Source organism: Leopardus geoffroyi, chromosome A1, assembly GCF_018350155.1.
Source record: "Leopardus geoffroyi isolate Oge1 chromosome A1, O.geoffroyi_Oge1_pat1.0, whole genome shotgun sequence".
NCBI lineage: Eukaryota > Metazoa > Chordata > Mammalia > Carnivora > Felidae > Leopardus > Leopardus geoffroyi.
This window is the reverse complement of record NC_059326.1, coordinates 28,004,035-28,125,930: the sequence shown is the minus strand read 5'-3', so window position 1 is coordinate 28,125,930 and position 121,896 is coordinate 28,004,035. Positions and strand designations below refer to the sequence as shown.

Genomic DNA, 121,896 nt, shown 5'->3' with positions numbered 1-121,896 from the left:
GGCATGTGCCGAACCCTGTGGAAATGTAATACATGGTCCTGTATACGAGGCGCACTGGATCCTACCCTTTTCTCCATACCGGTTCCCTTTTGTAGGCCAGGCTCGGTGCCTGTAGGCTCTCTGCTCCCACATTCAAAACGTGCCTTACTCAAAACCACTTTTTGAGGGTGCAGAAGCAGGGATCTGGGACGGGAGCTCTGGTTTTCTAAGGCTGCCAAAATAATTCGGAACCTATATTTGGAAGCATGATAGAGGCTGTACCCTCAGGATCCTCAAGGATATTCCTTAGTGAATTTCTTTTGGGGTGAGCGGAGGGGGAAGGGACTTCAGAGATCACCAAGTCCAACTTTCTACATCCTCTAGCAGAAACTGAAGCTCAGGGATGCTAACTGCCAGAGCAATGTCTGTGATGTCACCTTATCCTCTATCCTTAACTGAGGCACTATCTGCATCTGGCCTGGCCCTGAGGGGCAGCTGAGGATGGGCGAGGGGCGTCCGGCACCGCCAGAGCAACCCACAGCTTATGCTCTCAGTGTGTGATGGGGAGGAGGCCATTCAGTGCGAGTAAGAAAGCGAGGGAGGGAGAAAGGAAGGAAGGGGAGCCAGAGGTGGGAGTGGAAGAGGCAGCCTCGCCCGGGGCTGATTGGCTCCCGGGGCCAGCCCTCGCCAGCGGTTTATAAGAGTTGGGGTAGCCGGGCGCCCAGCCCGCTCGCCCGCGCGCCCCCCGAGCAGCGCCCGGCTCTGAGCGCCGCACGTCGAGGCCCGCCTGGCCCCGCGCCGGCTCCGCGCCGTCTTTAGGCTCGGTCGCGGGCCGAGGAGCCAGGGAGGGAGCCAGCGAGGGAGGCGAGCGCCGCAGCCAGCGGGCCGAGCGCCATGCGCCGCGCCAGCCGAGACTACACCAAGTACCTGCGCGGCTCGGAGGAGATGGGCGGCGGCGGCCCCGGCGCCCCGCACGAGGGCCCCCTGCACGCCCCGCCGCCGCCCGCGCCGCCCGCGCCGCACCCGCCCGCCGCCGCCTCGCGCTCCATGTTCGTGGCCTTCCTGGGACTGGGGCTGGGCCAGGTGGTCTGCAGCGTCGCCCTGTTCCTCTACTTCAGAGCGCAGGTGAGTGCCCGCCTCCCCGGGGGCCCGCCCACCTCGTCCGTTCCGCGCAGGTGGGAAACTGAGGCTGGCCGTCGGCTCGGCTCCCCACACCTTGCAAGTTCCGGCGGGGAAAGGGACTCTAAAGAGGGTGCGCCCCGCTCGGGGTCAGCCTGGCGCGGGGCCGGGCGCGCGGGCCTCGGGTCTCCGCGCCCGCCTGGGCCCCGCAGGGAGCGGAGCGTGGGCTCGCTCGTCCCGACCTGGTGCGTTTGAATTTCCCCCGCGACGCAGCATTGGCTGCTAACCTCTAATGGATGATTGCACACTCCCCACCCACCCCAACCCCAAATCCTTGCATTTCTCACTAGGAGCTAAGGATTGACTTAAGTCCACTTGGGGCGGGGGCGGGGGCGGGGGGGGGGATGAGCGCAACCCTGTCCCTTCCCGCCCACCACCTGGAGGGGTTGGTTCCCGGCGCTGGCTGCTTTGCAGGTGTGCTCCGGGCCGCTCGGCTGGAAGGGAGCGCAGAGCGGAAGGTCGCGGTGCTTGCACCGCAGGCAGCCGCTGGAGCACCCCGGGGGGATGCCCAAGGCGCCAGATGGGCGGAGAAGCCTGATGGCAGGACCCGGGCTCCGCTCACGCCTGGGGGCACGAAGAGGGGAGCACCACGTGCCTTCCCGTTAAGGTGGGCGGCAGAAGGAAGCCAGGGGTGCGTGATGGTGGTGAGGTTCTCACCCCTGATACAGCCTCGCTACAATCCAGCAGACAACTAAACTTCTAAAAGATGAGAAAGACGGCTGGGAACTGCAGTGAAAGATAGTAGAAAGGAAGGGGTAAATCTGTAATATTATGCTTTCTGGTGGTTTATGCTCTTGTGTTTTCTTGGAAATTGCAGTGCAGTTGGTTGGATTCATTCAAATGTTCTTGTCTGGTGCTGTGAACTCTTTCTCAGAGGAAGTGGAGGGCTGACTGTGCATTTTTTTTTTTTTTTTTTTTATGGGAAAAGAGAGTTGGGTTTGGACTTCATTGGTTTTCAGATTCAAAGGTGATTACCAAACCAAATGGGACGCATCAAAACATGGCATTGCTTGGAGTGTATGGGTTTTGACATGTGCCAGAGTCTTGAACTCCATTATTTGTAATCCTAGGATTTTTGTTTAATATTCATTATCCACTGTTTTGTGTTTTATAGAGCTAGTTTGATTTACCTACTAAAACAAAGGTGGAGATACGATGAGCCACACTTCAGGACACTTGTATTTGTATATTAATACAAGTAATCTTTACCTATTAAGATATTTGTTTCTTAAAAAAAAAAAAAAAGCCCACAACTTTTGCTATAAAGATTACACCCACCTACAGGGAAGTGATGGAAAATGCTTTTTCTTTCATCAGAGTATGCTACAGTAGAGAATGACCCATTTTCCCATCCAGTTTTCTCCCGCCACCCCCACATGTAAAGTCTGTATATACTGAGTACCTACACTGCAGATGAGACTATTAAATGCTGTGGAGTGTGTGTTAAGAATCCTTAATTCAGCATACAATCTCCACCTACTGTGTGCATCACGTGGTGCCAGGCATTAGAGAGACCTATTAACAAAAGACTTAAAATTCTTAGTCAAACACGAGAGCACGATTCAGAAAAAGGATGGGACTGCACAAGTTGTCTACTACTTTTTATCTTCTCTATCACCTTAGGGACATGGCATTTTCGTAGCAGTAATGGTGAAGTGAGTGTTAAGCATTGAGAGAGCAGTAGGCAATGAATGAGCTCAGGGACCAGCAACAGCTCAGATTGGCGGGAGCCATGGATGGGTGTGGCCATGTACAAAAGAGTGACCTGCTTCTGTAAGAATGGCAATGGTCTGGTAGGCCAAAGGGTCTGTCTGATGATCGCTCATTATAACTTAGCAGTCTTGATATTACATGGGTGATGGTGAAATTCTCAACCCCATTTTTCCCAAAACAAAACAAAACAAAACAAAACAACAACAACAAAACCATGCAAATTAGTAAGCCCAGCTAGAAAATTTTCATTTTGGAGATTTAATGTCATCAGATTTCATAAGTACAGTTTTCCTAAATGCCATAAAGATTGGGGTTTTTTAAAGACTTATGCAAAATATAGTAACCATTACTCTGGACCCCATTTTGTACTGCATTTTAAAAAATGTTTATTTATTTTTGAGAGAGAGAACACGAGTGGGGGAGGGTCAAGGAGAGAGGGGACAGAGGATCTGAAGCAGTCTCTGTGCTGACAGCAGTGAGCCTGATGCAGGGCTTGAACTCAGGAACTGTGAGATCATGATCTGAACCAAAGTCTAACTCTCAACTGACCGAGCCACCGAGTCACCCCTGTACTGCATTTTTAAAGGGGCATCTTCTTTAGGAAAGAAGTTACTGAGTTATAGTATCTACCTCTGATACCTAAAGGAGTCCTGATTATTTTGAGATACATTCTGAAATAGTTACAAGTGAAGTGCTAAGATGTCTGGAATGTGCTTCAAAATAATAAGTGGGGAGCTTTAGGGGTAAAGAAGTGATTTCCTATAGATGAAAAAAGATTGGCCATGGGTTGATAATTGTTGAAGCTGGGTGATGGGTTTGTGGAGTCCATTCTACAATTCTTCCTACTTTTATGTGTGCCTGAGTCCTTCTTTCAAAGTTCTAGCTAAGAGAATAGACTTCGTTTGACCCGTCACTGATTTAACATTTTTACTCATATCAGCTCCTTTAGGTTAGAACTTGGTACCAAATGAGAGATTTTTTTTTTTATTTCCACTAAAGTTGGGGGTGTCAACGACTTGGGGTTTCTGAATACCTCTGAATTACAATGAAATCATTTTGTGTCAAGTAACTTGTTTGCAGTTTACAGTAAAAAATGAGAAGGAGCCAGTTTTTAAATTTTTTTTTTCAACGTTTATTTATTTTTGGGACAGAGAGAGACAGAGCATGAATGGGGGAGGGGCAGAGAGAGAGGGAGACACAGAATCGGAAACAGGCTCCAGGCTCTGAGCCATCAGCCCAGAGCCCGACGCGGGGCTCGAACTCACGGACCGCGAGATCGTGACCTGGCTGAAGTCGGACGCTTAACCGACTGCGCCACCCAGGCGCCCCGAGAAGGAGCCAGTTTTATTGTTTTTGTTTAAAGTGGGGACAGGGTAGCTATGCAATTCCTCAAGAAAAAAAAAAAAAAGTAGAATTTAGTTTTAAATGCATTTATTTTTATTTTTATTTTTTATGTATTTATTTTATTTTGAGAGAGAAACTGAAAGAGAGAGTTCGCACACACGTGTGTGTGTGTGTGTGTGTGTGTGTGTGTGTGTGTGTGTTGGGGGGGGTTGCGGGGAGGAGCAGAGAGAGAGAGAGAGTCTTAAGCAGGTTCCATGCCGGCACTGAGCCTGATGAGGGGCTCAGTCTTACAACCACGAGATCATGACCTGAACTGAAATCAAGAGTAGGACACTCAACCGACTGAGCCACCCAGGTGCCCCTAAATGCATTTGAGAAGAATGCCCAGAAGAGTGTAAAAATTACAGTGAGTTTAAAAAGTTTTTTTCCATTCTCAACTCATGATTGAATAGTTAAAAATGAATCCGCCTCCTGGATGTTTGCAGATTGCCTGTGCCCAGATTGAAAAGAAAAAAAAAAAAAAGCACTAGATCTAGACTAGATTGGCTTTTCCTCTACCAACGTTGCCAAAGAAAAAAATAGCATGTGGTTTGTGCTATATATTTACCACATAGTATTCATACTTTGGTTTGCGAAGAAGAAGAAGAAGGAGAAGAAGGAGAAGAAGAAGAAGGAGAAGGAGAAAAAGGAGAAGAAGAAAACCTTGCAAAAAGTTGCTTGTAAAATTTATGTGCGTTTTGTTTCTCTTCTTTTAATCCACATAACCATATTCAAAGTTTGGAGGTTAGCTACAAGATAAGCTTTTCAGAAAACGCAATCTCTGTTGCCCTTTTAACTCCTTCCCCCAAACCCCAGTGTGCACACCAACCTCCCTGGCTGTTTGTTACCCAAACAAGGGAGCAATCCCTACCGCAACTCTGATGTCGAGGTGTGCAGGCGCCTGTTTGAAAAAACAGATAACAAAGTAGCACAAATGTCAAGCATCCTGCCTCATTTAACCCTACACATGATTACATTTCAAGGAAGTTTTTTTTTTTTTTTTAAAGAGTCTCACTTCATATGAACTACATTATCTGGTAAATGCATGTATAAGTCTCTTAAATCAGATATTCAAGATTTATATAATGTGTTCAGACATTTCTAGGTATAATGAATTCATTTGTAACCCAGTTCACTGTGATTTTTTTTTTTTTTTTTTTGGATGAGCTTCTGTGTTCCTTTGTTGAGTGTAGTTAAGTTCAAGAAGGTAAAGACTGCCTGTTCTGCTCACTACATTATCAGCAGCATCTAGCCCAGTGCCTGGCATGTTTCATTTGCTGAAGAAGCTTTTCAAATGATTCAGGATGCTAGAAATTTGCAAATATGTAAGTCAGCTAAGGAGTAGCTAAACTAGGCTAAAAAGTAGCACTTTTTATGTAGTGGCGCAAATTCTCTATCCAGACCATGGTGTCTGGAGAGAGGGTGTGGGGTAAGAGAGTGGTTGCTGGAGCCACTGGATGAGCCTTGGGGTGTCCAGCTCTGGGCACCAATCCCTCCCCTTGCTAGCAGTCTTTCGAGCACAGAGACTCCAGACCAGAGACCCTCACTGGTGTGTGTGGTCAGCCCACCCCCACGCCTCAACTCCTCTCTTTTCTCCTGGTCTCCATTTCTGGGAAGGGAGGGCTATAAGACCCTGGAAGAAGACATTCCTAACATACGCTCTAAACTGAAGTAAACAAAATAAATGACTCTATCAAAATGAACAATGCCATGCTTTCGTCATTTCTTTTGGGAAAACAATTGATCGCTTTGATCTATGTTTTAGCTCTTGTGTTACCTTCTGAAACATGGTTCTCAGCTGAACATTCGAAGCCCTTGCAGAGAGAGCCAGTTGGCTCTTACCCTGAGGGATGTGGGTTCCATTGGCTGAGGGTGGCACTTGGGTGTGGAGACTTGCTCAGAGAGAGGGAACAAAATCTTTGTGTTACATTTCTTTGCATCGAATCATTAACCATTATTACTGTCACAATATTTTTGTACCAGCCGGCATGACTTGTAAAAAAAAAAAAAAAAAAAATTCGTGTCCGAGAAATTTGGGGACATTTTAATAGCAGAACATCTGTATTTGCACGTTTGGTATTTGAAAGCATTTCTGGTCAAACGTTCACGTACGTCGAGAGGGCCTGGGGTCTAGTTAGGACGCAGATCCCCAGGCAGCGTGCCAGGGACCTGAGATTCTGCATTTCTAACGAGCTCCAGGGGAGCCCGTGAAGCTACAGGTGTTTGGACTGGACTTGAAGTGAGGCAGCATCCGTCACTGCGGCTTCTGTGTGATGGCACTTAGTTGGTCAGCAGTCCTGGAGCTCAACCAGTTTTAGGCTCCCCAGGCGTTTCCCCGCTAACACCGCCCTGTTCCTGTAGCTCAGCGATTTTCTGGTGGCGAGCCAACTAGGTCTTGGCATCATTCTTCTTTCTTGAGGTCTCAACCGAGTGACCCTTCACATCAGCTGCCCAGGCGTCTCTGATTTTGTGGGAAACTGATCGGCATGAGTGAGCTTTTTAAAAAAGTGTGATTGAAAAGCTTTCCTTATATAAAAACTGACATATTCTGATCTGTACTAATTATTTTAATTGTTTTTAATGTTTACTTTGGAGACAAAGCGTGAGCAGGGGAGGGGCAGAGAGAGAGGGAGAGACACAGAATCCGAAGCAGGCTCCAGGCTTGGAGCTGTGAGCACAGAGCCCCACGCGGGGCTCAAACTCACAAACTGCGAGATTGTGACCTGAGCCGAAATCCGACGCCTAACCGGCTGAGCCACCCCGGCACCTCTAAAGAAAATATGAAAAATAAATATGGATTGCAAACAGTTTTGCTTCATGAATGACACCTCTCCCAGGATTATAGATAATCCTTATTATATATGCAAGACTGAAATAATAAAATTTGTATTGGTGGCTGCACATTTGTTGAAGTCTTATTATTTCATTTGAGAATCTCAGATATGGAGAGAGTACTTTCTAGTTTATGTCTGATGGTTGGTTAGTAAACCTGCGCATCTTTTTGATTACTTTAAAAAAGGTAAATCAGGCAATGAGACACCTGGTATTAATTGATGGAGCTCATATTATAAACTTCTATAATTCTTCCTTTTTTTCATCCTGTCTATACCTATTAATAAGCAAATGCTCATGAGGTACCTTGAATTTTTGACAGAAGAGGACAATAAATTAAGCAAGTGTTATTTAAACAATTGATGGCTAATTCTCTCTACCCTTTACCTGGCAGCTGAAACCGCTACAAAGGCTCGTCAGAGCCCCAGGAGGAGACAATTTCAAGAGAAGAGTAATACTTGAAGAACTGTTTAGACAGAAAACCAGCCAACAATTCAAGGGGGATGGATATTTTGGGAGGGACAGTCCCTTACATTATAGAAATTTTAGCATGTCCCCTCCCCAGCATCTGTCCATACAGCCCGTTCGCCCCAAGCAGCCCTCCTTATCCCATGGGACACACCCCCTGACAAACGTACTACTCCAGGGGAAGAAATATTGATGAGAGTTTCAACAAAAAGGGAAATTTGCTTCTGGCTTTAGGTTTTGGGCAATGGATTTCTCCCTCCTTCCTTGGCTGATTAAAAAATATACATTGATTACGGAAAAAGGCCAAACATGGTGGCTAAAGATGGTGTTAATTTTGCCCGGTTTCGTAAGCTTCATGCTTTGAATATCCTAGTGGGTTTCATCATCCCATCTAGCAATGCTGTGTATGACTTACAGACCAAAACTTCTCTACCTGCACTGACCACGTGTGATTTTCCTTGATGCTCCCTCCTTCTATGAGGACTTTCATTGCCAGACAATTTTAATAATTTCCCCATGAATCACACGTGCGTACTTGTGTTGTGAATCATAGCTACTCATAAAAATGAATTAGAAGTCAATGTTTCACCAACACCGAGGGTGATTGTATTAATTATTAATTGTTGGGGACATAAAGACTCTTGCAAGAGTGAATTTTGTGTCCTGAAGTCAGCCACACTTTATTAAATAGCAGAACGATCGAAGATAATTTCTCTGTATCCTGTCTTTTTTCTTCTCCCCTCAGATGGATCCTAATAGAATATCGGAAGATGACACTCACTGCATTAATAGAATTTTCAAACTCCACGAAAACGCAGATTTGCAAGACACAACTCTGGAGAGTCAAGACACAAAATTAATACCTGATTCGTGTAAGAGCATTAAACAGGCCTTCCGGGCAGCTGTACAAAAGGTGAGTCCATATGAGGATCTGAGTCAAGGGCCTGCACTGACCCTGCTATTGCTGAAAATTAATACTGGCTCAGTGCTGTTGACTTTGTTCTTTTTCATTTTCATCATTTGTAAAAGAGCTAAAGAGAATGGTTTTTAAGAGACGAGCAGAATTCTTTTGAAGCTGTTAGTGGCTTGTTATAGTGACCAGAGACTTTCATGCACAGACTCGTCCCTTTCCTATCCTTTCTTTCCTTTCCTTTCCTTTTCTAAGAGGAGGCATTTAAATTCATACATGGAAGGACAGCAAAGATAGCTTGTGGTGGTCCATGGGTCAGTTTGCTAGTGTGAATTTCCCGCCCTGGAAACCTTTCCCTCAGCGTATAGGACTTGCTGCTGTTGCCTTTACATTTGGTTTTGTATTGGCAGACTCTCCTGGTCCACATCTGTTGATCCAGGACTCTGGTAAAAATGCTTGTAACTGGTCCACTGTTGTCATCTGGGGTGAGGAGGTAAAGCGAGCAGAGCAGGAGCTGATGTGGCGCCCAAGGTGGACACTGCGTCCGTTTTCTCTTTTTCTGGGAGAGCTGGGTGAGAAGGGAGGAGATGGGGTTGGGGAAGACCAGTGACTTCTCTTACATCGACAGCTCTAAGTGAGAAACACTGTCATAACTGTCATAACTGTGCGTCCTACTTTTCTGAATAGAGTCACTCGAGAATTTTGCAGCCTTGGAATTATTTTACGGACTGACTCCACCAAAAACTGGGGAGAACCCAGTGACTCCAGTGAATTCTAGCATGCACATCTGTGTGGATTCTTACATGTACCCATATATCCCAGTCTCTAGTTTGCAGCTCCCTGGTCTATTTCTGATCATCTTCGAGTAAATCCTAAAGGTCTCAAACTCCTTAAATCTAAATTGAATTTTAATTTAGTTTATTTTTTAAAAACTCCAATAGAGTAATAGCATTTTTTTAATGTTTATTTATTTATTTGGAGAGAGAGAGAGAGAGAGAAAGTGTGTGCACACATGTGTGCAAGCTGGGGAGGGGCAAAGACAGAGGGAGAGAGAGAATTCCAAGCAGGCTCCATGCTGTCAGCGCAGAGCCTGAGAGCCTGACGCAGGTCTCGATCCCACGACCCTGGGATGATGACCTGAGATGAAATCAAGAGTCGGGTGCTCAAATGACTGAGCCACCCACATGCCCCTAGTAATAGCATTTTTAGAAAAGAGTGTATCGGAGGTAGACGTAGGGAGATAAAGCTGTTTTGTGTGACCCATAAAGCTGATATTTGCTGTATTTTGTCAAATCTAAGATACCACCAGTTTCCAACGCCCATCATTGTTTCATGCATCAGAAAGAAAAGAAAAAGAAAGAGAAAGGAAGAAAAAAAATTAAACATGATCTTTACAGATTCTGTTTGCATCTTACTTTCAGAGTTAGTCTGTTCATATTTTTGTTTCATTTTATGTTTTATTTTCATTGGCTTGCTTTTTATCCTATCTCCCCAATGTTGAGCAAACTATCTATAAACAATGATTTACATGTACGAGGGGGTAATCTATTAGTTAAAAACCAAACCCCTAATTAAGGTAATTCTGCTTAGGTAAGTGCTTGTCTCCTTATTTTGTGTGTGAACTGACTTAGATTGTAACTCCTTACAATGAAGAGATAAGCTTTTAATTTCACAGGTGTCTTCGTTCTTAAAAATTATCCTTAGGTTGTTTTGTTTTGTTTTGTTTTGTTTTGTTTTCCTGGAAGAATGAGATCAGCCATGATAATTTTGAAAATAAAAAATATTAGGAAGAGCAGATAAGGGCACCTGGGTGGCTCAGTCAGTTAAGCGTCCGACTTTGGCTCGGGTCATGATCTCATGGTTTGTGAGTTCGAGCCCCGCATCCGGCTCTGTGCTGACAGCTCAGAGCCTGGAACCTGTCTCAGATTCTGTGTCTCCCTCTCTCTCTGCCCCTCTCCCGCTTGCACTCTGTCTCTTTCTGTCTCTCAAAAATAAAGAAACATTTAAAAAACAATTTAAAAAAAAAAGAAGAACAGATAGCATTAACATTTATTTAGGAGAATGCAAGTGTGGTTCATCTTAACCAGTCAAAAGAGAAAAACATTAGCATCTCGTAGATACTAAGAAGTGATTGACAAAATTCCGCATTTATTTCTGATGCTTAAAATCCATTAGAAAACAGAACCAGATGGATTCTTGATGTTTTTCTAAATACCTCAAACTAAAAGGTAGCTAATGATGAAAAACAGAAACATTTTCTTAAAGTCAGGGACACAACAAAGATGCCTAGTGTCCCTGCGTTATTTAACATTGTTCAGAATACTAGCTAATGTAATTATACAAGAGAATGAAATCAGAAAGCATATGTGAATATACACACACAGATATGGAAAAGGCAAAATTTGCATATGCTGATTGTATACTTGGGAAAATTCAAAAGGACCAAAAGGCTGCAAGCCAAATAAATCAGTTTGTAAAAATTAATAAGTAATAATCACTAGCTGTCCCTATTTCTTTTTTTTTTTTTAATTTTTTTTCAACGTTTATTTATTTTTGGGACAGAGAGAGACAGAGCATGAACGGGGGAGGGGCAGAGAGAGAGGGAGACACAGAATCGGAAACAGGCTCCAGGTTCTGAGCCATCAGCCCAGAGCCCGACGCGGGGCTCGAACTCACGGACCGTGAGATCGTGACCTGGCTGAAGTCGGACGCTTAACCGACTGCGCCACCCAGGCGCCCCTAGCTGTCCCTATTTCAAACAAGAATTAGAAAACACAAAACAGGAGAATTAGAAAATATAAAAGTGCCTGGCTGGCTCAGTCAGTGGAGTGTGTGATTCTCGATCTTGGGGTTGCAGGTTCAAGCCCCACATTGGGTGTGGAGATTGCTCAAAAATAAAATCTTAAAAAAAAAAAAAAAAAAAGGAAAGACAAAGAAAACACAAATGAAAGATTCCGTTTGTAATTTTTAAAGAGCCCTAAAAATAAACTTAGCAAGGCATGGACAAAGCTTATGGAGATTAAAGTAGAAAACTCTACGTGGGTATTTACAAGGTAAAGACGTAACTATGCAAAGTCCTGACCTGAGAAAGAGACCAAACACCTTAAAGTAGACCTTACTGGAGGTGTGAATGTGTGTATTCAATTTAGTATAATATAACATTGTTTTAAATAAGTGGGCATCGTTTGAATTATTCAAAACTAGTACTGGCAGGATTTGTTTACTATTTTTGAAAAGTGATAGCCTTACTTCATGTCCAAGGTGAAAACAAATCCCAGCTGGAGAGAGTACTGGGTGGCCAATGGCTACTCTCTGGCAGTCCCACGCCTTCCGCAGCTCCGGTGGACTTTTCTGCCCCCAGCTGCCCCCTCAGAACTTACCTGCTCACTGTCCCATTTCCTTTGAGCTTTCCAAGTGACTGCCTAGATAGTAGGACAAGCCAGTCTGTACTTAAAATGAGCAACAATGGCAGAATTTTCACTATTTTAGGAGCCTGTTGGAGACATGGTGCCTCGTTCCAAATAAGTAAAACTCATCTTAGCGCTTCAGTAGCTGGCAAGCCAAAGGAGAAAGATTTGTGGGCAGACTAGAATGATCAGCTCTTCTTATGAAAGGAACACAGTTTGCATTGTATTTACAGATTAGTATGACTCAGAGGATGAGTAGAACTTTATTGTTAATAGCGCATTTTTTGTTGCTGTGCTTTAAGGTTTTACCCATTATTCATGGGTAATAACACTACACACAGACAATCCTTTTTAAAGAGTAAGGAGCCGTCATAACATACCAATGTGTGTTTGGAGGTGGAAAATGCCATTTCTTCCCCCAGACAAGAGACTGTTTAGGAAGGAGATGAGTGTTCTCCATACCGTATGATTAGAATCAAGCCATGTTTGGGGCGCTCGGGTGGCTCCGTCGGTTGAGCGTCCGACTTTGGCTCAGGTCGTGATCTCACAGTCTGTGGGTTCGAGCCCCACGTCGGGCTCTGTGCTGACAGCTCAGAGCCGGGAGCCTGCTTCGGATTCTGTGTCTCCCTTTCTCTCTGCCCCTCCCCCACTCACGCTCTGTGTCAAAAATAAATTAAAAAAAAATTTTTTTTTAATTAAAAAAAAAAAAGAATCAAGCCACGTTTATTAAGTGCACATACCGTGCCAGGCACTTTGCCATAACTTGTCCTGTACCCCAAGACTTGGCCTTCTCTTACTTTCGCCAAATAGTGATTTGCCGGCTGTGTTATCCTTTGATGAAGATTATTGGTTAATATGACATTCTCCACATCCTGCCAAAATAATCAGACTTCTCATTTCTCTTGCCAATGCTGAAAATAGAATGGAGGCATCAGGCGTCCATAAGTAGGTCTGTATCTCAGTTTTAGTTCTAACATAGATATTGAGTGAACCCGTAAAAGAAAATTACATGTGAGGCTGCAATCATTATTGAAAGATCAACCCATCCAGTGGTAACAAATGCTAGACATAAGCACAATATTACATTATATGTGTGCAAAAGTGGTGTTTACCTAGCCCGTCTTTGGTCAGACAAGTAATGCTGTTTTTCTCCCTTTTTTTTTGTTTGTGGCTGGGCTTTCTTGGCTTTTTTTCCCCTTTAGCACAGAACTCTGAAAGCCTCTTAGCGATCCAGCCCTACCAACCACAATTTACAAAGTCTATCATAACAGTCTATGACAATAAAGAAAACACTAGTACAAATATGGTGTCCAATTTATAAAGCAATTCTTGTTTCCAGCTTTGGCAGCCTTTCTGGCCTCTGCCAGCCTGAGGAGTGGAGTGGTGAGCTCGGGCCTGAGCGGGGGGCCCTTGGTCCTTAGGTCTCCCGGCCGGTCCCCGTGGAAAACCATGTGTGTATGCACTAAATGTACATTCTGAGCACTCAGGGCTGTGACTTGACTTTCGATTTTAGTGTGTCCAGTTGTTGATTTCCCATTGAGTACCTGTTTGTGAAAAACCATCCTGAAACTTACTTTGAAAAGTATTTGAAAGAATGATATGGAGGAGAGAGATTAATGTGGGCTGTTCAGTGCATTCAAGTTAACCCCTCTCCCCCCCCCCACCCCCCCGATGTGGGAAGGCAGCATGAAGATTTACACATATATGACTTTCTTTCTTTCTTTATTTTAAGGTTTCTTTTTAAATATTTATTTATTTATTTTGAGAGAGAGAGAGAGAGAGCGCATGTGCATGAGTGGGGGAGGGGTTCAGAGAGAGAGGGAGAGAGAATCTTAAGTAGACTCCTTGCTCAGCGTGGAGCCCAGCGTGGGGCTTGATCCGAGACGAGATCACGAGCGGAGAGCGAAATCAAGAGTTGGACGCTTAACTGACTGAGCCACCCGGGCGCCCCCTACATGTATATGGATTTTTTTTAATACTAGCTTTTAAATCATTTTTGTGACTATTCTACAATATACCTAATACACAGGACTATTTTATTTAATACTTACATTACTAAATATCCGTGTTCGGGAGCATTAAGACATTTTCCCCCAAAAAGCCATATAATCAGAGGTGTTCAGAGGTCGTGGAACGAAGGTGCAGGCTCCATCAGGACAAGGAGAGCAGCTCTTTTGCTCACCTTTGACTACGTCACACACAATGTAGTCTCAAGAATGAAGGAAAAGAACAAAGAAATGATAAATGACTTCTGGAACTCTGAGCTAAGATTTTTAAATAAACATGGGTCATCGACCCACTCATAAAGCCACAGTGTTAGTAGCCTGGTTCTCATTTACCTGATGTCTTAACCAATGTTATAATGGATAATTATTAATATTATAGCCAGAGGCTGTAAGGCTCCAACACAGATACAGTAATACAGATAATTTTTGCTGAAAATTATCTCCGTCCAGGCTTCTTCCTTTAGACATGCTTTCCTCAGGTTTCTGCCTTTCCATAGCTTATAAACTACCTAGAGGCAGGCCTGTAATGTGAACTGAAAACACGGCTCTGGCTTATTTAAGTATCATTTTATAAAACTCGCTAATTTCATTGCAGAAAAGCCAAAGATGGTAATGACTACCAATAAACTATCTTGTTGGCATATTCTTTTTTTTAATGTTTCTTTATTTTTGAGAGAGAGAGAGAGAGAGAGACAGACTATAAGCAGGGGAAGGGCAGAGAGAGGGAGACACAGAATCAGAAGCACGCTCCAGGCTCTGAGCTGTCAGCACAGAGCCCAATATGGGGCTCGAACTCACAAGCTCTGAGATCGTGACCTGAACTGGAGTGGGACGCTCAACTGACTGAGCCACTTTGAGCTTCCAAAAGCTTAGTGGAAAATGGGGAGTAAAACTAGAACCACCATTATTGAACAATTAATTCTTATCTGGAATTCTTACTTATTCCCTGAGTATCTGCATATTTGGTCTCATCTCCTGTAAGATTCACAGTGTAAATAAAACTGTCTCCTCATATCAAGAACAGCGTACCCTCGGAGTGCCTGAGTGGTTCAGTTGGTTGAGCGTGCGACTCTTGGTTTTAGCTCAGGTCATGATCTCATGGGTTGTGAGACTGAGCCCTCGGTCGGGCTCTGTGCTGAACAGTGCGAAGCCTGCTTGTGATTCTCTCTCTCCCTGTCTCTCTGGCCCTCCCCTGCTCATGCTCTCTCTCTCTCTCTCTCTCTCTCTCAAAATAAATAAATCAACCTACAAAAAAAGAATGGTGTACCCACGGATTTTCAGTGCTATGATCCCTAAGGAAATATTCATTGTTTTGTAGCACAGTCTACATTGTCGTAACAAAGAGAACCCTCACTCAATAACTCAATAAGACAGAAGTTTGTGCAATAATCCGGGTGAGCAGTCCAGGGCTAGCAGGGAGGCTCCCCCATCCTCAGCTGGTACCTTCCATACCTGCCATCTCTTGGTCCAGGCTGGCTTTTCCATTTGTTGATATTTCCAGGGAGAGAGAGAAGGCAAATGTGGTCCCTGGGAGCTTATATGCCGTCACTTCTAGCAGCATCCTGTTGGCTGGGACTTACTCATACGACCACATCTTGCTGCAAGGGAGGCTGCACCGTATCGTCTCTAGCTGAGTTGCCATTTGCACCCAGGCTTGAGGAAGGGGGTTTCCCATAACTGGGAAGAGGAGAGGCTTCATTCTAAGGGACAGTGACCAGTCTCCGATACTCACTAAACCCTGTTTAGGCAGGAGTGGGCTCACTCTATGAGCAGAGTTGACTTTGTTACATAAATCTATGAAAAATTTGAATGACTAAGATTTCATTTTCTAAAAGTTAAAGTACTTTAGGATTATCTGGATTCCAGGAGAGAGAGAAATGTAAAAGTAGATTTAACAGCATGCATCTTATGGAGAAACTTTCAAAGGTTTGTTTAGGCATATACAGCTCCACATCTGTGATCTTTGAATGAACCTTGACTGTCATCTGCACAGTTTTTAGTGGGTTTTATGGATTCAAGAACATTAAAGCCAAAAAGTTTATCAGATTAAATGGTTGTTTTCTCCAAATAGAGAGGTGATCCTTTAGAATTCCTATGTCAATTATTATAAGAAGACTATTTGCACTTTTAAAATTAAAGTACATAAGAAATCAATTAAAATTTGAGTAGATCTTAAATATTTATGAAGTTGTAATCATGACAGTTGTTATATAGCCATTATATCTCAATTGGTTTTTTCGTGAAATACACACATAACAAACGCAAGGGGAAAAATTAAACCCCATTCATTATCGCTTTGCCTTTGTATATGAGTATGTATGTATCCCAAGAAAATTTCTTGTAAACCCACAAGGAAACTTGGGGTTTGGGGGCACTGGTGTTCCCAAATCAAGATGTTAGTCATGTAGTGGTTTTCCAATGGGATTTCATCTACACCATAACAGTTTTGGGAACTGCAATTCCATCGACCCCAATCATATCTAGCATTTATGAAAGCTGTTGTTATGGGAAAGCTGAAGTAAGACCCACAGAATTTTCCTACAAAACCAAGGCCATCTACTGCCTTGTAGCCAGCAATAGGCTATTGGCTATGGTGTGCTCAATCTCAGGGAGACCCAGGGCAAAAGGTAGAAGAGTTGGCAAGAGGAAATAACAGTGAGTGGCACCAGCAGAGGTGGGCCTATCTTTGTGCTAGAAATACCCTAGGATGGAAGAAAAGATATTTGGAGTTGGTAAGGAAAGACATGCCTGGAAGACAGCATCTCATTTTGTGGCTTGGGATCTTGAGCTACAGTTTTAGAAATGAATAAAACTGAGGGTCCTTGGCTGGAAGGGGAAGTGGCAAAGGATAGATTGGGTTGCTCCCCCAAAGTGGCTCATCCTGGGGGAAATATAACCTGTGGAAGTGGAGAGAATGATGTTCCCTAGAACAGTCTCCCAAACCTGCCTGATCTTAAGAATCACTTGGGGACCTTGTTTAAAAAAATAAATGAGAAGCGTTGGTAGTTCAGGAGTAGACTTTGTGATTTCAGAAATCCCCCCTGGAAAGGGCTGGCCTGTCTTTAAAAGAAGGCTTCAGGGTGGGAACGGAGATAGCATCTGGGACCAGGATAGCATCCTAAGAAGAGGTGAGAGCCACTGGGGTACAGGGAAGCCTTTGGTGAATTTAAGTGACTATATTTGAGAAGTAGGAGCAAGTCTGTGTGGTGGAAAAGGTGGGTTTTGAAAGTTGCAGAGAGCAGTCTGTAGCCAAAATGATTCGACACAGGTTTGCCTGAACTTTTTGAGATTTTCGGGTCCGAGAGAGTTTTGTTTGCACCTAGCTTCCTCATCACTAGGGTGCTTCCCTCGCCCCTAATCTTTACCTTTTGAGAACCTTGGGTGGTGATGGTGGTGGTGGTGATAGGAGTAAAAATGATAATAACTCTAAAGCATGAGGCTCATATTCATCAGAAAGTTTTGGAGGACTCTGGAACTCTTCCTCTCAGTGTCTGTACCTGCTTCTTATCTCATCGAACCCTTTCATGGTGAAGGACCAGACCATCATCTCCATCACCCCAACCACAAGCCAGAAGATGGTCTTACACTCTCCATTACCAACTCTTCGTCTCGCCCCGGTCCTGTGGGTTCTGCCTCCTTACAAAACCTTCAGTGACTTCTCTCCACCCAGTCACTGTTGTTGTCACCTTAACCCAGGTGTCGCTGTCATTGTTTCTTGCCTGGGTCACTGCAAGTGGCCACCCCATCCTGTAGTCCTACAGGACCCCTGAAACCAACAGGATAAAGTCTGAGCTGCTGGACACATAACACAAACTCTTTTACGTTCTGGAAACCTCATTCTCACCCCTGCCTCTCCAGCCTCATTATCTTGTATGCCGTCCCATCACTCTGTGCTCAGCCTGTGCTCAGAGGCCCCACCACAGTAAAATGCTAGAAGCTCCCTAACCTAGCTATGCCCTTCCCCACTCTACTTCCCTGCTGTGATCCAAGGCAAGTGAGGGCACAGATGGTATCTCTCCCAGAAACACAGCATCCTCAGCACCGCACAGGATGCCTGGCTCCTAGCGGCCATCAGTAAACTTTGTGGAACGGATGGATGGATGAATGAAAGATGGGTGTTTGCGCCTAGTCTTTTACATGCTATTCCAGGCCTGTCTTTGTAGTTAGTTCTCTGATTGTCTTTCAAATTTCAGCACAGTCCTTACTTGCTGAAGCAGGCCCCTACTGATGCCCGCCTGCCCACCTTTGGGTTAGGAGCTTCTCCTGTGCTCGCCCAGGGCCTCGTTATTCACCCCTGTCACTCAGTACATCCATTGCAGGAGCATGGCGTGAACTTTCCAAGGAGGGGGCTGTGTGATGTTTAGTTTCCCTCCCCAGTGACAGGCACATGGTAGGTGCCCAGTGGAAGGAAGAACCAGTTTAATGAACGAGTGAGTGAGCTCTGCTCATCCCTGCTCTTAGTATCATCACATGGCTAGTTGTTTGATATTGCCAGAAGCTGGCCACATTACGCATGCTCAGGAAGATTCGCAAAGGGCCGGGAGTCACTCCTGAGCCTGATGCTTATCCTGCATCTTGCAGAGAGGAGTTTCGACCTTTGGGGCGTGAACATGTTAAAGGACCTTGAGGCTGGAGGACCTTGACTGGCCACCCCGCCCCTTCCTCCCTGGCCTTATTTGTCCGCAATGGCTGGCCCAGGACCTCTGTGCCCCTCGGAGTCGCATTCCTAGCCGTCCGATACTTTGGGGAGGGTCTGTGTGGGTTCGCCTTCTTCCGAGGACACGAGGCTCAGTGACTGTCAAAGCTCTGCCAGTGTTAAGGTGGCATTATTGTTTCAAGTGGCAGAGGAAAGCGAAGACATCGTAAATAGCAGGGTTGGCCCAAGATGCTACACAGCAGTTACTCTGCCAGGCCCTTCGATTAAACTTTGTAAACGAGTACCATAGTGCAAGACATTTTGAAATTGGGCTCTTTATGAAGACTAATATTGCTGTCATAAGGCAACTTTATGAAAACCCTAGGGGACCTTTAAGTGTAGCAGAAGCTTCCTCATTTAAACCATGAAGGTTAAACAATAAAAACTAATTTTCTATTCCCAGCCTAGCCAGTGCACTGCCAGGAAAGCATCACTCTCTTTTAGGAAAACAAGGGCATGCTCTTCGCCAGCCCTTTGGTGGGGAGAGAGCATTATCTGTTTGCAAAGATGTGTCTTTTCCAATCAGCAGATTTCTTTCGGGAGAAACAAGCCCCCGCTGACTGTCCTCGGGTGGGAGGAGGAGACCAGCCCACATCTTGGTAAAGTTCTTCGCTGAGAATTTCCAGAGGTGGTCACGGGGACGGCGGTGGCTGATTTAGTTAGGAGGCAAACAAATGAGGCGGTTAAGAGGTGGGGTGCCGGGGCTGTGGGCTGTGGATAGAATCCGTGTTGAGTAAACTTTGGCCCTGGGTGAATTTTGTAAATCAGTAGTTTATATTAAGAAATAAGTAATTTGGGGGATCAAAATGTAGAATTACAAATACATCAGAGACGGCCCTTCCTTTCAGGATTGGTGACCCCAACGCCCCGTGTACCTGCCCCCCTCACCGGTCCTTCTCCCCTTGTCCCCAGTGGGGATGGTCAAGAGCTGCCCTTCCCCCTCCCCCCGTGCTCCTCTCCCATTGTCCTGGGACCTGAAGGGTGAGGAACACACCCTTCATAACGTGTATTTAGGCGACAACACTCAAGGGATCCTCCTCTTAAAGCTCTTTGCTTCGAGGCTATCTTTGGACTGTTGTTACCACTGACAGCTCAAAGGAACTAAGGGGCCCCCAGCACCATCCAGGTGCGTATAACGTGTTCTCCCATATCCTGTGGATTAGAAGGTCGGTGTGAGCTTTGGGGTGGGGGGGGAGGAAGCAAGAGGCTGAGACACCCGTACTAATTCTCTTTAGCTGGTGCACAACAGCTGGGTATTCTTTCTGTACCTTGTAAACCAAGAATACATGGACGATAAAACCCTTACGGATAAAGAGCTATTGATAAGACGGTGAGCCGTGTCTCTCTGGGAGAGCCCTTGGAGACAAGGTCTGTATGGAAGGGAGGGCAGGATGCTCGCGGTGGAGACCGATTGGAAGTAGTTCTGCATGGCTGGCACCGGTGGTGTCCCGAGTGGCCTCAGAGGTGGGGTCTGGGGGCCCCGGGGAGGAGTAGCAAGAGAGCACAGAGCGGTCACCAGGACATCGTACGGGACCTTGTAAGCCCAGGTGAGGCCTGTGGGCTTGCCCCCGACATCCGTGCGCAGCACCCGGGGGGATGTTCAGAGAGGGAACATACTCCTCCGTGTACTTTAGGATTGCTCCAGCAGCAGAGATCAGTTGGAGGAAAGCAAGAGCCTGGCAGAGAGGTAGGAGGCTGTTCTCCTAATCCTGATGAGAAAGGAGGAAAGCTTGAAGGAAGGCAGTTGTACTTGGTGGCACCAAGGGGATGGACCTCTGAGCGCTTCACGAGGCGAGGCGGAAGTCTGCAGGACTTCTCTGCAGGAATAGGAAACCTATTCATTTTCAGAAACAACCCATGTGTGGTATTCATGTGCTAACTCGGCTGATGAATACACCATTCTTGTAACTAGGTTGGAGAAGAATTACATGAAGGGTATCATTAAGATGTTAAAACGAACGCATTACATATGTTAACAAGTGTATGAACCCTGTATTATATCTGGCAAACGGGGTGTTAAATCCTTGTTCAACCAGCCAGATGTCCCTGCAGCTGCTGCTGGTACTGCAGAGGGAGGCAGCCACCTGAGACCCCAGCTACGAGCTGGTGCCAGTGGTTTCCGAGGCATCTGGCCGTACAAATTGCTTCTTCTGTGCTCTGACTGACAGGCACCACGCAGATCGCACAATTCACAGCACAATGCACAGGTGGGACTTTTCAGTCCGAGACGCCCAGCCTCCAGCAACTTGACCTTTTCCGGGAATCTTTAAAGCTAGGAATGTCCTCTGGTGGGAGCTGAAATCTCCTTGTATCATTTTGTAAGATAATAAAACACTGCAATCAAGCAAATAAGACCCACTTGATAACATTCACTGTCGGATTGGAATGTTCTCAAAGTCTTGTTTGGGGCAGTCGTCCAACTGAGTTTTCAAAGGCGGGCTGAACATTTGCTGTAATTTGTTTAAATTACCTGGAGCAAAATCCTCCTCACTACCCAAAGGAGTTGAAAATACTCATAGGTATTTGTATTTATTCTTATGGAGTGTGATCTCTCCTAAGTGGCTTTGACTGTCAAGATCGAGCCAGTTCTGGGATGTCTCCCACCTCCCCAGGTTTGGCGAAAGACCCTAAAATATGTTAGAAGATGTCTGAAGGAGCCTGTTGCATCAGATTGAAGACACGGTCCGTACTCTTCAAATTTACCCTGCCACACTCTGGGTTGGGTGCTTCTTGGCTCTTGAGCTCGGGAGAAGCTGAAAAGAAGCAATCCTAGAGACCACAGTTACACAATCACATCGATCCTTTGTGCGCTTTCTTTCCTGGAGGAGAAATTGTGAAATCACAACATTTCTCTATGAGTGAAATAAAAGTCGAAATTAAAAAAAAAATTTTTTTTTGTATCGGTTGTTTTCCTGTCTGTTCAGACGTACTCCGACAGCAAAGATGAAACTGAGTTTTTCAGTCTAAATAGGAAAATACCACAATGAGAAGATTAAAACATGTTGTGAAATCTCCTCATCTCTATTGTTTTTAGACTTTGGAGCGGGGGCGACAGCAGTTTCAAATCTGCAGAGCCTGGCTGCGGCATCCCAGGCTTGTCAATGCGGGACGGCGTCCGCTAGGTGGCAGTATGTCAGAGGCTTTCGTCCCTGACTTGGCTGCAATTTCTTTGGCTGCCTACCAGCAGTTCTGTCTGCTTTCCTTCTTGTCCTGTTTTGAAGGGTTAAATGAAGCTATCATAATTTAGGTCCAAATTACGCTTATCTAAAAATGCATAATTTTGCTGAAAAGCCTACTTGTTACAGCGTGACCTTAAAATAAATTCATTCATTCGTGTGAGTTTTCTTGGTAGCTTATAGGTAATGATCCTAGTTGTCATGGATGGTTGATAGAAACCACGGGGCCATTCTTTCTGTCCCTGGCACATAATAGATGCTAAACACGCTGTCTTCTGAGAAGGCAGATCGCTGGTCTTCCTGGGGGAGCAGACGGTGGCTTCTCTCTTGTGGCTCTTAGCAAAGACCTGAGACCTTAGGAGGACCCTCTGCCTGACTTCCTCACCTTGGAAACTTCCTGCTTCCTGCTGGGAGGTATGTCAACTACCTGTACTTCTTTATGATCCACTATGCACTGGATGTTTATCCAGAGAGTGCGTTTTGTTTTGTTTTGTTTTGAACTTACAGCTGGCTTTAAAGTAGGATAAATCACACACAACAGTCTAAAAAAGATCTCTTTCATCTGAATAATTTGTTCAGAGGGAAGGAGATGGGATATCCTTTGTACTGTTTTCCCCGGATTAAATGATCAGAACTTTTTGAATTCAAAGAAACCAGAAGCGATGTCTGAGTGATAAGGTTTGGGAATAAAGAACTGCACATTTTAAGATACTCTAATTAGTGCAACAGCAGTAGAGGACTAAAGTGGGTGAAAATAAATGTAAGTGCACTGCTTAGACAACAAATGGAATTGTCAGTTGGGCTGGAGTACCAGTGCTCCTTTAGAAGGTTTCCTGTAATCTTGAAAATTAAAAATATTAGGGGGCATTCAAGAAAGGTCCGTGGTCGGTATATACGTAGCAAAGTATCTGATCCTTGAGAAAACTGACGAAGCCGAGTGGCTCCTGCTGTGTGGAGTGGGCTTGACAGTGTTCCATCCGGAGACACGGTGCCCCTCATGCCCAAGGTCTGCAGGCTGTAGTTTGGGCGGTTGACCAGCCAAGCCCTGAACATGGCTCAGCCTGGTCTGAGACAGTGATTTTCTGAAGACCCTGGGAATTCCAAGACCTTATTTCCTGATGTCAAGACTCCTTTTTTGGGACGCCTGGGTGGCTCAGTCGGTTATAAGCCTCTGACTCTTGATTTCAGCTCAGGTCATGATCTGGTTCGTGAGTTCGAGCCCCATGTCAGGCTCAGCACTGTGTGGGATTCTCTCTCTCCATCTCTTTCTGTCTCTCTCTCTCTCAACAATAAATAAGTAAAAACTTAAAAACAAAGGCAGCTTTCTGTCAGGTTTTCCAGGTTGCTGGCAGGTACTAGGCACCAGATCCCCAGGGAAAGGAAACCTCCTTTTAGAATTTCTACTTCAGGGAGGAAAACACCCTCTAAGGATTTCTTGACAGGTGTAGTCAGTCCCTCTACCCACTTAGGTTCTCCAGTTGGGACTTCATAAATTAGACTGATGAAAGAAAGATTAATAAGAGAAGAGCATACACATTTATTGAATATAGACTTCATAAAGAAATGAAGACCTGAAGAAATGGTTAACCTGATTTAAAAAAATTTTTTTAATGTATATTTATTTTTGAGAGAGAGACAGAGAGAGAGAGACAGAGCATGAGTGGGGGAGGGGCAGAGAGAGAAGGAGACACAGAATCAGAAGCACGCTCCAGGTTCTGAGCTGTCAGCACAGAGCCTGACATGGGGCTCGAACTCACAGAGGGCAAGATCATGACCTGAGCCGAAGTCGGACGCTCAACCGACTGAGCTACCCAGGCGCCCCTAACCTGACTGGTTTTTATACCAGGTTTGGTGAAGTGGGAAAATGTGATAGGGCAAAGGGTCTGAGCTAAGTAAACTGGGAAGGCCCATTCCCTCAGATTCTTCTTGGCATCCTTACATCTTGGAGATAAGGATGCTCCTTTCCGCCAGTTATGAGGACAGCACTCTCTCATGACGGTCTTATGACCTGCTTCAGAGAAGAAGGACAAGGTCAGGGAGTCCTTACTGCACCTGCCATTTCTCAAATTCCTTCAGCTAAAAATATTCAATATGCCAAGACATTATATTTTGGGGTAGCAGGTTCTGAACCTCATCACGAGCCCACGAAACTTTTCTGCCAGCTTTCAGGTGTGTATTTGAGGACTCCATCTTGTAAAGGGAGGTGGGCATAGAGCTCTAAAAGAGAAGTCAGAAGGCAGAGGTTCTAGTCCCAGCCTTAATTAGGGCAGTCCTTATTCTCTTTCAGCCTCCATTTCCCAGTCTGAAAAATCAGGTTAGTGATAATTACCCAGCCTCTGATTGTAATAAGAATCAAATATGACAATACAAGGGAAACTACTTTGTTGGCTACAAATGTAAGGGGTAATTTAATTTTCAGTACGAATATGCAGAATATATGTAAGTTGTGAGAATATAATTAATCTGTGACCAGAGAAGATGTCACCAAACAACCCTTCACGGGAGCACTTAATTAGTAATAATGTTTGTCAGTGCCTGCCCTATGTTAGAATCACCTGGAGGGGCCCCTGGGTGGCTCAGTTGGTTTAGTGTCAGACTTCAGCTCAGGTCATGATCTTGCGGTTGGTGAGTTCGAGCCCCCGTCAGCTCAGAGCCTGCTTTGGATCTTCTGTCCCCCTCTGTTTGCCCCTCCCCTGCTTGTACTCGCTCAAAAATAAATAAACATGAAAAAAATCACTTAGATTCTTTTTAAAAATACCAAGTCAGTATCAGACTAGTTATGTTAGACTGGCTGGAGTTGGGGCCTGGGTACCCTAAAGGAGTAGTCTGAGAAGAATGTTCTTCATGGTTGACATCCATGCACATAAATAACACTCATGTTAGAGTCCAGAAAATCGGGAGTAAGGATACATAAACATATATATATATATATATATATATATATATATATATATAATACACATGTGTGTATATATATATATATATATATATGGCTATAAAGATATATGCTTGTATAAAGATATATTGTGTGTACAAATGTATAAGCTTTAGCTTTTACACACATCACGTACTCCCTTTTCACATGGAAACTTCCCTTGTAGGGTTTCTGAGAGGAACTGCAAGTCTTGAATACCTAAAAACAAATATAACATGAAAACTGCACTGCCTAATGGGTCTCTAGCTAGAGTTTTCATTCATCCTGGGTCATGACACATTAGGGTTTTTGGTTTTTTTTTTATTTTTTGTTTTGGCTTTTTTGGTATTTGGCTTTTTTTTTTTTTTTTTAAGCAGTCATTGAAAGTGCTTCTGACTGGTGCTGGTTATTGAATTTTCTTGTAATGAAAAGTTTCTGTCACGGTTCTGACCTAGAAGTCACTGATTGAATGGGCAGGAGTTTTTTCCCAGGTGGGAGAGAACAATCTTTCCCTGCCCATTTCATCACTGGCTTTAGTCTGCTGCTTCTTTGCCTGGGTCCGAAGCTTCAAACGTATTTCAGATTTGCCCATCTCTGAAATCTTTTGGGATGTCAGAGGGAATGTTGTTCTCAAATTGAGGCCTCAGGCCTGGAGCACCAGTGCACCTGTTAGAAATGCAAATTCTCAGGCCCCACCCAAGACCTTACTGGGTCAGACACTGTGTTTCAACACGCCCTCTGGGTGCGCTCAAGCCCAAGAACTACTGAGCTGGCATATAGGTAATCTCCATGCTTTTCTCCATAAGATGTGTGTTTTTCTCCATAGAACAGCACGAACCAGACATTTGTGGACACACTTAATTTTGCTTCCTTTCTCCCTCCTCCCTCTCCCCTCTGAGGATGAGGCAGGTCAGGGCTAGAGGGAAAATGAAGGTAGCTTTAAATTTCTGTTACTCTGTCATCAAGGTTCCTATTCCAATCTTTTAAGAGATAGTAATCAGGTAAAGACACATTGCATATACATATGTATAAAGATATTCACAATCTATAAAGACATATTATACTATTAATGTATAAATATATGGGATGAGCACTGGGTGTGGTATGGAAACCAATTTGACAATAAATTTAATATTTAAGAATAAAATAAAATATAAAAAATATATATATACAATGTACAAGTATATATATCTCCATTATAAATGTATGAATATGTAAAATGTATAAAGATGCATTGTGTGTATATGTATATATATATGCATATATATGCATAAAAATATACACAATGTATAAAGGTACATTTTGTATATATAAATCTCTGTTGTAAATACAGGGGAGACTAAATACAGGACATTCCAGAAATCAGAGTACCATTGGGAATCAAAAGGTCACAAGAAGAGACTTGGGTGATTGGAGGGCAGCAGGGGAGAAAAATAAATCTTGGATGGAGTGGGAAGAAGAAGGTCTGGTAAGGGCCATTGCACAGCTCAAAAGGAGCTGCCACAATTTGCTTAGTACTTCCTGCAAACCATGCTCCCAGAGCTTTGTAGTGCATGTTCTGGGTCAAGGCAAGGGGACAATGTAGCCCTGGATGAGCAACCATGGTTCCTTGTAAAAGTCAGACTGACTTCTTTAGGTAACAGAAAACAGTTGTGCTGTTTTCTCCAAGGGTCTTTAAAAGTATAGATTCTTATCTCTCTTGGGAGTCCTGAAGGCAGAGAGACAATTCAGTGTTATCTTATCTCTAGAACCCTTCCAGCTGTTAACAGTTGAAGTTACGTTTGCCTCTATCTATCTATCTATCTATCATCTATCTATCTATCTATCTATCTATCACCTATCTCAAAGCCCTTCTCTCCAGACACTCAAAGAACTTAAGCTATATGGTTGATGTTTTAAACACCATGGGATGGGACAGGGGGCTGAGGAGAAGGTTACCATGGATGGTCATCCCAGTAACAGAGGAATTAGGCATCTCTCCAGAGTGTTTCTAGTATCTAGGTATTTGAATTACCAGAGACACTCTGCTAAGTGCCTACATGCATTATGTCATTTAATCTTAACACCCACCTTATAATAGAGGAGGTGCTATGAATGTCCTTAGTATAAGTAGGTGGCTGATAAGGGATTTGAATTGAAGTTAAACCTGATGTTTTACCTACTCCACCTTACTATTTAACAGTAGCTGAGGTCTTGATTCAGGTGGGCATGTAGTTGGATGCTTCATCCTCAGGGCTCAAATTGAGTTACGCCATTACCTATGCTCGTTATATACTTGTGCTCTATCTTTTTCTGGTTTGTTTCTAAACCTCTTTGTGGCAGTATTTAAACTTAACTATTTTTTTTTAAATTTTTTTTTCAATGTTTATTTATTTTTGGGACAGAGAGAGACAGAGCATGAATGGGGGAGGGGCAGAGAGAGAGGGAGACACGGAATCGGAAACAGGCTCCAGGCTCTGAGCCATCAGCCCAGAGCCTGACGCGGGGCTCGAACTCACGGACCGCGAGATCGTGACCTGGCTGAAGTCAGACGCTTAACCGACTGCGCCACCCAGGCGCCCCTAAACTTAACTATTGATCCTCCAAAAGCTCTTAGACTTCCATATAGTACTTTAAATACACTGTGATATTTTTAAATAAAAAATTAATCAAAGAGAATAATGGGCATTATTCTCTTTGCTGTGGGCCAAGCTTCAGTGTCATAACAGGAATTCACTAATGAAATAGATATAAAAAGAGCCTCCCTAAAGATTTAAGAGGGTTATATATTCTGTGGTAATTGTTTTTTTCCTGGGTAACTTCATCTTCATTTGTGTACCTGCTACAAATTCTTAATTATGTTTAATTATTCCAGGTTTTATAATTTACATTGTCTTTTATTTCCTCTTATCGTCCAAAGTATTTTATTAGATGGCATGTGTGTGGTCTATTTTTTAAGCATATAGACATAATTCTTAGGGATGAAATTCTCTTGATAGCTACCTAGAACACCAAAGAATTTCACTGCCTATATATGTCTGGCATAGTTTGAAGGAAAGAAAATTAATTTATTGTATTTCCAACAGTCCTAAATTCTTACTGATTGATTGAAAGAGTGAATATACAAGTAAGATTTTTTTTTTCTTTTTATTTCAGGAATTACAACATCTAGTTAGATCACAACACATCAGAGCAGAGAAAGGTAAGCACGGATCTGCATGAATATTTGAAATCATATAGGGCCAGAACTCTTTGGGCTAACGTGGTTTCTCTCATCTCCAGCTATGATGGAAGGTTCATGGCTAGAACTGGCCAGGAGGGGCAACAAGCCTGATACCCAGCCTTTTGCTCATCTCACTATTAATGCCACTGACATCCCATCAGGTAAGTTCCATTAGCATCCAGCCTGAAAAAGATTTCAAAAGTCCTTCATCAGCCCATTTGAATACTCAAAACTATTATTGTCCTGTTACTAAAATTGTGAGAGCCCTTAACTTCTAGATCAGAAGAAAGATCATTTGGCGTTCAGTTGATAATCTCTATTGTGGAAATAGTTATTCTCAACTCTGCCAGAATGGATGTCCTCACTTCAATTTCAGATCATCAGAATGGGTGCTTATTTTTAATGACTGCCAGTTGAGGTTGCACAACTGGGAAGGACAGTCTCTTGTTACGTTCATCTGTATTTACCCAAACCAAAGCTGATACATCCCCATTGCCAACCCATGAAGTTCATGGATGTATCTCTTGCAGAGTTCCAGGTAGGGGCTTGACAGAGTAATATTTAAGAGGCAGTAGCCCCCTAGAAAAGGAAACATATTCCTCCTTCTCCAAGGGCTTACCGCTTTCTCTGGGCAAGAATTTAGCTCAATGCACTGGAAAGCTGATTATCTTTTAGAAATGAAGAAACTCAGAGCTCTGTGCCTCTATCTACTTTAATGCCCCTGCTGTTCCATCATGTAATCCCCACTGGCCACTCTACTTGGGATAGATGAACATCAAAAAGGTTACAAAGAAGATTATGATAGGGCGTCAGTTGACATTACCATCCTCATCATCGTGACCTTTGTTCAACGTACCCGATGTACCAGGCATCTCACTGAATTCATTATCTCCAATCCTTGCTACAAGCACGCAAGGTGAGTGATTGTCATTCATTTCACAGACAAGGAAACTGAGGTCCGTGTGGTACATCTGCCCAGGTCACGGTGGTGACAAGGCTGGAAGTTGAACTCCACTCTAGTTCATTCCCAAGTCCACTGTTTTTACACTACAGTCTATCATATTAGGACCCTGTGGCCAGTTGGCTTTGTCAGAAAGAAGTAAATTCAGAGCTCTTATGTTCTTATTTTCCTGTAAGAAATAGATGAATGTAGTTTTAATAGCAGGGGCTCTGAAGTCTGACAGCCGGGGTGTGAGGCCCACTGTACCTCATTGGCTGTATGACCTCATGCAGATTATTGGAATCATTTGTGTATCAGCTTCTTCAGGGGATGGTGATCACATCCACCTCGTGGGGTGGCTGTGGAGACTGAATGAGGCAATGTCGGAGCATGCTCTTACAGAAGCTGGCACACAGTAAGCACTCCATGAAAGCAAGTTGTTATTATTATTTGAGTTTAATTAAATAATTATCCATATTCCACTTTGTTCTAAAAATCATTTAAGGCTCGTTTTTCTTGGAGTTAAAAAAAAAATATCCAAGTTCTGGTAATGATTTTGCAGCCACTATCATAGCATGGGCCGCAGAGAGATGTTTCCCGACTGTAGACATAGAAGCTGAGAAGCCAGCTCTTCGGTTTGTAGCACATTTTCCTAAACTATCCGTCCTGTCCCAGGTACCTGCTTCATAAACAAATGTTCTCTCTCTGTGCATGTGTGTGTGCCTCACACTGACGCTACACGAATTTTCTGAGTGAAAACTATTTTGCATATTAGCAAATGCAATCAAATTAATACTGACGTCTCAGCTGTGTGTGCTATGAATGTACTCTGCATTTATCTTTCCGGTTCATTTTAAACGGCATATGATAAATATTGCATTGCTCTGTGTGCCAAAGTCTGGCAATAGCAAGCGTGTTTTCGTTCTCTTCAGGCACCTAGCATCAAATCATTGCCAAAAAACAAGGCAAAACTCCTAGTTATTTTCCGACGGTTATTGAGTTTGTGACTGAGTGAAATGCAGTAGTGTATGCTTCTGTTTAAGAAAATAGCATTTGCTCCTCTGGCTGAGCCAACAGCTCCTTGAGTCCATTTTTCTCGTGGTTTGGGCCAGTACTGGTCTTCAGAGAAAGGGGGCTTTAACTTGGCATGCTCATTTTTGGCCTCTGTTTTCTGTTTATTTAAACATAAGAAAAAACCGAGAATCTGCCTTATATTGATTGCTAGCTTATGGCTTTTCTCAAAGCTGCTTGAATAAAATGCACTGGGAAGTATTTTGGGAGGCCAGACGACATGGCTTTCTTAAGGGGGCTGTTCAGGCTAAATATTTGGAGAAGCCTCTTGTCCCGCACGTACTGGCACTGACCCCGGGGATGAGGGGCTGGGGTGAAAGGTCGTCAGCATGCCTCATCAGTCATGGAAACCCAGGCTTGTCACGCGAGGTCCCTCAACCTGATCACAGGATAGTTTTCTCTTCCTGTCTCCTGCCCTTCTCTGTTCTTGAGTCCTCCTTCGCATTCATGCTGACGGCTTTCCTCCCTTTCTTCTCTGCATGCTGTGTGCATTCCATTCTTTGCACCAACGGTTTTCCTTGCGGACAGCAGTCTCCTTTTCTCAGCCCATCCACATCTGATTGGATTCTCCCTGTCCCCTGGTTCCTTCGTCCCCTCAGTGGGCCGAGTGCTTCTGATCACCGTTAATTTCTGCAGCTTTCACTTGGCAGTTAGATGCTTTAACTGAACTTCAACCAAGTGCCACGCGATATGCAGCAATGAAACTACTCTATTTTCTATTTTATTTTACTTGCTTATTTCTCATTTTCTCCACTAGTAGTGCTAAATGCCTTGAGGTCATAGTGCTTGATAAAGTTCTTTATTATGGGCAGAGTGAATCTCCATAGGAAGACCCCACCCAGATATTTATTGAATGACTGATCAACTAATGGATTGGTGAATGGATGAGTGGATGAATAAAAAGAGAGGTGGTTAGTAGGGAATATGGACATTCCTTCCAATGGACTGGCTAACAGTGGGAGTGATATGTGGTCAAGGCTCCTGTCTTTTCTCCCCTCTCTGTTTCATATTCCCTTCTTGTCTTTCCAGGCTATATGTCTGAGCCCTTGGTCTAATACTAGCTAATTCTCCCACTGAGAGAGTAGACTTTACCTTTCTGCTTCTCTCTGTTAAGAGTCATCATAGGAGATAAACTATAAGACAAGTCATTAATTGAGAAAAAAGACTGAACACAGAGTAGAGTAAGAAGAGGGAAACATGGGATAATTTCAGATGGGAAACTTCTTGAATTTTGTTTACTTTGTCGATGGTTTAGGTGGCTGTTTACCAGCCTGGAGGAATTATTTTACTACTGTTTGTGAGTCTTGCAGTCTTGTCTTGATTCACTGGGGACCATGGGATGATACTGACATTTGAAATGATAGTTACATTTGGGGTGATATTTACATTCTGGATGCTATAATCTGGGATGATCTGAGGCGGGACCTCCAATGAAAAAGAAAAAAGTGCTACCGTGGGTCCTAGAGGCCGCAGTGCCTCTAATGGCTTCTCAGGCTCACTCTAGCACCCTTCTGTGGATAAGCTATGGAGTTCAGGAAATATACTATTCTTGGACAGGGATTGGAACCATTGGAATCAAGCAGAGTCTGGAAATTCTCTTCCTATACTTGTCTCTTGCTTTCCTGTATCAACTGCCTTTGGCTTATTCTCTGTCTTCAGCCTGAAATGATCTTTCTGATTCTGTTGGCTGACTCCTGTACCTATTTTAAGTTCTCAGACTCAGTTGCAATTCAACAAAGTCATTCTTGATTCTTCTGGGAGGAACCAAACTCTCTTTCTTTTGAATTCCCATGGCAATTATCTGTCTGCACCTTGGCTCTCAGGGCATATGCCTTGCTTCTTATCTGAATACACCACACCTATGGGTCATGTCCTGTAGTCCCCTTCAGGGAAGGAAAACTGGGTTTTTGTCTTTGTACTCTCTCAGGTGTCTAGCAGAGAGCGGTAAGCACATCTTAATGTTGCTCTGCCCTTTTAGAAAATAAATTCTGACGAGGTATTCTCTGATTGGAACCATGACTATTATGCTGTTTTTCCCCAACCTCATAGAATCGTGAGGATGTCCTTCTCCTCAGAGGGACAGATTTTAAATCATGTGCCTTTCCTCCCCTCAGGTTCCCACAAAGTGAGCCTGTCCTCCTGGTACCATGACCGAGGTTGGGCCAAGATCTCCAACATGACTTTCAGCAATGGAAAACTAATAGTTAACCAAGATGGCTTTTATTTCCTGTATGCCAACATTTGCTTTCGACATCATGAAACTTCAGGAGACCTCGCCACAGAGTATCTTCAGCTGATGGTGTATGTCACTAAAACCAGCATCAAAATCCCGAGCTCTCATACCCTGATGAAAGGAGGTAGCACCAAATACTGGTCAGGGAATTCTGAATTCCATTTTTATTCCATAAATGTTGGAGGATTTTTTAAACTACGGTCTGGTGAGGAAATAAGCATCGAGGTATCCAACCCTTCACTACTGGATCCAGATCAAGATGCAACATACTTTGGGGCTTTTAAAGTTCTAGATATAGATTGAGCCCCATTTTTTGGAGCGTTATTATGTATTTCCTAGGAGGTATGGAAAATTTTTTGTAAACAAGCCAAGAAGGATGTATATAGATGTGAGACTACTAAGGGGTATGACCCGTAATGGTACAAGAAGACTCTTTCCATGCTTTTGACTATAGAGAGCACATGTATTTACAGCCAATGGGAGATGTTGGCTTAGGCTGTTACAGTCCGAGGGCTTTCTGACATAAAGGTTTTTAAATTTTGTAACGAATTCCTAGAATTAGGCCATAGGAGCAATTATGGTTGCCTTCATGCGGACTACGGGAGGGGTTAATTCTCTGGATCTGGCCCGTGGTTATGCGCCACGGTGCCACTCAAGTGGAGAGGGTGTCCTCTCATTGCAAATGGATGATCACCAGAAGGGTTAAGTTCTTTTGAATTGTTACATCATGCTGGAACCTGCAGATAAATACTTTTTCTAATGAGGAGAGAAAATATATGTATTTTTATATGATATCTAAAGTTATATTTCAGATGTAATGTTTTCTGTGCAAAGTATTGTAAATTATATTTGTGCCATAGTATTTGATTCAAAATATTTAAAAAATGTCTTGCTGTTGACATATTTAATGTTTTAAATGTACAGACATATTTAACTGGTGCACTTTGTAAATCCCCTGGGGAAAACTTGCAGCTAAGGGGGAAAAAAAATGTGGTTTTTTTTGCTACTATCAACTGTATCATATTTCTTTATTCTTTTTAACTTAGTAGATTTTTCAGGCTTGTCAAGTCTGCGCAAAAAAATTAAAATGGATGCCTTGAATAATAAGCAGGATGTTGGCCACCAGCTGCCTTTCAAATTTAGAAGCTAATTGACTTTAGAAAGCTGACATTGCCAAAAAGTATACATAATGGGCTACTGGAATCTGTCAGGAGTATTTATATAATTATTGAACAGGTGTTTTTTCTACAAGTGCTGCAAATTGTAAATTTTGTGGGGTTTTTTTTAATGGAAAAGTTATCAGTGGCTTATCAGCAAAAAATCCCTTTTTAATATAGGAGATGATATTTTATATTGTACAGTAAAAACATTGCCTTTGAATGTTCATTTTTTTGGTACAAAAATAAATTTATAAGAGGACCTGCCTTGTGATACTGTGCCTCTCTTTTCCGTCTGTCTTGCTCTGTGGTTCCATTCTCTCCAATATGGTATTGTGGCTTCCATCTTTCCAAAGGTTACCAGGAGAAATGCAGATTTAATTAAAAATTAAGAATGGATTTAATTGAATTAGTGAACCTCAGAATTTGAAAAATAATTTATAAGGGATTTGTATGCAAGAACGTAGCCAGATCGAAAATAGAGGCTTCGTCGCTCAAAAAAGAACAGTTTGTGTCATGCTATGTCACGAGAAGAAAATGAGATTGTGCACAAGTTCCTAATGCCCTGCAGGACAACCATTTGACCTGGAGGGGCCCCTGAACATTTTATAGCTTACCATGGTGAGGAAACATTAGCCATGGACTAGATCCTCGACCTCATGGAAATTTATGTGGGGAGCTGTCCCAACTCTGCTGGTTACTCACTTGAAAGAGATGTAAGAAAACAAGCAACTTAGGAAGGCACAGGAAACCATAATATAAGGCACTTGACATTCGCGGATAAATGTTTCTTGATGGTTGTGAAGAATGGAAAGAGGAAAGAAATAGCAGATGCTAAAGAAGAAATTGTACATTGAAAACAGCAAAGCTATGATTGTAGCACTCAATCATTGTCCAAAATACACCTATTGTTTTAAACCTATCAGTAAATCTGAAGTAGATTGGCACAAAATATGATTTCAGTGATGCATATCCCAATCGCTGAGCCTTGCTTTAAGGAAAAATGATGTGCAGTCGGAATTTCTCCACTCTCCACGGACACAAAATGTTGTTATATAAAGAACCTAATTAGCTGCCCTGGCTCCTATGATGTGATTCTGTCATTTGCACTGGTGAATAACTTTCATTTGTTCCACATTATTTACGGAGCACTAACTATGTGCTAGGCACTGTATCAGGCACTGAGGATTCTACAGCATTCTTCCCACCCTTGAGAAGTTTCCCTTCTAGTGGGGAGGAGCCTCATAAGAGTGTGGGAGGTGAGCTCCAGGGCATGGACCTGTAGAGCATGCTGTGGTATCAGAGAAATGGCCATTGAACCCAATCCTGGGAATCACAGAAGTTACAGAAATTAAATTGGGCTGGATAGTATGTGGGCTGAAAGGTTCCGAAAGTGAATATAGAGTAGGATATCCATTACTATTTTTAATTTAGAGGCAACTGACGTGCAATCTCTCAAAGATGAGCTAAAACCCAAAGTCTAGGGTTGGAAAGAACCCAGGATCTTGTGCGATAATACATGGTGGCACCAGCCAGACTGGGGAACTAACATGGCGGATGGTCTGCAATACTAAGGGAGATCCTTTATAGAAAACCTCGAAAATCCAGCCTGACTGTGACGTTGAACTTGCATATGTTAACAACCTGGTAGGGATTGTTAGAGCTCTGCTGGAATGAACCTATGACTTAATGAAATGTTGGTGTAAACTGGCCTGTGCCTTGAAGGAGTAAGCTGTAACAAGGGGCTGTGCCAAGGGTGTGGAGGTATAGAAAAGGCTTTTCCTCTTTTCTAGTGATGCTCCAGGCTTTCCGGGATCTGAAATGCAGGACTCAATACCCGACTTCCCCTCACACACTATTTTACTGCTGTATTGTCTTCTCACTCACCCCTTTCCCCATTTCCATCCTTCTTACGTGTTTTCATCTTTTTCTTTTCGCCTCGAATCCCCGGCCCTTGCCTCAGAGGAACGTTCCGTTTCTCTAGTGGCCCTCGAGGAATAAGGAGGCTGCCACATCTGACTGAGATGGAAGCAGAGCCTGTCAACACTCAGCAGCGACGAAGTGAATGCGCTGAGGACTGACAAAATCATGTCAGGAAACCAACACACACACCGGACGCTCTGGCAAGTGGGATTGTGTGCTCGTTGCAAATATCCCACGTCAGTCATCTTTCTAACACATGCCAAATCTGAAGGAAGGAACGCATGCGAATTTTAAAGGCGTCTGTCTTTGTGAGTCGGCTTCTCCAAACCCACCAGACTCAAGCACACTTGCATCTTTCCAAAACACTACGTGTGAGGCAGCTCCTGTTCCGTGAAGCTGCTTTCCTCACTCTGCTCCTGCTTCCTTTTGGCTCCTGCATTTACATTAGGCCCGCCTAGAAAAGTATCCAGGGTGGGGCGCCTGGGTGGCGCAGTCGGTTTAGCGTCCGACTTCAGCCAGGTCACGATCTCGCGGTCCGTGAGTTCGAGCCCCGCGTCAGGCTCTGGGCTGATGGCTCAGAGCCTGGAGCCTGTTTCCGATTCTGTGTCTCCCTCTCTCTCTGCCCCTCCCCCGTTCATGCTCTGTCTCTCTCTGTCCCAAAAATAAATAAACGTTGGAAAAAAAAATTAAAAAAAAAAACAAAACAAAGTATCCAGGGAAGATGGCCCATTCCCAGTGACTTAGGGGGAAACCTGAGCACTTCAAGCCTCATCCTGTCTCTCTGGGTCTACTTGTTGATTTGGGGTTACACTGGCACACTGTGGGGGACACAGCTCTGACTCAACCTGCCGTTCCACATTTAGTCTGTAGGGTCACTCGGGGCAGGCCAAGCATGTGTCAGCCTCACTTTTGGCTTCGCTAATCGATGCTCTGGCTTCTCTGCTATGAAACTGAAATACGTTTCCCAGAAGCTGCATTTATAAATGCTAATTAGTTATTGATTCACATTATGATGATTTAGGCTTGTGTCACTTCTTACAATAAAAAATTTGTACACAGCGAGTGCTAGACTTTAGCTATGAAACAGAAATCTATCCTTCTGATTAGTAACACTTTGATGATACTTCTACTCTCGTAATTTAAAAATTCTATTTCCTAATCATTTACCCGCCTCCCCTCCCCTCTCCTTTGCTGACGGATTTTCTTTACAGGAGCCGGTCAGCGTCTTGACCAGTACTCCAGCTATTAGTAGCGACAGCCTCTGTGATCTTATCAGATGAGGACCAGTTATAATGTTATTCATATTGCAACTGGCTTTCAGTGTTTATAGAGAAATCCTGTAGAATCTTCTGTTTTGAAAACTGAAAGAGGTGTCCTTTCCTTTGGGCAAAGGAATGAGCTAGTCGTTATTTACTCCATTAGTAGCATCCAGAACTAAGAACCTGAGGATCAGGGCCGGCTTCAGAGACAGTAATTTCCCCTGAAAAAAATTGATAGTTTTAACTCTCTTATGAGGGCCTTAAAATCATGGTATGTCACTCTCTTGGGCAAAGCCTACTTTTTTTCCTTTTTCTGTGGATTCTGCAGAAGCTTCGTTTTCTCAAAGGCCTGAACTTAATAATCTTATATGTTGGTGGAATGGAAGTTCCTCATGAAATGTACACATCTTTTGGAAGAAAGATTGCAAATTGGGTGTCGGCCGGACCCAGGATTGGAATCTACCCTCTGCTGCCTGATAACCTTGGGCAGGTGGCCACCATTTGGATTTCAGGTTTTTACCTTGTGAAGGAGGAGTCAACCTACCTGTGTTGACAAGTTGTGAGGATTGGCACATGCGAGGGGCTCAACAAATAGGGGCCACCAGTATTGTCTTCCCACCCCATTTGCTACACACTTAGTCCCCAGAGTCAAGCACATTGAAAAAAAATTTTTAACGTTATTTTTGAGAGAGAGAGAGAGACAGAGACAGAGCATGAGTGGGGGAGGGGCAGAGAGAGAGAGGGAGACACAGAATCTGAAGCAAGTTCCAGGTTCTGAGCTGTCAGCACATAGCCCCACGTGGGGCCTGAACCCACGAACCGGGAGATCATGACCTTAGTTGAAGTCAGACACTTAACCAACTGAGCCACCGTGGCACCCCCCCCAAGCACATATGTTATCTTTTTCGTCTAGCTGCCATGCATGGCCATATGGAGCAAAGCCCTGCACAAAGCATTATTAGCGACACTAGGATAGATACGAAATTAATTTTCTAGGGCTGCAATAGGTAACAACTGCACAACCCGAGTGGCTTAAAACAACAGAAATTTGTTCTCTCACAGTTCTGGAGGCTGGATATCTGCAATCCAGGTGTTGGTAAGGCCATGCTCACTCTGAAGGTTTTAGGGGAGAATCCTTCCTTAGGATTCTGATGGGTTCAGCAGTCCCGTTCCTTGACTTGTAGATGCATTGCTTCCATCTCTGCTTCTATTGTCACATGGATCTTCTTCTTGTGTATCTCACAACCATCCTTTCTTCATTAGGACACCAGTCATTGGATTTAGTTCCTACCCTAACACAGCATGACCTCATCTCACCTTGATTACTTTGCAAATACCGTATTTCCAGATAAGGTCACATTCACAGATTCTGGGTGGATGTGAATTTTTAGGTAACATTATTCAACCCAATACAGCTATACACAGAGTTCAGGAAGGAAATAAACATCTAAAAACCAAACCATAACTAAACTAGAATTAATTAATGCCACAATAGAAGCATGAGCAATGGTGCTGTTGAATAAACCTAACACAGTGAGGGTTTGTTTCACTGAAATATGAATGAAATCATATTTGAATCCAATTAAGAATGCTGTGTTTGTGTTGGCTGTTTACTTTCATGAGACTATACTGGGATTAGGACAGGCTGTTATGCGCCCTCTCATACCTTCCCTCCCTGTGAAGTCTCTCCCTCTCTGCTCCCCACCCCACCCCAGAGCATTGTGGCTCTGCTGATGGCCACCACCAGGATTTGTATTTGCTTCTTCTTTCTAACGGCAAATGTGATTTTGCTCAAGGATGAGGAGTTAAAAGGAACCAATTTGAAAGAATTCATCTCCGTAATAGACAGGGAACCAGATGGAGAAAATGTTACTTACCCAAAGTTCCAGAGCTCAGAGGAAGGCAGCCAAGCTTGATGGAGCTTTGCCCGTGGAGGTGTTCAAGGCTGGCATTTAGCAAGAGCTCCGCCTGCACGCCAGGGGGTGGGTGATGGCAGGAAGGGCAGGGGTTGAGAGATCAGTACCATACCTGTGATGCTGAAATCTTGGGTAAAGTAACCAGCATCTTCATAAGTTTGTTTTTATTGTAGGGTGCCTGGGCGGTTCAGTTGGTTAATCATCTGACTCTTGATCACAGCTCAGGTCTTGATGTCAGGGTTCTGAGTTCAAGCCCTGTGTTGGGCTCCATGGTGAGTGTGGAGCCTACAAAATTAAAGTTTTTATTGCATTTCTGGTGGGAGTTGTGGACATCTGTCATTGGATTTAGGGCCCCCCCTGGATAATAGAAAAAGATTTCCTCTCAGGGTCCCTAGGTGGCTCAGCTGGTTGAGCATCTGACTTTGGCTCAGGTCATGATCTCGCGGTTCATGGGTTCGAGCCCCACCTCTGGCTCTGTCCTGACAGCTCAGAGCCTGGATCCTGCTTCGGATTCTGTGTCTCCCTCTCTTTCTGCCCCTCCCCTGCTCACACTCTGTCTCTGTCTCTCTCTCTCTCAAAAATGAATAAACATTAAAAAAAATTTTTTTTTAAAGAGGAAGATTTCCTCTCAAGATCCTTAATTGTACCTGCAATGAGCCATTTCCTAAATAAAGTATTATCCACAGGTACTAGGTTTAGAATGTAGACATATCTTTTTGAGGCCACCATTCAACCTACTATGCTTTCCAAATCACAATTATTAATAGGGCCAGTCACCCTGATATCCTTCTCCTTGTGGTTATGGCTTTCACGGAGGGACAAGGAAACCATCAGAAGAGGCTGGGGCCGGGAAAACAACTCATAAATACTGAATGATACAAAAATCCCCAGATCTGTAAAATTCTGAAAATGTGAATGCATGAGACAGATCCCAGAGGGGATAGACGTGTATGAGAATGTTATTGTGTTAGGGAAATGGGATTATAGATGTTTTCTTCTTTCCAAAATCTCCCTGACTATTGTTACGCTGCCATTGAATTCAATAATAAAGAGCATTAAAACTAATGTTTTCAACAAAGAAACGACATGGCAGCTTTTGGTGCTAAATCAATCTAGGGCCCCACAATGTGAGGCCTGCTTGTTTTTTAATTTTTTTTTTTCAACGTTTATTTATTTTTGGGACAGAGAGAGACAGAGCATGAACAGGGGAGGGTCAGAGAGAGAGGGAGACACAGAATTGGAAACAGGCTCCAGGCTCTGAGCCATCAGCCCAGAGCCCGACGCGGGGCTCGAACTCACAGACCGCGAGATCGTGACCTGGCTGAAGTCGGACGCTTAACCGACTGCGCCAGCCAGGCGCCCCAAGGCCTGCTTGTTTTTTAAATAGGATGCCCTGGAGGCCTGGGGAGACTGCATCAGCTGGAAAGGCGGGCGTTTTAGAACAGGAAGAAGTGACTTCTCCCCCGGGTGTTGCCTTTCACCCTTCCCAGCCTTGAACTTAGTCAGAATTAGGGGCTACAACCTTGCAGAAAGCAGATTTCACATCCAACACTCCCTCCTTCCCTCCTAATACTTGGCTTCTTCACCACTCTCCCTGATTCTAGAAGGACAAAATGAGGAAGCAGGACAGTTTCAAAGGAGAATGTTTTCCTGAACGCCTTAAACCCAAGAGGTTCCAAGTTAATTTTTTAAAGATAACTTGACAACTTGTTCACTTTATTTTCTGCCCTCAACGGGGGAGTAAACTTGACAGACAGAGACAAGTTAATTGAAATGTTCCCTTGGCGTGCAAACTGCTTGGGTAAAGATGGTATCCTTTATGGCATGGCTGTTTAATAAGGTTTTTGTTTGTTTTTTGTTTTTCATCTGAATTGTCAAAAGGAACTCAAAGCTGAACATTTTTGTTTCTGATATAAGGGTTGGTGATAAAGCTTTTCCTTTAGAATAGAAACTTTATTGTTTCAAAACCTAGTAAATTCCTTTTTGTCGTTGTTGTTAATGCTTATTTATTTATTTTTGAGAGAGAGAGGGATGGACAGAGAGAGGGTGACAGAGAATCCCCAGTGGGCTCCACGCGGATGATGCAGGGCTTGAACTCATGAATTATGAGGTCATGACCTGAGCAGAAATCCAGAGTCAGATCGAGCCATCCAGGTGCCCCCAAAGCTAGGAATTCTTATTTAATCCTCAGATATTGGCCCATAGAAGTTCAACTATGCAGGTTACAATGTCAAAAGCATCTCCTCGACTAAAAAGTGGGGTAGGCTTCTGGCTAAAGAGAGGAACACAAACCTTTTTTTAAAGCCATATATGACATAATCTTATTTTTATAGGGAACCTACAGAGATCTGTGGTGTCACTGATGTGCCTGGAAGGAATGAGTCATTGAATACTCTGGGTCTAGAATGTAGGCCCCAAACCACAAGGCATAGACCAATTTACCCCACTTTAAATGAATATTTAAAAATATGTGTTCACAATTTGTTTAGGAGAGGAGATTGATGTATGTGAATGGGCAGAGGAGACTGCCTGTGGCAGCATTAAGCCTCCTTTGGACTGCCCCGAACAGTAATGATCTGGTCCAAACTTGCATATCACACTCAGTAAAATGATTCTTCAAGTTCATCAGAACCCCCCACCCCCACCCCCAAATAGTTGATCACCTCCCTTTTTTTTGGAAGAATATGCTTCTTGGGAGCCTGGCCCCTATGGACGGCCCCAGGTGCAAAATGAGTTCCTTCCTGGCATATATAAAAGTAAATATATTACCTCCATCTCTGTTTTCTTATATTTCAACTGTCCCAGGCACCTGCTCCTCCAGCCCAACCAGTTTGGCTCTGCAAAACACAGCGATGTATGTAGTCTTTAGTCTTTCCATGAAAAATAATGATGGACTGTATTACATCATCAAATTGTCAAAGATTATCAATAGTCTGTTAATGCGTTTTCATGCATTTTTCTTTGCCTGAATCAATGATTAAGAAATATCCAGATTTGCTTCTTCTCTTTTAGGAAATCTCTCTAGGGCTGTTCTCACACATAATCTCTTCAACCCTCATTACAATTCTAGGTAGTGACTGTTACTATCCCATTTTATAGATTCATAAATAGTAAGTGACATCTGGAGCGTGTATGTGTGTGTGTGTGTGTGTGTGTGTGTGTGTGTGTGTGTGTGTGTGTGTTTGGGATTAGAATGTAAGACTACTAGAATTTCTTCTGCCCTCCTGATGCTGCAGACAATGTGACAGACCATAGCCCACTATTTGCTGTGTGGCTCTTAATTTTTTGCTCCTTGAATTTTTGCCCTCATTTCTTACTAGGGCTACACAGAATTGGGTGTGGGATGGAAGGGGAATGGAGCTAAAGAAACCACTTTTGCCTCATGAGCTTTTTCAGGTGTGGTGCCTTCTTACATAGAATCCCAAGAAGGGAAGGATGACAGAGTGGAAAGATGAACAAATTTGGTGTTGGGAGAATAGAGATCTAGGCTTGCCTTTCCAACAATTGTTTCCTATCTTAACCTTTCTGTAGCTCCACTTCTTTATTCACAAAATTAAGATGATCACAGCGACATCACCTGTTTTGCGCTCTTGAGAACTCAAGTAAAAGAAATGTGCAAACATGGCAGAAAGAATAAATTGTAATATGGATTGGGTAGGGTCAGTGGTTTTGAAGTCACTCACGGCAGTTACAGTTTGACCTGATGGGCATCTAGTATCTTCCCTGAAGCTGCTTTCCTCCTCCAGTTCGTTCATACCCTCTCTGGTGCCATCTCCCAAACCAGCAAGCATTTATGGGAAAGATTTTAGTGGTCCATGAGCTCAATGCATGTCCTGCTTTCAATGGTGATGCAAGCCTTCAAATTAATTCTACTAGGATTTGACATTTTATTTATTTATTTTAATGCTTATTCATTTTTGAGAGACAGAGAGAGACAAAGCCTGAGTGGGGAAGGGGCAGAGAGAGGAAGACACAGAATCCGAAGCAGGCTCCAGGCTCTGAGCTGTCAGCACAGAGCCCGACACGGGGCTCAAACTGACGAACTGGGAGATCATGACCTGAGCCGCAGTTGGACCCTCAACTGACTGAGCCACCCAGACGCCCCTAGGATTTGACATTTTGAAGTTTTTTTTTTCTCCTGTTGAACTCTGGTTTCGCATTCTAGAGACTGAGTTTATCTCTTCCAACCTTTCCCTTTACTAAAGTGGAAGAGAAAGGGGAAAGGCAAAAAAAGTACACTTTAATCACAGTGGCAATGGATCACTTTCTCTTTCCTGCAGGCAAGTAGCAATGAATTAGAATCTCAGGGCCAAACCCACCTTGTCCTCCCTCTCCACTGGGCACTTCTGGCTTTCCTCCCTTTGCCTGGTGGAGCCGATCAGCCTGTGCTGAGCCCTACTGCTGAAAGTGAAGGGAGTCCAAGAAGATAGTGGCTTAGACAATTCTCCTTCATTTTTTTGTAAGCAACTCTTTAAAGACCACTCCCATCCCTTAACCAAAAATCCTCACAGCCTCCAAGGTCTAGCATTTGTTAAGGAGTCGATAAAATATTAAACAACACTTAAAACAATTTTTAGAAAAATGAAAAGATTTAAAGAGGATCTTCCAGAGAATGTGTGTTGTTCATTTAGTTTTGAGAGAGTGAGAAAGAGAGAGAGAGAGAGAGAAAGAAAGAGAGAAAGAGAGAGAGAGAGAGAGAGAGAGAGAACAAACAGGGGAGGGGCAGAGAGAGATGGGGGACAGAAGATGTGAAACAGGCTCCATGCTGACAGCAGAGAGCCTGATGTGTGGCTCGAACTTGCAAACTGTGAGATCATCACAGTTGATGGCCACTGCTGGCTGGCCACTGCTTAACCAACTGAGCCACCCGGACACCCTGAGATATGTGTATTATAGTAGAAAGAAAATTCCCCAGTGAAAAGAATGGTTCACTAAGGAGAAACATTTCAGATGGCAAGGACTGGTGAGAGAACAGATATTTCGTGTGTGTGCGCCCATGTGTATTTGGTAGGTATAACTTTGCATGTTTTATCTGTAAATAACAGACAACCTAAACTCAAGTGGCTTGAACAATCAGGAAGTTAGGAAATCTGTTTCCTTGTATAACAAGAAATCCAGTGGCGAATCAGGCTACAGGTGTAGTACATCAGAGCTCCAAATCTACTTCTATTGTTCTCTTTGATTGGTTCTCCATCGTGTGTTGACTTCGCCCCCTCGGTGTTAGCAGTCCCAGACATCAAATTCCAGTACAATGTTCAGAGGAAGAAATAAAAGCATAACTGGCCCAGGCTTGGCCAGTGCCCTTGCGGGGGGAGGGGCGGGGACTCCCCGTGGCACACAGAGTAAGTTTGACAAATCTCACTAACCGGCTTCTAGACAGAATTCAGATGAGAGCAGAGGGAGCTGTATGTTTAGCTTATGGAAGACCATATTGTTACGGATTTTTACGCCCCTTTTGTGTGCAGAACTCAAACCGGAAGATTTCTCTGCAGCAAACTCCACTGGGCACTATCCGCTCACAGCTGTGTGACCTTCACCTGAACCTTTGCTACTGTGCTTACTTGGCTTACAAGTACCACATTGGGGCTGGATTTCTAACATTGCACACATGTTATCTGAAATCCTCCTTAAATTTGCTGCTCTAGTCAATACACCGAGGATCCACTAGAGAAACGTTCTGTTGCTTTAACGTCAGCCCTACTCAGGGCTTGTTCTTGCAAACTTGTTTGCCCACTGAAAACATGAGATCGGTAGCCCTTTTGCATTCCCAGATGACTTAACAGCTGCTTTGGATCAGCTGCACAACTGGCCCGAATGACTGCAAACATTGGTCATCAAGATGGCTAAGAGACAAGTTTCAACAGCACAACAGTCAATTTCAGGGCAGCAAGTTGATGTGGCCAAGCCCTAGTCTGCTCTTCCTACCTATTCCCAGCTGTGCTGCTTCTAATCCTCATCCGCGGCGCTGGGCAGGACAATTTTGTAAAACACAGTTACAGTCCCGTCATTCACTTGTCCCCAAGCCTTACATCCTTTCTCCACACAAACAGATGAAGTGCAAAAGAGCTGCTGGCATCAACCTCTTTTTGCAAGTTTTTCTCCTGAAATCTCTACACGATGACCTGTGGCCTCTCCACACGATGCCCCATTCACCCTAAAGAACCAGCTGTTGCCTCGTTGAGCACCAGTGTGCTTCCTCACGTCTGTGAGTCTGTATGAGGTTCTGGGCGGACCTACCCCCTTCCCTGTCTCATATCTACTTCTCATTCCTTTTTTTTTTTTTTTTTAATGTTTATTCATTTTTGAGAGACAGAGACAGAGCATGAGGTGGGGGGGGGGGGGGCGGGGAGGAGCAGAGAGAGAGGGAGACACAGAATCTGAAGCAGGCTCCAGGCTCTGAGCTGTCAGCACAGAGCCCAAAGCCGGGCTTGAACCCGTGAACCGTGAGATCATGACCTGAGCCGAAGCTGGATGCTCAACCAACTGAGCCGCCCAGGCGCCCCTCTGCTCCTCATTCTTGAGGCTACAGCTCAAACATCACCCTTAACCAGAGGCTTTCTTTATTCTCATGGCTGTCAATCAGGTAGTCCCTTCTCTGGGCCCCTGTGGCACTTTGGTCCAGGGCTCAACGGTTGAATTGTAGTTATTTATGTACCTGTTTGTTCCCCCCACTACTACAATGACTGGCTCTTTTTCATTTTTGTGGGTATGGGTAGCACAGTGACCAGGAACTAGGAGCTGTCCGAAGAATATTTAACAGGGGAAGGAAACAAGGAAAGAAAGAAGGAAAGGGAGGAGGGGAGGGAGGCAGGAAAAGGAGGAAGGGAAGAAGAGAGGGAGGGAGGGAGGGAAAGAGGGCGGATGGAGGAATCTGGTCAACATATTCTCCTAGATCCTAGGACTCTTTATCTCCCTTTCAAGTCTTATCTCTGGCCAGGGGTAAAAATGATGACTAAAGGTAAGGAGAGGACCCGAAAGGTAGCCTCTGGAGGGTGTCTAGCTGTCCCAGGCTTCAGTAGCCAGCCTAAAGACAAGCAACCACCCTCTCTTCTCTGTGGAACAGAGTAAATGTTTTACTGAGAATCTCTTCTGTGCCAGATATGTGCCAAATGACCCTGGTATTTTTATTTTTTTTTCAACGTTTATTTATTTTTGGGACAGAGAGAGACAGAGCATGAACGGGGAGGGGCAGAGAGAGAGGGAGACACAGAATCGGAAACAGGCTCCAGGCTCTGAGCCATCAGCCCAGAGCCCGACGCGGGGCTCGAACTCACGGACCGCGAGATCGTGACCTGGCTGAAGTCGGACGCTCAACCGACTGCGCCACCCAGGCGCCCCTGACCCTGGTATTTTTAAAAAGATGAATTAGACACAGTCCTTGGTAGTCTACACGTTAGTTATCCCAATGCTCTCCGGATAGCTCAGAGGCCATACTCTCTTCTCATATCAAAAAACTCCCCTTCTTCGTTAGTCTGGTTGTTTCCGAACTCTGGACGTCAAGGTCTGGAGAAGGCCCCAGTTTTCACATCACACTGAACTTGAATGTGGAAGTCAGATGATCAGTCCCTTATTATTGTTCTTTGGTTTTTTTCTCCCCAAATCTGTTTCTTTTTTTAAAATTATATCTATTTATTTGTTTTGAGGTGGGGAGAGGCAGAGAGAGAGGGAGAGAGAGAGGATCCCAAGTAGGCTCTGTGCTGTCAGAGCCCAGACCTGAGCCCAGATCAAGAGTCTGACTCTTAACCTTAACCGAGTGAGCCGCTCCAAGATACTAATACTTGAAATGAATGACTTCTCTGCAGGGCTGTAGGGTTGGAGGAATAGAGAACGAGTGAACAGACAGCCCCATCACTGCTGGGACAGACAGGGAGAGGTGGCAGCCACCAGTCAGAGGACAGCATTCAGACGAGACCCCTCTGACCACTGAAGATACTACATTAGGAATAACGTGGTAAGGAAGACAAGACGGTGGTTGAGTCCCGGGAACCTCCCACACAGGGGCCAAAGACAAAATGACAATGGGGCAAGTCAACCTCCTCTTCCCCCTCCCTGTGCTTGCTCCGTGTGGAGACCAAGGGTCAAAAGGGGGCTTCTCTTCCCTCCAAATCCACCCCCCTCCACGACCTGGTCACCAGGGTGGGGACTGCAGCAGTCACCCCTGCAGAGGGAGAAGAAGAGGCTGGAAGAAGGGACCGGAGAGGACAGGAGAGGCAGTGGCAGGTGGAACCTTAGGTAAGCTGACACTCCAAGCCCCCAGTGCGTGCTCCAAGGTCCCATCAGCCTTCAGCTGTAAAACAAATTAATTAAAACACAATTACTTCCGAGTCGGCACGGTCAAAGCCTTAATCCCCAAGCGCTGGCGGTTTGGTGATTAGGGGCCCGGTGAGACCTCGCTGCTCTCTGGCGTCCCGCGCAGGGCAGTGGCGGAGCCTCAGGCAAGGCAGCAAGGCGAGGCCCACTAGGCTGATGGGCTGAGCTTGGTTCAGCGCCCCCCCCCTCCCCCCCCCCCCCCCCCCCCCCCCCCCCCCCGTTCCAAAGGCGACATTCGAGCTGGAGTTTCTAGTCCCAGTGTCAAAGAACGTCCATTAGGTTCCCTGCCTCTGATCTTCTGGTTCAGCCTCCTCCACCCTCCCTTTGTAGGGAGACCTGGACAGTCTATCTTTGCCTTGCTTTTTAGCTGACCACCCCCCGTTGGGAGGAAGGGTTTGCCACTGATGTTCTAGGGCTAAAGTCATTAGGCTAAGTGAAAATAAACAGTAATAAATCCTGCCTCAGGCGCTGGGGTCACATGCTGGCATTAGGGAGCCATTTACATCTATCTATATTTTTTACCGAGAGTTACAGTGGCAGAGGTACATTATTCACATGCCTTTGTTTGACACACATTTTATTAGACACAGGATCACTGAAAAGCATTAGCCTCTAGTCCGCTTTAACCCCTCTGTTGCCATCCAGCTGGTGCTAACTTCACCTTCAGGGAGTGCCTCGTTTAGACTGTTTTTTTTTGTTTTTTGTTTTTAATTTTAGTTCTGATTCACTGTTAAAAATGGCTCCTCAAAATAAATTCTCATAGAAGAGGGTTGCATTTTTCCAGTTATAAGAAGAAACTTATATCTGACTTCAAAGGTGCAACAAGTGATACATAATATAATTTAGATTCACAGATATATTGCATTTTGCATGAAATTGCATGGTTACCTTTAATAGAACTGTAAACTTTTAAATTTTATAAATATTGTCTAAGTAATTTCTTATGATTGTATATTTTGTCTAAAATTACAATATTAGCTATGATGTATTATTTAAATTCTTAATAGAATTGGGGAGGTTCATTTTACTTTTTTTCCAGCTTTATTGAGATATTATTGACATAGAACATATGTAAGCTTAAGGTATACAAATGTGATGATTTCATACATGTATATATTGATTCGATTACTAAGATCTTTTAAAATTAAGAGAGTTACTTGGATGATTCAAATATGTTTTAAAAATTGCACAGTCAAAACGCATCAAGTTCCTTAAAAAGTCCACATCCTGGGGCACCTGGGTGGCTCAGTCGGTTGAGCATCCAGCTCTTGATTGCTGCTTGGGTCATGATCTTGCAGTTTGTGGGATCGAGCCCCATATCGGGCTCTCTGCCCCTCCCCTGCTCACGCGTGTGTGTGCACGCACATATGCGCTCTCTCACAATAAATAAATAAATAAATAAATAAATAAATAAATAAATAAACATTAAGAAAAAGTTGCTAAAAAAAATCCATATCCTTTGACAGAGAAATTGTATCCCAGAGAAATCACAATGGAAGGTAAAAAATATGGTCACCAAAAAGTTGTTATTTACAATCGCAAAACACAGAAAGTAACTTAGTTATCCAACAGAAGAGTGATTACATAAATGATGGTATTTTTTTTATTTAAAAAATTTTTTTAACATTTATTCACTTTTGAGAGTGAGAGAGACAGGGCATGAGTGGGGGAAGGGCAGAGAGAGTGGGAGATACAGAATCAAAAAAAGGGTCCAGGCTCTGAGCTGTCAGCACAGAGCCTGACACGGGGCTCGAACTCACAGACCACGAGATCATGACCTGAGCTGAAGTCGGACGCTTAACTGGCTACGCCACCCAGGCGCCCCTACATAAATGACTGTATTAGAAAAATAATATAGCGTCAAGTGAGGTATAGGCTTTAACAGTCAACTAGATCTGAAATGTAGCTCTTTGCTTGCTAATTCTGTGACCTGGGGCAATTCGGTTTTTCATCTAATGTATTACTTAACTATTGCTACATAAAACACTGCCCCCAAACTCAGTGGCTTAAACCATCACTCATTAATTTTCATAGCTCCCATGGGTGTTGGCTGGAGTTGGCCCCACGGAGGCAGGGCTGGCCTGGGTTCCTGTACACCTCCTTGCATCTGGCCCTGGTCCTCTGGTCACTCACCCTTCGTGCTTATCCTACTGGCATAGACATGCATGTACTTCACATGGTGATAGAAAAGGCCCAAGAGGGAAACGTAAAAACTCGTAAGGCGAGGTTGCATTGTAATTCTTTTGGGCTAAAGCAAGTCACATTGACCAAACCTGAAGTCAAGGCATTTAAAAAAAAAAAAAAAAAAAAAAAAAAAATCACACAGTTAAGGTTTAGACTCCACAGCACGGATTCTCAACCCCTACACTACTGACCTTTTGGAGCTGATAGTTCTTTCACGTGAGGGGCTATCCTATGAATCATTAGATGTTTTCGCAGCCTCCCCAGCCGCTACAACCTAGATGTCAGAGGCACCTCCACAATTGTTATCACCAAAAAATGTCTCCAGACGTCGCCAAATGTCCCCTAGGGGGCAAAATTGGCCCCTGGTTGAGAACTGCTACTCTGTAGGGAGGGATGAAGAGAGGGGAACAATAACTGAGACTGCGACGGGGAGGAGTATAACCTTGTTGCTGATGGCGAGATTAAATTGTTTTTATATTGTTTTTCAAGTGATTGGATTCAATTGCTGCTGTTTTAGTAAGTACTTAATACATACTAGCTTCTGTTATCTTATAACCATATACTGTAGTCACTGAAAGATTTCTGAAGGATGTCTAATATCATGGGAAAATGTATAAATATGTATTTCAGTGAGAAAGGATTTGAAAGGATATATGTATCAAGAAAGTTTGTAAATAATATGAATGTGAATGTGAGTATGAATCCTTAGGAAGAAGAATAGACAATAAACCATTAAAAGGTGATTTTCTATTGGGGTGTAATTAGGAGTGATTTCTCATTTTCTTCGTATTTTTGTTCCCCCCCCCAATTTCTCATGGTGAGACTGCATTTATTTCTTAGATCAGAAAACAAGCGTTACACACCATCACATACAACATAAAATTTATTTAAGATTCTCCAACCTGACTCTTCTCTCCTCCCCACACTTTTCCTTCGAATAAGAAGAGCCCTTTAAAAATCACCCTGTTTGCTTTGGTCTTTCAGAGAAAGTACTGTTATAGGCAGTCAGCAATGCAGTTTGTGATTTCATTTCTTGCAGTGAAAATCTCTTCTAGGGGCGCCTGGGTGGCTCAGTCAGTTAAGCGTCTGACTTTGGCTCAAGTCATGATCTCATGGTCCGTGAGTTCAAGCCCCGCGCCAGGTTCTGTGCTGACAGCTCAGAGCCTGGAGCCTGCTTCGGACTCTGTGTCTCCTTCTCTCTCTGCCCCTCCCCTGCTCATTCTCTCTCTCTCTCTCTCTCTCTCTCTCCCCAAAATAGGTGAACATTAAAACAAATTTTTAAAAAATCCCTTCTAGAGGCAAGAATGTATTAATTTGGGGAAGATTTTTAAAATATAAAGATATTTAAATATTGGAGATTAGGTGGGGAGGCAGATTTACATACTCCAGCTGGAATTACAAACTCCCACAATCTTTCCAGAAGGCGGTTAGTCAGTCCTTTAAAGTGTTCACACATAACATTTCCATTTCTAAGTATATCTCTTTTAAGTAAATCATCCAGAGATGTATATAAAAACTGCTTAATAAAGATGTTCTCAATCTGTTTTGCAATGCTACATTTTGGGGTCGTTTGTAACAGTAGCGTAGTCTGAATCATAACAAAAGGTAAGTTGGCATCAGAAATAGTATCCTGCAGGAGTAACAAAAACCTAAACTCTATCACTGCAACAAGCGTGTGGTCTTTTAACAATTGTGTTAAAATTTATTGTGCTTAAGATCGATCCTTTAACAATCCTGGGATCGGCAGTGAGGAAACAGATATTGCCAGCTGAGAAGCTGGTGACCTTTATGAAATCACAGCAGAACATTTGGTAAAACTGGTCCCTGTTGATGACTTTGAAGGCAGATTTACATGCTTCCCAGGCTTGGAGCTCTGGGGGAAACAGTGAGACAAAATCGGAATGTTGATTTCCGTTGGCTGTCCCTTGCGGCTTTCAGTAGGCAATGAGAAAGGCAGAGATGACGTTGGGCAAGAATATGTCAGTTTGCCACTGGAGATGAAAGGAAATCCAGGTTGGACAAGGATGTCCCCCGCGCCTGGGACCACCGTCTGACCTGACTGGCATTCCAGTACTTTGGACCTCGTGGAGCTGGGAAACTGGACTGCTTCAGTGCCACAAACAGAAAGAGAGAATAACTGTGTCTATGACCCTTCTCCGGGGCCTGCTAACGGAACCATAGGAGGCAACCACAGGCAAATACAGAATCAGGCACATCGTCTTCTCATCTGAGCCTGTTATTTCAGACGGCCTCCAAGTTGCAACTGAATTAGAGAGAAATAGTCCAGGCAGCTCATCAATAGATGGGCAAACAAATGAGTGTTCACAAACTTAAGATTTATGCAGAAAAGACTTCTGGTTATCCTTGCATGTTTATGGGAATGACTGGTAGCCAAGTAGTCCAGAAAACTGCTAAGAATTTTGAAAGTACTTTGTGATCAAAGAAACCACAGACCTGGCCTGCAAAAGCTTGTAATTTTCTGATCCCTAAAGCAACCCCCGGGAAAGTCGTGCGTCCCCAAGGAAAGCACGTTCTTCTACACTCACTGTAGCCGTGGCCACAGAACTTAGTGGGCAAGCAGTCTCTGAGAGGTCAGTGGACAAAAGACTTTCTCCCAGACGGGAGAACCGGTGTCTACAGACCAAGGAATTTTCTTCGTTGGCTCTGGCAGACTTGTCACAGATCCTTCCCAGTGAGACGTCATCTTTCTCTAGGACCACAGCAGTCCCGTCTCCCATTCACCTTTTTTTTCCAAAATAGGAGTTTTTACTGAGGCTCTCCTGTTTGACTCCACTGTTGGACAGTAAGTATGTGGAAGGTACCAGAAATCATACCTGTTCGTTTGCAGGTCTTCAGATCCGGGAAACTTCAACCCTGATGGAGACGATTTGATGTCACCTGGAAATCTTAAACTGTGAATTGGATTTAGTAACTGGGTGGCTCCTTTAGACAGTCCTTGAGGGCAGGAGTGGGTATGTTCTACGTATGTTTAGGAAGGCACAGATGAGTAACTGGGGGACTCGAGACAGAGGCTGGCACTGTCCTCAGTGTTCAGTCCTCCTTGCACTTAGTAAAAGCTCTCCCATGCTATGGTTTTGCAAGATATATGGCTGGCCAATGGGTGACCCACTTTTCCCACCCTCCCTTATAACTAAGTGTAGCCACGTGGTTGAATTTTGGCAAATGACACGTGGGCAGAAAAGAAGTAAGCCACTATCGGGGCCCATGCTTAAAAGAGGAAGCTGTTTGCTTTCCATCTGATCTGTTTCTCCTTCCCTTTGGCTGGAATGTGATGGGTGGCTACCAGGCCTGCTTCCCCCACCTGGATTAGAGCGACGCCCTGGGAGATGTGGCACAAGAGAGCAAGACTGGGTCGCTGGGCAGCCTCAGTGGCAGAGCTCCCTGGGGACCCCAGGAACCCCTGTCCACCTCTGCATTTATCTATGAGACAGCAGAAAGCTTATATCTTGATGGAGCCATCATGTTTTGGGGTCTTTGTATTGTAGTTTCAATCTACCCTAAAAACTCAGTTGTGCAGGTAAAAAACAGAACACGACAAACCAGTGAGCGCATTATAATCTCAAATTATTTGTTTCTTAATTTTTATTTTCTTTATGTATTTTTAAGGTTTTTAAAAAATGTTTTATTTATTTTTGAGAGAGAGAGAGAGAGAGAGAGAGAGACAGAGAGACAGAGAGAGTACTAGTGGGGGAGGGAGCAGAGAGAGAGGGAGACACAGAATCGGAAGCAGGCTCCAGGCTCGGAGCTGTCCACACAGAGCCTGATGTGGGGCTTGAATTTGTGAACCGCAAGATCATGACCTGGGCTGAGGTCGGAAGTTTAACTGATTGAGACACCCAGGTACCCCTAAGTTTTTATTTATTTATTTTGAGAGAAAGAGAGAGAGAAAGAGAGAGAGAGCACTCACAAGTTGGGGAGGGGGAGGGAGAAGGAGAGACAAACCCAAGCATCACTGCACAGCCTTGATTTAGGGCTCAAACTCACGAACTGAGACTTCATGACCTGAGCTGGGATCAACAGTCAGATGCTTAACTGACTGTGCCACCCAGGTGCCCCTCAAAAACAATTTTTGTAAAGGCATGTGTGCGTAGAAAAAAACCCTGAAAAGCTAAGTACTGCAACATCTATTTCTGAAGAGTGACAACTATGAATAGCTGTATTTTCTTCCTTGTTTTTCCATATTTTCCATTTTCCTACTTTGTGTATACATTATTTTTATGATTAAGGCACCAACATGTGCTATTTTCTTTTACAGATAAGTGAGCATGGATCCCTCATTTCTCTTCCTCACATTTAACTACTAACATTTTGTTCAATAGCCACAGTTTTTTCAAAGCTAGGAGCGTTAGGCCAAATAAATGCTCCGAAGAAGCTCTGAGTGCTTTTTCTTATCTTTTAATGCCATAAGACCTGTTCAACACTTGGTTGACATCTATCAAAAATACTTCAAATTTCATGGAAAACTAGAAGAATAATTACCAGTGATTTCCATAGCTTCTGAAAAGGCCCTTGTACAGCTGCTAAAAAGCACCCCAAGACCAACTGAGTGGGCAGTTAGCCACAGGGAGGAAAAATGGCCCATTGAAGAACTTGATTGCATTTTCTTCCTTTCTAGAAGCCACTTTGGCAAACATGCTTTTTACACTTTACATGCGTTGTTTTGATCGATTTTAAATACGCTTACAACAACCTGCTCAAAATCTTCTTTCTCTCTTCCTATACCCAGCCATCCAACAGATAAGTTGACTCCAGGTGACACATCTCTTATTCCCTCCCCTGCACTGTGTCCTTTCTGCCCCGGTTCCAGCGTAGGCCACTTGGATCCCTCACTGATGACCATAATAGCACCTGGCCTCCCTGCCTGGCCTCCTTCCTCCTCTTAAATGCACTCTCCTCTTTACTGCAGTCCGAGTTGTCCTCTTAAAAGACAGATCTGATTCCATCACTGCTCTACCTAATGGTTTCTGGTGCTTTTCAGGTCAAGTCTAATGACAGACCCTTCATGATCCAAAAAGTGCCTCTATCTGCAATCTCTTCCCCAGACATGATTCCCCGCCCTCTTCATCCGGCAAACACACTGTATCTGGTCCTCAATGAGTCAGCTACACCGAATTTCTTTTTCACTAACAGACCTTAATTTTTAGAGCAATTTCAGGTTTACAGAAAAACGGAGCAGAATGTACCGAGAGTTCCCAGACACTCCCAACTACTATCCCCAACACAGCTTCTCTTGTTATTAACATGCGCATTAGTGTAGTTCACTTTTATAACTGGTGAACCAATTTTCATACATTATTATTAATTAAAGCCCACAGTTTATATTAGGGTCCACTCTTTGTGTTGTATATTCTATGAGTTTTGGCAAATGTACAAAGACATGTATCCACCATTAAATTATTACACAGGATAGATGCATTGGCCTGAATCCCCCCATTTAATCCTTCCCTTCCCTTCAGTTCCTGGCAACCAATGATCTTTTCTATCCCCATATCTTTGCCTTTTTCAGAATGTCACATAGTTAGATCGTATGCTATGTGGTTTCCTTCGCTTAGTATTATGAATTTAAGGTTCCTCCAGGCCTTTTTATGGCTTGTTACTTCATTTCTTTTATTGCCACATAATATACCATGTATAGATGTACCACAGTGTGTTTATCCAGTCTCCTTTTTAGTTTTGGTGATTATGAATACAACTACTGTAAACATTCATGTGTAGGGTTTTTGTGGTCATATTTTCACCTACTGAGTATCTTTTATTTTCTCAAATGTCCTTTTGTTGGGTCCCTTATCTCTGGTCCTCCAAATATGCCGTTCCAATATCCTAGAACATGCTTCCATCTTTTGTGATCTGGGTAACTGCTATATACTCATCAGGCTGCAATCTAGAGATCATTCTCCCCTGAGAAGTCTGCCCTATCCCCTCCACCTTCCCACCTTCCAGTAGGTTAGATATGTCTCCTATGTGCTTCTGCAATATTCTACCCTACCCCTAGCCTAGCATGGATTGTCCTAAACAGAAAATCTCTGTTTATTTCTCTCTATCCTGTAATTGACTCTGGGCTCAGTGAGGTCAGTGACCAGGTATGCCTTGCTCATCATTGGATCTCAGCCATATAGCATAGCCCGGAGACATAGTAGGGGCTCAGTAAATATTTATTAAATAAATAGCCACTTGTCTTGCGCTGCCTAATCTCATAGAAGTATTATATATATGTAATAGACAGTAATACATTATAGTAGTATACGTAGTAATATATTATGTATCTATATTATAGTATTATAGTATAGTATATTATTCATATATAAGCATTACATATATATTATACATAGGAGTAACATATATTATAAAATGCATGTAATACATAATATATATAAAAGATTATATTTTATAAAATAAGAGAATTTTATGTTGTTTGGTAACTGTTCTGAAGTCATCGTGGTCTTTATTTCTTTCATATTCTGTATTCTAGCCTTGGTATGCATAAGGGATTAAGGACTGTTGCTGACTAACCAAGAGCTGTACTTTCTAATTTCTTTAGACAAAAATAATCCTGATTGTTTGCTTCTTCTCCCCAGAATATTTCACCCAGTGAACATTTTTATTGTCTTTGGTCACCACCCTAAGTCCAGAGATGTTGTCCCCGACGAATAGCTTCACCGTGTGGTTACAATAATAGAATTGCTATCATTTATTGAGAGCATTGGAGTCAGGTGTTGTGCTGGGTACCTTCAAAGGAATTCAATACGTGTTACCAGTAATCCACTGGGTTCATAAAGATCCTGAAGACCCAGGGAAACAGCATGGTCCCTGTTTCTAAATGTAGGAAAGAAAAAATCCTAAAGTTTTAAAAATTCGATTTATTTAAACAAAAACAGTTCACCCAGTTTTCAGGGATTTGCTTAGACTCACCTAGTTGGGAAGAGATCATAACAGAGAATGACGCAACGCATGTGAGTTTTGGCTGGTGTAACCCATCACACTTCATTCATTCTCTCACCTGCTCAGTAATCGATCCTTTTGGAGAACCACTCTACTAACAGCCATCACAACTGACTCTCAATCCCAATGATGATACTACCAGGTAGATTTTATGTCTTCTATTTTTTTTTTTTCAGATAAAAAAATGGCAACTTAGAGGCATTAAATAACGCTAATATCACAAAACCATCCAGGTCCCAAGAATTTCAAGGTTCTATAAATTAAAGGGCCATATTGTCTTTACATCTTCACCATCCCATTGTGCTGTGCTGCCTTAAGAGACATTATTCAATCTTCAATAATACCACGGGACTCACAGGGATCATCACTGAACTGTAAATCACGGCTAGGATGAAGGCTGAAAGGAGGATGCCAAAGAAATGAAGGCATCTTACTCTCTTCAGGAACTGACAAAATGGTTCTATAGATAGAAGTCACATGTAAAGAACACACTAGAATACATGCCAGCATGGTGTATGAACAACATACCACATGGCCACACATACTCATAGCATAAGCCCATATATATACGGAGGGAGGACCCAGTCTATGTCATACATAGCTATGTCTCGCCTCTCCTCTAAGCAAACTCAGATATTGAACTTGGGTTTTTTGTATTTGTTTGGCACGACCACTGCCTCGACGAGGGCCACTTTAAAGTGAAAGTGGTTGGGCACTCCACTGAGTTGTTTGCACTATGGAACAAGGAGAGGGACTCACCTGGGTGACGTCTGGGGGACCTCAGACCAGCAGCTTTCATTTGGTCTGCGTCAGCACACCGCTACATTCTTAGGTAGGCTGTCAAATGTCATCAACGCTTTGTTATACTACGATGCTGTGTTATAACTAAAAATATATCCTGTAACAGTGATGACCATCAGCGGGAACACCATGCTGTATCTGTTGTGTGGCTACGTGTTGTGCAGGGCATAATGTACTCCAGAGATACAAGGGACAGCAGAACAAGGCAACATCGAAGCAAGTCCAGGGCTCTTTGGAGTACGTGTGAATTTGTTCTCTTGGTCAGGGCAACAGCCGTTCTGTCCAAACAGGGACTGATCCAAGGCTGAAGCTTTGCCAGGTGAACAGTATAGGAACTGTGGGGACTCTTAACTGGAATCCGTGAAACACTGAAATAATCTAGTATTGATGATATCTAAATGCCTTCTGTCTTAATTAGTACAGTTTTTAATCCTAACATCCCTTTAAGTGACCTCCCAAAATTCTGTTCTTGGAGAAAAGGTGTCACAGCCGCAAAAGGAGTTGAAAGTTACTGTTTCAGCCTGATAAAGCAGGCAGAGCTTCTTTATGCTGGTTTGGAGTACAGATTTTGAAGTCAAACAGTTCAAATTTGCCTCTCTTGCAACTACTTCCCACCCTGACCAGTGCTGTCATTGTCACCCTCTGTGTTGCTTGGAGGCCTAAGTGATGCAATGCATACAAAGCATTTTGCACCACGCTGGCAAATGGTAGATGTTAGTTCTCAAGCAGTCTCGATTCCTGAACACGTAGACAGAGGAATGAAATGGGACGAGGTTAGGCCAAAGCTCGAGCGCCAGTGGGAACTTCTCCTCAGGCCTTGAAAACTCTGGTCTGGTTTGTGATCACCTCTCCCCAGCTAAATGAGGTCGAGCAAATCACTGAAAACGTCAGGATGTTTCTTTTCTACGTTCAGAGACAAGGACCACGCTGTTTCCCCGGTGCTCCAAGAATCTTTATGAGCCGAGTGGACTATTGGTACCACACGTTGAATGCTTGTGAAGGCATCTTACAAGAATGAAAATGTCTGCAGGATTTCTCTCTAATGGCAGGAACGAAAGCGAGGAACTCTGTGTGCTGCCCTCCACATGCCAGCCCCAAGTGCTTGTGTCTTTGACTAGAGAAAACCGCAGGGTGTAAATGTTCTGCGTGAGCCACTTGCATGCACATCTAGAAATCACAGCAAAAGAATAAACTTCTCACATGTGGTCCTTAGTCTTTCATCAATAATTTTAGCTTTGGCCCTGTCAGACTCAATGGCCTGGCTGTAAGTATAGTTTTGCAGGCAAGCTAGTTCTGGTTCAAGTGGCAATAAATCACTGATAAGCACAAGGGAACTCAGTTTTCTTCCCGGAGCCTGGTCTCAAATCATGTCTTAGCACACGCCCCCAAACTGGCGTATTTTAGCTGACTGCCAAAAAAAGGGAATATACCAGAAAGTCAATTGGCCTCTGACCTCCTCAGTGATGAAATCTCGGCTTCTAATGACTTTCATTTGAAGCTTGAAGAAGAAAATAAATGTGAACAGAAAATACAATAACATAAAGATTGGCCATGCAAGAGAATTCCTTCTCGGCTATCTTCAATAGTTCATTTATCTCTCACTGCGTGCCCACCATTCAGAGAAAGAAAACTATAGATTGCAACTTCTTCAGGCTCAGTGCTTCCGGCTTCTTACCTCTTGTTTACAGGGGCAGAAGAGAATTTAAGTGGCTGAGCAACCGCCTCTGGTAGACAAATGTTTATATAGACTATCTGAAAATTATTCACATTATGAGCTATCACTGGTAGATTTCAGACCTCAGAAAGGCTTTTCCCTGCTCTTGGCCAGCCTCCTCCCTTCTCCCCCCACCCCCCACCCCCAATTTATGGTGATGAGCTTAAAAAGAGAGAGAGATAGCTTCTAATATAACTCAATTACATTAGAAAAAAAGTCCTCAAGACAAATTTGCTCAAGTCATAGGCAATTCAACCGGTAGATAAGATTTGCATGGCAGTTCTCTCTCCTTTCCCTGATCAATTGTCATTGTAATTGTGCAGAGCCTGAGCAAATCCAAGCTGGGGAGAGGGTGAGGCTAGCCACCTTCTATGAGCTTGCCCAGGGTAGGAGGAGCTGAAGAACATACGTACTTTGGGTGACAGTCTCTTATGTCCCCCAAATTATTACCATCTTCTGCTTGTAGAACAGGGGCTGCTTGTCTGACAATCCTCTTGCTCATTCCTGCTTATCCCAGTCCCCTGCCAAACACATCATGGCCCTGTCCTTAAACACAAGCCCCCACCTGTCCCGTGAATTCTCACTGGCCTGGCGGTTGACTGTGCTGGAAAGAACTCTTAAGGTGGCATAACACTCGGATTTGGGTCTGACTTCTGTCACTCACTACCTGGATGACTGAAAAGAATCCAGTTGTTTGCAATTTATTTCTTCATCTGCAGAATGGGAGATAGTCCGTGTTCTGCCCAGCTCATGAGGTTGTGAGAAATTAAGTGAAGCAATGTTGTGTGTGTGTGTGTGTGTGTGTGTGTGCGCGCGTGCTTTGCGGATGCCAAGAACTGTCAAATGGAAAGGAGAATGGGGATGCTGAGTTACTGAGAATATATGCTCTATCAGTTTTTAGGGCACTCAGACTATAGATGTGGGACACTTCTGTGCCTCTGCATTCATTTCTGCAGTAGAGAATGACTGGTTTTTCATCAGATTGTGTTCCTTTTCTCCTGGGCACAAGGCAAGACTACATTTTCCATCCTCCCTTGCTCTCAGATGTAGCTATCTAAGTAAATTCTGGCCAGTGGAATACAGAAGGAAGTGATATATACTACTTCTGGGCTTGACCCTTAAATATTTCTTAGCACAACGCTCTATTCTCAGTTCCTGGTGCTCTTGGAGTCTTAGTAAATTTTTTATGCTATTCGTTGGTCAAAGAAATATGTAACAGTTCCATTTATAAAATGGCTAGGCCCAAACAACTTAATAAATATTTATGTCTTAATAACTTCACGATGTTGAAAAAAATGGTACACATGAATTCCAAGCCAAATACTATTTTATTTAATTCTTAAATAACCACAATTACTTACTAATGGGCACTGCATATCTTCTTACACCTGGGAATCAGATTGGACGTAGCCACTCTCATTTCCTGTTGCACATTGATTCTCATGAGGTACTTGATATTTATCATAGCAATGGCTGAAAACCCAGATTCAAAAAGGAATAGCCTTATCAGTGACATCAGCATCGTGGTGTCCTAAGCCATTTCCCCTTTTTATCCTCCCTTTTTAACAACAAAAAAGACATCCCTCTACAGACAAAAGTGCCTTTGTGGGTGTTAGCACCATAAGCCCAGGAATGTGGGAGGAGTCACATGCACCTGTGCATTCAAAAACAAGCAGACAGACCTTAGTATAGATAGGCTGCAGAATCAGGGCAGTAGGCAAAACTACCCAGATCCCTCTTGCTGCAGTCAGGACAAAATGAGAAGAGTACTGACCTGGGCAAGAGAGAGAATTGGCAGAAATCCAGCCATCCAAAGGTACTGCGAAACAATATGAGTTTCATCACAGCAAAGTGTTGATAAAAGAAAGTTTACCAGACCCTCTCACCCCCTCACTCCCTCACCCCAAGGCAACCCTGCCCAGGATTGATTTATTGGGTGGTGGTGACCTCTCCTACAAGGGAAAAGGATAGTTGTAAGTGCCTGGTGACCCCAGTTGTGCTGGTCATGGCTAGAGAAACCCACTTCTCTCCAGCAACACCCAGAATACTGACTGAAGCAGGAACTCAGGTGGTGGGTGGGGGGTGCTGACTGGAAATGAGGCAGATAAGACATGGTTCCCACTGACTATGCTGGGCAGAAAGCCCACCTACGAGCCTCTGGTAGTACCATGCCAGTGGATCTCCCAGTGGGGTCAGTGGGGCCTGTGGATACTCCAACACCTCAAATGCTAAACCCACGCCTTCCCCTACTCTGTGGCTAACTCCTTGTGCCTGCTCCCATATGTGGCAGTGAGAGTTTTGGTAGACAAAGAGCATGCTCAGAAAACAGGTAAGGGAGAAACCACAACTTTGAGCTATAGTGCCACCTGCTGGAAAGCAAAGAGGATTCCAGTAACCAGCCTGGTGACTTGTGAAAACCAGAGAGACATAAAAGTTTAAGAATCCTGCTACAACAGGAGGCAAGAGGAGTGGGGCAGGTGTACCCATACAAATATAAAACCCCAGATAATAACAGCATGGAATAGAATGCCCTGTCAGAAGGTAACTAGCAAAGATTCAAGGAGCCGCCTTCTATAATTCTTTTGCATTTGAAGTAGAAAAACTGTAAGATACATGAAAAATCAATGAAATATACCATCACAAAAAGAAAATAACAGTTCTCCAAAGCTGAGCTTGAAGCCACAGAGTTTTATGATCTAGCTTATAAAGAATTCAAAATATCTATTTTTGAAGAAACTCAATGAGCTACAAGAAAACTCAGAATGATAATTCAATGAAATCTTGAAACAGTACATCACCAAATGGGATTTTTTTTCTGAAGATATAGAAATCATAAAAAAAGAACCAAACAGAGATTCTGGAGCTGAAGAACTCAATTAGTGAAATAAAAATATACAATACAGAGTATCTTCAAAGAGTAGAGTAAATGGAAGAGAGAATTAGTGAGTTAGAAGATAAGAATTTTGAAATAACCCAAATAGAGGAGAACAAAGAAAAAGAATGAGAAAGAGCAAAGAAAACCTACATGATCTACAAGATTCCATCAAAAGAACAAATATTTCATGGGGCGCCTGGGTGGCTCAGTCAGCTGAACGTCTGACTTTGGCTGAGGCCATGATCTCATGGTTTGTGGGTTCGAGCCCCACATCAGGCCCTGTGCTATATCTCAGAGCCTGGAGCCTGTTTCAGATTCTGTGTCTCCCTCTCTCTGCCCCTCCCCCACTCATGCTCTGTCTCTGTCTCAAAAATAAATATAAAAATTAAAAAAAAAGAATATTTGAATAATCGGTCTTATGAAAGGAGAACAAAGAGAGAAGGGAGCAGGCCATTTATTTAAAGAAATAATATCTGAGAACTTCCCAAGCCTGGGAAAAGAACTGTATATCTGACTTTACAAAGCTAATAGATTGCCCTATTATCTTAACACAAAATGACTTTCTCCAAGACATTACAATGAAACTGTCAAAAATAAAAAATAAAGAGTTTCAAAAGCAGCCAGGCATCACACTTTCTGATTTCAAGCAATGCTACAAACTTATAGTAATTAAAATAGTATGGTACAGCAAAAAAATAGACACATAGACCAATGGAACAGAATCAAGAGCCCAGAAATAAATCCCTGCACATCCGATCATCTAATATTTGACAAGGGACCCAAGAACAGCCAATGAGGAAAGGACAGTCTCTTCAATAAATTGTGTTGAGAAAACAGGTCAGCCACATGAAGGAAAATTAAATTGGACCCCTATGTTACACCACTCGTGAAAATTAACTAGTGATGGGTTAAAGACTTAGCATAAGACTTGATATTGTAATACTCCTAGAAGAAATCATAGGGAAGAAACTCCTTGACATTGGACCAGGCAGTGACGTTTTGCATATGATGCCAAAAGCTCAAGCAACCAATGCAAAAATCAACAAATAGAACTACATCAAACTAAAAAGCTTCTGCATAGCAAAAGAAAAAAATTTCAAAGTGAAAACACAACCTCCATAATGGAGAAAATACTTGCAAATATTTTGAAAAGATATCAGATCAGAGGTTAATATCCAAACCTGTAAAGAACCCATACAACTCAATAAAAACAAACAAACAATCCAATTAAAAAATGAGCAGAGGAACTAAATAGACATTTTTCCAAAGATGACATTCAAATGGCCAGCAGGTACATGCAAACATGCTAAACTTCACTAATCAGGGAGATGAAAAGCAGGACCACAATGAGATGTCATCTCACACTTGTTAGAATGGCTATCATCAAGAAGAAAAGAGATCAGTGTTGGTGAGGATGTGGGGAAAAGAGAACCCTTGTTGGGTTGATGGGAATGTAAATTGGTTCAGCAACTATAGAAAACAATATGGAAGTTCCGTAAAAAATGAAAAAAAAAAAAATAGAACTACTATATGGGTCAGCAATTCCAATTCTGGATATACAGCCAAAGGAAATGAAAACAGAAGTTCAAAGATAAATATGCACTCCCTTGTTTATTGCAGCATTATTCACAATAGCCAAATTGTGGAAAGAACCTAAGTGACTGCCAATAGATGAATGGATAAAGAAGTTGTGAGATATATAGAGAGACATATAGATACAGATATCTATACAGAGATATATATAGATATAGATATAGGTATATATAGGTATAGATATAGATATCTGTATATAGGTATATATAGATATACACACATAATGGAATATTAATCAGCCACAAGTAAGAATGAAATCCTGCCATTTGCAATAGTACGGATGGATTTTGGGGGCATTATGCTAAGTGAGATAAGTCAGACAGAGAAAAACACATATTGTATGGCATCACTTGTTTGTGGAATCTAAAAAAAAAACTGAACTTGCAAAAGAAAATTAGAATGATGCTTACCAGGGACTGGAGTGGAGGGATTGGGGAGATGTTGTTTAAGGGCACAAACTGGGGAACCAGTAGATAAAGAAGTCCTGGAGAGTTAATGCATAGCATAGTGATTATAGTCAATGATACCCTGTTATAAACTTCAAAGTTGCTAAGAGATTAGATATTAACTGTTCCCACCACAAAAATTATTATGTGGTGTGATAGAAGTTTCAGCTAACGCTACAGTTGTAATCAGATTGCAATATGCAAATGTATCAAATCAATATGTTATACATCTTAACCTCACACAATGTTATATGTCAATCATATTCAGGAAAATAATGTAGCATTGTAGAAATGAGGGTAGCCTGATATAATGATCAAATTGCAACCACCTTAAGCCAGTGGTTTTTGCAGTGTCCAGAAGATGCTGATTTTTGCTGGGTTTCCTCCAACATTTTCAAAGAGCTTGTGACACCCCTGTGAATTCACTGCAGCACACCAGTTGTGTTTGTGCACAATCTGGAAACCACGGCTCTCTTACTTTCCTCCACCTGCCAGTCGAACGGGGTGAGCTTTGAAGATGTAGTGGATGGTGACAACAAGGTGGAGGCTGGATCCCAAAGTCTCCCTCCACTGAAGGAGAGACACCCAGGAGAAATGCTTAACAAGGAATTTCTATTTTTAGCTTAGAGAAAGAATGAGATTTAATTTCTTCTTCTCCCATGCCACTGATTTTTTTTAAATTTTTTTGTTTGTAATGGTAGTGGGTAAATACCGCCTCATGCAACCTCCAAATTCATGAAATATCACTAGGGCTACTGTTAGAAATCCAAACTTCGCTTTGCATCGAATGGCTCTCTCCCATGGGGAATGAACATCATACTACTCAGTCTCTAGCCTTTGTGACTTGGTTTATCTATAATGCCCTGAGGAAACACAGACAATATTCTGAGGAAGGGGGTCTCTTTCAAGAGATAGGTGTTCTCTGAGTCAAAGCAATATTTATAAAGTGAGCAAGAGTATTCCTCAGTGATCACATAATCAACCACAATGCAAATGTTCTTGGGGGGCTTTGGGGATGTTTGTTTTCCAAGAGAATAAAGTATTGTTAGAAAATAAACAGGAGAGAGTTGGTCTGGCCTTTGCCCATTCTCATGGACACGCACTCCAAGTGGTAAGATGTAAAATGCAGCTTCACGAGAGCTGCACTGAAGCAGATTTGTAGCCCAAGATCCTTTCCCTGAAGGAATAACACACTCACTTGTAGAGCATCAGTGTGTGAGGCCAGTGTACAGGGCTCTGTGCTGGGACCTGAGGGACCATTTCCTCTTTCCACATTTTCACTTTAGCCTTATTTCCTGACCTACTTAGAGAAGACAGTAGTTCAAAGATCAGGTAAACATTTCTGGGAAATTTTCTATTTGATCATAATCTTATTTGTAACATCTCTGAAATTCCACCCCCCCTCCCCACCCCAGCATCTTTACCGGTTTTCCTGTGAAACACAGAGCTGAAAGGGAGGGGCTCTCCTCCTCATGAATAATTAAATGTCACCATGCTTCTGGAACCCTCTTAGCACACACATGTCTGCATCAACTTGATGGTTTAGGCGAAGAGCTGGGGATCTTTGATTCTGCGTATTTAGTTAGCCCAGATTTTTTCTTTTCACCGGTTGGCCAACTTTCTTTACACTCGGACTTCTTACTGGCTAAACAAAGGTACCATGCTGTTGGTTGTGGATAGAAAAATTAGGAATGGAGCTTCCTTGGCCCCATGACTTTCAGAAAATATTCCAGAGAACGTGTGGTTCTCTGAAAGCATTTTCACGAAGAGCAGTCCGAGAAGCCTGTCCGCCACCGATTGTCACATCACCAAAAATCTGTCTCCAGTGTGAGCCTCCCAATAAAATTGTGAGATGTGTATAACGTACATTGTGGTGATATGATATTTGACATAGCCACCCCAGACCAGTACCACAAGCCTCTGCATCAGCAGCACTTGCGACCTGTCCTGGCTCATGTCTGTCTGTGGTTGTATCCAACAAGGCTGGGGAGCTGCTTTCTGGAACAGAAGAGGTAGGACAGGAAGCTCCCTAGTCTTCTGCACACTCTCTGTCATGGACCTAAGTATGCGGTCTTCACAGCAGGCACTGAGGTTTTTTATTTTCTGAATTTTATTTTTCTTGCCATTGAATTGAATTACAAGATGGCAGGTAAGAAAGTAGGTGGCTGATGCTGAGGCTGGAAATACGACTGAGGAGAGAGTAGGATCCAGGATGTTCAGTGTGGAGATCACAAGGCTACCAGACGTGTGTAGAGGGAAGTTGGGTCATTTTGGTTCTGTTCCTGGACAGTTAGGTGATCATAGTTATTTCACATCATTTTCCAGTTTCCCACTTGCAACAGATAAAGTGGATGAACTTATATTCCTTTTCTATATGACACATCATATGCTCAGCAGAATTTTGGTCCCCACAACTTTCACTGTCTGGTGAAATATGAATATGAAATATTCTTCATCCTGGAATATGCTATGCTATGTGGCCAAGGGACTTTGCAGTTGTAATTAAGCTATGAATCAGCTGACCCTAACATGGGAAATTACCCTGAATTAGTTAGATCCAATGTAGTCACATGAGCTCTGGGAAGCAGAACTTTCTCCCACCTCAGTGCCAGAGACATGTGAGAGATTCAATGCATGACAAGGATTTGAGGCACAGTCACTGGCTCAGAGATAGAAGGATCCATATCCTTGGAAAGTGTGAGAAGGAATTGAACTCAACCAACGACCAGTGAGCTGGGAAAAGGACGCTGAATCCCAGATGTGAACTGCTGTCCAGCCAACACCTTGATTTCAACCTTATGAGACCCTGAGCAGAGAATCCAGCCATGATGAGCAGCACTTCTGACCTATAGATGCTGAGGTAATCAATTTGTGTAGTTTAAATCACGAAGTTTGTAGTAATTTGTTACAGCAGCAAGAGGAAACTAATACATATCATGAAATTATTTTGGGTCAAAGATTACAACAAAATGCTAAAAGGGAGTGTTGCCTCTCAGGTCGATGAGGAAAAGTCCATGAATGTGGGGGTGGGCGGAGGTGGAAACAGATACATACTATTCTGCTTTCCCATTTCTTCACTAAGGTCCAACAGACATTCATTACGGTGTATCCTATATAAAATGCTTTCCATATTTTCTTTCATGTAATGCTTATAATCACCTTGTAAATAATAATCTGCCTTCTAGTTAATAAATGGAGATTCTGAGAGTCCAGATAATTTGTCCAAGTTCCCACCACTAGAATTTGTGAGATTTGAGCCCAGGTATTCCGACTATAGGCTCAGAACTGTTTCCTTTACTACATGGGGCCAACTCCTCAATCTGTGGGGGGACACCTAAATATTAGTTGACAGTCATGAAGATTAATAGAAGGTCACAAAAAAAGGAACTATGTGATTTTTATTTTAATGAAGTATGACAAGTGTACCAGATCAAAGATCCTGAGATTCTTCAGCTTGTATGAAAATCTGGCTCTTTGTCAACAGCCAGAAGCTGAGGAAAAACCAGAATTCTTACTTCTCAGTTGCTGGCTTCCAACTGTTATTGCCATGGAAACATATCAGATGTACAAAAACAAGTTAAGTGCCTTAATATCATCACTACTCAATGGTTGGAATTTCCCGTGTTTCCAACTAGCTAACATCTATTTCCAGGGGGAAGAGAGAAGAGAGCTGCCGTGACAGACTTAAAAGGATATGAACTTACTTCACCTCAGTGGTCAATTGCTGGCCAAGAATGGGAATTGTTGCTTGCTAATTGCCATTTAATTTTAGGCAAGAACTAAAAAGAAAAGGTGTCTGGGAACTCCACGTCAGAGGATAATTAACAGGAATCTCTTACCTCTTTGTTATTATTGGTCATTGTTATTGACTGCCATTATTTACGTATTGCTATAAATATCAAAGACCAATTTGTGTGTCCCAGGCAATAGACACAATAAGAGTTTTAAAAAATGGAATGATTGGGTGGCTCAGTCCGTTAAGTGTCTGACTTTGGCTCAGGTTGTGGTCTCAAGGTTTGTGAGTTCGAGCCCCGCATCGGGCTCTGTGCGGACAGCTTGGAGCCTGGAGACTGTTTTGGATTCTGCATTCCCCTCAGTCTCTCTCTGCCCTTCCCTGTCCTGCCCCTCCTGGTTTATTTATTCTCAAAAATAAACATTAAAAAAAATGGAATGATTGCCATTGGACAAAGAGATAAAAGAAGGCTTCCAGAAGTAGGGAAATAGGAGGTTTCTCTATCAGTTGTCTTACAAATGCCATCAAAGACACACATAAAGCAGGTCCCATACCCTCCGTGGCTGCTCCTTTTCTATAGAGGGTTAGATCACTCCAGAGACACAATAGGAAGGCTAATCAGACAATATGTCTAGAAGGCTTTAGATGCTACCAATTGAGTTTCTCTTAAGAAGCCTTGTAAACAAATACTGTGTCATTATAAGACCATTACAACATCTTGGGTGGGCTTTGGCTTTCTGCCCAGAGTTTGGGGGTTGAGGCAATCAGCAGTGTGATTACACCACTTTGTGGTCCATTGGCTCATCAAGCTGTTGAAGCCTTCATTATATCCATCAGTCAGCAGCAACTCTGGGGCACCCACTGTGTGCAGAGCACTGAGCACTATGGGGAACATTAGAGCAAAAGAAGGCACTGCTCCTGCTCCTGAAGAGTTTTATATTTATTGGGGCAGTCAGGAGCACACACATGAAAACATGTAAGAAAATAAATGACAGAAACCACCATTCCATCACACCAAAACAAAAACTCCAAACCACCATTTTGCTGACATAGTTAGCTGTGTTAGGTCAGTCTGAGTGATTGGATGACCAGAGTTAGATGGAATTAGAAATGGAGTCAGGTGGAAATGTGGAGATTTTGAATAAAAAGAAGGAGAAGGAGGAGGAAGAAGAAGGGAAGCAGCGGCATTCACAAAAGGAGCAGAGGTTAGCCTGTCAGGGAAGCCTCCGGGGTAAGAACAAGAGACAGACTGGATGAGGTCAACAAGGGTTGCTTAGATTAGAGCCATGAGCCCAGCTCTGGGGCTGAGGATTATTTGTATCACGAGGAGGGTAAGTTATGGAGCCCAGTATCCTTAAATGCAAAACTGAGTTTTCATTTGCTTTGAGAAATTAAAAAATGCCAGTATTTCTAAGGTTTCTGAGAAGAAGCCAGACTTCATAAAACAGAGCCAAGAATAGAAGCTGAACATAGAAAAGACACCATCTTCTGGATTCCTCAGTAGAAAGAACTTGAGTCCTAGCTCTTCTGTAAAGCCATCCATGGCTCATCTATTCCCTGAACGTTTACAGTACTCAGAGTTTATACCACGTAATTTAGCATTTGACTATTAGTTGTTTAGCCTGTTCAAATTATATGAAATCAATGTTGGAGCCATGGCTGACACAAATGTCATGCAGCTCAATGATTACTACTGTCAAGGTGTTTTCTAGAGGAAAGAAGGAGCTATGAAATGTTTTTGTGGGGTTTTTGTTTTGTTTTGTTTTCTTGTTTTGGGTTTTTTTAATTTTTGTTTTTAGATGAGGGAAAAACTTCAGGCTGAGCACCATGATTGCCTTGTTGCTTTGGGTGAGAAAATAAACATCTCAGGACCAAGGCTACCCATTAACTTGCATATTGAAGCAAAATAGCAATACTGGTATTTTATTTCTTTTGCTCAACAGTAGCATTTAAAAAATTAGACATGGTCACCACTGTTTTCTGCTCCAATGCCATGTTACCTGAGAAGAGCTAGGATCCAGAACCAAGATATCTTTGCCCTCTCTACTTGAGTCTTACCTGTGATGATGATTCAGAGAGAAAATAAATTATCCTAAAGAAGGGGGTATACACTATGTGCCTGGATCAGACCCTGAGGAGAGAGGATATAATGGAGAAGAGCAGAGTGGGTTTGGCCAGACAGAAGGGAAAAGGTAACATTCCAGAAGGTCTACCAAAGAGTCTGAGACTCACTCACCTCCCCTCCTTCAGCAGGTGTATTTGGGCCCCCAAACAGTTCTAGTTGAAGTATAAACAACCAATAAACATATGGGAAAATGCTCAATCTCACCAAGGACCCAATAAATGGAATTTAAAACAGCACTGAGTTATGGGGCACTGGGTGGCTCAGTTGGTTAAGTGTCCGACTCTTGATTTTGGCTCATGTCATGATCTCATTGTTCATAGACTGAGCCCCATGACAGTATCGAGTTATTTTTGAAAGGTTTTAAATGGGAAGGATATAGTGAAAATGCTTTCTAACCAATGACAGCCTTGTTCTATTTGAAATTTAACTCAGTGTTGAGTTCTCTAGGTACAGTTTGTAAGTCAGATTTCAGATTTTTAACATGTTACAGACATTACAGATATATATTTCCATATTGAAAAACAGCACAATAGATATGAACACTAAAATCTGACCACAATGACTACATCAGCAGACTCAACTAAGGTCTGGCACACCTAGAATGGGAAATCCTCATTAATACTCCTACTCTCTATGATAAAAACATCTGACATTCAAAAGAACTCCAAAAGCAAGCAAACAAACAAAACAAAAAGCAAGCAAACAAACAAACAAGCATCCAACACTCACGCTGTGCCAAGCACTACACTAAATTGTGACAGGTATCATCTCGTTCAATTTTCATAGCAAGTCCACAAAGTAGGTTCTTTTATGTCTCCTCTTTTCCCAGAAGAGGAAACTAGAATTTAGAAAAATTAAGGTTGAACCATCTGAAATTGCAAATCGTTGACCATGTTTGACCTACAGATGTGGCAGCCTCATATGGTTGAACCTAATACTGTGCCTGAGATCACGAAGTGGGGAAATGGTGGGGGAGAAATTACAAAGGAATCTCACTGCAAAACTCCAGGGTCTTCACAAAAACAGACACTTAGATCAGTGGAACAGAATAGAGAACCTAGAAATGGACCCACAAATGCATGGCCAACTAATCTTTGACAAAACAGGAAAGAATATCCAATGAAATAAAGACAGACTCTTCAGCAAATGGTGTTGGGAGAACTAGACAGGGACATGTGGAAAAATGAACCTGGACCACTTTCTTACACCATACACAAAAATAAACTCAAAATGGATGAAAGACCTAAATGTAAGATAGGAAGCCATCAAAATCCTTGAGGAGAAACCAGGAAAAACCTCTTTGACCTTGGCTTCAGCAACTTCTTACTCAACATATCTCCAGAGGCCAGGGAAACAAAAGCAAAACTGAACTATTGGGACCTCATCAAGATAAAAGGCCTCTGCATGGCGAAGGAAACAATCAGCAAAACGAGAAGGCAACCAACTGAATGGGAGAAGGTATTTGCAAATGACATATCAGGTAAAGGGTTAGCATCCAAAATCTATAAAGAGCTTATCAAACTCAACACCAAAAAAAAAATAAATAATCCCATGAAGAAATGGGCAAAAGACATGAATAGACACTTTTCTAGTTTCTACAACTAGAGGGTATTATGCTCAGTGAAATTAGTCATTCAGAGAAAGACAAATTTCATAAGACTTCACTCATATGAGGACTTTAAGATACAAAACAGATGAACGCAAGGGAAGAGAAGCAAAACTAATATAAAAACAGGGAGGGGGACAAAACAGAAGAGAGTCTTAAATATAGAGAACAAACTGAGGGTTGCTGGAGGGGTTGTGGGTCGAAGGATGGGCTCAATGGGTAAGGGACATTAAGGAAGACACTTGTTGGGATGAGCACTGAATGTTATACACAGGGGATGAATCATTGGATTCTACTCCTGAAATCACTATTGCACTAGATGTTAACTAACTTGGATGTAAACAAATAAATAAATGAATAAATAAATAAATAATAAAGCACGCAAGCAAGCTCCAGGGTCTTAACCACTAGGCACACTGCCTGTATTTAGCTAAAGGATGAGAGTGGGTGTTCCTGATGTCAAGATTTTCATTAAATTGATAAGCCACTGAAGGCGCATCACATCAGGACAGTTCAGAAAAATATATTTACATAAAGTCTACGGAGGCAAAGTGATTGACCATGGACTAACAACAGGGCTGGATTAAGTACACTTCTGACCCTTTTGCTTCACATTTGCCACCAAATTGCTGCAGGTGACTTCCTCTCTGAATCTGATATTCCTCTTTAAATGACTATAATAACCCTGGTCGTCTCGAAGGATGCTTTGGAAGGATATGTAAGCTGAATGGACCAGGAGACAGGAGCTACTCAACATTTCCAACACGGAAAAGTCCAAGCAGTGGGGTTGCTTCCAAAGAGGTTGGCCTTACTGTGTGAGGGAGAGCATGGGGCCAGACTCCCATCAATATTCTGCAGGGTAGATGAGCACCATTTTCCATTTCCAGACTGTTTGCTCCTTCAGAGCTGGAGACCGACAATGATTCAAGAGTTCTGACTCATTTTGATGAGCTGGCTTGTCGTTAACATAAATCAGATGAAGTTGAAAGCCCACCTCAACATCCTGAGGCAACATTGGCTGTTGTCACTGGAAAAACTCCCGAGGCGCTTGCTTTCATAACTGTTGTTACTAAGAAGAGGTTCAAAGAAACGTTTGGGCAAAAGGATCTCTGTACTTCCCACGGTGCATGCAGCCAGGCTGCAGATGAAAATGATAACAATTTATTTTGAAATTTGCTCTTTAATTCTGATGGATTTTCTAAGCAAATGATTCTGAATCTAACAGCTGCTGGGCGAGCAGTACGCACCAGGATAAATCAATCCTTCTGCTACCTCCAGAGTGGTGAATAATACGTCTCAGTTAGTGCAGTAAAGATTCCTGCGTTCAAGATACAGAGCACCAAGCACAACTTGCATGTGACTGCAAATATTCAAATGAAGTGTAGGGATCTGGCAGAGACTGAGTAATAAATCATGCGGCCGGCAAGGGCCTTCCCATTTGCGTGGATTTCTGTGGAGTTGAAAGAAAAAAAGAAACAAATGAGGGGCCAGTGTGATACAAAAGCCATCCCAGGATGTCTGTTACTGTTTGTGACCTGGCCTGGTCTTGCAAAAATTTAAATACAGGTTAATGTGGTCACTGACTAGAGAACAGCTTGATGAAAAGCAGGTCACACAATGGAAATGCTCGTTAAACTAAAGGGAAAGTCTACATGACACAGTGAAGCGTTTGTTTGTTTACTTACCTTCCTTTGAAATCCCTCCAGATTTAATACTTAGGATTTTAAAAAACTATATATAGCTATTCCTAGAAGGCCCGCTGCCTATGAAAAGAAGTGTTCTGTTTTAGAAAATCATATGCTTTTACCCCTTCTCTGCCAGCTCTTCTGTTATTTATCAGAGGATGAGTTGAAGGATCTGTGTTTCCCATCTAACGGTTTTGATGCAAAAGGAAAAAGTATAGGAATCTGGAAGGTAAATGACAAATCATTTTATGGATTTCAAGCCTTTGGACATCTTTGCAAGATTGATCCAGATGACTGTAAACTTGCGAAATACAGTGCAATACAGTTAGATGTGAAAACATGAATCGTCGTTCTATTGGAAGCCTATTATTCCAAGATCTGGGTGTTTAAAGAGGTCTATGTGGCTTTGGTGGCTCTGCCTTTCTGGCTCCTTCTTCGCACTGACTGGGTAATGGTGAAATGCATCCTCTTGGGGATGTAATGCAGTTTTGTTGTGGCAGCGAGGGGAAGACTTGAAAAGGCTCCCGGCCTCTGACAAGAAGTCGTGAATCCCCATCTTACATTCCATGCCACTTCAATCAGATTGCTTCAGGCAGGCATCCAGGTCCAAAAGTTAGACCTAGCACATGGCGCCCCTTCCCCATCCATCATAAATATAGAATCAAAACAAATCCATCGCATCTATTAACAAAACAATATAAAGCACATCCTGAGGCAATGGTAAGTTAGTGTCACCTTTGTGCATTTAACTCTGTGAGCTTGTGCTCAGGACCTGTCGCTTGCTGAAGAATATGCAAGCTTCTCGGTGGACGTGCACAGTCGGTATTGGAAAGTTGTAGACACCATGCGTTAACCTAGATTTGGTCTGCATTGGCAGGCTGCTGGCTCACCCAGAAATTCTAGCTGTAGTTCCTTCCGCTGAATGTTTTAGTTTCTAACTTGTACTACCATGGCCTTGCGGAAATCATTCACTGCGTCTTAGTTCCCGCATTTATAAAAGAAAAAGCTTGGATTTCCAAGATTTAAACGGTATGCTAAGGATTTTATAGCAAACCTTTACACAGACTGAAACTTGTTTAGCCAACTGTGATTACTGTCAGGAAATATTCACTTCACGATGACTCTGTCACCTGCCGGGCCCAAGTCTAGTCCATAGGAAATGCTCACAAATACTTTGCCCCTAAAAGTTCTGGTAATATAGGTGACTGGCAATGCAGTCGCTCTCCATCACTGCCACCAGCAACTTCCTCTCAAGTGGGTTAGGCACTGGTCCTCATGGTTGATACCAAGTTGAAGGGGTTCTCAGTGTGCTGAAATCCCACACGTGGAAGTGCCTGCCTCACATTTTTGTATTTCTGAACCACGAAGAGACCTATTTTAACATTCTGGCAAATAGGTAAATCATTTCAGTCTATACTGAAATCACTTCTCCAACCACTGGAAGACATGCATATCTACACTCGAAATATCTCCTTAGTAAAAAGCCATCTACCACAAAGTCTGAGGATTTATATTATAATCATTTTTCTTTTGGGAAGACTTTTGAAGGACATCACCCATTCAGCTAAGAATCACACTTCTATTCCGACTGAAAATAACACCCAACAATTCAGAAGCCGTTCAGAGCATGTACAGCCAAGCATTTCAGAAAGGTCTCTTAGGTACCCAATTCCTGTTTTCTTTTTTTTTTTTTTTTTAATTTAAGAGAGAGCAAGAGCAAGCTGGGGAGAGAAAGAGGGAGAGGGAGAAAGAAAATCTTACGCAGGCTCCACATGGAGCCCAATGAGGGGCTCCACCTCACCATCCTGGGATCATGACCTAAGCCAAAATCAAGAGTTGGAGGTTTAACCAACTGAGCCACCCAGGGGCCCCTGGACCTAATTCTATATTTGTGCAAGAATGCATACTCTGTGCATTGCTTAGTATTTATTAACTGGTCTCACTGTCGTTTCTCATGCTCTCTGAGAGTGTAACATTCAGCCATCTAGAGGGATACAAGAAAAAGGTACAAAATAAATGTGAATTATAAAGCTGATGAGTACAGAGATGTTAACCGAGGACTAGACCTCCTTTCTCCGTATTTAAATTAAATAATCTTCACAAGAATAGGACAGTGTAATTCCTTCCCCCACAGGGGTGCAATGAAGTAATCTGATGTGACAGATGGCCACACCATAATGCACCCTAATTAGCATTCATTAGCATACCAGGTTGTAGCTTGCTCAGGCGCTGAACACGAGATATGGCACAGAAACGGTGTCTCAACTAACCTCCTCCTGAAAAAAAACATCTCTTCACCTTGGTGGGGGAACTTGGTAGGAAAAAGATACCTTGATGATGGATGCCAAATCCTGCTTCATGGGCAGAAAGGTTTCAGGCTCAGGCTGAGCCAACCTGCAGAGAGGCAGGACTCCTTAAGAGAAACTGAGTGGCAGGGGACACTGATGACTGTGAACTTCAGGAGACCTGAAGGCCCCCAGAGACGGGAGAGGATTTAGAAGGGACTAGGGGAAAGCATTGTTTTCAGCTTTGTCCTTTAAGAAAAGCCATTCCCTGCTATTGAGGGGAGAAATCTTGGTTGTGTATCATTTTAGAGTGTCTACGTTGTTTTTGCTGTTAGTGTGAAAAGCCTTGGAGCCGGGCTGAAAAGAAACCAGTCAAAAGAAAAGAAGGGAAACGGTGCATACCACCTGTTTTCCTGGGAGGATAGAAAGCGTCAAAAGGAAATACATGTAAGGTGCTTTGGGCATAATAAATATACGTGTTTTTTTTTTTTTTTAAGCACTGCCTTTCAGGGTGCTGCTGAAAAAACACTTTCCTCTCCCACGGCTGTGTGATCATCAATTTAAGGGAAATTGCTTCCACCAGCTGATGACACTCAAATCCATATCTCGAATTTCAGATCCCTCTTTAGAGCTTGGCACCCGTATATCTAGGAGTTTATAGGGCACTCACTCATATAGGCATGCTGTAGCATTTCTTACGGGGTGCCTTGTGGCAGGAACTGTGTGGGGAGAAATCCAGTTTATTGTTTAGCTTGGGAGGCAGAAAACTAAAAAGAAGCTCTGATACAGTCCGCGGCCAGAGAACAGACTATTGGGGAGCATTTAGCAAGAGCCTCCCCTGCCTGAGGTCATGGTGGCCACTGGGGAAATGACACTGAAGCCAAGATCTGAGGTATGAGGGGGGATCACCCCAGGAAAGCTCAGAGAGGAGAGGCCACAACGGTGGGAAACGGGTAGAGGCCACAGCCTCTGCCAGTCCCTGGAAGGGATAGACGTTATGCAGGCATTTGAAAGAACCATGGTGTTAGCTAACATCATCCTCAATGGGGAAAAACTGAGAGCTTTTTCCCTGAGATCAGGAACACGACAGGGATGTCCACTCTCCCTGCTGTTGTTTAACATAGTGTTGGAAGTTCTAGCATCAGCAATCAGACAACAAAAGGAAATCAAAGGCATCAAAATTGGCAAAGATGAAGTTAAGCTTTCACTTTTTGCAGATGACATGATATTATACATGGAAAATCCAATAGACTCCACCAAAAGTCTGCTAGAACTGATACATGAATTTAGCAAAGTTGCAGGATACAAAATCAATGTACAGAAATCAGTTGCATTCTTAAACACTAATAATGAAGCAACAGAAAGACAAATAAAGAAACTGATCCCATTCACAATTGCACCAAGGAGCATAAAATACCTAGGAATAAATCTAACCAAAGATGTAAAAGATCTGTATGCGGAAAACTATAGAAAGCTTATGAAGGAAATTGAAGAAGATATAAAGAAATGGAAAAACATTCCGTGCTCATGGATTGGAAGAATAAATATCGTCAAAATGTCAATACTACCCAAAGCTATCTACACATTCAATGCAATCCCAACCAAAATTGCACCAGCATTCTTCTCGAAACTAGAACAAGCAATCCTAAAATTCATATGGAACCACAAAAGGCCCCGAATAGCCAAAGGAATTTTGAAGAAGAAGACCAAAGCAGGAGGCATCACAATCCCAGACTTTAGCCTCTACTACAAAGCTGTCGTCATCAAGACAGCATGGTATTGGCACAAAAACAGACACATAGACCAATGGAATAGAATAGAAACCCCAGAACTAGACCCACAAACGTATGGCCAACTAATCTTTGACAAAGCAGGAAAGAACATCCAATGGAAAAAAGACAGTCTCTTTAACAAATGGTGCTGGGAGAACTGGACAGCAACATGCAGAAGGTTGAAACTAGACCACTTTCTCACACCATTCACAAAAATAAACTCAAAATGGATAAAGGACCTCAATGTGAGACAGGAAACCATCAAAACCCTAGAGGAGAAAGCACGAAAAGACCTCTCTGACCTCAGCCGCAGCAATCTCTTACTCGACACATCCCCAAAGGCAAGGGAATTAAAAGCAAAAATGAACTACTGGGACCTTATGAAGATAAAAAGCTTCTGCATAGCAAAGGAAACAACCAACAAAACTAAAAGGCAACCAACGGAATGGGAAAAGATATTTGCAAATGACATATCGGACAAAGGGCTAGTATCCAAAATCTATAAAGAGCTCACCAAACTCCACACCCGAAAAACAAATAACCCAGTGAAGAAATGGGCAGAAAACATGAATAGACACTTCTCTAAAGAAGACATCCGGATGGCCAACAGGCACATGAAAAGATGCTCAATGCCACTCCTCATCAGGGAAATACAAATCAAAACCACACTCAGATATCACCTCACGCCAGTCAGAGTGGCCAAAATGAACAAATCAGGAGACTATAGATGCTGGAGAGGATGTGGAGAAACGGGAACCCTCTTGCACTGTTGGTGGGAATGTAAATTGGTGCAGCCACTCTGGAAAGCAGTGTGGAGGTTCCTCAGAAAATTAAAAATAGACCTACCCTATGACCCAGCAACAGCACTGCTAGGAATTTACCCAAGGGATACAGGAGTACTGATGCATAGGGGCACTTGTACCCCAATGTTTATAGCAGCACTCTCAACAATAGCCAAATGATGGAAAGAGCCTAAATGTCCATCAACTGATGAATGGATAAAGAAATTGTGGTTTATATACACAATGGAGTACTACGTGGCAATGAGAAAGAATGAAATATGGCCCTTTGTAGCAACGTGGATGGAACTGCAGAGTGTGATGCTAAGTGAAATAAGCCATACAGAGAAAGACAGATACCATATAGTTTCACTCTTATGTGGATCCTGAGAAACTTAACAGAAACCCATGGCGGAGGGGAAGGAAAAAAAAAAAGAGGTTAGAGTGGAAGAGAGCCAAAGCATAAGAGACTCTTAAAAACTGAGAACAAACTGAGGGTTGATGGGGGGTGGGAGGGAGGGGAGGGTGGGGGATGGGTATTGAGGAGGGCACCTTTTGGGATGAGCACTGGGTGTTGTATGGAAACCAATTTGACAATAAACTTCATATATTGAAAAATAAAATAAAATATTCAATGTGAAAAAGAAAATGAAAGAACCGTGGTGTTTGGCATCCATGCCTCAGGCCCCTCAAATCCAAACCTGCCCTTCCTCTGATACTCGCCTCTTGTGAATGACACTACCACCTTCCCAGTCACTCAGGGCAGCCACCTGCGCATCTTCTTGATTTCCTATCTTTCCATTCCTCCCTCAAATCCAGTTAGCTACCCATCTTTCTTCTAAGAGTCTTGCAAATGGGCTTCCTCTTCTCCAAACCCAACATCTCTCCCGTGGATTGCCGTGACCATCTCTGCACTTCTCTGCACTTCAAGGTAGAGGGGGGCCTCTACCTAGGCCCCCTCCAACCTATGGCTTTCATCATTGTTAGAGTGCTCTCCTCAGAGCACAGAGTCTCTGTTCCCATCAGTGTTCACTCGTGGCCCTCAGGATTAGCAACTGCTCTCTATCACAGGCCTGATACAGACGGGTGGGACTTGCCCTCTGCACAACCTTCCAGAACCATGATTTCTGGCCACTCACCTTACATATCTCACTATATGGAGCCACCCTCGTGCGATGGCTAATTTTATGTGTCAGCTTGACTGGATCGCAGGGTGGCCAGATTTTTGGCTAAACATGATTTCTGTGTGTGTCTGGGAGGGTGTTTCTGGATGAAATTCGAATTTAAATCTGTGGACGCAGTAAAGTGACTTGCCCCCTTTGACGCGGGTGGGCCTCATCCAGTTCACTGAGGACCCTGATGGAAGAATAATTCAGAGGAAAGGAGAATTCAGTTCTTCCTGCCTGATCGCCTGAACTGAGACATGGGTCTTCTCCTGCTCGTGGTGTTCCCAGGCCTTCAGACTAGGGCTGAAGTATACCACTGCCTTCCTGAGTCTCCAGCTTGAAGAAAGCAGATCATGGGATTTCTCAGCTTCCATAAGTGCGTTTATCCTATTGGTTCTCTCTCTCCCTGTTACCCTGACGAACACACATGTGTTCTCAGATCTTGCTCAGTTCTCAAGGTTTGTGTTTTGTGATTATTCTCTCCCAAGGTGTCTCCATATTTCCTGTCTGGCTAGTTCTATTCGTTGTATAATGCTCAGTGAAAACATCACCATCTCTGAAAAGCCTTCTTCGAAATTTCGATACCTAGTCTCGATGGGGAGTCCTGTACTGCACAAGTCACAATACATTTTTTACTGAGTCTCTCGGACTTCATCATTAGGCCCGAAGTGCTTTGAAGGCAGGTACCAATGATTTCCTCTCATATCCCTTTGAGCCTAGCGCAGTGTTCCCAAGCATTCTGTAGCTCTCTCCTGGTTTCCTAATCATCACAAGACATGGTAATATGTTTCTGTGTATTATCTGCTCCAGCATGAGGCAGGTTTATGACACCAGGGAGTTTGTCTGTTTTGTTCAGTCTCCAGCTCTGACAACGGTACCTGGCAGAGAATAGGTACTCAAATAATTGTGTCTTTTTTGTATGAACAAATTTGACATTCATGCCCTTATCCTGGCTTTGGCTCATTATTTCTTCACTATGGCCACCACTAATTGTTTCAGTTTTCTTTGACACGAGATCTTCTAGTAAGTGGTCACTAGACAAGTTACTAAGGCACTCTGTTTCAGTCTCCCTGTCTATAGCATGATGATCATAATAGAACCTACCTCATTAAGTCTTCACGAGAGTGAAGTGAATTTATACATGTACAACATTTAAACAGTGCCTGGCACAAGGTAAATGCCCAGTAAATGTTAGCTATCATCATCATCGCCATCATCATCATCGTGAAAATTACCTCCATTTTCATTTTATAGTATCTAATCCTTTAAACTCACACCTTTGAAACATTTTGCCTACTATAAAGCCTTTAAGTAACAACTGTCTCAATAATTTCAGGGGTCATAGGCCCGTTTCATATAGAGTTCCTAGCACAATGCTAGGTGGCTATTAAATGCTTGACTAGAATGATAATTTGGAATTCCTCTTCCAAAATATTTGCATCTCTATGTATAGGTCATCTTTTCAGATTGCCCACTACTGAACTGATCTGTGCTATTCAACGGAGAATGAGTTTTGGTGAAACAGGCTTTTCTTGTGTGTTCCTCCCACTTTGGTCATGAATAACAGCTATGAACAGGATAACAATAGCGTTTCTATTTTTATACATGACATTCATCCGCCTGCTTTTTAAAACCTGACACCTGAGCCAGATACAGCTCATCCTAGATTTAGAAAGGAAATTAAACTGGGAAAAAAATGTCCTCAGGTGCCCCAAGGAGCAAATAAACACATGGCTGCCGTGGCATTTCCATGGAGATCTTAAAAAGCCAATCTGAGTGTGCTATTCCAGGTAAGTTGGACAGGTGCAAGTTACACTATTTTTAGGTATGACGGCTTGCCTTCCTATGGTGCCAATAAAAGCTCTCATGACCTGGAAATTTACTAATGATAAAAATAAGATCTTTCTGACATCTGTGATGGATGCTGGTGGGTCCTGAGCACTTGCCTGACAATATATAGAGGACTATATACATGCGTCAAGTTTAAGCATTGTCCAAAAGGTGGCACTGTTTATTTGTGTTTTTATCATGCTTAATTGCAAACTTTTTATTATGCAGGCACATTAATGAACTAAATTAAGACGGAGCAGAGATATTATCCTCCACACAAATCAAACTGTCATTTTATTACAGGCCCTTTCAAACTCTCCATCATGTTTCCCAGCAAATGAATATGCCCAAGCTGTTAAAGGTAATAACTGCAATGTCAGCAAACCTTTTTACTTATTAAGTGCTTCTGTTTTTTTTTCCATCTTAAAGGGGATTCTGGAATCGATTTTTGAAACCATTACAGATGCACTACAGAAGCTGGGTAATTGAGACATATTTAACTTTTCAATCTTGAAAAGCTACATTTTCAAATGTAAGCACTTCTTGATGATCTTTTAAGGGTGACTACAGAGGGAACACACAACCGATAGTTGGAAGTCACTGGCTATTAAAAACCATTGTTCTTTGAAATTAGTTGTGAAGCAAAAGGTGAAAGCTCTAAAATAACTTTATTAGCACAAATAGGGAATCAGGGCTGATAACAGTGGCTCAATCCCAAGATGCACTAGGGGATACTTCGGTACAAAAGTGGGACAGGGTGACAGATGGCTATTTAGGAGTGCTTCTGACATTATGGTACATGTATATATTTTTGTCAGCCCAGCATGTGTTTAGGACATCACCTTTCCCATTCTTCTTTGTTTTTTTTTTTTTTTTTTTGCTTTTTTTTTTTTAGAGACAAGCTGGGGAGAGGGAGGGAGGGAGAGAGAGAGGGAGAGAGAGAAAAATCTTAAGCAGGTTCGACATTCAGCACTGGACCCCACGCCAGGATCAATCCCACGACCCTGGGATCATGACCTGAACCATAATCAAGAGTCAGGTGCTCAACCAACTGATCCACTCAGGTACTCCTCCCCTCCCCCCCCCAATGCACACTTTTCCATTCTTAAATCATTTCTATTCACAGTTTATTGGCTGAAGCAAGTCAAACGGCATCCCTAAATTCAATAGGGCAGGGAAGCACAGGGCTGCATGTCCCTGAGGGGAGGAAAACCAAAGATTTAGATAATGAGCACTATTACCCAAATTTGCAGAATGGTCTGCATAAAGTCTGGAAACAGAAGACAGTGAGTGGCTTCATCAAGTTGGGGGTGGGGGATTGTTAAATACAGAGATGAATAAAAACACGGATCATCATGAGGAACTGAGCTTGAATGTGCATTAATGCACGCATTGGGGTGCAAAATCCCTTCAAGCTAAGGCTAGATCAGAGCTATATAGAATATAGCTTTATGGAAAAAAATTAGAGAACTAACATCCTTTCTGATACAATAGACAGTAAACAGTGTTAAGATATTTTTATTATGATAGGTAGTATGTGAAATACACCAATTATTTCCAGCAATGTAAGAGACTAGGTAGGGGGTAGGCTGCTAAGGCTTTTGTAGCAATTAAGAATTTCCAAAGCACCAATAAAGATTTCTCTTATGCATATTTAATAACAGCTGAAATTTTAAGGCAGAAAGTGCCAGAAAACTTAATTGTGTCTACGTGTCTGTTTTTCTTTATGTCTGACTTCCTTCTGCATCCTTCCCTCTCTGTAGTAATGTGTGCTATTCTTTCAGTGGCTTCAGTACAATAACTTGTGCTGAAGTTACCTGTTTCACATTTTATGCTTCCTGAAGAACTGAGTGCAAGCAGATAAGGTCAGGACCCACTGACATAGGGAAGGTGCTTAGGTGCAGAAGTGGCACTGAAAAAACAAATCCAGGAGGCTAACTGGGGGATGTTTGTTTTCTATTAGTGTCTGGGCACATACAATGTGCTTGAACATTTGGTTTCCCTTGATGCTGCGCATGAAATGAGAACTGTTTGATGCCTTTTATAACACACTATAGCGATCATTAAAAAGTGAATTTGGTCATGTGGTTCAGTCACCTGCCTCCAGCTACATAATGAATGTGAATGCATAGTAAATATTAATATATTTGAATACAGTAAAGAGGTTAAATCATAGGCTTCAGAGTCAGACAGAGCTCAGTCATTTACTTGCTGTGGTGCCTTACCCAAGTTATGTCACCTCTCTGAGCTTTAGTGTCCTCATCCAAAGAAAGGGTATCAACTTCATAGGGTTGTTTCGATAATTAAATAATGTAATTTATGTGAAGAACCTGGCGTGATGCCTGAACATAAGGCTGTAATAAACATTAGCTATTAAAATATGAATTTTTTTCAAAAAACATTACATACTTTATCTCCTTAAACCACATGAGGGGTAGGCAGACAAGGTACTTACTGGGCCACACCTGAGAAAACTGAGGCACAGAGAGTTTAAGGGATGTATTTCCAGGTTCCCTGGGGAGGTGGTACAAAGCTCGGTCTGCTGATGTCTAGCTCAGTGAAATTTCCCTCCCGTTGTTGTGTAGCTGATTAAGAAACACTCCTGTGTACCAGCTATCTTTATGAATGTGATGTTTCATTTTATGTGCATAGAGAGCTAGGCTGTGGTGCCCAGTTATTTAACCAAACTCTAATCCAGGCATTGCTGTGAAGGTATTTTGTAGGTGTGGTTAGAACCTACAATCTGTTGACTTCCAGTAAAGGAAATCACCCTCAATAATATGGGTTGGCCTCCTTTAATCAGTGGAAGGTCTTAAGAGCAAAAACTGAGGTTTTCTGAAAGAGAAGAAATTCTGCCTCAAATCTTGACCTTGCCAGTCCCCACAGTAACAGGAGCCAATTCCATAACAATAAATCCTCTCTCTTGGCTGTGAATTTTAATCCCAAGTTATTTCTAGCTAGTGTAGTCAGGATTCTCTAGAGAAACAGAACCAGGATATAAACATATTGCCAATGTGTGTGTCTGTGGGTTATACATATTATATATGCGATATAATATGATCTCCTGTACACATGTGTATATACATATACAAATGTAAAACCCCCTGTTGGTTCTCTTTCTCTGAAGAATACTCACTGAGTCACTGCACAGAGGAAAGGCTCCTAGAATGGCCTTCCTGGAGGCAGGGCTAACCCTGGTCATAGGCACACCGTGTTATTCCGAGCTCAAATATGTGTGGTGGCTACAGGAGACAGAGCCAGTCTACAGAATAGTTCCCTCCCCCAGTCAGCTGCATTGTCTCAGACCACTTGTGAGCTAGGGTTTTGTGTTGACTCTGCAGAAGCATGGCACATGCTCTAGATGCAAATGATAATGCTTAAACGAGAACACAGACACACAAACGTGTGAGATCCATTGAGATCTCAACATGTGGAAGCAGATTCCTGACTTTGGACACAGACGTTCCAGTGCTGAGAGGATCTTCCCCACGCCTGACATATGGAATTTTTCTGAATCCCAGCACCCCCCCCCCTCCCATTGTATGATAAAGTCTCAGGAAATTAAAAGTATGGTTAAAACATCACCTAAATGAAATATTAGAAAAGCCAGTCAGAAAATCATCTTATTTTCTTCCAAAGCAAGAGGCGTCGGGCTGATCTCTTCCCTGCCACCTTGGGTGAGTTTTCTACGTTTGCCTCTATCAGTACCTGCTGACATCCAATCGGAGAGGAAGCGGCGTCTTTCCTACTGTCTCAGGACAGCCCTCCACTTCCTTTTGGGTTTCACTCCCTCCCGCCCACTCAGAAGACTCATTCTGACAACTATCCCCTCCTTCCTTGACAAGCGTCATCACTAATGATGAGGAAGATAATAATGGCCTCCGTGTGTAAACAATTGAACTGAATCAAGTTGCAAGGCTGCACAGCCATTGTTAGCCTTTTTCATTGTATAGAGAAGCTGCAGGCATGCCTACAGCGACCCTAGCTAGAAAAGACCCAGTGCAAAATCAAGTCCATTTGCGTCCAGAGGCCCCTCCATTAGCTCCTTCACCTTCTGCTCAACTTGCTAACTGTAGGCCAACAGTAATCCTAGCATGGAGCATGGAGTCTTGGTTTCTTTGGTCTGTTTCAGTTACAAAGCTCAGCCTCACATGAATCTGATTGCCGAAGTGTTACAGTGAGGCTGGGCACATCCTCACGAGTCCCTGAGCCCTGCCCCATCACATCTGCAGCCCAGGGTTCGTTCTCACCTTTGGCTGCCACGAGCCGCCAGTAAGGTCATGGGCAGAGATGTCCGCAACCCCCCCCCCACCCCCCCACACCCCTGCCTTGGACAACTTCCTCCTCTTTAAAATTTGATGACTACTACTCTGACATTTCCTATAGAGCAGAAGACTCATGTTGGAGGTGGGACTGATCGGAACCTGGGCCTTGCTGTGCTTGGTAATTATTCTGTTGTGGGATGTTTGCCACGGAGATACCAGCCTCCATTCTTCTCCACTGTTGCTCTGCACCGTGGACCCCTCTCGTTCCTGCCATCATCACTGCCCTATCCTATGCCTGGGAAGCCCACGCCCCTAAACAAAACCCAAATTTAGAGGGAAGAGCATGAACATGAGTCAGACAGCCTTGCCATGGAATCCTACTTCAACCATTTGCTCTGTGTGTGACATGTGACCATTGCCCATCCCACTCGTGCTCCATATTTCCGTTGGAAATGCAACTCATCTCTGCCTCCGTGGGTTGGAGTAAGAGATATGAGAGATTGTATATGTAAAGAAAGTTACGTCCCTCAGTGCACAGCACAGGGTACACCCTCATTACACGCGCTGACTTCACCCTGTTGGATCCAGATGTTTGCACTGATTTTACGTAACTGCCACCTTGCTGCATATCACCTTACAGTTTCCATGTGGCCCATGCACACTTCTTAAAATCAGGAGAATGATGCTCACGCTTCCGTGCAGGGCATGTAACAATTGCTCAATAAATACTGAAGTTGATTTATCGAGCGCCTATTGTATATGTTGCATAAAATTAAGTACTGGACCACAGATGTACCTACTTTTTAAGGACTTACGGTTTGATAAAGATTTGTTTAGAAGAGTTGGTAATTCCATTTCCCACCCCCTTCTTGACCAGTTCTAAGTTTGCCCATTGCTAGCACTGAATTGTGGCTGGAAATTTAAGCACATGGTATGTTTTCACATTTCTTCTGATGAACGGACAGGTCTAATAAATTGTAGAGCTGTGATCTGAAACGAAGCCAGGAGGACGTGCTTTTCAAAAGGAAGAACTACCATATGATCCCTCAATTCCACTTCAGGGTAGATTCCCCAAAGAATTGAAAGCAAGAAATTGAATAAGTATTTCCACACCCATGTTCATAGCAGCATTATTCACCACAGAAGCTGGGAACAATTCAAATGTTGGGTTTCCATAAACAAGAGGTGGCACACACCTACAGTGGAATATTATTCAGCCTTCAAAAGGAGTAAAATTCTGATACAGGCTACCGGTATGGATGAACTTTGAAAACATTATGCTAAGCGAAATAATTCAGATACCAAAGGACACATACTGTAAGAGGCCATTTTTGTGAGGCATCTAGCATAAGCAGATTCGTAGAGGCAGGAAGGAGAAGAACGGTTACCAGAGGCTGACAGGGAGGGCAGAATGAAGAGTCATGCTATCATGGATACAGAGTTGCCATTTGGGGTGATGAAAAACTCCCGGAGATGGATGATGGTAATGGTTACACAACAATGTGAATATACCTAATGCTACTGAAGTACATGCTTACAAACGGTTATGCATATTTCATTACACACACCAAAATTCTTATCTAGGACAGTTCAAACCTGCTCGGTCAGAGCAGGGCCTGGGAGGGAACTACCGCATGGAAACTTCCACTCGGTCAGCACTCCCCAGTGCTGCCTGGCAGTTTTAATTATCACTAGCACCGGACTGTTCCTCACAGTCTCATTTGGGGGGCGTGTCAGTTGGCCCCTGTTATCCCGATTGCCCTGCAGATGCTTACTTCCTGGGCTGTAATTGTCTTTTCAGATTACCAAGGTCCAAGGACGGTAATCATTTGCTTGAACCTGCTTGTGTCCTCAGCGTGACCCTAGCTGCTGGGCATAATACAGCATGAATGGAATTCAGCCGACTTGAAATTTGGTCTCCCCAGTTGGCTTTCTCCCCACCCATTCCACTACAGATCCCTCTCTTCACTTCTCTGGCATCACTGTGGCTTCTATTCCTTTGTCCACACAGGCCAACCCTCGGGGTAGAGATGACGTCTTGTACTCATCTGAATTTCCCGTTGATGACATCCATATCAAAAGAAGCCCGTCTATCCTGTAGATCAAAATTATTTTTCCCCTCCTTAGCTGCCAGAACCATTCTTATCTCTGAGAATCAAATCTGTTCCATGAGCTCATATATCATCATTACCTACAATACAAATTCTGAAATCAAAGCAGACCTGGCAATTTTATTGATGCACGGAGTGGAACAGAGCCCAGGTCACCCTGAATCAGTTGCGCTGGCTTTTCCTTGCTGACAACAACAAACATGTCACTGACAAAATTGCCAGAGAAAAGATGACTCGGTAAGTTCAGTGCAGAGGGTAACTTGTCAGTGACAAGGGTGGGATATTTTTATCCTGATAACTCAATGCTAATGAAATCGGTGGGTGTAACACCTGACTGAAAACGCATCCCCCAGGGAGCAGGGAGAAGCAACTGGAGGCGGTTTGTTTTCAAAGTCATCTTTCTCAATCTAGCCATAATTTAATCAGATGATCTTAACAAGAGCCAAGGACTTGGGGACCCGAAGCAATAACCAATAAGCCAGCTTTGTCACTCCTAAGCATGGCCCCTGGATCAGCTCCATAAGGCACAGATAATCCGTCACACCTGGGTCTTGGGTTTCTCATTTGTGCAGTGGAAAAAGTACTGCATGGTTCCTTGCTATTCTGAAAGTCCAATGCTGTTGGTTAAGTGATGGAAGATCCAAGAATAGAAAGAATTATAAATATGGGTGCACCTCACTCCAGTTTACAGTTGGTAGCAAGGTTTGAGGCGGAGAAAGAAAACTGCCCAACCACGAGAGCTTACTGTCTGCCCCTTTAAGAGAATGCAGTGAGGGACACAGGGAGGAAGGGAAATCAGAAAGGGGGAAGATGTGAGTTGATGGGAGGAAGTTGAAGGGAAGGAGCAAGAGTAAAGACAGGGTGTCAAGGGTCCCCAGGCCTACCCTCAGGTTTGATGATTTATTGAAAAGACACACAGGACCCAGAAAAGCTGCTATACTCATGGTGATGGTTATTTCAGCAAAAGGACACAGGCTGAAGTCAGCAAAGGAAAAAGGTGCATAGGGTCGTGGGCTCTGGAGGCGACCAGGCAACAGAACCTCCAGCTGTCCTCACCCTGTGGAGTCACATAGACAGCACTCAATTCTCCCAGCAGTGATGCATGACAACACGTATGAATTATTGCCAGCTAGCCTTAGCATCCAGAGTTTTTACTGGGGATCGGCCGGTCACATAGGCAGGAGCACCCACATGACTGGCCTTGACTCCTCAGTCTCCAATCCCCTCAGAGGTCGAAATGCTGCAGGACTCCAGGAATACAGAAAGAGGCATTTGTCATAAATCACACGGTTGGAAGAAACTGTCTATCATGGCCCAAGACCCCAGGTATACAAAGACACGGCTATCAGGCAGGATATTCCAAGGGCTTGGCGTGGATCTTCTCGGAACCAGTCAAGGACTAGCCCTTTCTTTAGAACGTGCAACATTTGGGCACTCCCAATCTGGGGAGTTAAGCCTTTACTACACAGACACAGAAGGGTCCAAATTCCTCCTACCTGCCCACGGGGCTAAATGTGCTCAACCCTGTATGCTACGTACTCCTCATAAATGAAAGTTACTGCAGACACACAATCCATCCATTACTGTTCCTCTGTTTCCAAGAGTCTTCCAGTAGTCTTTATTCTCAGGTACGATTCACCAAATTTCTTTCAAAACTCTAGGCTAGGAGAGTGGTTACCTTCTCATGTGCTTCTTCTAAAAGCCAACAGACACAATTATAACTCAGCATCCCTCCCTTTTCCTGGGCTGCCAGGATGTTCAGTGTTTAGGTCTGTGCTCATTGCAGCAACTTCTCTCAGCATGTTCTGACATAATTGCTGTCTTCTCTTCTTGTATTCAGTGTGACAGAGTAGAAAGAGTGCACTGTGGAGCCCAAAGGTGTGGTTTCAGACTTGACTACTCAACACGCTGGCTGTGTGGCCTTAGACAGTCACTTAACCCCTTTACACATGTGCCCTCATTGGTAAAATGATTTTTCGAGGTTGTTGTTAAGGATTAAAGGTAAGGGTAGAGTGTAGCTGGTGCTTGGTAGGTGCTAAATAAAAAGTAGCTATTCTTGGGGCGCCTGGGTGGCGCAGTCGGTTAAGCGTCCGACTTCAGCCAGGTCACGATCTCGCGGTCCGGGAGTTCGAGCCCCGCGTCGGGCTCTGGGCTGACGGCTCAGAGCCTGGAGCCTGTTTCCGATTCTGTGTCTCCCTCTCTCTCTGCCCCTCCCCCGTTCATGCTCTGTCTCTCTCTGTCCCAAAAATAAATAAACGTTAAAAAATTAAAAAAAAAAAAAAAAAAAAAAGTAGCTATTCTTATTACCTTATCTTTTTTTCTCCCCGGTGTTATACTGATTTATTTATTTTTCTTTGCCTGACATTTTGTTTTTTTTTTATTGATGTAAACCTCCTTAAATCTGTTAATAGTGGACGGGATACAAACATAAACAACTTGTGAGAGTCTGGGTTGGTCATTTCATATGATCAATGTGAGAATTGGCCTCCCAGGTCTCGGACTGCAAAGATTATAATCAGCCGATGGCCTTAGTTGCTGTGTTTTAAAATCCTTTGCTTTGTGTATACTGAACCCACCTTCCCATGGGCTGCTCCCCGTGAGTGCCACGGGAGTACTAAGGCAGGTCCATTCCCAGGAAATGTAGTGTCCCTCTGACAAACAACTTTGACCCAATGGCCTTCCCAAACTTTCCTTAGAACTGCACTGAGAAAATGCCTCCACTGGAATCCCCTTGTTCCCCCCTCTCCTTCACTCAAGTCAGACCTGCATTATGCTCTGATGGCTCACCTAGCCTCTCCTGGATCTCAGCTCGTTTTCTGTCACACATGTTTTTGTAATAAGTTTCTTGCATATTTAATCTCTTCTGGGCACCTGCCTCTCAGAGGCTCCAGACTTGTCCATAGACTGTTGGCCTAAAATGTGGTGACTGACAGAGTGAATTCTCTTCCCGCCTTATGAGTGGACTCTACCCATTATGGACCCAATGCGGTACTAATACCTTCCTTATACTGTGATCCCAGGACCTGTTCTATAGCAAATCTATACAGGCAGTAACTGGAGACACTTTTTTTCATTCTTCTTGGGCTACTTAGTTGCATTCTAAAAGGCCGGGATGGTCTACACAGCTTCCATCTTGGTCATGAGATTCGCCCAGACAAAAAGAACATCACAAATAGATGCCTAGTCCTCAGGGGGTGGATGGGACTCTTTTAAAAAGTTTTGATCTGCATGTTTATAGGCAGCATTTCCTTTCCTGAAACCAAACACCTCCCACCAAGGAGCATTCCTCCTTGACTGACTAAATTGCATCCTAACGCAGATTCTCAGCTGTTTACCTTGCCTACCTGAGTCATTAAGGCCCCAAGAGCAAATAGCTTGACATCTATTAGTTGAATCAGTGTGAGAACACTGTGGAGCATACCGCGCCCCCAAGTCTGTTCAGGGAACTGAAACTAATTGAAACTATTTTAAGAGCCCACGAATTTGGGACAGTTTTGATGCTATCTAGTCTCAGCCAGGACACCAGTTCTTTTGAATATGTCCGTACTACTAGAACATTCCTTGCAATGTGCTTATACTCAACTGGCGCCATTTACCTGTTTCCAGACGCAAGCCTCAATCACCATCTCAGCTCTGGCCTGGAAGAAGAGCTTCCATCAGCACTGAAGCCCAGAGGACCCAGCTGAAGGGAGAGGGGACGGAGTAAATGTGTGAAGGATGCTCTGGGCAGTCACAGGCAAGCAGTCTGCAACAGGTATGCAGCAAACTGAGATCTCAGCCTACAGATGGAGCCTTTGGATAGGGCATCTGGGAGCCACACATTGGTAAGAAGTCCAAGCACAGAGGGGTCGACCCAGGGAGTCCTGCAGGGGGTCCCTGAGGAGGAAGGATCTTGGGCAGGGAAGCACAGCAGAGACACAGGCAAGGGCAACAAAAGCAAGAAGCTGGTTACTGGCAGGAGCCTGGTGGGGAAAACACGGCAGGAGCCCAGGCTCTGGAAACGGTGTCCAAGGTTAGAGTAGGAGGAGCATCAAGGCAAACAGTGTGCTCCAAGGAAACACTCCTCATGATCCTCAGACCAGGGAGAGGATTAGTGGCTGAACTTTTACAGAGTCTAGGGGGAGGTTGAATTTCCTTACAGGCTTTTGGAGCAGGACTGGAAAAACAAGGAAGGGAAGAAAGGGGCAAAGTTAAGAAAGCCTAAGAGATCGAGATATAAGGAAAACAGTAGCACGAAAGGCACAAAAGATCACGATGTGGAATAAAGGAACCCCGTTTCCTCTGTGGTCCACTAACACTTTGTTGTCAAAGGCATCAGGGAGGTTATGGGCTTCCTTTCTCTCCATTCTCCAGCCCTCTGAGTTTGGTTAGGCATGGCTCCCCACACAAGGAACACAGAGGCTGCATGATCTCATGCCGGGGCCACCACCCTCTGCAGCTAACTCAGCCTCAATAATGTGGTCCTTCTCTTACCTGGATCGTGCTAGACCCTCTGGTGTCCCACGGTCAAGACAGGCCCCTCGCTGCCCGACCAACTGCCAAAACAGACTAGAACTTCCACAGGTGCCTCAGCCAACTTTGTTCAAAGGAGCAGTGATCTTGGGAGATTTGCAAATGCAGGCAGCCCTGTCCTTGGTGCCACTGATATACAAATTGGCCCCTTTTCCCTTCAGGGTGTGTCCAAGATCACGGGTACATTTCTTTCTCCTTGATAAGGAAATCAGAGGCATTTTCCCTTTGCCATCTGTAGCTCCTGAAACCAGGAAGCACTACCAAGCCATGGGCTCTCCCACCCTCCAGTCCCACCACCGATCCACTCTGCCTTACCCAGGTGTTCAGCCTCTGCTCCTACGACGACACCCCGTTGTTACAGCTTTGCTAACTTTCCTCCTTTCTGGGAACTTCCATTTTAGCTGCTCATTTGCTTAATTACCTCCACTGCTGACACTCACAAAAAGACTGAAGATGTAACAGATGGTGCCTTGGGATGGATGGATGTTATGGATTCAGAACTGTCAACACACCTATCTCGATCCCATTTTAACTTTCCTATCATGTCCCCCTGTGGACTGTTGGCGATGAGCTGCCGGAGCCCGGATTCACGTGGAGCTTAGTAATTCGTTTTTCTCCTGTGCCTCCTCCCCCATCCCCTCTCACTGTATTCAGCTTCCCAGTGCCTTTGTAATGATCTCTGTAACATCTTTAAAAACTATTCCACCTCATTTAAAATGTGGCATAAATGATGGGGTTTTGACAAATTAAGTAATAACAAGAAAACATTTTCAATATTCTGCATTTTTCCATTAAGCGCCAAAAAAATAGTGATTATAAGAGCCCCATTCTCTCTCCACAGTTAACGATGTGTTAGCCTGGGTTTCATTAAAAACCTCATTATTCAAAGATTTATAACTCAGCCCAAGAAATCTTCCCTGAAGTTGGAAATAGATCCAATCTTAGTTGAGAAACTTTTTGAAGCATTTGAATGAGGATTGAGTAGCCAATGAAGATACTGGTGAATAAATAAATGTCTCAGGATGTCGAAATGATGGCACAAAATCAACAGAATGAAACTTAACACACGTTATTGTTGAGTGCTATATGAAGGCTGAAAGGTAATAAAATAGACAGAATGGGTACTTGGGGGTTAGAAGACCTGACTTTGGTCCTGGATCTGTTTCCAAATAGCTGGCTCTTAAAATATCAACTGATTATAAAGTACACATTTAATTCGCCACTAACAGGAACTATGACTCTTTGGAGAAGCGGCTGTTTCCAGTGCTGGCAGAGTGTGGGAGAGCCCGGAACATCTGACTCTGCCAGAAAATTAGGACGTGCTCAAAAAAAGTGATGGGAACGTGGCAAAAGGACACAAACGCCACCTGGAAGTGCTCTCACTGCCCAAATTTGGGACAATGTGAACACCAATATATTTAAATATGGTCATAAATGATGAGAGACAGAACCAGAGAGAGAAGAGTGGGAGAAAAAGCAAACGGTAAAGCAAATTGGGTAAAATGTTAAACACTGTGAATCTGGGTAAATGACAGGTGGGTGTTCTTTGTACTATTCTTCTTATAGATCAGAAATTATTTCCAAAGAAAAAGCTTTTAATTAATTAATTTTTTATGCGCAGACTTAGAGCTACCTGGCTTTAGAGTTCAGGCAGGAAAAAACCAAAACCTAGGTGATAAAATGTGCAATACGAGCTAAGAGTGCAATCGGAGTTAAAATACCCTATTCCAATGTTAGAACACATCTGGAGCGAGGGGTTAGCTCCTGCTGAGTCTCTCCAATTAAAGGAGATTCTGAAAAACTTTAGGTATATTTGAAGAAAGGTGACCAGAATGGTAAGTGGTTTGGGGAAATTGAAGGAACTAGCTGGGCACAGAGGAGATGAAAATTATTATGAGATATTTGAAGAACTGGAATGCTCCAGAGAATAAATGTGTTCACTTTAGCTCTAGGGGACAGGACCGTAGGTAGATCTCACTCCACATGAAGAATAATCCTTTTTTATTAGATTTTTCTAGGAATGAAATGGCTGCCCCACCAAGTAGTGAATTCTCCTTACTGTTTCACACAAGCTTCTACCGTGATTAATCGGGAACGTGTCCAAAGAATTATCACTGTGGGGGGTGGTCTAGATTGGTGGTTTCCTATCCATTAGCTAGAGAACTTTGGAAATCCTCGGAATTATTTCAAGAGGCATTCAAATCCATATGTACCCCAAATATCTTTAGGTCCAATAAATAATGTCTTGGGGCACCTGGGTGGGTCAGTTGCTTAGGCATCTGACTTCAGCTCAGGTAATGATCTCACAGTTTGTGGGTTCAAGCCCCATGTCAGGCTCTGTGCTAACAGCTCAGAACCTGGACCCTGCTTCAGATTCTGTGTCTCCTTCTCTCTTTGTCTCTCCCCTGCTCATGGTCTCTCTCTCTCTCTCTCTCTCTCCCTCAAAAATAAAATAAATATTAAAAAACTTAATAAAAATGAATATCTTTCACTTATATTCATTACTGTTTTCCAAATGTATAGATGCTATTTGATTAGTAATTTTATTTTAAAACCTTCCAGAATACATACTGCCCTCATGATGTTACCGTTTGTTTCAGTAACCATCTTAAAAGAATAACCACAATTGCGGGAAATCTGTGTTTTTTTCTTTCCTTTGTTCTCCTATAAAAGAAGGCTTAAAGAAAAAGAGGCAAACCATGTTCTTCCACAGGAAGAACTAATATTGTAAAGATGTTAGTTAATCCCTCAAGTAAGTTATAAATATAATACAACTTTAATTAAAAACTCCGCTATTTTCTTTTGCTGTGGGCAGTTGCAGGGCGATTTGACAAGTTGTTTCTAAAATTTGTTTGCAAGGGTTAATGGTCAAGAATGCTCTGGCCTTCCTCCAAAAAAAGTTTAACAGAAGGATTCACATCCTACTGAATAGAAAGCTCAAAACCACAATAATGGAGCCGAAGGAGACTTTGGATGGATGGAAGAGAAGAAAGAATCTCAAACCAGACTCAGGTATATGAGAATTCAGCATGTGATCCAGATATAACAGCTACGTGTTGCAGAGAAAATAAAAGGCACTAAAGGCATTGTAAAAACACGAGGATTCAATTCAGATACATACTTACAAAGTTGTTGAAAGGGCTTAGGAGCCATTTCAGGACGAGGCTTCTGGAACGACCCAGAATACTGCAGCCTCCTGCCAGGAGCCCTATCATCTCAGCCCTTCTCAGGAAGGGAAGGGATTATAAGGCCACCGCTGGAACTAGAGTTTAAGAATGCACCACCAAAGCTGTTATTCGGGGGAGCCAGAAGGTACCATCTGCACTGCCTCAATTTCTAGCCAAAGAATGAACACTGGACTATCCTGCAGAAATGTTCCATGTTTCTAAGACCTTCAAAAACCTGCATGAACGTGTCTACCTGGCAGCACCTAAGTTTTACGGAGAATTCTAGTTGCAAAACTCAGTGCTTGGTTAGGAAAGAAGGCTGGGTTAGGAAAGAAGGCTGCTGGTGGGTACCAGGGGACGTAAAACAAGTCTTATCAGGAAAAATTTATCACAGGGGAAAACAATAGTTACCTAGTTATTTGAAAACATGGCCAGGGACACTCATATGTAAAAATTAATAATAATAATAATAATAAACCATTGATCTGGATCAGAGGTTAGTAAACCTGTAAAGGACCAGATAGTACATTTTTTTTTAAGCCATAGTTCTCTGTCACCACAACTCAATTCTTCCACTGTAGCAGTAAGCAAACATAGAGAATACATAAATGAAAGTGTGTAGCTGTGTTTCAATAAAACTTTATTTATAAAAACAGGTGGTAGGCCAGATTTGGCCCATGAGCTGTAATCTGCCAGCTTTTGATACAAAAGGTAATCACTGAAGTACCTTTGTGTATTAAGATGTGTTGATGTGATTATTGATAAGAACTTACCTATTGTAATTGTTTTTCTTGTAATGTAATCTCTTAGTTTGGAAACGTCATTTGTAGCAATTTCATTTGGAAATGGAATAATTTGCTCTGTGTGTCGTCTTTTTCAAAAAAGAAAACAAATTCTTAAAATGCCAAGTTATTCAACTTTAAAGTGTCCTTGAGCTGAACAGTTCCTTAATCCAGACATTTTCACAGGGATATGCACCAGATCCATGGACGCTTTGCTTATGCCTTTGCTTTCAAAGAGGGAGGAGAGTAATCTGAAATTGGTATGTGTGAACCAAATGGCAACCTTTTATAAGAATGTCACATCCTACCAAGATTGCCAAAGAGCTTGAAAACAGGGCTCCTTGGAGGGAAGCTCTACTGTTTCTCACCATGTCTACACCAATATTTTCATCTTCCTCCAAAATCGCAAGCACACTTCCTCACACGTGCACACACACCTGCACACTTACATTGCCACTTTTTGATGACTTCAGTTTATCATCAAGTGCCCTCTCTTTGAGACAGTCAACTTCATATAACCAGTTCATAAGAGCTCATAATTGTACTTCTATTCCTTATGTTCAAGACCCCTGGTTCAGAATTAGAGTTTATTTGGGCTAAGAAGTAGGTCATGCTTCCCCTGATGTTGGCTGATCTTAGCTCACCATCAACCTCACTGATCAGAAAAGTTACAACAAACTTAAAATTCTATAATTAGATATCTTTTTGAACTGGGATAGATGATTGAGATTATCAGAGTCAACCTTTCCTTTTTTTGTAGAATAAGAAACTGAGATCTGAAAAGATAGACTCACACGGTTTGTTAGTAGAGCTCAAATCTGAAGTACCTGCTCTTTTGGGGACTAAATCTTCCAATAAAGAGAGTTTCATTATACTACAAACTACTTCAGAAATGTTTTTTTTTTAATGTGTATTTATTTTTGAGACAATGCAAGAGACAGAGTGCAAGCAGCGGAAGGGCAGACAGAGGGAGACACATAATCTGAAGCGGGCTCCAGGCTCTGAGCTGTCAGCCCGGAGCCAGACGCGGGGCTCGAACTCACAAACTGTGAGATCATGACCTGAGCTGAAGTCAGACGCTTAACCGACTGAGCCACTCAGGCGCCCCGACTTCAGAAATGTTTTTAAAATATGAAGGACTGACGGAACAGCTCAGCCACATTTGTTTGGAATACTTAACTTTATGTAAGTTTTCAATATAAGCTATGCACTCTTCTCTTATAAATGCCGTATCAGTCTTTTAATTCCCTTAAGTTAAGGTAGACTTCTTTCCCCAATTTTTTGTAATATATTCATTGTTTTAGGGCCTTAGTCATATGAAAATGACCAAAGAGTCTACAATAAATAGAGACTCAAAAAATCATACTGTAACGTGAAGCCAAAGTAGAAATATGTGAGGAGTAATTTCTCCAGATTTTATGTGTTACACAGACAAAATACAATTTCGTTTATTCAGGAAAACCATACTAATCTCTTACTTAACCTCTGATTATGCATCTTGGGTGTATGTACACCTTGAGTCATATGCGTCTAAAGAAGAAGGATTGAAATAACTCATGTTCTGAATATTAGGAAGGTTCATCTTCAACCCCACTGTCTTCTCCTTCTAAGTGAGTTTTGCTCCTCTCCAGTCTGAACATTTGAAAAAGGATCTTGTCAGCAAATCTGGGTACTAGTTATCTTGGTGAAAAATGGGAACATCTTGTCTCAGTAGAGGAGATTAATTCCACCTCTGTGGAGTAGACTCTGATAGCTGGAGGAAATTTAATATGAGAGGCCAAAGTTTCAGTAATGCACTTGAAAATTTGTATTGCCCGAATGTGTGATATAAGATACAAACATCATCTTTTATCACAGTACAGAAAAAGGTCTAGCTCCTCAGTTATATTAAGAAATTACGAGTCTTTCTAAAAGTAAGACAAGTTACACTTGAGTGGTTTGATGTGCCTAGCAAGTGTGATGACAATATGGAAATATTAGAAAACATTTAAAATGAAGATTAACGAGAAATGAACGCTAAATATACATCCTCAGGAAAAGCTAGGGAATAAAAGTCTTACATCCCTAGAGAGACATGGGATTCAGGCTTAATTTTCATCCTACCATTAAGGAGAATGACATAAAAGGCCTTTTGTAGGATCACGTTTTAACTGAGTGTTTTGAAAACAAGTATATTATTACGCGACTTCTCCAAGTCCATCTGAATCTAAGAGTTCATTAATAAGTGCAGGAGTATCTACAAGATCAACTAATTCTTCACTTACATTTATCAAACTGATGTCAAGTTGTAAGAATGGAATATAGAAGTAGAACAGTAGACAGACTCAAATGAGTAGTTGTAAGAAGAATTTAAGAAATTCATTAAAGAGAGCAGACTACACAGTTATTTTTTTAATATCTCTCCCCAACTCCTCAAACCATAATTTCTCTAAATACAAGAAAATAGTTTAGCAAATTAGAAATATTGCCTAACTTATGCACGCTGCAGTGCAGACAGGAACTTCACGTTACCTGTATGACATAGTGGCTGAAAAGCGTAGGGTAAATACCACCTCTATAGGAGGTCAAGATATTTTCCTCCAGTCAAGAATTCTTCAAGTATTCTTCCCATACCTTTTACGAGAAAATTACTTGAGGATATAGTCCAGCCAAACAAAAAAGGGAACCAAGGGAGGAGGGGCAATGTGGGTTCATACAAACAGTGGAACCAACCGGAAATGAATTGAAAAGAAATTCCAGTAAGAAATCTGTGAAGCAGTCACAGAAATAAATGAGTCCAAGTTAAACAAGACAGAAGGTTCCATGTGGATTGTCTTTGTGAAGAAAACAGAATCTATTACATTCCTTATATCATTTTTTAAATAATCAGATAAAAGCATATGTCTCTTTTGTTAATAAGGAAAAAGAGACAACTAAAACTTCCAATTTTTTTTTTAAAGGCTGCATAAGGAAGTCATGATTTATATATAAAAACACTAAATTTACTACCAGGAGTAGGGGGCTGAAGTAACAGATAGTAAAATGTAGAATTTGGAATGCCTGGGTGGCTCAGTTGGTTACCCAAGCAGCATTCAAACAGGATCGATGTGGGTCTTGAACTCACAAACCGTGAGATCATGACCCAAGCCGAAACCAAGAGTCAGACTTAACTGACTTGGGCTCAGGTCATGATCTCATAGTTGTGAGATCCAGCCCCACGTCAGACTCCATGCTCAGCGTTGAGCCTGCTTAATAGTCTCTCTCTCCCTCTCCATCTGCCCCTCCCCCCTAAAAAACAAGATATTAAAAAATGGATTTAGGTTTCTCATTACAAAACCCAATACTTAACATTCTACTCCACATAAAATACAAAAAGCAGAGGCAGGAGAGCAGTAAACTTAGCAGAAGGTACGATTGGTTAGACCAGGTCCCTAAGTCTCTCCTAAGAAACTCTTGTAAGAATTCTCTGCTTAACAAAGGGGGCAAATCAGGCATCACTGATCAGATTTAGGGTTGGGGGGGGGTCTCTTCCCTTTTAAGTGTTTTGTTTTACTTTGTCTCGAGGAAGGATCATAAACAAAAGGCAAAAGAGAGAAGACAGGAATTCTTAACAGTAATGTGCAGACCAGAGTGTTACCACTGACTATTCGTTTATGAAATTGCCTAGAAACAGATACACTGGAAGCCTACTTAGTTACTATGGGAACCATACGGCCAAATAAAATTCAAACATAATCACATCAGCCGATGATTGTTCAGCTTTTAAGGAAATACTAAGATTCTTAAACTTACCTGAGGGGAAGTGAGCTGCTACATCTTTGTAATTTCTAGAACTCTCTAATGACCATCTGAACTGTAACTTTAGGGCATGATTAACAAACACTATTTTCCAAGAGGAAATATTCAGGAACATGAAGAACAACAGTCAGAGAAAATTCTTCCAGAGAGAAGAATTAGCAAGCCTGTAGGATATGGACCAGTGATTTTGTGTGTGTGCTTCACCATCCTCTGTTTCTTCAAATAGGATGTTTAAAGACTGAAGTTACCCTGCCCTTTCCCACCATTATATATGTTGGGTATATTTAGGGTGAATAATTATCTTTTGGACAAAAGTTGCCGGACCACAAGAAACCACATTTAATTATGATAGAGATTATAGTACAACCCCAAAGATACAGAACTTAGTAGAACTGAGTATAGTAACTGATGAGACTTGGAGTTTTCTCTTTTGAGGAGTAGCTAAGTGTGTTCTGTGTAGGACTGGGAATTTCTGAAAGTCCCTGTATGGAACAAAACATATGTATTGATGTTGGGTAACAAAGATAAACCCTGTTTGTTGCCTCCTCAATAATTTCTCCTCTCTTATTTCTTCCGGCAATACCACAATCATAATCAGGTATTACTATGCATTACGTGCACTTCACCCTCAACTCAGGGCATGAAGGGCGATTAGTTTAATTCAAATCATGAGAAATCTATTCTCTTTACCAGTGATTAATGTAGGTATTGTGTTGTGGCATGTGTTGCAAGAGGATGCGATCCTGACCAAGGAAATATACGAGAAAATCTTCTTGGGAGGGTTCCTAGTAAAAAAAAAAATTCACTCTTTAAGACGGATATAGATAATAGCTTGGTTGTTCTTGACTCTGTATGTTGTTTTATAAAGACATAATACCTGAAGCTCCTAGAGTAATAATGCAGTGCTAAGGGGAAAGCTATGAAAATTGCAATCACACCCAAAGCCTAAACATTCTTTAAATTCAAAATCAACTCACAGAGTCTCCTGATCATGTGAGGCAATAAACTCTTCACTGTTTTAGAGACTTTTAGCTAGATATTCTGTTACTTATCGCCAAAGGCAATCCTTGGTGGGTCAGTGGATCAAGAAATAGATGCTTTAGTGCATTATTTCAAGAGTGTATCAAGAGTCCTTATGTGTTTCTGCTTGTTCTCCTTTATGCCTCTGCCATCACCATAAGAACATGGCCCGGCTAGCCTGCTAGAGGATTAGAGACACGTGGAGCAGAGACACCACCTGGGACTGGATGAGATCAGTCAACACAAGCTTCTCCCACCCCTGACAACTGAGCAGGCACAGCCAAGAGCAGCACAACCGCCTAACCAATCACTCCAGCAGAAGCAATAAGCACTGACATTTATGCCATTAGAAGATCCCAACTGTTTCTTACGCAGCATTATTGTGCCAAGAGATAACAACACAGGCTGTTCCCATGCATTCGGATTGCCTTCAATTCGGGCATGTGATAGGACTGCTTTCCCTTGATCTACTGAAGTTAAGCATGGCCGTGTGACTTGCTTTACCAGGTGAAATGTAAGTAGAAACAATATGCATCTCCTCTGGGTGAAGGGGTTCAATTACCTGTGTAAGATGAGGCAGTTCATCTTTCCTCTGAGTGGTGATGGAGTAAGCACATGTTAAAATGGAATTGCCATTAGCCTGGGCCCCTTAGTGACTGCAACAAGCAGGTATTACCCTGCTGCCCTGTATAGATACGTGGCATGAACTAGAAGTACATTTTTGTTGTGTTAAGGCACTGAGCTTTGAGGGTTGTTTAGCATCACAGCACAACATGGCCTATGCTGACTGATGCAGGTTGTCCTAGTAGGCTCATTGAATAGGTGACATTTGAACTTGGGCTTGAAGGTGAGTCACCTGTGTCCTATCTACAAGAAACTGTTCCAGGTGGAGAGAACAACTAGTTCAAAGGCCCCAAGTCAGAAGTGTTCCTGACATGTCCAAGGAGACCCATGTGTAAAGGGGGGTGAAGGGCACACCAGTAGGAGGTGAGGTTGGGGATGCGAAGGGGGGTTGCAGGTCACATGGAACCCTCCAGTTCATTCTTCAGAATGAACTGGCCTTTAGTCTGAGTGACGTACGCATAACTTGCAGAAGTTTGAGCAAATAATGGCATTTGTCTGACTTGAATTTCAACAGTGTGGACAATGGACCACCAGGATAAAAGCAGGAGAGCAGTTCAAACCTGGAATCTAGCAAAGAGATGGTAATGGTGGCTTGGACCAGGTAGTAGTTACGGAATTGATAAGAAGAGGTTGGGCTCTACACATATTTTGAAGGCAGAGTCTACATGATATCCTTGAGGGGTTGGATGTGGGATGTGAGGGGAAAAAGAGAAGCAGAGAATGACCCCAAGGTCATTGGCCTGATGCAAAGGAAACGGGGAAGCGGATAATGAAGGTCTGAAAAGCCGGGCGGGACAGTTTGCGTCTTATGATGTAACCAAAGAAAAACCATTTTGGGGTTTGTGAATAGCAAGACGTGGGGATGATGAAGTGAAGAGAGGGATATAGGAGATCTATAGCACACAGAGAGGGTGGTGATAGATCAGAGGGGGCATGGGTACAAGAAGGGGTGCCAAGCAGGTCCCAGGAACATTATCCAGGAATGACTCCAACTGAGTGTGACAAAGGAGAGGGCAAGAGGGCAAGTCAGGAAGCGGAGAGTGAGGACGGAGAATGATGGAAATGGGGCACATTCTGTTCAGAATGAAAGTCAACTTGGCAGTGAAGGAAAGCACTGTTGCAGCCCTCCATAAGGTCCAGATGCCTCTGGAACCCCCTGCCCTCCCCCCCCCCCCCCCCCCCCGCTTTAATCAGACAATGCAAAGATCTGCAGGCGTGAGTGAGAAAACTGGGCAACACAGACCACGGTAGGTCTTCCCTCCTCTGTTAGGCTCCATGCTGCTTTGGTTTAGATAACGTTTCAATGGCAAGCCGAGGAACAGAGGGTACACAGATCCACTGTTTTAGACTAGAGTAAGCTTGAAATAAATTGACTATAAACAGCAATAAAGAAATAAATGTAGCTAATCCGCTGATAAAGAAGTAACGCTCTGACCTTATCAGAACAGTGATAATAATATCCCTTATCTTTGTAAGGTACTATATGGTAGAAATAAAACCGCCTGAAGATTTCAAGACACCAAGGTATATTTTTATAGTTCAAAGCACATTTTAGTCTAGGTATACCTTCTAAACTAAGCCTTTCATGAAAAGAATAACAACAATGATAACCATACAACATTGTAAAAAGAATATAAAAAGGAAGCTAATCCTTCTTTTGAGGGACACGAAAATTCCTAACCCACTCCTGGCCTTCCGCCCTGCTGGCTAAAAAGGGAGAACATTTTGAATTAACAAGTAATTTGTCTTTTCTATATCGTAAGTGTGAGAACTGGTAAGCTCACTCATGATATAAAACCTGAACTTCTCAGATGGCCTCAGGGCCCTTAGGGTCTGGCCTCTGTCACCTCTCAGGAGTCGCCTCACTCCACTTCCTCCTCACTCACAGGACGTCAGACACACAGCAGCCCTTCTCCTGATTTCCCAGGCACATCAAGCTCTTGTGCCCATTAGAACCTCTGCACCTGCTGTTTCCTCTCCCTGTGCCGCTCCTCCCAAGTTTTTCACGCAGCCAGCTCCTTTTTGTGATGGTCAGGTCCCAGGCTAGAAACCACATTCACACCAGATGGTCCACATGAGGGGACTTCAGAGGTGGCAGCTGGGTCAGGGAGCTAAAGGGAAGGCTCCCAGGGACTGGCAACCGCAGGAAGTCATTATCACACCTAGGGCTGAAGGAGTAAGAGGGGGAAGTGGTATTACCTGAGCCCCTGTAAGCTAGACCCATGAGGAAGGAATCTTCTGGTGGGAGTTGGACTTTTGAAGACACCAGAGCAGGGACAGAGAGCCAGGGAACACCTGGACATCTCTATCCTCCTGCCCCTCAATCCTCAGCCAATGTCTCACTTTGGCAGAACTGAACAGGAAGCCCGAGGGCAAGGGAGCACAGGTGATGCCGCCCACTGGGCACAAGTAGGGTGAGAAAGGCAGAGAATGGTTGAGAGGGTATGTGGGTGTGGGTGGGAGAACTGGAGATTAATCGGTACACTGTTCTCATCGCTCTCTTTAATTATCACCTCCTCATAAAGGCCTTCCTTGACCATCTTTTCTATGGTCTTGACTAGATCCCTTCTAGTACTTTCTTTTTTTTTTTTACATGTTTATTTATTTATTGAGAGAGAGAGAGCACGAGCGGGCAAGCAGGAGTGGGGGAGGGGCAGAGAGAGGAGAGAGAGAGAATCCCAAGCAGGCTCCTTGCTGTCAGCCCTGCCCTCCATCCCCCCATTGTGGGGCTCAAACTCACAAACCGTGAGATCATGACCTGAGCAGAAATCAAGAGTCGGATAGCTAACCGACTGAGCCACCCAAGCACCCCTAGATCCCTTCTGGTACTTTCAATTCCTTTCTTTTTCATCTGTAACTATAGCTGTATCTGATTATTTGTTCAAATGCTCTTTTCTCACAATGGATGGTACACCGTCATCAGGGCAGGCACCTGCTGCTTTGCTCTAGAAAACTGGTGCCTGGTATAGGTGCTTGGTACCGAGCAGACACTGACATATCTGTGCAAAGAAGAAAGGAAGGCCAATGGCGGGGGTGGGGGAGGGCTGTGGAGAAAGGAAAAGGAAAGATCTCTTTAAAAAGATACAAGTGACGGAACTCCTGGATGGAGTGTGTGACTCTTGACCTCAGGGTCATGAGTTCAAGCCCCACACTGGGTGTGGAGCCTACTTTAAAATATTTTTTAAAAAATAAAAGAGATAAAAATGAAGAAAAAAATAATAAAATAAAATATAAAAGTGTGTGTACATACGTGTGTGCACCTTCACACCTGTGGACACGTGTATATATTCAAAATCTTCACTTATAATACTAAAAACAAAACATAAAAGATTTTTAAAACTTAAAAACAGAAAAACACAATGACTGAGTTGGGAAGAGAGGACAAAATAAAATTTATTGGTTGTTTACTTAGTACCAGACTCTGTCCAAACTGTTCCACTTAATCTCTGTGAAAGTCCTGCAAGACAGGGAGTGTTATTCCCAATTTTATGTAAGTTTCTGAAAACTGGGTTTCAGAGATTTTAAGTGACTTATTAATATTGTCCAAGTCACAAATGGTGTTTAAACCCAGTCAGAGGTGCCTGGGTTGTTGAGCATCCAACTTTGGCTCAGGTCATGATTCACCGTTTGTGGGTTCCAGCCCCACATCGGGCTCTGTGCTGTCAGCATGGAGCCTGCTTCAGATCCTCTGCCTCCCTCTCTCTCTGCCCCACCCCCACGCTCTCTATCTCAAAAAAAATAAACCCAGTTCACATGGATTGAAAGTTTAAATCCTTCCCTTAACTCTTGGATACTCTGGGAATTCTGTGGAAAACATTCAGGACACTGTGTTGTGTATCTTTTTCCTTCTCCAAAGAGCAAGCAGCATGACTTTCACGATTTGATCTTAAAATAATACTTCATCTGTGTGTGTGTGTGTGTGTGTGTGTGTGTGTGTGTGTGTGTGTATCTATCTAAAAGTGGCTTTTGTGAAAGGTAATTTAGCAAGATGCTTTGTTTACGGGAGAAAAAACCCAATCATGCTGTAAAGATGTTCATCCTTGAGAACAAAAGTAGACGAGTAATAGATTGGATGTTAATTGAGGCAGATGCCTGTGAGAATAATTTGAAGTAATCTGTGAGCAGTAAAAGGTGGTGAACACTCTTTCCCCTCCTAATATGCTCTACTTTAAGTTGCAAGAGGAGCAAGAACCCTATAATGGAAACTCTGCTCTGTTCAAAAAGTGAGTCTTTCAAACACATCGGCCATTCAAAGTTAACCCTTACACGCCATAAAGTAAACCATGTGGACAATAACTACCTCACTTCATTGTCATTAACTTTTTACAGCATGCGTCAACTGTACACAGCATTCACAGGTTTAGGAACCAGAAGTAAGTATACATCTGATATGAAAGAGGATGAAAACATGGACATGGTGTGTGTGTGTATATATATATATATATATATATATATATATATATATGCATATATATATGTGTGTATATATATATATATATGTATTCCATTTCATATATGGAATGACTGAAGTAATAACTTGGATAGTATACTGATATGAATTCAGAAAAGGAGAATATGTTAAACACTGCCTATTATCTTTTTCATTCCATTCTAAATTATCCTTCATTCTATGACATTAATTATTAATAACATTTTCATTCTATTTCCCCTCTTTTCAAACATTAGGATAGTCTAATTTTGACATCAGAGGCCTTTCTCAATTTTTATCTTGTGTTTGTTTTTTTTTTTTAATTTTTTTTTTCTTTTTTTTTTTTCAACGTTTATTTATTTTTGGGACAGAGAGAGACAGAGCATGAACAGGGGAGGGGCATAGAGAGAGGGAGACACAGAATCGGAAACAGGCTCCAGGCTCTGAGCCATCAGCCCAGAGCCTGACGCGGGGCTCGAACTCACAGACCGCGAGATCGTGACCTGGCTGAAGTCGGACGCTTAACCGACTGCGCCACCCAGGCGCCCCTTATCTTGTGTTTTAAGTGTAAAATAACTTTTTCATTTTCCCTTTTTAACAAGTTAAATGTCGGGCTATTACTGCCTTGCCCTGAAAACTCACGAAGTGGAAACACCAAAATGTGGGAAGGGTTATACTGATTTATTAACCAATGATGGATGATGAGCTAATTTGAGTTTCAAAAAATTCTGCCTTTACTAACTTAAAACAACTGGTTTTTTTATACTATCTGAAATCAGAATTCTAAACTTATAATTTGTTTATTTCTAAATAACTATTTGAAATAAGACTGTCTGAATAGCTAGTCTTGTGTCATATCAAGCAATTAATTTCAGCTCTATCTTTTGTTATCATTGCATTTGGTTCTAGTTCTCTAGACAGAAACATAAAAAATCTTAACAGATTCTGCTTCCAGTAAAGCTGTAACAGATTGTAGTTTCCAATGGTATTTGCACCAATATACATATACTCTTTTCCTCCCTCTGAGAGCTGGGACTGTATCTCCTTTCCTTAAATTTGGGTGGAGGCTTGTGAGGGTCCTGACCGTAAATCAACATGACAGAAGTGCTATTTGGTTTCTGAGTCTAGGGCATAATAGAGATACAGCTGTGCCTCACTCTCTCAGACATGTGCCTTCAAAACCTCGCCACTTGGTTTTGTGAGGAAGTCCAAAGTAACCCCTGTGGAGAGACCACATGAAGAAGGCCACGTGGAGAAACTGAGGCCCCCAGCCAACAGCCAGCATCAGTTACCAGACACACAAGTGAACAAGCCTACAGTTGACTCCACTAGCCTTTGAGCTGTCCTCGTCCCACACAGAGTGGAGAAGTGAGCGGTCCCCATTGAGCTCTGGCCACGGGGGGTCAGATACAGGAGGAAAATGAAAGTCAGGATTGTTTTAGCCTAAGTTTTGCTGTGGTTTGTTGCAGAAATAGTAACTGTCACAATAGTATTACCCACAAATTAAACAGACAAAGGCCAATTCACTTTTCTTCTAAATACAAAGAAAACCAAGTATTTAACATTGGTGCTTTCCTACCTCTGTTTAGAATATCAAGCAATTAGGAATTACTCTCTGGGATCAGCATCATAAAATGGTCCAGCTCAGGACTGTTGATAAAGAGACAGTGTGTAAGAAAGAGTAAGATATTTTTTCTTTAAAAAAAAATTTTTTTTAACGCTTATTTATTATTGAGAGACAGAGAGACATTGAGCATGAGCAGGTGAGGGGCCGAGAGATGGAGAGACACAGAATCTGAAGCAGGCTCCAGGCTCTGAGCTGTCAGCACAGAGCCCGACGTGGGGCTCGAACCCACAAACTGTGAGATCATCACCGGAGCCGAAGTCGGACACTTAACCGACTGAGCCACCCAGGCGCCCCAAGATTTTTTTTTTCTTTTCAAACAACTTCAAACATCTGGTCTAAAACATTGTAATTTTCCTGCCAATTGCTTTTTTTAAATAAAGATTTTATTGTTTTTAGAGCAGTTTTAAGTTAATAGCAAAATTGAGAGGAAGTGCCAGGGAATACTCACATGCCCACTGTTCTTACACATTCATAGCCTCCCCCATGATGCAGGAGTACATTTGTTACAAATAATGAACAGATATTGACACATCATAATCACGCGAAGTCAATAGTTTACCTTAGGGTTCACACTTGGTGTTGTACAATCTAGGGGTCTAGACAAATGTGTAAAGCATGTCCCATCATTACAATATCGTACACTGTTCTAAAAATCTTCTGTGCTCCGCCTAGTCATCTCTCTCCTACCCCCATCCCTTAGCAAACACTGATCTGTTTATTGTCTCCATAGTTACACCTTTTCCAGAATGTCATATAACTGGAATTGCACAATATGTAGTCTTTTCAGATTAGCTTCTTTCACTCAGTAATATGCATTTCCATTTCTTCCTTGTCTTTTCAAAACTCGATAGCTCGTTGCTTTTAACACTGAATAACTTTCCATTGTCTGGACGTGCCACAGTTTATTTATCCATTCACCTACTGAAGGACAACCTGCTTGCTTTCAAGTTTTGTCAGTTATGGATAAAGCTGCCTTAAAGATCTGTATACTGGTTTTTGGTCTATAGTTTCCAACTCCTTTGGTAAACAGCAAGGAGTGTGATGCTGAATCATATGGGAAGACCATGCTTAACTTTGTAAGAAACCACAAGACTGTATTCCAAAGTGGCTGGTGTATTCACACCAGCAACGAATGAGAGTCTCTGTTGCTTCACATGCTCACCAGTATTTGGTGTTGTCAGTGGTCAGATTTTGGCCATTCTAATGGGTGTATAGTGGTATTTCATTGTTTTAATTTCCCTTTCCCTAATGACATATAGTGTGGAACATCTTTTCATGTTTGTTTCCTTCTGTATATCTTCTTTGGTGAAGTGTCTGTTAAGAACTTTGGCCCATTTTTTAGATGGGTTGCTTATTTCTTGTTATTAAGTTTTAAGAGTTCTTTATATTTTGGATAACAGTCCTTTATCAGATGTGTCTTTTGCAGATATTTTCTCCCAGTCTGTGGCTTACTTCCTCATTGTCTTGACAGTGTCTTTCCCAAAATAGAAGCTTTCATTTTAACGAAGTCTAGCTTATCTGTTTTTCTCTTGCATAGAAGGTAACTTCGGTGTCCTATCTAAAAGGCCATCACCATACCCAAGATCATTTAGGTTTTCTCCTATGGTATTTCTAGGACTTTTATAGTTTTGCTTTTTACGTGTAGGTGTATGATCCATTTGGAGCTAATTTTTGTGAAGGGTGTAAAAGTCTGTGTCTACATTCATTTTTTTGCACATGGATGTCCAGTTGTTCCAGCACTATTTGTTAAAAAGACTATCTTTATCTTTATTCTTTTGTGTTGTCTTTGGCCGTTTGCCAAAGATCAGTTGGCTATATTTATGTAGGTCTATTTCTGGACTATCTATTCTGTCCCATTGATCTATTTGTCTATTATTTTGCCAAGACCACAATCTTAACTATTACAGCTTTATAGTAACTCCTGAAGTTGGGTAGTATGTGTCCTCTAACTTTAGTCTCCTTCAGTATTGTGTGGGTTATTGTGATCTTTTGCCTCTCCATATAAACTTTGGAACAAATCTACTGATATCCACAAAAAATAACTTGCTAGGACTTTGATTTTCATTGCACTGAACCCAAAGGTCAAGCTGGGAGGAACTCACACCTTTACATTATGAAGTCTTCACCTTGCTACCTTGCTTAATTATTCCTTCCGAAAACAAAAACAAAACCAAAGAATGAGTCAGATTTGTATTCCCCATCTAGAAACCATATATATTTTCACTAAACAAGTGCTTAGTTATCCTCCTCTTTGCTATCAGTCTACTCATTTGCTAACAGAGAAATAAAACCAATACTTTTGCACTTTATAAATTCTAGGGTCTCATCTATACACTTTTCCACAGGAATGAGTCTCTCGTTGGGAAGTCGCAATTGTGGCGCATTAAGGTCATCATTCAAGACTTGCATGAATTCACTATTAACTTGGTTCAAAGTTTTCTTAAAGTGGTTCCCCCTGAGCGTGGAGAGTGGGGAGGTTTGGGGTGAATGGATCTGGGTGCAGATGCTGATTCTACCACTTGGACATATGATATTGTAGAGATTCCACATTGGTAACAGGTTTTTTGCCCCTATACTAACTACATAGATTAGGTCTAGAACATGCTGTGTAACAATGATTTTGAATTGGAAATATCAACTTTTCTGATTCAAATGTTAATCTGGAAGTAAATACTATGCTAAAGTCATTCCTAGCAATTAATTATCTTAATTATCTTATTAGTGGCTTTTTTTCTATTCCCAGGCTGGATTTACGCTTAGACTTGCACAAATAAATAATAGTAATATCATCTGTAGTGAGGTTAGAGTTAAACCCTGAAAGAAGAAAAAGCTTCCCACCTGCGATCTATAATGCCTGGATATGGGATCCATCTTGTTTAAATATTTGCCTACAATAACATCTGGTGGGAATGGAACATCATGAAAACTATGTAAAACATAATCATTAAAAAGAGAATTTACCCTATTAAATGTATGTTTAATGTATTCTAGCGTATAGTTAATTTAAGAATAATTATTTGGGGCACCTGGGTGGCGCAGTCGGTTGAGCGTCCGACTTCAGCCAGGTCACGGTCTCACGGTCCGTGAGTTCGAGCCCCGCGTCGGGCTCTGGGCTGATGGCTCAGAGCCTGGAGCCTGTTTCCGATTCTGTATCTCCCTCTCTCTGCCCCTCCCCCGTTCATGCTCTGTCTCTCTCTGTCCCAAAAATAAATAAACGTTGAAAAAAAATTTTTAAAAAAAAAAAAGAATAATTATTTAATGGAAGAGAATCTTACAGTGTTCCAACACTAATTTTCAGTTTTCTATTCCTACAAGTTGGAACCCATATATTTTTAAAAGATTTTTCTCTTCTCTGGTTTTGTTGGATTTTTCTTCTTCTTGAGTCAATCATGCCCTAGTACTACTTGTCGGTTAGTGTGTTCAAAGTTTTTCAAGGCTGACATAGTCACATAAGATTTTTTTTTCAGTAGAATTCTTGAATAAGAATTTTTTCCAATATTACATGTAAGAGGGAAGTGACATCACCAAGATTAAGACACAGGTTGTTCCTCACTTTGTTTCCCTGCACAAAAAGAAAAACTAACAAATATTCAAAAAACAAGACATGACTCAGAGAATTCTAGAACATGGTGGTGAGGCTGAAGCACCCCCTGCACCAGAGACCAAGACAGACTGCATGAGAAGGGTAAGAAAAGCAGCCACATGTTGACCATATTGCCCCTCCCCCAGCCAGTGCAGCACCATGCAGAGGTCTCCCCTGAGCCTCTAGTTTCTCCAGTAGTAAAAGAGAACCCAATGGAGACAACCAGCACCGCCCCCCCAGCATCGTGCATCACTTTGGGGGAGCCCACATTCTGATCTTGCGCCCCTGGAATTGCAGGGGAATCTGAGGGGCTCAGCCACTGGGAGTCTGTGACAGAAAAGGGGGAAGGGGCTGCAATAACCGACACGTGGATCTTGGGAGACTGAAATCAGACCTACGGTGCCCAAGCAGTAATCCCGACCAGCAGATCTGCCCATCTGCAGAATCAGGTTGGGGCACACTCCAACCAGGGAACTCAGCAGGGTATACAGATCTGCCTGATTTGGATCCTCAAATGAGGAATTTTGGTGTCCTTAGAGCCCAGTTTGCCCTTGCCTAGGCAAGGAGCTGAGTCACAGCCCCACCCACTGCGGAGGGTGTCTCCTGGCCCCATCTGACCAGAAGAGGTGGTGACAACTCCTAGAAGCAGTGTGGCCTGGCCATATTCAAGCAGAGAAGAGGGTGGGCAAAACTGATTGCCCCAGAAGAAAGCCAGTATCAGGCATGGAGCGCATCCATGCTACACACAGGCAGGGTGATTCACTCACAGCCATGGCTGAGGGTAGCACCTGGCCCCTCTCAGCCTGAGAGCCTGTTTGGGAAATCAAGAGCAGCCTGGAGCATCCCCTCCCTCTTCGGCCCAGGCAAAGAAGCTGAGATACAGCTCCACTCACTGTGGAGGGTGTCTTCCGGCCCCAGCTGACCGGAAAAGCTGGCATCCACGTGTAGAAGCTGTGCGGCCTCCCGGCACTTGAGCGAGAGGTGGGCAGGCAGAGCCAATATGTGCAGAACAAAGCCAGAAGCTGTGTTTGGTCAGGGAGCGTGGGGTGCACATCAGCCTGAGTTATGACAACAAACAGTTTTGCCAGATCGAGAGCTGCTACTTGCACTGTGCCTGGGTGGGGAATGTACTTCATAGCCCCACTCGTTGCTGAATACACCCTTCGGCCTGTTGGGCCAGGGGACCTGACCAGAGCACAGAGGAAGGTACGTAGCCCATTCAACAGCTCCATGGAGAGAGTGGCACTTGAACGGGGAGCGCATACCATGGTTTTCCTTATCTGCAGAGCAAAACCAGTGGCCTCATCTGACCATGGAATTCAGTGTACATGTTGGCCCAATTTGGGTCCCCTAAACAATGAGTTGTAGAGGCCCTGGGTCCCTTCCTGCTGCCCTTCCAGGGCAAGAAAGCTAATTCATAGCCCCACTATTAATGAATATAGCGCCCAGTCCTTGACCAGAGATCCAGGCAACTGCAGAGCCCATCCCACAGCCTCACGTGGGTAGGTACCCAAGCCAGCAGTCTCATCCAATTGTCCTTAGCCAGTGGCACACATACCCCATCCCCATTTCTAGAGCTTGAACAGTTGCTTCACCTCAAAACAGATCATAATAGCAGGTCCCACCTGCCCAAGGACATTACCAGCAGACACATCCAGAAACCCAAACTGGTAAATAACTGTTGCTGCCAGAGCAAATCTGTAAAGTCTGGAAGAAGAGCCTCATTACCTCAAATGCACAGATGCCAACATAAGGAGTCAAGAATAAAAAAAATCAGGTAAATATGACACCACCCAAAGGAACTAATAAAACTCCAGTAGCTGACCCTAAAGAAATGGAGATCTACGAACTATCAGACAAAGAATTCAGAATAACTCTCTTAAGGAAGTTTAGTGAACAACAAGAAAACACAGAAAACTAAACCAAATTAGGAAAACAATGCATGAACAAAATGAGAAATTCAATAAGGAAATAGCAAACATAAAACAAACAAACAAAAACCAACCAGAACTCCTAGAATTGAAAAATACAGCAAACAAACTGAAGAGTTTGAGACCAACAAAATCAGAATTGAGAGCCTACAAATAAACCTAAATATGGCCAATGAATATTTGACCAGGGAGCCAGGGACACTCAGTAGTCAAACCAGTCTTTTCAATAAATGGTGTTAGATATTCATGTGTAAAAGAATGAAACTGGACCCATATCTTTTGTGAATGAATCATTCATAAAAATTAACTAAAAAGGGATTAGACTTAAATGTAAGACCTGAAACCATGAGATTCCTGGAAGAAAACATAGGTGTACAACTCTTTGGCATGGGCCTTGGTAGTGATGATTTTTTTTTTTTTTTGATACGACATCAAAAGCACAAGCAAAAAAATAAAAGTAAACAAATGGGACCGCATCAAACTAAAAAGCTTCCACACAGCAAAAGATATTATCAACAAAGCAAAAAGACAACCTATAGAATGGGGACAAATATTTGCAAACCATATATCTGATAAGGAGTTCATATCCAAAATACATAAAGAATTCATACCACTCAATAGCCAAACAAACAAACACACACAAATAATACAATTAAAAATGGGCAAAGGACTTGAAAAGACATTTCTCTAAAGAAGATAAACAAAAGGCCAACAGGTTCATGGAGGGATGCTCAATATCAGCAGTCGTTACAGAAATGCAAATCAAAACCAGAATGAGATATCACCTTATGCCTATTAGAATGGCCACTATTAAAAAGATAAGAGATTAACAAAAGCTAGTGTGCATGCGGGGAAAAGGGAACCAGTGTGCACTGTTGGTGGGATTGTAAATTGGTGCAGCCACTATGGAAAACAGTTTGGAGGTTTCCCACAAAATTAAACATAGAACTACTATATGACCCAGCAATTCCACCTCTGGGAATACATCCAAAGGTAACAAAAACACTAACTAGGAAAGATATCTGCACCCTTTGTTCATTGCAGCATTATTTACAATAGCCAAGACACAGAAACAACCTAAGTGTCCACTGATGGACAAATAAATAAAAAATAAATAAGTATAAATAATATATACACACACACACATACATATATATATATGCTACATAATCATATATATATATATGAATACATACACACACACACACACACACACACACACATTCATCCATTTAAAAAACGAGGAAATCCTACCATTTGTGACAACATGGATGGACCTTGAAGGCATTGTACTAAATGAAATAAGTCAGACAGAGAAAGACAGATGCTGTATGATCTCACTTGTATGTGGATTCTAAACAACAACAATAAACCAAACTCATAGAAAAAGAGATCAGTCTTGTAGTTATCAGAGGCAGAGTGTGTGTGTGTGGGGGGGGGGGGGAGGAAATTGGAAGAATGTGATCAAAAGGTACAAACTTCCAGTATAAAATAAGTAAGTACTAGGGACATAACATGCAACATGATGGCTACAGCTAACATGGCTGTGATATATAAGAAAGTTGTTAAGAGGGTAAATCCTATGAGTTCTCATCACAGGGAGAAAATCTACCTTTTCTCTTTTTTTTTTTTTTCTTTTCTTTTAATTGTATCCATATGAGAAGATGGATGTTAGCTGAACCTATTGTGGTAATCACTTCATAATATATGTAAATCAAACTGTCAGGCTGTGTACTTTAAACTTCTTCTGTGATACATGTCAATTAGTTCTCAATAAAACTGGGGGAAGTTACAGGGGGGTTGCTTCTTTCAATATGCTCAACAAAGGGCCTCCACTAGTCACATAGCAATCAGCCAGGAATGTTCCAGCCCTGTTGTCCACTCTGAGTGGCTCTGTGGGTCATTCTTCTGTTTGCTTCATGTCCTAAATTGTGATCAAGTGATAAAGTGTCCTAAGTTGTGATCGAGTGATAAAGGCTTCTTATCTCTTTCCAGCATGAAAAAACATTTCTTTGATTGAGTTTCCAAGCTGAAATTGATTCCCCTTTGAGCAGAAATATGAATGTCATTTATGCCTTCTGGTTAATTTTATTAAGGATCTACCTAGGTAGCTCAGCTCATTTATGCCCACTGTAACATGATGTGCATTTTAAGGTTTGGTATGTCCTAGAAAAACATCCCTTGAGATGATTACTGAAAAATAATTCCCAGGTGAGGTAGGTTGAGCAGAACTGCACAGTATACCTCTCTCTTAGAAATTCTTACAACACATTAAATTTATGGGCTCCGGAAAGTCCTGCAGTAAAGACATTTGGCTTACCCTAAAAATTTCCCAATTTAATTTGAGCTGGCAATTTTATTTATTTACAATTTTATTTATTTATTTATTTATTTATTTATTTATTTATTTATTTTGCAGAATATCTATTAGCCTTTGGGAACTTACCTCCTATGGGGCACACTGGGAATGCTAGTGTAAGGTTTAAGATAAAAAGTGCTCTGATAAAGACTCTCATCTAAACGTCATTCCTGAAATATATTCAGCGACAAGAATCTAATTCTATCAGGAAAGGGGCTAATTCTTCAGGTAGTTAAGTAAAAAAAAAAAAAAAAACAGAGATAGCTTTCACGTTAGTGGCATCCAATAACTATTCTGCAGGCTAAAAGAATTGCTGATGTGGCATCGTATTTGTAGAAACATGAAATTGGTTTGCTTAAAAAGGGAAATGGAATCTGTGTGTTATGTGTGCGTGTGCATGTGTGTGTGGGTGTCCGTGTGCTTATTTCTAGGTGCATGGGCTTGAGTTGGTGCCAATTAAGATTCTGAAAAGATGGGGACAGTTGAACTCAATGCATGGTCTGTTGGCATAGTTGGGTCCAGCCTCCCTGACTTGTGCTCCCAGAGCCTCCAACATCACAGAAATCATCGGATTTTGTGGCCTGAGAAATAAGAGGTCTAACGGTTTGAGCATAAGCCCAGAAACACAGATACTCTTGGTACTAATCCAGTACTCACAGTGCATACGAAACTTCAAGAATAGAACCCCTCTCAGTAATTTGGATGCCAATCGGAGAAAACAAGCCATTGGGTTCTTTCCATTTCATTTTCCTCTAATACATGAGAACTATGGTGTCATGTTGAATCCTGCATCCCTTACATAGGCGGCCCCAGTTGTTGGATGCAATCTTACCAGACACTCATGGCAGAATTTCTCTTTGTGAAAAGTGACCACCAAAGGGACATGTGCTTTTAAAGGTTTTTCCATGTCAGTCAGCAAAGTGCCCGACTTCCTGTTGCAACTTATTAATAGGACAACATCTTGTTACACTGGAAATTTCCTCCACAGAGCCTTCCTGGAGCTTCTGCTGATACAACTTCAACAATCCAATTGTCTTTTATGACTTTAAGAGATCTTTTTATCACAGCTTCATTGCTTTCATAGCCAAAAGCTGTTTAGAATGGAGCTATTTTACCCAAATCCAAGTCTGATGAATATGCTTACATACCTATTATATAGGAATTTTAGCAGGGAGAATCATGTTTTCATTACTTCTAGACTTATTTGAATGATTCATAGAAATTGAAGCCTGAAGGTTTCTGTGGTACTTATTTTTCTTCTCTAGGTGATATGTATGTTTATAGATCTGGAGGATTCGGTTTAGAATCCAACTGAACCCCACAAAACATCAGGTTAAATCCTGAGTTAGTTTGATGCTTGTGTCCAGTTATCTAAGGTGGAGAAATGGAGCGTAATGTTAAGTAGCCTAGGGTATCCTTGCCTCGAAGCAATTGAGCAAAAAAGAAGATGACAGGTATGTTTCAAAGAAGAGAGATTGTGTTTTGATTGGGATGCTCACAAAGCCTGTATCTATTAGCCTTTGGGGACTAATAGCCATGAACTTTAGCCATGCTAAAATGGATCTGAGGCTCCCAGAAAAACAATTAGCCACTGAGCCTGGCTGCTGGTCACCATCTTCCATTCCACTCACTGCTGTTCTTCTTAACAAATTCCTCCCTTCTTTTCCATTCAAGAGTAACCTCTGGGTTCATATAATTAGGTTTAGGATGTGCTGCACATTTGGTGTTGTGTGGAAAGAGAGTTTTATCAAGAAAATTGACTTGTCTAAAGTCCACAGTTACTTAGAAGAGCTAAAATGAAATCAATTCTCAGTTTAGTGTTTTTTCCAACTCTATCATCCTTCCCATCCTGATGAAACTCAGAACAATGAGGGAGACAGGTGGGGTGAGGAAAGCCGCGCAGGATTACGGCATAGCTTAGAGAACATGTTGAGGATGGAGAATCCAGGCACTATGTTATGACCGTTACCTCACACACACAAACATGTTAGGATGATTGTAAGACATTAAATTGCTTATGTTAACTGGACATCCAAATTAAACATAATGATCCATATTTCCTCATCTACAACGCTGTAGTTGAAATAGCTTTGAAAATGGAAAAACTGTGTTGGTTTGCAGAAAACTCTTTTGATAACATCTGACTTGAACTCACATTAAAAAGGCTAAAATAGTCAGAATTCTCCCCATCGTATGAATATTCATACTTTTGCTGTGCCGATATTAACAGGTTTGGCTTTGGGGTGCTGGCTCACCAACCCCTAAGGGTACTCCATAAGCACCCTATTGCCTTTCTAAAATTTGAAAAATTCTAATTTGAAATGTGTCTGGTCCCAAGGGTTTTGAATAAAGGATTATTGGCTGAGCTTTTATAAATTAATTGTTTTCACAAAAAAATACATGCTTATTATAACTAGCCAAGCCATATAGAAAAATAGTGGGAAGAAGATTAAAAATGGTTCCAAATTCTACCACCCAGAAATCATCACTATCTACATCTGGTGAACATTATCTGTATTATTTCTGTATGCAATTACACATACAGCAGGATAATTAGGTACAATTTTCTAAAATAAGATTGTAGTATAAGAAAATATTTCTTGGGGCGCCTGGGTGGCGCTGTCGGTTAAGCGTCCGACTTCAGCCAGGTCACGATCTCGCGGTCCGTGAGTTCGAGCCCCGCGTCAGGCTCTGGGCTGATGGCTCAGAGCCTGGAGCCTGTTTCCGATTCTGTGTCTCCCTCTCTCTCTGCCCCTCCCCCGTTCATGCTCTGTCTCTCTCTCTCTGTCCCAAAAATAAATAAAACGTTGAAAAAAAAAAAAAATTAAAAAAAAAAAAAAAAAAGAAAATATTTCTTCATCATAAGAGCTACTAATTTCTAAAATATTTCTCTAAGTGTAGAAAAAAAGGTAATGGAAACAAGATGGTATTAAAGCCATGATGGAAGTATGTATTTAGTTACATTTCATTTTTAGGCCTTATCAATTGACTTCCCACTATAAATATCAGAAAATTAATCCTCTTATACTTAACTTTCTTTCTCCCCATCCCCTGATTTTCACATTTACATTCTGTTCTCTTTTCATAATTCCCTCAGTTCTATAAAATTTGACAAATGAATTCTATATTGATGGCAAGGCATTTTATTTTAGCCTCTTCATTTTGGATTTTTTCTTTTTAATTTTGATTTACTCACAGTTGAATAAATATTGTCATTTTTTTTTTTCCCCAGTGAGGTTTATGGTATATGGTTTCTCTCATATTTGAGCATGTCTGCCTGATACTTTTATACTTGACTCAAATGACAACTTGGTTGGGTATAAAATTCTTGGGTCTCACTTCAATGATTCATAACAAAGCATTGCACACACCTTTTGGCATTAAATATAATTATGGATACGTTTGAAGGTAATGTGATTTAAAAAATTTTTAAATTTGAGTTTCCATAGGGATTTCCATGTGATCCTTTCTTTATCCTTGAAATTCACTAACTTTTCAAAGGTTCAAGACTTTCTTCATATTAAGAATGCCTTGGGGCTCCTGGGTGGCTCAGTCAGTTGAGCATCTAACTCTTGACTTCCACTCAATTCATGATCTCACAGTTTGTGGTTTCAAGCCCCACATCAGGCTCTGTGCTGACAGTGAAGAGCCTGCTTGAGATTCTCTCTCTCCCTCTCTCTCTCTCTGCCTCTCCCCCACTCACTTTCTCTCTCAAAATAAGTAAACTTAAAAAAAAAAAAGACCATTATAATAAGAAAATATCTCACAGTAATATATGGACTCTATGTATCATTTGTTCTGTTACTATTTTTGGAGACCTCAATTAAACAATGTTTGAACATCTTTGTTTTCAATATCTATAACCTTATTTCCAATCACTTCCCTTAGTTTTTATATTATTTTGTGTGATTTCTTCTGTTTTACAAAACATGTTTTTAGTCATATTTATTCTACTAGCTGTTTCTTAAATGGTTTTCAGGCCTGCAGCAGCTTTTATTTTTCTCATCTATTTGTTTTCTCAGTTTTGCCAACTTACTTGTCACCTTTTATTGTTTTATTATCCCTTCCTTGAGTTCTTAAACCTCTCCTTGAGCTGACTTTTAGGAAAAAAGCATAGTGTCTTAAGATCCTTTTAAACAAACAATTTGTTCCAAATTAATGCATTCTTTACCTTGACAAACCCCAGGCTATTCCCACGATGGCCAGCTCTCTGTGCCACACAATTGCTCAGCTTCAGACTTTATCGGACTAGTCTAGCAGTTACACTTGTGCCCCGCCACTTGGGGACACCAGACAAGTTGTCTGGATGATCACTTTGAAGGACGGCTTTTCTGACTTGAGATGAGAGAAGGAGGCCCCTCTCCTCCTCCAAGGCAGAGCACAGGGAAGGACAGAAAAGTGCAGATTTAGGACAGAATATACCATAGACATTCACCGCCTTTTCCAGAGGCATGCTTCCTCTAATTTCAGACCACATGTCCGTCTGAGGTGATTGTGCAGTGAATAAAGGCAAATTCAATTTTCAGCCACATCCTTTGCAAACTCTGTACTGGTCATTTAGTACCTCGCTTTGGGAATATCAGGGGACTTGGCAGTTTTGAGATCTCTTAAAACTGAGTTGCAAGTTTCCCATTTTGATACTATGTTACACTTACTTTTAGAAAAATCTCTCTTGGGACTGGGGCCTGAAAAAGTTTGTGTCAACTCTTAGCCCCCTTTCTAATTTTGGTGCAAATTTCATTTTATTTGGCCAATATTCACTATGGCTTATGGTTTACATTATAATAAATTTTCATTTCAAAGAAATGGTAGTTTGAGTTTTCTTTCCTTCCTTCCTTCCTTCCTTCCTTCCTTCCTTCCTTCCTTCCTTCCTTTTGCTGTTTGTTTTTGATGGATTTTAAGGCAAAGGAGAGTATAAAATACTTCATCATTTTTAACCAGATGCCTGTAAGTATATTTCATGGTGGTCTTATTACACATATCCCCTGAGGTGTCTCAATGGAAGAAAACTCTGGGTTGCATTGAAATATGATCAATGATGCTGCTTTGTAAATGCAACTCTTCTTGTTTTAGGCCATAATACTGTGGGTAGCTTACTTAATACTTGTCCTCGGGACCCAATGTGTCCCATATTCCATATGGTTTCTATTGGCAGCAGAAAGGGAAAAAGGGATCCATGCACTAAATAAAAGCAGAATGATTTGGTGTATAACTTTGTACTCAAGTTATTTCATAATAATTACTTAAGTACCTATTTAAATAATCCAGTTAAGTCTATTCTTTGTTAAATCTGTAATTCTTATTTCTATCTGGGGTCCTTGCAACAGCGTAACTTACCTTCTACTGATTCTCTGTTAGGATTTCGTAAACAGTTTAAAATTGTATGGCCGGATTAGGTTCTAGGGATATTTTAATAAAATCTGCCCACACCCGAACTCCAAATATTGTCCCTTTCAGTTGCTCCAACCTAAAACTTTGGTGTGTTCTTTACTTTTCTCTCTTTGACGACACTCGGTGATCTATTAGCGCCTTCTATTAGCTTTATCTTCACGAACATATTTGTTTCCTAGGGCTGCCGTAACAAAGTGCCACCAATTGGGGTGGTGTAAAACAGAGATCTATTCTGTCATAATTCTGGAGGCTCAAGGTCTGAAATCAAGGTGCTGACAGGACCATGCTTTCTGAGGGCTCTAAGGAAGGATCCTTTCTTGCCTCCCCCTAGCTTCTGGTGGTTACCAGAAATCCATGGTATTCCTTAGCTTGTCAATGCATCACTCCGATCTCTGCTTTCCTTTTCACATAGCATTCTCTAAGTGTCTCCTGTCCTCACGTGGCCTTCTTACCTAGGGAGCAGTCCTTGGCTTTTGAACACACCCTAAACTACTAGCCTTATTTTAACTTAACTAATTACATCTGCAAAGACTCTATTTCTGAGTAAGTTCTCATTCTGAGGCTTCAGATAGACAGGGATTTTTAGGGGACACTATTCAAGCCAGTATAATGAGATATCCAGGATTTAAACCCTTCTCACCATCACCACTGCCACTACCGTGGACGAGCCCCCTAAACCAATCTGCAGGCTACTCTCCATGTTTATTCTCAATGCAGCCATCAGTACAATACTATTAAAGAATACTTCAGCTCATGCTATTTCTTTGCTCAAAACCCTCCAGTGGTTTTCCACCTCTCTTAGAGTAAAAGCCACAGTTTTAAGGGGAGCCTGGGTGGCTCAGTTGGTTGCGAGTCCGACTTCGGCTCAGGTCATGATCTCAGTGGCTCACGGGTTTGAGCCCCATGTCAGCTGTGCTGATAGGCTCAGAGGCAGGAGCCTGTTTCGGATTCTGTGTCTCCCTCTCTCTCTCTCTGTGCCCCTCCCCCACTCATGTTCTGTCTCTGTCTCTGTCTCTCTCTCTAAAAAATAAACATTAAAAAAATTTTTAAGCCACAGTTTTTAATATGCCTTGTGTGTATGAGGCTATACATGATTCGGCTCCAGCTACCCCTCTATTCATCCCTTACTATTTTCCTCTTCATTCAGTCCATCTCAGCTTACCCAGTTTCTTATTACTCCTTGAAAATGCCAGCTGAAGTCCTACTTCTGGGCATTTGCATTTTCTGTTTGCTCTACCTCAAATGCTCTTCCCCAGATATCCCCGAGTCATATTCCCTTACTTCCTTCAGGTCTTTAATTGAAGGGATATCTGGTCAATGTGACTATCTGAGCCACAATCCAAAATTATAACTCTTGGCCCTGACACTTCAATCATTCTTGTCTGCTTTATTTTTCTTCACATACTAGTTACTGTCTAATGTATGTATGTGTGTGTATATATGTATATATATATAAACATACACACACACATATGTGTGTGTATAAACATACACACATATATGTGTGTATGTTTATATATATATATATATATATACAGCTTAGTTATAATAATTATATATATTATATATCTAATTATATATATAGTTATATAATTAATATATAAGTTATATATATAACTTATTTATGTCTTTATATCTTTAAGCATATATAATACTTATTTATCTTAGTTACCACCTATCCACATTACTGGAATGTAAACTTTAGGGAAGGAATTACTGTCTATTTGTTCACTGTTTCTTGTTAGTGTCTAAGAGTGCCTGGTATATAGCAAGTGCTGATGGATGTGTCCAAAAGGAATGAAAAGCTATGTCACATATATAAATGTCATCAAGCATATGCAGAGCAACAGAAGAGTGTTGAAAACCACGCTTACATCACATTTTACGAAGGGAGGAATCGATACTGATTTATTTTAAAGACCCTGTTGACATTACCAATCAGCTGCCATGCTTGACCATGGTTTATCCCCTCATCCTCTCTCAGGATAAAGCTTACCTATCAGTCTCTGGGAGGGACATGGAGGTGGATCAATAGTCATTGATAACAACAGTGTCTTTTTACCCATAATAGTAAAGGGTCTTTTATTTAA

The 121,896-nt window shown here is 42.5% G+C and overlaps 1 protein-coding gene and 2 long non-coding RNA genes across 3 annotated transcripts; 1 reads left to right on the top strand and 2 right to left on the bottom strand.

The window, feature by feature from the left end:
* Window positions 1–704: 704 nt before the first annotated feature.
* On the top strand, window positions 705–33,528 carry TNFSF11 (TNF superfamily member 11). Its single transcript, XM_045477611.1, has 5 exons — window positions 705–1,104; window positions 8,300–8,467; window positions 27,799–27,844; window positions 27,925–28,026; window positions 31,991–33,528. The coding sequence occupies exons 1-5, from the start codon at window positions 874–876 to the stop codon at window positions 32,410–32,412; spliced, it is 969 nt and encodes a 322-aa protein (XP_045333567.1). The 5' UTR covers window positions 705–873; the 3' UTR covers window positions 32,413–33,528.
* Window positions 33,529–33,633: 105 nt separating this feature from the next.
* LOC123597987 lies at window positions 33,634–38,610 on the bottom strand. Its single transcript, XR_006712345.1, has 3 exons — window positions 38,477–38,610; window positions 36,604–36,669; window positions 33,634–35,285 (listed from the first exon to the last, which is right to left on the bottom strand). It is a non-coding gene; the product is annotated as an uncharacterized LOC123597987 (long non-coding RNA).
* Window positions 38,611–46,017: 7,407 nt separating this feature from the next.
* On the bottom strand, window positions 46,018–61,465 carry LOC123597977. The gene is made up of 3 exons (XR_006712341.1): window positions 60,108–61,465; window positions 59,695–59,806; window positions 46,018–46,651 (listed from the first exon to the last, which is right to left on the bottom strand). It is a non-coding gene; the product is annotated as an uncharacterized LOC123597977 (long non-coding RNA).
* Window positions 61,466–121,896: the final 60,431 nt, after the last annotated feature.

Coding starts and splice junctions, on each gene's coding strand:
- TNFSF11 (XM_045477611.1), top strand. CDS start 874: ATGCGCCGCGCCAGCCGAGACTACACCAAGTACCTGCGCGGCTCGGAG. Junction 1,105..8,299: donor TCCTCTACTTCAGAGCGCAG/GTGAGTGCCCGC, acceptor TTCTCCCCTCAG/ATGGATCCTAATAGAATATC. Junction 8,468..27,798: donor TCCGGGCAGCTGTACAAAAG/GTGAGTCCATAT, acceptor TTTTTATTTCAG/GAATTACAACATCTAGTTAG.